The sequence below is a fragment of the Lynx rufus genome, unplaced genomic scaffold (assembly GCF_022079265.1).
Source record: "Lynx rufus isolate CCGP_SWC_20201006 ecotype Redwood Valley unplaced genomic scaffold, mLynRuf1.p SCAF_22, whole genome shotgun sequence".
Lineage (NCBI taxonomy): Eukaryota > Metazoa > Chordata > Mammalia > Carnivora > Felidae > Lynx > Lynx rufus.
In genome coordinates this window covers 17,097,480-17,221,314 of record NW_025814837.1, presented here as the reverse complement: position 1 = coordinate 17,221,314, position 123,835 = coordinate 17,097,480, and the positions used below count along the sequence as shown (strand labels likewise).

General features: G+C 41.4%; 1 protein-coding gene across 1 annotated transcript; it reads left to right on the top strand.

The window, feature by feature from the left end:
- Nucleotides 1-12,477: 12,477 nt before the first annotated feature.
- TTC39C (tetratricopeptide repeat domain 39C) lies at nt 12,478-120,156 on the top strand. Its single transcript, XM_047086913.1, has 14 exons — nt 12,478-12,730; nt 59,316-59,364; nt 61,197-61,325; nt 63,796-63,910; nt 73,644-73,998; nt 75,706-75,874; nt 104,624-104,717; nt 107,583-107,690; nt 111,301-111,410; nt 112,436-112,559; nt 116,110-116,207; nt 117,298-117,402; nt 118,666-118,704; nt 119,378-120,156. The coding sequence occupies exons 1-14, from the start codon at nt 12,561-12,563 to the stop codon at nt 119,465-119,467; spliced, it is 1,755 nt and encodes a 584-aa protein (XP_046942869.1). The 5' UTR covers nt 12,478-12,560; the 3' UTR covers nt 119,468-120,156.
- The last annotated feature ends 3,679 nt before the right edge of the window (nt 120,157-123,835 follow it).

Genomic DNA, 123,835 nt, shown 5'->3' with positions numbered 1-123,835 from the left:
GGCTGGGGTTAGACAGAAACTGCTGACCTCAGGCCACTGAATCTGTGCCCTTAGTCAAGGACCTAGAGAAAAACCTTCAAGAATCAACTGATGCCCATCTTTCGTGGTTCTAGATATCAGCTCTTGGCTTTCCTGAGATAAACCAATCCCTCTAATCTGTGTAGATGGGAGTTTCATCATCTCTCCTGGTCTATCTTCTCTCTGTCCTCTCTCTGTCCTTACTTGACTCGTGGTTTTCCATCAGGCCAATGAACTTTGTCCCTTGATGCTCCTTTGATTTTCCTACCCTTTCTCCCAGCCCTGTTCTACTACAGTTTTCTAATACATACCCTGGATATTTTCAAATCAGTTGTATAATGAATGTCCTAAAGAAACATTTAATAAAGTTGCACTTCATTTACTCTTAGATTCCATGCAAATCGATCATTTTCCAAATCCACCAACATTTTTGGAAGAGGTACAAGGAGGTTTGGATTTTTTTTTTTTAGTTTTCTTTACCACAGAATGAAACATTATTAGGGTGAGGTGCCCTGTAATTATATTTCATTATTGTTTACTAATTCTCTGTGGTAGACATGAGTTTTAAAAAAAATTTTTAATGTGTATTTATTTTTGAGAGAGAGAGACAGAGCAAGCAGGGGAGGGGTAGAGAGAGAGGGAGACACAGAATCTGAAGCAGACTGCAGGCTCTGAGCTGTCAGCACAGAGCCCGATGCAGGACTCGAACCCAAGAACTGCGAGATCCTGACCTGAGCCGAAGTCGGATGCTCAACTGACTGAGCCACCCGGGGGCCCCTATGGTAGACGTAAGTTTTGTGCTGACATTCCTTTCTTTGGAAAGAAATTCTCCATTCTGTGTGGGTCCAGTGGGGCTGTTAGCCAGGGTGCTCTACCCTCCTTGCTTTCTCCCCATATGGCCTACACTGGCCAATCAGAGTATTCTATCTTCTAGTGATTGTGTCAGGAATTGCCATGTGACTCAAGCAGTGCCAGTCAGAATCATCCTTGACAATGGGTATATAGAACGTGAAGAGAGAAGGTCTCTTTTCCTGTAGGAGTGAGCAAGCCTAGAGACCAATGTTCAGAGAAAAAAAACTGCAAGTGGGGAGTAGGATCTAGATTCAGAGACTTATCACTTGAGAAGATCTTTCATGTTGGTTACTAGCTCATAGTCACAGAAATCGAGTTGACCAGCAGTCATTTAGAGTTATAAGGGCTGATAATTTTAGAGAAAACAGAAATCTGGCAGACGAGAGCCTTCATTGCTCATACCCTAGTGATGGCTCAAGATAAAGAATAGTACCAGTCTCAGGAATTTTTCCTTCCTTCCTTTTTTAATATATGAGGATTTGTGGGTCATTACAATGTCTGGGAAATGCTTTAGGCATTGGGAAGCAGGAATTCTAGACTCTCCCATTGTATAGATGGTCCTGTTACCTGCTCTCTCACTGAAAGTCAGAAAAAGGCCAACCTGTCAAGAGAAGAAGAGTCCTGGTGTCAATGAGTGAACGCATCTAATCAAGCCCCACAAATGCCAGAGATCCAACTTCAGGCTGCACCTTTTCCATTTAAACCCAATTGATAGAAAAAGAACTTGCAATTTCACCCACTAGAGAGTAACACATGATCTGGTTCTCTGCAATTGGCTCTCAGAAGTCTCTAGTCTTCTTCACATTAAATTAGCCCTTCATATTAAATCAGGTGAGCCTTCCATCTACCCACAAGTATGTCCATGTCATTCCCATGCCTAAATTCCCTACCAGCTCCTTATTGCCTGTGCACTCCCTGGCAAGGCATAGAAAGTCCTTGTGCCCTGACTCTAGCACAACTCTGGTGTTTGCAGATTTCATCTGTTTCGTATGTCCATGCCATTGCTCATGCTGGTCCCTTTACTAGGGATACATTTCCTGCCTCTTTTCCAGACTCAGCTCATTATCGTAATCCTCACAGGAAGCTCTCCAGGAATCCCCAGGTGGACCACTTCCCCCCCCCCCCCGCCCCCACCTGCCATGGTCCCATAGCACACAGCATACACCTCTATCTTATGGCCATTTAATATTAGAGTTTCTGTTGGTATGTCTCTCTTCAGCAATTAGACCAGAAATTCTCAGATTCGGGGGTTGTACCTTCTACAACTTCATCTTCCATAGCACTCAGCATACAAGGCTGGCACATAGTAGGTCCTTGAAAAACATGCCATTGAACTGAAGTAGACCTTGATATAAATACAATATGACAGTCTTTCTGATTAGCCAGTAATTAACTCCTCCTAGATAACTGGGATAACCTGTAATTTGTATGATGTGTCATTCCTGCAGTGAACCACTATCCATGACTATTTGTTTTGTTACTGGACCCCCAAGACCAGGTTCTTCAGTCTCAGTGTTATAGAAATGAACACTGAACTTGAGATAAAGGAAGCAGGTGGAGTTTGTTAGAGATAGCTTGTGTACAAAGGAGCCATCAAGAAAAACGAATGTCGATCTCTGAAGGGGTAGTGTGCGAGGCTTATAAAGGCACTTTTCAAAGGGTTGGGGCTGCGAGTGGGACAGCATCCTTCAGTCCCGTGGTCCTTATCTTGTGGTTCTTACTTTTCAGTGGACACAATACAATCACAGGATGTCTTTCTCCACGGTCGACATACTTTTAAGGCTTCTGGAAAATAAAAACACTGGTGCAAGCCGGCTTTAAATTGTTACTTCTAATTTTGCCCAGACAACCATTACTCCCTAACGGCTCTTATCTCTCATTTGATCGTTTTCTCAGAAAAAGGGATTTGTCTCTAAGTGTATGGAAACTTTTAACCCCTGCCTCAGACCAGTGGCTTTACAGGAGTTAAGTCTCTCTTGTTTACCCATATTGTCTCAGTATGACATTTGTATGAAAAAGAGTTCTATTCAGGCAAATCGTTCTAAATTTGCTTGCATTACTTAATTGAACAAAGGAAAACAATAGAACCGCTATCTTAAGTCTGGAGGAATGAAAGCATTTTTTTTTTTTTTTTAATTTATACAAAGCAGTTTCAGCTTCCCAGGCAAGTATGGTGGGGTGCAGAGATAGTAACATTGCTTGGAGGCAGAAGTGAGGGTCTGTCTACCAGTGCTCGTTACCTTTTCAGAAAAGTAAGGGAACCAAGGTTGTTCCTGGACCCAGAAAGCTGATGTTCTTTGGTCTGGTTTTGGAAATGAAGGAACCCGTCCCTATGGTATCTGGGCATCCAGTTCCCCATCTGCGGATATAGTCTGTGTTCTCCTTTTCCCTTTTCCGTCTCCCAGATCTCCTTGTTTTCTCTGTTTTTGTCTCTGAGAAGATGGCAGGGTGAAGAGGGTGAAGAGAAGTGAAAAAAATGTGTATTTTTAGCCATGACACAGCTGAATGTTCTGAGTCTTCTTTTACAACCACATTTAAAAATAAATGTCAAGAGTTAGGCTTTCAGTGATTTCTCAGTGTCCACATCCTCTTCCCTCCTTAATGGGGGCCTGTCTTCTTCTGACTGGTTACCCTCTGGATAATGTTGCTTTCAACTCCGGATATATAAATCACTAGCTGATGGGATGCATACAGTTTAAGATGTTCTATAAAATGCCTTTCATTTAAAGGTCCAGGTACACACACCCCTATCCTCAGTTTAATAATACAACTGTTCAGGGGTGTCTGGGTGGCTCAGTTGGTGAAGCATCTGACTACGGCTCAGGTCATGATCTCACGGTTCATGAGTTCGAGCCCCGCATCAGGCTCCATGCTCACAGCTTAGAGCCTGAAGCCTGCTTTGGATTCTGTGTGTGTCTCTCTCTCTCTCTGCTCCTCCCCTGCTTGCACTCTGTCTCTCTCTCAAAAATAAATAAACATTAAAAAAAAAACTTAAAAAAATAATACGCTGTTCATATACAACAATATCAAAATGATTTACCATCAAAATCACATGTTAGATTATGCTTTCAACTCATTTACTGATGAAATATTTCTGCAACATACACAGAGAGTAGGAAATCAGGCCCACATACACAAACATGAGCAATGGGAGATATGCTTTCCAGGAATTTCCACCTGGAAAACTCCTCTTCATAGGGGTGTGTGGGGTTTGCTGACATTAGACCTGCCTGAGGTTCCAGTAAAATGCAGATGCCTGGGCCCCACCTGGGGTTTGGGAAATCAGATCATATAGCTGCCTGTCTTCAAAATACCTTTTAAATGTAAGCGATATTCTTTCTTACTTTTGGGAAGAGATGACGATGATCAAAATTTATTAGGGTGTGTGTGCACCCTCTCAGGCCTCCAGAAAATACTAGGTTTTACTGTAACAACTAGGACTTATCCACTATGTGCAACAAGACATATGGTTAAACCTTACTTCAACCCTCACTGGCTGCATGACATTGGGAAAATTATCCAACCTCTTCATATTTATTTTCACATCTGTAAACTTGGGATAAAGCTCACCTTACCGGGTTACTTTAAGAATTAAGTAGAACAACGTATGTAAAGTCTTAATGTAGCACCAGACATGTAGTGATGGCAGCCAGCAGCCATTTCTGATTTTTAGGGACGCTTCAAGATGAGGATTTGTGTTTTCATAACAAACTATGTTTTATTCTGCCCCAGATATGTGAAATCAAAGAAGCACACCATGAACTCCCTTACCCCACTATCTTGAACCCTGCAGTTTAGAATGTCTTTTTAAATTCTTTTTAATGTTGATTTATTTTTGACGGAGGGGGGGAGAGAGAGAGAGAGAGAGAGAGAGAGAGAGAGAGAGAATGAGTGGGGGAGGGGCAGAGAGAGAGGGAGACACAGAATCCAAAGCAGGCTCCAGGCTCCCAGCTGTCAGCACAGAGCCCAACTTGGGGCTCGAACTCATGGACCGCGAGACAATGACCTGAGCCAAAGTCAGACACTCAAACGACTGAGCCATCCAGGTGCCCCTAGAGTGATTTTAAAAATTTTAAACAGCTTTATTATGATTTACATAGTGAAAAATTCACTACTTACAGCATATGATCCAATGGTTTTTACAAAGCTGTGCAATCATCACCACTATATAATTTTAGAACATTTCAAGATGAGTTTTTCGTGTGTGTGTGTGTGTGTGTGTGTGTGTGTGTTAGGGAAGCAGCTTGTTTAATAGAATCTTTTAAAAGTATACAGTATTATATACTAGAATAGATATATCTTCCTTTACCTACCTTGGGAGACTACAAAAACTTTTTTTCTTAAGATACTATTTTTTTTTAATCTTTCAAATTCCTTTCTTTTGGAATTTTCTTCAAATTTTTATTCCCATTGTTTTAACTATCTCCAGTTGTGATGGATCTTCTTTTGAAGATAGATGTGAAAATGATCAACAATAGTGATTGGCTGGGGCACATGCGTGTCTCAGTCAGTTGGGTGACCCACTTTGGTTCATGTCATGATCTCACGGTTCGTGAGTTCGAGCCCTGCTCTGTTGGGCTCTGTGCTGACAGCTCGGAGCCTGGAGCTTGCTTCGGGTTCTGTGTCTCCCTTTCTCTCTGTTCCTCCCCTGCTCAGGTACTCTGTCTCTGTCTCTGTCTCTCTCTCTCTCTCTCTCTCTCTCTCTGTCTTTCAAAAATAAATAAAGATTAAAATTTTTTTAAATAGTGATTGGCTCCCCTTGATGCCTAATGGGGGAACTGAAACTGGTTAATATTATTTGGGACTCAAAAATCAAGAACTGGCTATTAATTAGTGAGACAACTGTTCTGGTGTGGCCTGCAGACTAATTCTAAAGACGTAAAGAATCGACAAATTAGTAGAAAATCAGCATCTATCAGTGTATAAAATATGTTTTTTTGTACTCATTTAAGAAGGAAATCCAGGAATTAAATGGATCCTGACAAACTCTGTACCAAGGTCTACTATGGTACTTAAAATATTATATTATCGATGTGTATCTGGCTACATGTCTCATCTGCAGGGATGAGGAGGCTTGCAATATTTGTCTAAATATTGCTGGCACTTATCCCTCTTCTGACATGGTGGGAATACTCAATAAGTGCCCAATGAAAAAAACAGAGATTCAGGACACTCAGCTCCAGGATGTCCGTACATTTGCACAGGTAATACTTGTGTGGATTACCTGCATTGATAGAAAATTTTTTCTTCAGCTAGTTTCTTAAGTTACTGTGGGGAAGCCAGTGGCATTATGGGTTGGAACACCTGGATTGCTAATTTAGCCCCAGAGCAAAACACAAGTGACTTATAAGTAAGGCATTATTTTATATTAGCGACTCCTCTTTCCTTGCAAAGCTAAGAGCTGACTGCAAAACGTGTTATACACGTAGGACATAAAAGATGCATTTTTACAATCTTCATGCCAAGTACTTGTTGATTTCCTTGTCTAGCCCTTCAGGTAGTGTCAAAACATACCAATGATAATTAAAGCAGAGATAATTCAGATCCAGACGAAGAACTCTGAAGCCTGGATACTATTCCTTTATGTTTTTTGTACATTCAGAAGAAAATCTGCACTGCTTCCTTGGGCTGCATAAATAATGGCAAAAATATACTGTTTACAGTAGAGACGGTTTAAATTAATCATCTCCATCTGATGCATCTGGTTATTCAACTGTACAGACCTTTTTGTAGCTGGATGTTTCAAGATACTACCGTTGACAAGTAAATATATGGACAGAAGGATCAATTGACTCTAATTTATATTAGAAAACTAATTGCATGGATTAGATAATATCTTGCCATTATAGTTTACAAAACACATGCCCACTCTTTCATTTACTTGCCTTGAAGGCACTGATTGTCTTCATGTTCTAAATGGGAAAACGAAGGCTAAAAGAGGTGAAGTAAAATTGCCCTCGGTCACAAAGTTAATGCCCTGCAGCACCAGAATCATAATCTATGATTTAGACTCCTGGCACAATCCCCTTTCCCCCATATTTCCAACTCACCCCCTTGGTAGCTCAACCTTACCATACAACTTAACGTACAGGGGTTGAGTGCCTATTACATGCTCTAGACAGTCTAGGGAATCTGACTACACTTTAAGATTTGGAAACAAATCCACTCTGAGAAGCAAATGTCAGTGCTGCTGCTTCCACCCAAAATAGATTCACATATGTGGTTAGGTGAACAGAAAGGTATCTCTTCCTTTCTCCTTCAGTCAGGGAAAACTGGGATATGCTATTTGTTATCAGTTAATGTAGGAAAGGGTTCATAACATCTTAGCATAATAAGGCCAGGATGGTCAGTAAGAAGTAAGGTAAAGTTCCATGGGCAGAAGGAAAATCACTTTCTTTTTGAGACAAAGATGGAAATTCCAGATTGAAATTAATCATAGTGGCAAGATAAGTTTGGTTTGAGATGCTCCAGGAGAAAACCCACCAGTGCACCGAATGGAGCCTCCTGTACCTTTTGACACCGTTCCCTGCCCTCATCAATAGATGCTCATTTGCCTCATATCCCAGGGACTCAGCTGACCCAGACCTTGAAATCAGAGACAGCCTCTTTACAGAGCGACAATTAGTGGACAAAGAAGTCATAGACATTCACCATAGGCTGCAAAATGCACAAATCCTGAGAAGGTACCAAGGGAGAGGGAGGCTTGATTATTTCTGTAAGGACCAGGGAGGGTGGCAGATCTGGGGAACAGCCAATATCAGCAAAAAGCAAGGAGGCAGGTTAAATGCAAGGGATGCAGAAGGAAATGCAAAGGAATGGGAAGGAAGAAAGAGAGGGAAAGAGAGAAAACCCCTGTGAGGACCAAGAGAGGAGTGGTACTCCCCACTCAAACACATCCCAATCCAGGACTCAAGTGGGAGGCCTTGCTGTTTGTGCTGCCCAGGGGAGGTAAGCAACTGGAGGAAGGACATGATGCCTCCTTCCCCAGTTGTGTCTCTGAATCTATACATTAGCAGAGCAATGATCTCACCTCCTGCAAACACCTGCTTAAACCCATAGTATGTCCATCAGGTATATAGTTTGGGGAAAAGCAGATGAAGAGGTGCCCAGTCTGAAGGGGATGGCTTCTTGCTGCGTGGTCACCACTGTGGTCTCCAGGGTGGCCTGAGTATCTTGTCAGAGGCATCCACCCACCCTGCGGGAAAAACGGCCAGGTGGATCCCCTTGGGTCTACCACGTGCTCCTCTCCTTAGAAGCCAGCCAGTGACTCCCCCTGTGGACAGAAAAGGAAGGAATCGGCTGTATAGTTTTACATGTCGACCCTTGACCTGGTTTGCTTTCTAATGAAAAGCAGTTAACTAAATCTTGCCCCACCTTCTGTAGAGTAAAAGGGCTGAGTTTGATAGCAAAGCTAGCATAACAAGAAAATGCAGTGACATTAATTTCCCAGCTCTCCTCCATTTTAGAATTCCAGACATTCTGGGAACCTGTATTTATTTCAACTGATAGTGTAGGTTTACAAAAAGATACATTAAGGTATGGTTATTAGCACTACTAAAAAATGTTAATATAATCGAAGCGAACACAACAAAATTTTCTTAAAATATATAGCCTCTAGATGTATTTAAAATGTAATTCCAAAAACTCAAAACATGTTTAGAAAGACAAGAGTAAGGAGTGTTATTAGTTGTCCCTCTGACACCCGTTTCCTACCTTCCTTTTCCTCATAGACCTAGAATTTCCCAACCATGGAGTTTGGGTGGAATGGGTCTACCTCCAAATCCCTGGAGGGGGCTCTCATTGGTTTATGATCTTGTCTTAATGAACCATTTCCTCCTAACTACATTGATTGGTTCAAGAATGAGCATGTGGAAAAGCATCTGGCCAATGAAATTCAATTAGGGGATTTGGAGTTAAGCATTGAAAAAGGAAGCAGGTAGACCTAGAAAGCTTCCAGCTGTTTGGGGACCAGGAGAGAAGGGCCTAAGTAAGAGTAGGCCCACCAAGTACCAACGTGGCAAAGTGGAGGGGTGGAAAGGTGAAGAAACTGGGTCCAAGTGACAGTTTTGCAGCCCTGGTACAACCTCATTTTGGGGAATCCTTTTCATGAACCAATACATTTACTTTTCTGGGCCATTTGGGTCAGATTTTTCTGTTACTTGCAACCAAGGTAACTTACAAAACACCTACCATGTGAAAAGTAAGACATCTAAAACTGCTCACTAATCCTTTGGACTTGGGAGTTTTCATTTTCCCAATGAAATCTCATGAACCACAAACTCATAGGACAATACCCACAGGAGGTGTGTAGAAAGGAAATCAGCTTTCCGTCCATCTGAGAGCTTTTCATTTCCTCTCCCTTTCCCTTAGTCTCCTTTTCTCCTCTCTCCTTCGAAAAGGAACACCGGGTAAATCCTATTAGGCTGAAGCCAAATGCACTGCAGACTGCCTTAGTCTTACAAAAGGGTGCAGTGAATCTTACAATTTCAAGTATAGGGTGCCCTAACATCTTGGTGATCTAGATTTTTCCTTCCTTTTGTAGGTAATACACACCATGACCTCTTAAGTATCCATCATTATCTGCCGTTGCTATATAGTGAAGAAAACACAATCAACCTTAATTCCCTGCCTGCCAGCTAAACCTTGGGCAGGTGTCAGTACCAACTACAGCTACCACAGGTATAATTACTGGTTCACGTATTGCCTCTCTTCAGGGTGGTGAGGCCCATTTTGAATCTTCTTTGTATCCCTCATTGTCAAGCAAATATTTGAAAATGTCCATTTATGATGCAGCTGCTAACCTAATTATGGTATTTGGTTGGATCCAATTTGGCACACATCTGGTGTATATTACAAGGTACAGTTATCCTCTATCCATATCACCTTTTATGGGGTACGGAGCAGTTGCACTGGATCTTGCCCCAATCATTCAACAGCTAAATTTCGCTAAGTCTGTGTAACCATTGGTGCTAGGGTTCTGAGACAGATTGCTTTAAATTTGCTCATCCCTTCCCCCACCACATTCTCAGCTGCAGGGCCCCAGATACAACTTGTTAATGCCCACAGGATCATCAATTCCTTGATTTCCCCCTTCAGAAATAGGGACACAGAGAACCTTGCTTGGTTGAACTTGGCTGCCTTTTCCAGTTGGGGGAGGTGGGTACCGGCTATCTGCTAGGTTTGGTATTGCCCTCTTGGCTGCTCTCCCTTGTTGACTAGATTGTTTCAGGGTTAGAGAGGGTAGATGGTTCCACAGATCCAAAGTACAGGAAGTTTATAAGCACTGGGCATGTTGTCAGCTCTGGTTACCACTGGCAATGTGTGACCAGGGAACACTCTCTGGCAAGAGCCCCAGGGCCATTAGTGTACCTAGGACTTGCGTTAGATGTCCCTGCCCAGTAAAACACACACACACACACACACACACACACACATTAAAGAACACATGGGCAGCTCTGTCAGGATCTGGCACCCAGTGCTGGTTCCATGGAACATAGCTCTTAGCATCCACTCTCATGATTAATATTGTTCAAACCTCAAAGAAATGTTACTTGTCTCTTGCTCAATGTCCTAAAAACAAAGGTTACAGGCTATGAATGCCATGTAGAATTGTGGCACTGCTGATATTTGAGACTAACACTATTTTAAATCCAAGAGTACTTGGATTTTTTTTTTTGGATTAAAAAAACCTGGCAGATTTGTCAAGTCCTCAGATCACATGAATGCAGTGATTACTGTATTACAAGGTATTGTTCCCCAGAGGTGAGAATCAGCCATTTTCTTCCTTCTTTTGATATTCCAATTTGTGACTCCAGATGTACTCAAGAATTAGCATGGTGTTCTTTTTTTTCAACTTTTTTTTTTTTTTTTAATTTTTGGGACAGAGAGAGACAGAGCATGGACGGGGGAGGGGCAGAGAGAGAGGGAGACACAGAATCGGAAACAGGCTCCAGGCTCTGAGCCATCAGCCCAGAGCCTGACGCGGGGCTCGAACTCCCGGACCGCGAAATCGTGACCTGGCTGAAGTCGGACGCTTAACCGACTGCGCCACCCAGGCGCCCCAAAATTAGCATGGTGTTCTAAGAATTACACATGACAGCTAAGGAATGACAGCAATTCACATTACTCTTAAATGTGTATATATAAATGTGGGAAATACTATATTGGTTTAGATACATACTCTTGTAAGGGATGGCATGCATCACAGAATAAGCGATAGCAACTTGTATGATGAAATAAAATTGTTTTGGTAATATCTTCTGTGGTAATTTATCATATCATATGACCTCATTATAATGCTGGATGTGATATGTTCCTGAGTTATCTCTAAACCTGAATATCGCTTTACTTTTTAAAAACAATTTCAGTTTTAAATGTTTCAGCAGAGCAGTTTCTCCAAATTGAAATTAATAAACCACACTCTAAGAACTACAGTGATTTAAGAAAGGTGGTCTGACTTGACATTAAGAACATAAATTTGATTGCCATAACATATATAGTGACTGCTAAAATAAAAGTGAAGAAGAGAAGTCTATGGAAAAACAAAAATTACTTGTGAATTGTTTGTCTTTATAATATTACCCACGCACACATTATTACCAGCCCACCATCAGAACAGTCAGACATATGACTAAGTTCTGTCATCTTTGACATTTTACTGATATTCGGTCATATAAATAACCCTAGCATTATACTTATTTTTCTGTTTCATTGGTTTGAAAGTATAATTGCCAGGGTTATAATAGAAAACACCTGAAGAGCTTAATTGATAAGCTTTAAATATTTAGGTGTACGCCACATTGGCCTCCATTCGTCCTCTTGCCCCATCTCGCAGATATTGGTGGCGGCCAGAGAAGGTGCGAACCAGGATCCGGGATCCTCTCCGCTCCCGCTCAGCGCTGGGCTCCCGGCTGAAGTCCGGCAGGTGCCCTGGGGCCCCGCCCCCGCCGCCCACCTCCTCGGGGATTGGCTACCTTGGGCTAGGGGGCGGGCCCAAGATCCGTTTAAAGTTGGGGGTCGTGGGCGCCAGCAGCGCTGGGTTTCCTGCGCTGGGGGTCAGAGGTGTGAGTGCCGGGTGCGTCCAGGTAGACTCCAGCCGCGCGCTCTCGCTGCGTCCAAGGCGGAGTTCCCAGTTCCCTTTGCAACCCGCCTGCTTCCGCGCGACCCCCGGCTCGGCTCTTTTGCAAGAAAGAGTCAAAGTCCGGGCCTCGGTGCCTCGCGAGTGTCCGAGCAGGCTGGGCGCGCTGGCCCAGGGCGGCTGGGCACGCGTGCGGGCGGGGTGGGGACCCGGGTCGAGAGGGACACCGGCGGCGTGCGGGGGCTGCAGGAAGCAGGGGCGGCGGCCGCTCGGGCCCCGGCTCGGCGGGGTGAGAGACACCCGGAAACGGATTCCTCTTGGGTGCCCGCGCGAGGCGGGCGTCTCGCAGGGAGCGGGAGGAGCAGGCGGGCGGGCGGCTGCTGAGTAATCCCCGCGGCGGGCGGCGGCGGCCTGGGCGCTCACGTCCCCCGCCGCGCTGCAGCCGGCCCGGCTCCTCCCCCCTCCCCCGGCCCGCCCCGCCCCACGCCGCCCCTCCCCCGCCCCGCTCGGCTGCGCGGCGCTCCGGGCAGGTAGAGCCGGGCTCCGGGCGCGCGGGGGCCGCAGCAGCTGCCGCCCCACCTCTCCTCGGCCCTGCGCACAGCCTCGCGCGCCCATGGCCGGCTCGGAGCAGCAGCGGCCGCGGCGGCAGGACGACAGAGACTCGGCCGCGGCGGCGGCGGCGGCGGCGGCGCCCCTGCAGGACGCGGAGCTGGCCCTGGCCGGCATAAACATGCTGCTCAACAACGGCTTCAGGGAGTCGGACCAGCTTTTCAAACAATACAGGTGACCGACGCGCCCGCCTCCCCCGCCCCGGCCACGCGCCCCTCGGGGCCGGCTCGCGCGCTGCAATCCGCCGCGGGCCCGAGAAGCCTCCTCCCCCTCCCGTCGGTCACTAATCCTCCCCGGCCCCGGTGCCCGGGTCGCCTCCCTCGGCCTGCGCTGCAGCCGGCGCTTCTGCGCCTTTGTCACATCGCCCCTTTCCACCCCCGCCCCGTTGTCCTTTCCTTGCGCGGGACCCACTACCCGTCCCCCCTCGCTTCTGCTGTCTCCCCTCACTTTCTCGCTCCCCGCCCCCCCAGAGGGGCACCCAGTGCTTGTCCGCTTCTCTCTCGCGGGTCGCCTTCCCGCCGCCGGGTCCGGAGCCCGTTGGCTTGGGACCTGGGACCGGATGCGATTGGAGGCAGCTGGGAGCCTCAAACTCGCAGTGTTGTGCCCGAGCAGCCTTTGTGACACGGAGCACACCAGCTGCCTCGTGCCGGGTTCTGGTGCCTCGCGTTACTTTGCATCATCGTGCATCTTAGATGCTTCTCTTGTTTGAAAACAGATACGCGTAACTGCCTGGCAGTGCAGGAATTAAAAAGAAAACTCGGCCGAACTCGGCTTGCGCCCCTCTCTCTGCCTGTCTTCTAGAACTCATTCCTCAAAATGAGTTGCTAATGCCTTTCAAGCGAGTGTGTTTATGATGGACTTGTCTAACTTGAAAAATGGAGGGATTGCAAATATACGTAAGCGTGGAAGGAAGAACACGTGTGCTCAGTTAATTGCTTTCTTAAAATCCGCCTTCTAAAAAATGAAAGAACTGAAACCTGGTTGTCTCCTGCGAGTGGGAGGAGCCTTCAGTTTCATTGGGGACCCAAAGCATCTGCTTTCTGGTTCAGGAAACAAGTTTGTGATTTGCCCAGTCTCAAGGATGTTGATTAGCAGCTTCCCTGTAGGTGTTTAGGAGCCATATGCTTCACACTTCTTAAGACCTGAGTGGCTTGGTAGGAATAAGGGGCCGATGTGTGTCCGTGGTTAAGAGCCACAGTCTGTGAGAGGAAGGATACAGTCAGGTGTCTGACGTCAGGCACCTGATGTTTTCACACTTCACGGACTGGTGGTTCTATGGTTGGGCTTTCACTTCTTAATGGCAAAGCAGATATCTCACAACAGTAAACTTTATCCTAAAGATAGTTTACCGTTAGATCACTTTTTTAATAAAAAATCTGAAAGTGGAAACATCTTCTTGGCTTTACTCAGGACCCTTTGTTTTTATTTATTTATTTTTTTTTTTCAACGTTTTATTTTTTATTTTTGGGACAGAGAGAGACAGAGCATGAACGGGGGAGGGGCAGAGAGAGAGGGAGACACAGAATCAGAAACAGGCTCCAGGCTCCGAGCCATCAGCCCAGAGCCCGACGCGGGGCTCGAACTCACGGACCGCGAGATCGTGACCTGGCTGAAGTCGGACGCTCAACCGACTGCGCCACCCAGGCGCCCCAGGACCTTTTGTTTTTAAAGCGTACCAGTCTGATTTCAGTCTGAGAATGTACATTTTTTAAAAAAAATATGATTGACATAGTGCTCTGATTTTTTTTTTTTTTTTTTTTTTTAAAGACTACCAGTTTGTGGTGTAGGAGAGGGCTGGGGAAAGCCTGAGTCAAGTTTACTCCTTAGCTGCTGCTGATCAAGATACAGTGCTTGCATATTTCAATACTTATTGCTTTGAAATGTTCTGTTACTGGTTTTAGTCATCTTTTTTTCCCCCAAACTTCTTTAGTGTACTTAATAGTACTTGTAGGTCCTGGTATATTGAAAGCATTAAATAAGGCAAAAATACTGTTACCCAGACAATTTTATGTGCTCCTAGCAGAGGGCAGATTCTGAGTGATAGGAAATTTATTTTTTCACAGAAACAGATATGCACCTAGAAAACAGTTCCTCTGTGGGTGAGTGTGTTGGGGGTGGAGGAGGGGGAAGGTGTTCAGGGAAGATTTACAGTATATAGACGGGAGCTGTCTACTCGGGTTTTGAAATAGGAATTGAAAATGAAAACAGAAACTATTGTAGTCTCTTTTTCTTGCCAGGCATGGTGCTGGGCTCATTCCTTTATATTCTTACTATTCTAGGGACAACAAAAAGGTGAGCTGTATTTTTATCATGCTAATTTTATTACGAGGGGCTTGAGTCTCTGTGTTTAGCAAGGACCAGGACACAAGCACAGTGGTTCTAAATCAGGGCTCTTTTCCTTATCTCATTCGGCCTGTCTCACTAAAATTATTATACAGTTGACTGTTGAGTAACAGGGGTTTGAACTGCATGGGTCTACTTCTATGTGGATTTTTTTAATACTGTAAGTATATTTTCACTTCTTGTGATTTTCCTTAACACTTTTTCCCCCCTCTAGCTTACTTTGCTACAAGAATACAGTACGTAACACATAGAATATGCAAAATATTGGGTATCGGTAAGGCTTCTGGTCAGTGGTTTTGCTACTAGCAGTTAAGCTTTCGGGGAGTCAGAAGTTACATATGGATTTTTGACTGCACAGGGGTTTGATGCCCCTGACCCCAACATCGTTCAAGGGTCAACTGTATTTTGATTTGCCCTCTGACCTTATTTTCCAGAAATTTAAGCTTTTGAAGGGCTGGACAGTGGTAGCATTCTCCCATCAGCTTTCCCTTGAATCATCCATTTTGTGATGTGGGAAAGCCTTGCACTCTTGCCACTTGCAACATGTGCTGCTGATCCAGATTTTAGAGAACACAGTTGTGTACAGGTGTGGCTGTGGACCAGCGTCCTGCAACCAAGGTTGTAACTGTAGTTTTGCCACTTTTCTAGGTGCTGACTCAAAATTTGCTTCCTATAAAATGGGAGTAGCGCACATCATAATGTGGTCGTTAGGATTAAAAATAATCCATGGTAGCTGGCATGGTGTAAGCTCTCAGTAAACACGAGCTAGCTTTATACTTGATGCCTTCTCCACAACTGTGCCTTCTTTTCTTTTTTCTTTTTTTATGCTTTTTTATTTTTAAGAGAGAGAAAGAGAGTGTGAGCGGGAGAGGGGTAGAGACAGAGGGAGACCCAGAATCTGAAGCAGGCTCCAGGCTCTGAGCTGTCAGCACAGAGCCTGGTGCAGGGCTCGAACCCATAAACCTTGAGATCGTGACCTGAACCAAAGTATGACGCTTAACCGACCAAGCCACCCAGCCACCCTGTGCTTCCTTCTTGATGACATAGTTTGAGTAGAGGGAAAAATGTCCTGTATGCAGGTAACTTTTATATTTAAGGTTAGCCTCACATAGTGCATATGAGAGGTTTAGATCCTACCATGTTAGTGGAAAACTGCTGTTCCAAAGTTGAATGGCCTGCTGGAAAACTCAGCAGTGACTTTATTGTAAATATTCCAGGAGCACCTCCAGCTGCTCTTTCCAGAGCAATTTGGTTTTCTCCTTTGTTAGAATTATGTTGTCACAGAAGACCATCCTTTCCCTACAAGTAAACCTTCCAAGATCCTACTACAGTTTAACAATAAGACTATTGTGTATCTGGTGTAACAATGTTCTTAAGATCATTTTCTCATGCTACATTACTGGGATGATAAAAGTTTCAGCAACAGCTATGGAATGAGAAATGGTTACTTCATAGAAACCCATTATCATGAAGGCCATTCTGAATTAGTCGAAAGTCTGGATTGTGTCATTTAGATATCGCAGATCCAGGAATTAGAAATAAATGCACAGTAGAGCGTTTCTTTTGAGCTGTAAGAGGCTCCTAGTTGGTTTTCAAAGTGTAACTGTTACTTCCATTGTAACGCTAGTAATAATGTAACAGGGTGCCCTGTTGTTGGTGCTGAGACCCCATCTGTGCACGTGGGAGATGTGTTCCCAGAGGTGGAGGCAGATGGATGCTGCCCTGGGCCCTTTCTGCTTTGAGCCTAAAGACATAACTTTGTACCTTCGTGATACCACCTGAAATCAAATTCCTGTTGTTCATCTTTGGGCTTGGTGATCTCGTGCAGCAGTGCTCACTAGCCACCCTCCCCACACACCACTCTTAACTGATGTTCACATGTGTGACACACACTGAGACCTGTAGGTATTGAGACACACGATAGGTTAGGTGATCCTTACATGAACAAGAACAGGCACTAGATATCAGGTGTTGCGGGGTAGGTACAATGGTGTGGAGGCTAGGGGGCGTAGCCATGGCCTGCTTCTCTGACCTGTAGGTGTGAAGGACAGCAACTTGTAACCCAGCTGGAAGGACACTTTTGTAGGGGAACTGCTGTCTGAGCATGATGATGGGGGAGGAGGAGTTCAGGGGGGAGGGAAATGTGACAGGAGGTGGGGTGGAAAGGGAAGCCTAGGAAATAGTGAAAAGCCCACATGGGAATGTGAAATGGGTGAGCCCTGCGAGCTAGCTGATCAATATTATTAGGTCATCCTGTTTGATGGCTTATTCTGTATTTGTTATTTTTTCATATCACTGGTTAGTCCGTGTTTCCTGTGAGTCAGCGCTGCTTTTCAGGGTTACTTTGCTGCTAGTGGTCTGGGCAACTCCCATTTTATAATGACCGTGTTCCTCATTGCGGCCCTCACGTCCATGATAAACTCTTGACATCCTTTTCTGTTTTTGGCTTGCAGTGTTACTTTTTTACTGTCAGGAGAGGTGAAGCATATTGAGATAGGAGGAAGACAGGAGACATCTGGGGCTCCTGGCCAAAATGAAATTTGTAGCTTTCATTTCACAGGTGGGACATTTTCCCCCCTCCTCCCCTTGGTACCATCATCTCCTCCTGCTTTAACTTCTGGTGTTATTTCTGACTTTAAAACACCTGTGTTCTTAGCCTGCCAACACTACCACTAATTCCTGGCTGTAGGTGTTATTAGAAAGTATTATTAAAAAAATCATTGTCCATTAAAACAAGCATATAGTGTTTATAAGGAATGTTCATTGAGTATAAATATGCATACATTTGGATTTGTTATAGAATTTGTAAGTGGTTGTATTACGGAGTACATTTTTGTTTTTTAAATTATAAAAATGGCAAAAATTTACTAAACAAAAGGCAAGAAAAATTCATGGTAAGGTAATATGTTTACATTTAAAATGAAAGTATGGATCCTAAATTATCTAACATCTTTTACGGCACCCATGACAAAGCCATATGACCTGTGTCTTATTTGTGAGCATGTTGATTAAAGTCGGTCTTGCTATAGAGATGTATCCGTATAATACAGGGGTTGCCAAGTATGGCCCGTGGGCCAGATCTGGCCAGCTGTTTTTGTAAATAAAGTTTGATTGGGACACAACCACTCTCACTTGATTATGTATTTTCTGTGGCTGCTTGTGCAGTACAGCAGCAATAATGAATAGCTGTGACCATATGGCCTAGAAAGCCTAAAATATTTATGGTCTGGTCCTTTATAGAAAAAACAAAACAAAAACAAAACCATGACTGACCCCTGGTACAAACCAGAGTTCTGTCTGGAAAAACTCAAAAGCCTCTGTAAGAAACCTGGGCCGGCAGGCACCTGAGCCTGAGCCCAAAACTGGGGTAGGTACATTAGAGGACAGGAAGAGCTTGTAGGCCACCTGTGTTTTCTGCATGATCTGGCTGTTCCCAGACAACAGCATGTTCGTACCTTGCTGCTAGAGTTTATGGAGAATCCTAGTTGCAGAAATTAAGAAAAGGAGAAGCAATGAAAAGCAGAAATGGTGTAAGGGAACTGGCAGGAAAGACAGGAAACTCCTCTGTTGCGTTTTTTCCATCCTCAACTTAGGGCTGTGTTTTGTTTTGTTTTTTAAACACTCATTCACCCCCGCCCCCCCCCCCCATTATTGTACTTTCTAGAAAGGTTCCAATTAAATATTCATTTTAATTGGGATTCTTTTAAAAATGTAACTGACTGTAGACTAATGGGAGAACCTATATGTAGGAAATCACCAGAAAAAGTGAATATTCTGTGAGTATAGTATAGGTATATATATGTGTATACACACACACACACACACACACATTTATATCCACAAAGTTAAAGATATAAACCTTAAAAGAATCTGTGTGTTCAGAGTCCTGCATACTGCATTAATAAGTAGTTTGGGGAGATGGCCTGCTCCTAGTTGGGGGACTTACACTCACTGAAATGAAGTTTTGTGTTTTTCTTTATTTATTTGAGAGAGAAAGCGAGGAGGAGAGGGAGAGAGAGAATACCAAGTAGGCTCCACATTGTCAACGCAGAGCCTGATGCAGGGCTTGAACCCAAGAACTGTGAGCTTGTGGCTTGAGCCCAAATCAAGAGTTGGGCGTTGAACCAACTGAGCCACCCAGGTCCTCTGAGAGAGAAAGAATATTGAAGCATAGAACACTTTCTGTTCTAGTTACATGAAACCACTTGTAGATCCCCAAACATACCATATTTAAGAGGTCCAGATCTTTTTGCTCAGGTTGTTGTAGCTCCATTTTTCACACCCTAGTCTCCTTTGCCAGGATCCCTCTCCTTACCCAGCAACAGCAGTGGAACTTTGAAGAGGCTAATACTGAGAAGAGCTTTAGAGGAGAATATAAAGGATGTACAGAAAGTAGATGGCTGGGCAGCAGAGAATTCCCCTCTTATGTCAAAAGTTTGCCTAGTGCCAGATCTACCCTGGGAGAGGGGCTGGGGTTGGGTGGGGGGGCTCTGCTCTTGGTCTTCTCATACCTTTTCCACCACTTACTCTGTTCCCTGAATTCTTAGTATACTGTTCATCCAGGACATAGGTCCAATTTGGGATTGAATTGCCTTTGTGGGCAAACATGGGAATACAGTCACCACTTAAAGCCTTTTTATGTTGGGAGGGGGGATGCATTCCAGTTTTTGAATAAGGGACTTTGTTGCATTTTTTAAATTCAGGTATAATTGACATGTTAGTTTCAGGTATACAACATAAATGACATTTGTACCTATTATGAAATGATCACTACAGTAAGTATTCTTGACATGCCTCACCATACATAATTACAAAAAATACCTTTGTGTAGAACTAGCCATAAATTTGGTGTGTCAGAGGAGAAAGTCAAAACTGCCCGGCAGCTGATTTGGAGATTGAAATAGGGGCTTTTCTTTGTGTGTAAAGGTGGTTGATGGTTTGCCATTTCAGTGCTTTTCCCTAGCTAAGATTGCTTTCTCCATCTCTTCCTCCTTGCTCAAGAATTTCAGAACACAAGAAATACACATATACAACAGGTAGTTACTCCTGTCTTACAGGAAGATGATCCGTTATTACAGAGTAAACCCCTACTCTGTCTACTGTTTGTACAGCGAAGGTGAGAAGCTGGTCCTTTGAGGAGGTATTGCTTTACTTAATGTCTTTCAGTCTGCCTCAGAAATGGTCCCTTTAATACTTTGTCTTGTCCACAGCTGTGATGTCTGTGAAATCACTGGTTTAGGTGGCTTACTTTCACCTAGTGGTTAATAGTAGATGGTGCGGACTGTATGCCAGGCCACACCTCAGTCCTGGAATGTTCTTCTTTATTTGATCCTCCTGCAGCGCTGTGAGGGGTGCTCTTGTTATCTCCTTCTCACAGGGGCTGCAGGGGGGGAAGCACAGTTACTCTGGATGACCTGCCCAAGCTTCCACAGTTGAGTGGGAGAGCTGGGTGCAAACCCAGGCCAGCAGGTGCCAGAGTCTGTGTATTTGACTGCTACGCTATACCACCACTCTTCTTAACCTTTACAGTATGAAATGCTCACCTGTGTGCTCTAAGGTCATTTTGGGGCGACATCCCAGCAATATGCAAACCACCCTAACATGACAGGCTGCCAGGGGGCAAGGAGTCTCCCGAAGCTATCGACACTTTGTGGCTCCCAGTCTTCTGTAGGATAAAGGTCCCAGCTGGGCATAGATGTCCTCTCATCTGGCCTGTCGGCTTCACTGACTCTTCCCTCATTCCCCTCCCCACTTGTGCTGGGGTATTTTGTATCCTCTAACTTGTTCTCACTTCCCCAAGATGCAGCTCGGCTGTCTGTGAAGAGATGGTATGAGGCCTCAGTGCCCCCACAGGCTCCTTCCATCCCTTTCTTCACTGGTGATGGCTGGACACTGTTTGCACAGCTACCTCTCTGGTATGAGCGAACTAAGTAGAGAGAGGTGGACTCCCTGGTCAGGGATTCCTGGCCTTCCTAAAGTCGCTGGAGTAACGTGAGGTCCAAGAGGTCTTCTGGGCATATCCGCATCCCTTTATTTGCCAGTCAGCAAGTGTAGCCCAGGGGTCATGCTCTTTAGGAGCTCTGGAAGCTCGATTACTCAGCCCCCTCCCCATGCTGATGTATGCCGGGCACGTCTCCTGACTCAGTGCAGGTGCTCTAGAGCAATACCGGTGCCCCCGGAATTGACACACTGCTTCTCAGAACCAGAGAACAGAACTCCTGTCTGGCCTGTCAGCCTCTTTCCTTTGGTGCATTCAGGCTGCCTGGTGCTTCGTGTAGGGCAATAGGGAGCAAAGCTGCCACTGAGCACACGCTGGCCTTGACAGGTGCAGTCAGAAGGAAGGAGGAGTGCTCTGATAAAGTGGCCCTGGGGGGCGGGGGGTGTGGCAGCTCTGGGGATTGCCGTCCTCTGACTGAGCTGTCCTCTGCTCAGTGTTGTGTGTGGCTAAGAGGCAGCCTATGCTAAGCGGCCAGTCCTTTGTTGTCTTTTATCAGTCACCTTCAAGGCTCTGGGATACCCTTGGTGGGGGGGAGGGGTGGCATGACATGTTCCAGTGATACTTGCCTCTTAGGCAGGAGAAGACAGGAATCTAGCTTCCCTAATCCCAAATCCCTGTCCTGAATTTCAGGAAGAACTGGTCTTGGGAAGAACTTGGTGGCTGGGAGCAGGGGCTCTCAACTGTATCAGATCTGATGCCCTCTTTTTATAATATATTGTAATTCCCCTCCTTTGATCCTAAAATAAAATTGGCAGATGACATGACCTGTTCACAGTGTCTAAAGGTCCATCGAATGCCCAAATGCTATTCTAAAGGAGAAAAAAAAAATCGTAATATAAAAATTGCATGTATTTTAAAATATAAATGGTCACTACTCTTTCATCAGATGATGAAGTTAGGTGCTCGCGCCTGTGTGTAAGGACTACCTTTGGATTTAAGAAAAGATCAGAAGCCATTCCATAGAAAAATGAGAGAGAGCTGGTGCACTTTGAAATAAAAGAGGTGGGGAAATACCTTCACTGAAGTAGGGATAATATGTCAACTCCAAAAACACTGTTGAAGTTGAGCAAGCAAGGAAGTGCGACATTTTCGCAATGAGCTAGGCTGCCTGTGTCAGGATAGCATCAAAATCATTGGTTTCCTGCGCTGGGACATGGGATGTGTGCTGACAGCATGTCTCAGAAAATAGGTCTCCCGTCTTTAAATCCGTCGCCAAGCCAAGTGCTTTGGAAACCAAACCTGTAACAGCGGTCTAGGATGAGAGGATGAATTAAAAAGGCTTATAGGGAAGTTGAGGCGAGGATAAGGGGGTGAGGACAGTATGAGAGTAAGAATAAAACCCCAAATAATTTCTCTATTCACTTTTTGTGATGAAACTCAATATGGTACAAATTTCGAATATAGGATGGCAAAAATGAAATCTATTAGTGAAAATAATTGGTATCCAGTATTTCGTGGCTCTTTAAAAATTTGTTTGGCTTTAAACGTATTTAAAGTTGCTTTCAAAATCCCTGCTCCATTTGTCACGAGGTGGCCACACATGCTGGCTGGTGTCGCTGCTGTGTCCTGTGCCACAAGCCGTGTTGCTGTTGGTGACATACTTCTCTAAAATTGTGAGTAAATCTTGATAAACCGTATATTTAAACAGTGCCAGCATGACTTTGTACTTCATTGCCAATGGAAGTAGGGTTCAAAAGTTGTTGAGAAGTTGTGCAGGACATGGGACAAGGTCCAGGATTCTCCCACGTTGCAGGGTGTCTTACATCCATGGCCCATTCCACTGTTGTCACTGTGTTGCCCCCAAATGTCCCCATGGATTTCCGAAACCCCTCTATTGAGAGGCACTGAGCTTGGGGGCATGAGGCTCAAGACAAGGTTTGGTCTCTGCAGCTGGAATCTTGAGGCTGCAGGGAGCAGCACAAGGGTGAGGTCTTTCTGGTGACAGGAGAAGGGCTGCCCAGGCTGCTGTTGCTGCTGCTGAAGGAGTGTGGTGAATAAGGCGGGTCCTCCATTGCATCTGTGACAGAGCCCCGGGTGGGGTGCGTCCAGTGCTGGGCCCCACTCATTACTACTCCTATACACCGGCTTTTCCAGATCTCTCTCTCCCTCTCCCTCCTGCCCCATGCCTGCTTCTAGGGCCCAGAGAGCTCCAGGAAGGGCTCTTAGAACTGGTTCTTCTGTCTCCCGCCATGTGGGTGGAGAACCCCTTCTCTTCTTGTCACTGTGGGGCTAGCTTGCAGGACCCGTGTCTTTGCATCCTTAGGTGACTTTTTTTCAGAGCCCTAGTCTGTCTTCCCTGTCCCCACTCAAGTCTTCTTAATTTTTAATCTCCGGGTATAAACTGGCGCATGGGTCCACATCCTTCTCATGGAGTGAGCAAGCTTTTTGCTAAGTAGGTTACACACACACACAGGCCAAATCCCCAGGAATCAGGACACAGTTACCCCAAAGTTACACAGCCAAGGAGATGACAAAGTGATTCTTCTCAATTGGGAGGAAATAGGGCAGAATGCTTCATGATGATTTTCTGTTCCATTGTGCTTAGAAGCAGCAAGCAGGAAACACCCACATATAGCATTTCATCTCTGATAGGGTGCCTCCATACACAGATGTAGAACTTCTCCCGTCCCACCCTCAACTGTGATGTCAGCTGCATCCCGTAATACATGTTTACATGTTAGTTCAACCTGTTCTTCAGTTCTTGATGGCACCATCCTGTTCCTTGCTGGGTGGGGCTCCAGGAAACTTGAGTCTGGGCATGATGTGTCTGTCTCTGAGTTCCTACAGTTCACGACCATGATTTGCTCTCTTTCCCACGTCAGCCTTCTTGCCATCTAGATAGAGGCCTTTTGCTTTGTAATTGTGCTTTCTTGCCTCCTGTAGCAGCCCTCCAAGTTTTACTTCAAGTAGATCACTCCTCCAAAAGTAACCATCACCAGATAAACAGACTTTTAAATGTTTGTATCATTTTATCTTTATCACAAGTAAAAGTTTTGGTGCTATTCTAACAGGGCAGAGAATGAGGGGAAATGATGTTTTGTATCTGAATCCAAGTTGAATTTGCTAAATGACAGAGATTCAGGTTTTGAGAAACAGTTGGATTAAACTAAAACCCATGCTGCTTGACCTCTTTAGGATTGCTCCTGGTATAATGAGTCACTATCAAGGCTTCAAGTGTTTCTTTCCCCTCCCCATTCTGAACAGTGAATTGCAGAACCTCAGGTTATGTATTGTCAGCTGATCTCTGGAGCAAGAAAGGACTTTATCTTTGCTTCTTGTAAATCATGCTCACCTTCTTTATTTATGTCTCAAAGAAGCAGGTTGAATTCAGCTGCATGCTTGTGACTCTGGAACTATCCAAGGTGAGGATGAGGCTGCTTTTTTGTAGGCCTGCAGTTGTTGGAGTAATTGGGTTTCTCCCTTTCCTTTGCGTTATAGCAAAGTGTGCACCAGTTTTATTGCCCAGGAAAGAGTTTTGTTGATATCTAGAATGTCATTTGCTTCAGCTGTTGACCACAAAGATCCAAATGTTTTTTGGTTATTTATTGACTGATGATTGATGAGACACTCATTACTCTGAATTATCAAAATCACACATTGAGCAAGAAATGATTTCTTTTCACGTAGCGCAGAAAAAGGGAGAAGGGCCATGAGAGAGGGGCCATGGCTGTCTAAAGTCTTAGCCAAGGGACCTGTCATGTTGGAATTCTTAAGAAGTTCTTGTTCTGGTGAAATTGCTAATGTAAAAATGGCAAGAAATGAAAGAATGGTTTGGGTGTTTTCCTGTAGCCCCTGTGTGGCATCTCAGATCTGGGCTTAAGCTGATAAGAGGGTTGTTGTCTCTAACTTGAAATTGTGAGTTTTTCTCTCGATAGAAGAATGTTGGATTTTATTTTAGAGTGAAATAAAACCAGACCTCATCAGAGCTTTCTGTGTAAGCCTACATTTATAGTTAAGGAAGCTTATGAATAATGAAGGAAACACAAATGAAATTTTCTTGGCCTGTGTTCTTCTAAAAACTAAAGGAAAAATATAGGTTCCCTGGTGAGAGACCCACAATTCCATATGAAGTTCAGTGTTGTTTACTAAGACCTATTTTACTAAAAGTTTATTATGAAGAATATGCCTCTAGTTTCACTTTGAAGTCTTTGAGTAATAGAGAAATCTGAAATTTTGAATTGATTATATAAAATAGTATTTGAATTGCTTGTATAAACAGCTGTGTTTAATCTTCAATTAAAGTATTCATGCAGTGTGTGGATTATTGACACACATAATAGGGACCCTATTATAATTCAAAGATGAGAAAATAAAACATGTTGAGCAATTATGTTATTTTAAAGATAACCCCTGTTGGAGGATTGGTTGGAAAGGCTTCTTAGGTAATCGATAAAATTTTTTTGGGTGATCTCTTTGGAAGTTGCTAATGATGCTGGTCAGCCTGATAATTGGTATAGAATGGAGATGATTGAGTTATCTATTTGTGTGATTTATGATGGAGAAGGAGCTAATGCTAATGAGTTAGGAAGATATTTGATACACATTAATGACAAAATTAGGAAAACTAAAAAAAGTTGACTTTATTTAGCCCGAAGAGTTATTTTCAGAATAGATCAGTAACTCTAAATGAGCATCAGGCCTTAGCAATAAATGACTACGAATTAGCAAAGCTAGAGAGGAATCGGAATAAAGTTAAAAGTATTACAGTCTTGTAATCATACAACAGTCTTGGTTTTTGCTTGCGTTACTGTGCAGGCAAATGGTAATCAAGTGGTAATCAAGTGGGTAATCAATGCTTACTGTTAATGCGCACTGTGTCACGTGCATTTCACCCTTAATCCCAATTCTCTGCACAGCCTTGAGGATAAATAGTAGTGTTATCCCTTTGCATGCGACAACGGGAAGGCTAACAGAACACAAGTTAAAAAGATGGTGAGTGGAAAATCTGAGCCCATCCCCAGAGAGTATGCTATTTCCCCTGCTTTCTCCAAAAGAGTCCTCTTGTTATTGTTTAGCATTACCCAGCAGTATTGCAGGCCCCTTGTTTAGTTTGGTGGTCTACTGCACGTTTGGTCTTCTCGTGCTCCACTTGAAACAAGGTTATACATACCAGAAGTCTAGAAGGCTCTCTTGGTACCTCCTCTGTCTTACTCATCCTCTGTGTTTCTCTTGCCATTCACTTCTCTTCTTTTCCACCACCAGCACCTAGTTAGTGCAAGCCTCCTCTGACTTAGATCATTGCAGTAGCCCAGCTGTCTTCCTCATAACCCCTGTTCCTTCTGCACCTCTCACCATAGTGATCTTTTCAGTGTGTGAGTCTAATTATGTTGCCTCTGTGCTAGGCTGAAAAGTGGTTCTCCAAAACAGTATCTGTGTCTTAATCCCTGGAATCTCAGAGCATTACCTTATATAGCCCCCCCCCCCAAGGAAAAGTCTTTGAAAAGATATGATGAAGTTAAAGATTTAAGATGGCAGGATCACCCAGCTGTATCTCTAATCCACCCAGATTAGATCGATGCACTCATATCCTTATAAGAGAGCAGCAGGGGGAGATTTTACACACAGGAGAAGCTGATAGGAAAACAGAGCAGAGAGAAAATTTGAAGATGCTTATGGCTACCATAAGCCCAGGAATGCAGTGGTCACCAGTACCACACCACACTACTGCTGCAGTAGCTGGGGAATGGATTCTCCCCTAACGCTTCCAGAGGGAGTGCAGACCTGCAACCAGCTTACCTCAGCCCGAGGAAACTGATTTCAGGCTTCTGGCCTCCAGAATTGGGAGAGAGAAATTTCTGTTGTTGTAAGCCACCAGGTTGGTGGTAAGTTGTTACAGCAGCCCCAGGAAATGAATACAGCCTACCACTGCTCTCAGGATTAGGACTAGAACCTCCCACAGGAACTCTGTGGCGTGGCTTGGCCCTGCTCGGTTGGTCCCTTGACCATCTACTGCCTAATCTTTTTTTTTTTTCTGTTTTTCATCTGACGCTTTATCTAAAAATGAAAAGTAAAATTGCTTTAAATTGACAGTGATTTCGGTCTTAACAAGCTGTAGAATCTATATTAACCTTTATTTAAAATATCAATACTTTGCCAAGTTGTATCCTTCTATAGCCTCTTCTTGCATTGCTGTGCTGTTGCTCTACTCTTTGACCTCTAACCACCATGGTCTTCAGATTCGTGAAGGTTCTCTACAAATCCTGTTCCTTTCCTCTGGTCGTCTTATCTCAGTTTGTAATTATACAGAGATAGCACTCGCTTTGCTTGGTTCTGATCTGTATGGGTTTCAGTTACCAGAGTTTAGTTAAGTAAGACCAGATAACAGGGCTCAGATTTCAGTTACCCCATGTTTGAACTGTGAGTAACGGTATACACAAGCTGCTGGCTCTTCAGCCTGCAAGTGCTCGCGTGTATAACAGATACACGTCATGGTCAGTGACCATGCCACTTCTGTCAGAGTCTGCCTGTGTTGGTCACTGTGCATCTACCTGTTCATTTCCCACACAGACCACAAAGTGTGTCCTTGTGTGCCTCCTTGCCTCGTAGGGATAAACCCATATGACATTTCACAAAAATGGATAACTGAAAGAGGGAATTGGCCAACAAAAATGAAAGTTCAGCAAGAAGTGATAATATTGGAGTTGAGATATGAATCAAACATAAATGGAATTATGGAAGGAAAAGCTAATGTGAGAATGTCCCTGCCACCTTTTGAGAGATGACACATGTGGCCATGGGTGCCTGGTGAAGGCATTCTTATTGACACAGAGGGGGAAAGCAATATAAGGAAAAAGTTGTAGATGTCCCAGAGTTGGTGGTGCAGGCAAAAAATTTCACGTTATAGACTCTGGATGGGGCATCTGGGTGGCTCAGTTGGTTGAGCTTCTGACTTTGGCTCAGGTCATGATCTCACAGTTTGTGAGTTCAAGCCCCACATGGGGCTCTCCACTGTCAGTGCAGAACCCACTTCAGATCCTCTGTCCCCCTCTCTCTGCCCATCCCCTGCTTGCTCTCTCTCTCTCTCTCTCTCTCAAAAATAAACATTTAGAAAAAATAAAGTCTCCGGTATTTCACAACAAAGACTAAAATTCATACTTAGTAAGAAGTACAACAGTTCACGCAGCCTTAGCAAAAATGCTCACTGTGCATCGTTAAATTACGTGACAAGAAGGCAAGTGGGCTGTTCAGATATTCTTAATAGGTTTCTACAAAGAAGCAAAGTACATTAATGCCAATGCCTAAAAAATTAATTTATAGCTCACTAAATTTTCCTGTATATTTTTCATGTCCCTGTATATTTATAAGTTTTTAATGTTTTAAAATTCTTTAATTATAAAACATTCATAGGAAAAAGTTTACCATTTTAGCCATCTCAGTGTGCAGCTCAGTGGTATGAAGTACAGTTGTACAACTGCATTATCGTCCGTCTCCAGAACTTTTCTCATCTTCAAATGGAAACTCTATCCGTGAAATACTAAATCCCTATTCCTTTCTTCCCTCATCCCTGGCAACCACCATTCTACTTATCTCCCTGAATTTGACTGCTCTAGGTACCTCGTGCAAGTGGAATTATACAGTATTAGTCCTTTTGAGACTGGTTTATTTCATTTAGCATAATGTCCTCAAGGGTCATCCATGTTGTAGTGTGCATCAAAATTTCCTTTTTAAGGCTGAATGATATTCCATTGTATGTATATACTATATTCTGTATATATGTATGTTGTATGTATATACCACATTTTATCTGTTCATCCATTGATGGACACTTGGGTTGCTTCTACCTTTTGATTATTGTGAGTGATGCTGCTAAAATATGGACATTCAAGCATCTGTTTGAAGTCCTGATTTGTTCGTTTGGATATATACCCAGGAGTATATATCCTGGATTTCTGGATCATGTGGTGATTCTGTTTCTAGGAACTGCCATGGTGTTTTTCATAGTGGCTGCACCATTTTACATCCCCGCCAACAGTGCACGAGGATTCTAATTCCTCTTCATCTTTTCTAAAACTTATTCTTTGTTTTTTTGATAGTAGTCATGTTCATGGGTACAAGGTGATATCTCACTGTAGCTTTGATTTGCATTTCCCTAATGATTACTGGTGTTGAGTTGTATTTTGTGTGCTTGTTGGTCACTTGTATATCTTTTTTGGAGAAATACCTATTCAAGTGCTTTGCCCATTTTTTAATCAAGCTGTTTTTTGTTTTGTTGAGTTGTAGGATTTCTTTATATATTCTGGATATTAACCCTTATCAGATATGATATGCAAATATTTTCTATTCAGGGATTGCAGTTGCCTTTTCACTCTGTTGATAGTGGCCTTTGAGGGATGGTTTTAATTTTGACATAGTCCAATTTATTTTTTCTTTAGTCACCTGTGATTTTGCTGTCACACCCAAGAAATGCTTGCCAAACCTAATGGCATGAAGCTTTCCCCCAATGTTTTCTTCTAAGAGTTTTTTAGTTTTAGCTCTTAAGCTTATGTCCATTTTGAGTTAATTTTTGTCTATGGTATAAGGTAAGCATTTGATGTGATTTTTTTCTTTTCTTTTTTTTTTTTTTTGCATATGGTTATCGAGTTTTTCCCAGTACTGATTTTTGAAAACTCTTCTGATTGAATGTTCTTATCACCTGTGTTGAAAATCATTTGACTGTATATGGGAGGATTTATTTCTTGGCTGTTTTATTCTATTGGTCTATACATGTGTCATTGTGCCAGTACCACACTGTTTTGATTACTGTAGTTTTGTAGTACAGAGTCAGTATGAGACCTCCAACTTTGTTTTTTTCAAGATCATTTTAGCTATTCAGGACCCACTGATTTTCCTTATGAGTTTTGGGATGAATTTTTCTATTTCTTCAAAAAACATCATTGGCATTTTAATAGAGATTGCATTGAGTCCGTAGATAGCTTTGGGTAGTATTGACATTTTAGCAATATAATCCATGACACAGGATGCCTTTCCATTAATTAGTGTCTTTGATTTCTTTCAGAAATGTTTTGTAGGTTTTAGTATGCAAGTATTTATCTCCTTGGTTAAGTTTATTCCTAGATATTTTATCTTTTTTGATGCCATTAAAAGTGGAATTATTTTTTTAATTTCCTTTTCAGATTGTTCATTACTAGTGTATAGAAATGCAACTGACTTTTGGGTGTTGATTTGATATCTTGATATTTTGCAGAATTTATTTTAACATTTTTGTGGTATTTTTTAGGATTTTCTACATAAATGATCATGTCACGTGCGAATAGAGATAATTTTACATACTCCTTTCTATTTTTAGATGCCTTCTCATACTACATTGAATAGATTGTTCAGTCTTTAACCATTAAGTATAATATTTATGGTGGATTTAATGTTTTGATAAAAAAATTTTAAAGGTCACACACAGCACAATTGTAGTTTTTCCCCTTTATTATTAAGATAATTTTGCATGGTTTCAGTTTGCATGGTCCTTTTTGGGATCCTGCATGACTCTGTAAAGCAAGCATTTGGAATGCCTGCATTTCCTACCCTAATACTCCCCTCCATTAGACTGTGTTCCTTGAGATGAAACACTCTGTGATTTCCTCACTATTTTATCCCCAGCGCATAGCCTAATGGCAAGTAATATGTGTTTAGTCCCTAAATGATGTGTGAGTGGTCCTTGTTTTCAAACATGGGTTTTACTGGGGTCCCACTATATGTGCCATGCATCCCCCACCCTTCAAATGTGTGGCTTCTTTGTGGTAGGGGATTGGTCTGGGGGATTAGAAGGTAGCATTGCAGGGTCTCAAATGAACTCTCTCAGTAGGAGAATTAGATAACACTCTGAATGGATTTCTCTCACTTTTTGTAAGGCTTGCCTACATCAGACATTCTGTGTAGGGTTCACTTGGTATTCTGCATTTAGCGCTCTGACACTGTATATGATCCTTTTTGAAATACAAAATTTGGTACAAATGGATGATGGTAGTAAAGTGTGGATGGTGGCAAGATTGCTTTGTGTACTCCTAGTGGTCATGAAGGGATAACAGCATTTTGTGCTGCTGTGCAGCTGTGGAAGGCAGGTACCATGGGTCAGGTTAAGAGAGAGACCTTCAACTTCTTTCATTCTTCAGGCTACATACAGAGACTTCCCTGCAGGTGGGGCCTCACTTGGGGTCAGTAAAATACAACAAAGTGACATTTGCCATACAGCACATCCACATACTCTGAATAGTCCAAAGCAAGTCTAGTGAGGACATTTAGCTCTTATAATTCAACATCAGGTTCTGTATAAAGGTAATGTTTGCATAAAACCAAATCCTCATTATGTTCATTAATAGATTATACATTTTGGGGGGCATCTGGGTGACTCAGTCAGTTAAGCGTCTGACTTTGGCTCAGGTCATGATCTCACAGCCTGTGAGTTTGAGCCCCACGTCAGGCTCTGTGCTGAGAGCCTGCTTCAGATTCTCTCTCTGTCTCTGTCTCTCTCTCTCTCTCTCTCTCTCTCTCTCTCTCTCTCTGCCCCTCCCCCACTCATGCTCTGTGTCTCTGTCTCTCAAAAATAATAAAGCATTAAAAGAAAATTTTTAAAAATTTATACATTTATTGAACATCTACGGTTTTCAAATCACCACAGCAGCTGCTAGGAGGAGACAGAGGTGTATAATATCCATTCTCTGTCCTGAAAGAGGTACCAGTGTGGTGAGGAAACTCCTCACAGCAGTTCATTTAAATGAAATCCCATCATGACACTAGAAACCAGAAGCAGCGTGTTAGTCTGTGCGGGCTGCCGTACCATGGAGTGGTGGCATTAATAACAGAAATGTAATTTCTGACTGTTGTGGAGGCTGGATGTCCAGCATCAGGGTGCGTGGTCAGGTAGTGGCTAGAATTCTCTTGTTGGCCTGCAGATAGACCACCTTCTCACTCTGTCCTGGCCTGGTCTGTTCTCAGAGTACGTGTGGAGAGCGAGAGGTCTCATTTTCTCTAATAAAGTCACCAGTTTTACAAGATTAGGGCCCTACCCTCATGACCTCATTTAGCCTTAATTACCTCCTAAAAGCCCTGTCTCTGAATACAGTCACATTTGGGTTAGGACTTTAACAAACAGATTTGGGGGGTGGGTGCGGGTATGTAATGGAGTCCATAGTAACAGGGATGCCAGACCTTATTGAGGACTTAGAGTGAGCCAGGCACTATGCTGTGTGTCCTTATTCAGTCATCCCTGCAGCCCTGTAAGATCGACATTGCCATTTCCCCCTATTTTACAAATAAGGAAATGGAGGCTCAGAAGATTGCTTTTTCAGGCCTGCTCAGCAGAGTCAGAATTTGAACCCAGGACCCTGGAATTAGGGGAGTGTCAGAGGTGGTGGCCTGAGGATAAGTAGGGAAGTAGCCTGGGGGTCTCCGGTGAGGAGCGGCCTCTGACTCTGCACACTTTGCATTAGGGGCATGCTGCTCCCTAGCTGCACGTAGAGAAGTGTATTAAAAGCAGTGATGGCGGTCCATGCCAGTAAAGTAGGTCTTGGGGGTGGGGGGTCCATGTTGTATACAGAACCACGGAATTTTAGCCTTGTCTCTTGGGCAGTAGGGAGTCATTGATGGCATTTGAGCAAAAGAGTGATGGGATTTTGTTTTAGAAAGTTAATTCTGGGGGTAGCATACACAGTAAATCTGGAGCTCAGAAAACACGGTAGCAGTTGTTTTAGACCATGTGGGCCCTGCTAGGGTAGGGAACAATATACTTGAAAGCTTTTAGGAAGTATAATCAATGGGACTGTCTGGCTTTGGTTTAACTTTTGTTTGTTGGAGGAGGAGTGGAGAATGTTGGGGGTCATTAGCTAGATTGTGCTGCTACTGAGAGAAGGAATACAGAACGAGGAACACATTGGAAGGATTAAGTAATATAACAGTTTCTTTACCAATTTGGCATAAATTGAGAAATGTTGCACCAAGTGTTTTAACTCTCTTGGGAAAGAAACATGTGGTATTGAATATTGAAAAAGGACTTAAAGTAGCTAGTTGAGTATATTGGAGGCCTCTTATCCACTGTGATTGGACCACTATTGATTATTTGAGATTGTAAAAATGGAAGAACATTGAGTAAACATTTGTTCTGACTTGCGCTGTATGACCAGGACCATTCCTTTGGGAATTTGCTGTGGATTTTCAAGTTGGCTTTCTTGCCTAAACCACACCTCTGATGCATTCCTGTGATTTTCAAGATCCTGGGCTTTATTTATTTTTAATTTTTATTTTAGTGAAAGAACGTGCGAGTAGGGGAGAGGAGCAGAGGGGGGTGGAGAGAGAGAATCCCAAGCAGGCTCCACACTCAGTGTAGAGCCCAATGCAGGGTTCAATCCCACGACCCTGGGATCATGACCTGAGCTGAAACCAAGTTTCAGCTCAGTTCAACCTACCGAGCCACCCAGTCATCCCTCAATATCGGGGGCTGTAAAGTGGAGCCAAATGTTGAAGCCAAAGCAACCGGGTGGAAGCTCCTTGGTTTTACAAGTATGTTGTCCCCTCACCCTCCCTAATCCAAGAGAGACTTTTAAAGTCCTGTGCCTTCATCAGATTTTTCAAAGCATTTAATTATTTTTCACCTATATAGTACTTTTTTCATACCCTAATTTCATCTGTCTACATAATAAAAAATGAATGATATCATTTCAGTCATAAAATCAGTAGGCACAAACACATTTGGGAATAATCACCAGTGAGTCTCCGTTGGCACAGGAGCAGAGCCCACTGGCTTGAGTGTTCAGTAGGTGAAGGGCATCTATTTTTCTCCCTCTAATGTTGATTCATCTGGAGATTTAGGTGAGCGAAAATTGGTTGAGTTTCTACTATGGTGTGTATTTTGTGTGCGTGTATGCATATAAAATAAGGACAATTGTAGACCCCCATTTGAAATGGTAGTACCATATTTTTCTGAGCTACATTCTAAATTTCTGATTATGTTTAGAGCAGTTACCAACAGGAAATGTAGGTTGTAGGAAGCATTATGTGATGCTAGTTTAAAATGAAACTGGTGTTCATGGAGTTCTCATGAGATACAGTAGTGAAATGAAATGAATCGAGTTCGAGAAAAAATGTGCGGGAAATGAGGGACTGTTGAGTTTACCAGAGAGAGGCGCAGAAGTAGTTGTTTTAGAAAAGGAGATTTTGATTTATATGTCATTTCATAATTTATGACTTCTTAGATTCCTAATGCCATCAGTTAAAATGATCACTGCTGCAAAATCAGCCCACCTACTATCTAGCAAGGCTAAAAGCACAGCTAATTGTAGCTTCTAAAACAGCCTGCACATGTGGTCCATTATAGCAGAAACTCGGTTATTTCCCTTGATGACAGGATTAGCATTGATTAGCTAGCACAGGAAGAGAACCGCTGTTGGCTTTTGAGAACACTAGTCTCTACTTTGCAGAGAGCCCGTGTTTGATGGGGCTCTGGTAAATGGCTGGGCAGTGCAGAAAGCGCCCAGCCAGGGCCTCAGCAGTGTGGTAACGGTGCAGGAGAGAGAGGGCGCAGGAGTGCTTCTGCCCCCTCAGAGGAGGTAGGTGCGACACGTTCTGACTCCGGTCCAGCAGGAGGATTGGCCTTTGTAACTAGGTTAGGAATCGCTAGTTAATTGTGAACTTTCTTAGTGACCTCTTCTCTCTCCTATTTCCCTGGTTTGCTTGCCTGCTTGCTTTGTTTGTTGGTTTGTTTGTTTGTTTATGAGAGATAGGGCACATAGGGAGAGGGGCAGAGAGGGTGAGAGACTCTCACCTACACACTCAGTGCAGAGCCTGATGTAGGGCTAGATGTCACCACCTAGGGTTCACGACCGGAGCCAAAATTAAGAGTAGGCGGCTCAACCAACTGAGCCACCCAGGTGCCCCTGTTTTAGTTATTTTAACAAGGAGAGAAATTGAAGCTTTTAATAATTTTTAAATTTCTTAATGTTTATTTTTGAGAGATAGAAAGAGAGTGTGGTGGGGGATAGGCAGAGAGGGAGGCACAGAATTCAAAGCAGGTTCCAGGCTCCAAACTGACAGCACAGAGCCCGACTTGGGGCTCAAACCATGAATTGTGAGATCATGACCTGAGCCAAAGTTGAGTGCTTAACCAACTGAGCCAACCAGGTGCCCCGAAGCTTCTAATAATTAAAAAAAAATTTTTTTAACGTTTATTCAGTTTTGAGAGAGCATGTGAACAGGAGGAAGGGCAGAGAGAGAGGGAGACACAGAATCCGAAGCAGAATCCAGGCTCTGGGCTGTCAGCACAGAGCCCAACGCGGGGCTTGAACTCACAAACCGTGAGATCATGACCTGAGCAGAAGCTGAACCCTTAACCAACTGAGCCACCCAGGCACCCCAGCTTTTTGTAATTTTAAATAGTAGTGTGATACTGCTTTTTCTCTTTAAATCACTACAGGTTTTAAACATACAAAAAAGTGTAGCATATTATAAAAATATGGATGCCCTTCATAGAGGTAACACATACTAATATTTGCCATATGTAGTTTTTTTTAGAGAAATACATTGCAGATATAGTTAGGATCTGCTCTGTGTTCCAGCACAATTGCAGTTTCCTTCTCTTCCTCCCCAGAGGCAGCCCTGCTATCCTCGTGTTGGTGTGGGTCTTTGCTGTCCACATTTATACCTTTATTGCAGGTCTCGCTCCATAAACAATATATAGGTTTGTGTTTTTAAGTGTCCATAATGAGTATCTTTTGCACTTTGCATTTTTCACCCATTTAAAAATTTTTTGAAGTCTCCCTTGGTTTGTTTATATATATATGTGTGTGTGTGTATACACATATACATACACATGCATACATATACTCATGTGTATATATATGTATACATACGTGTGTATGTATGTATATATGAGTATATGTATATATATAAATAAAGTACATAAATTAAGTATAATCATTTTAACTGTTCAACGTAGCATTTTGTTGTATATACAGATGATGTAGTTGTTACCAGTAACTATTTGGGTGAGTTCCATTTCTAGGGTCCCTAACAGTGTTTTAGCGAACATCTTGGTACATGTCTTATACATGCAAAACATGTATCTGGATATATATCTAGATGTGGAATTGTTTGGTAGAAGGATCAGTGTTGTATATTGCCAGATCTCTCCTGGGAGCTTTACAGGGGCTTATAGATTTGTCTTTAACTGTCTCTCCTTTCTTAAATAGAATATAATTTTGATTTTAAGACCTAAAAAGACTTGAAAAAGGAGCAAAAATACCTTGTTTGTACTGATGCAGCGTAAATGAGTAGTGTGCCTAATGCTATTTAGGGTCTCAGGGATTTTTCATTTAGCCAGTCAGGTATTGAAAATCCCCTGTGCGCTGAAGCATGGTGGGAGCCTCCGTGAGTAATCTGTGAGCAGGTACCGTGCCTCTCAAAGATTCCTGTGTGCGGAGCCTGCAGTGATAAACTAGTCTCTGGCCTCAAGAAACTTAGTCTAGCTGGGGTTACACAACATACACATGTGAAAGATACACATTTATGAAACAAACTAAGAGTAGCAGGAAATACAACTTATAGAGCTAGCTGGAAAATTGAAGCAGTGTGTGTTGAAAAAGTGAAATCAAAAACTACTGGGTGACGTCATTCCTTACTTCCTACCCACTCCTCCCTACCTTAGACCTGAATACTTAGAGAAACAAGTTATTATTAGAGCACTTAGCACACTGAAAAATAAGAGGATGGAGAAGCATCAGAGCCTCTGAGCACGTACTGAGCCTGCGATACTGGGACCAAGTGCCGGGTGGGAGGCCAGGGACTCTGGAGGCTTCCCAGACAGCTGCCAGTCCGCCGCTTGGGACTGTGGCTGCTCAACCATCTCATAGTCCGAGCTTATGGAGCTGCGGTCCAGTGCTGTCACTCACTCTCAGACCCATAGAAGTCCCTGAGTGGGGGTGCACGGAGGGATGCGGGGGGAGGGGGGGAGGCCCCGGGGCGGCTCTCAGATTGGGAGAGACATTGGAAATGTTGAGCTTTAATGTGAGCATAGCAGGCTCAGCGTCAGAGGGACAGTTTTGCATCTGCACGGCGTTTGCCGGAATTCCTGCCAGGCGTGTTACCGCAGCCTCTACCGTTAGCACATCTTAGGTCAGGACAGCATGCATTCTTGCCAAAAGTCTTACCGCCAGCTGGTGGCTTTTTTTTTTTTTTTTTTTTTAACCTATGGGAATGAAACTTCTGTAACAGAGGTTGACAGGATAGTTTAGTGTGTGTGGGAGTCTAATAACCCATCTCGCCAATTGCATGGTATGAACCCAAGAATTTGGTTTCCGTCTTGGGCACAGCATGGGTACACCTCACAGAGAGGCTTCCTGGAAAAAGTTGGATTTTTTTCAGGATTTGAATGGGGTGTGAAGAGGAGTGGGGAGAACGTGCAGAGTCTTGAGAGGGTATCAGCAGTGTCGGGTGGTTAAGGGCTTGAAGATTTGCAGAGCTGGAGCAGAGAAGAAGTGAGAAGTAAAGCTAGGGAGGGTCAGGTTGGCGGGGCTTGGGGGGCGGGGGATGTGAACGTCCAGCAGTGGTGGTAGTTTGTTCTCCTGTGCGGTGGAAAGAGGCAGGCACTGGTCAAGGGCAGATGGATGTGGAGAAGTATCCACAGGGAGCACTGCTTTTCTGGCGGTTTGGTATGGACTGGAGTCTGGGGGAGTTCAGTCATGAGAGGTGAGGCCCGAGGTGGAGACTGGTGTGAGGGAACTATGGAAGAAAAGGAAAAGATGGGACCCTCTGCTCCCAAAAGCCTCTGAGAGGACACGGAGGTAGTGATCGTAACAGGAAGACTGAGAGATACTTTGGGGAATGGGATCTTAAATTGGCGCCACAAAGCAGACCTTAGTCAATAGAAGAATTTTTTATTTCAGGTAGAGAAGTATTAGCAGTGCCTTCAAATTTTCTTTTCCAAAAGGTTTACATGAGAATATAGGGTACATCAGTTAGCAAAACTGTCTGCCAGCATTATCAACTTAGCGCTTTTTAGAAACAAAAATCCTAACCATGCCTCTAAAACTTTGTTCCTCTAAGTGTGGTTATGGGCCCAGCAGCATCGGTATCATTCAGGGGTCTGTTACCAGTAGAAAGCAGCTCAGGCCTCACCCCAGACCACCCGAATGAGATTCTGCATTTTAACAAGGGGAGATTTGAAAGCATAGTGAAAACACTGCTCCAACACACTGTCTTCTTGTGACTTTTAAGAAAAAAAAATTATAACTTAAATTTTTATGATGTATTGTTTTTTTTCTGCAAGTATGTAATAAATGCCAAGAACACCATTTTAAAAGTGCTTGTAGGGTCAGTTCTAGAACTGATGATTTAGTGATAAATATGTATTTGCTCTCTGTCTTCCCACTGTGGAACATCAGCTCCATGCATAGCGGTCTTCTTTCAGTGCCTGAACAGTGCTTGGCACATATAGGTGCTCAAAAGATATTTGTAATGTTTCGAAAATGTAAATGGATGAAGATTTAAAATACCAATACTTAGTAATTACTTTTACATGCATATTTTAAAACCATGACTTACGTTGATTAAATTAAAAAGCTTTTTACATCGCAGAGGAGATTCATGCTTCTTTGCGGATAATGTAGACAAAGACAAGTAGAAAGAAGAAAAGTCACTCTTTAGTCCCATTACTCATAGAGGACATTGTAGGATATTTCCATTTTGAAGGTTTCTCCATAGTTTGTCATACTTCACATGCTACTTGGAATTCTGCTCTTTCACCTATCATGGCAGGGTATCTGGTTTATTGCATGATTGCTATGTGCCAAGTTTCAGACTAGGCTTTTAAAATACTTATTTACTTATTATACCCATTTAAGTCATTATAATTGTATCAGAATTTTAAATGAAGAAACTCCAGCTAAGGGTTTGCAGTATATCCTGCTCCAGTCCATGGTCAAGTGGAGGTATTTTAACTCAGGGCCATTTTCTGAAGCCCGTGCTTTCCCATACACACTGGAACAAACATTCTTTGGTTACTACTTTTGGCGGGGGGTGTAAAGTAATATTTTGCTTAAGTGAATATATGGTTTAACCGTCTCCATTCACCAACATTTTAGTATTTTTCTCTCTGATACTATTACCAGACCAAGGTGGGTCCACTCCTTGGCAAGTTACAAAGACTATACCAGGTGGGGTTCCCTTGGAAAATCATCTTTACTGGTAGAAATAAGGAGATCATGTGGAATAATTCCAAAATGGTAACTCCTGAACCTGAACCCCCGAGGTAAGCAGGCTTATTTTATTGGGGCTTGGAATGAATAGTCAGAGGGTGATTTTTTAACATTATATTGAAGCTAAAGTAACATGTCCAGAGCTTCCTGTCCTCAAATATTTATTTTCCTACCCAGCAATTTGTTAGTTTCTAAAAGATGAAATGGACAGTTTGGTTGAAGCTTCTCAGTTTCCCAAGTTGAGGAGAGCAGTCCTGAATTCAGGGGGTCATTCCTGAGTTCAGGGTTCAGTGGGTCTTGCTGGGGATAATACTATATATAGTACTACAAACATCTTAGTGTAAAAATATTTTTCTGCATTTCATTTTTCATATGGTAGATTCTCAGATACATTTTTAATTTTCTTGAAAGATAGAACTTTCCAAAAGGTTTGTACCAGTTTTTATTCCCATCAGTCACTATAAATGTGTATTTTCAATGCATATGAACAAAGTAATAAGTCCACCATGCTTCTTTAGAAAAAATCCACTTGAATGTATTTTCTTTTAGTTTTAAATAATTTGACTTTTTTTTTAATTTTTTTTTTTTGTCAACGTTTATTTTTGGGACAGAGAGAGACAGAGCATGAACGGGGGAGGGGCAGAGAGAGAGGGAGACACAGAATCAGAAACAGGCTCCAGGCTCTGAGCCATCAGCCTAGAGCCTGACGCGGGACTCGAACTCACGGACCGCGAGATCGTGACCTGGCTGAAGTCGGACGCTTAACCGACTGCGCCACCCAGGCGCCCCGACTTTTTTTTTTTAAAGATTATTTTTGTGAGAGTGAGTGAGCATGAGCGGGGGAGAGGCAGAGAACAAGGGGGACGGATCCCAAGCTGGCTCTGCACTGTCAGCAAAGAGCCTGGTATGGGGCTCCACCCCACAAACCATGAGATCATGACCTGAGCTGAAACCAAGAGTCAGACACTTAAGGGCGCCCCTAAATAATTTGACTTTTGTGTCACAATATTTAATGGATAATTGGTACTGAAATATTTGGCTGTCTCAATATTGGCTTCTATATTATATAGAATTTTAGCATAACACTCATACTGCCCTGCTCAAAACCCTAGCTTAATAAAGTCTGCAGTTTAAAAAGATGTGTTAAGCTCATAATTCCTTTTGTAAATTGTGAATTTTTTAGTTATACAACTTCCTCAACTTTAATATGTATTTAACACCATTTTTTCCTCAAAAATCATGGCATCTATATATCATTCTTAGACTTACGGTATTTTTCCCCCTTATCTCCCTCCCTCTCTTCCTCCCACCTTCCCTCTCTTCCTTCTTTATTTCTTTTTGTAGCAGCAAGACAGATGGTGCACAGAGAGGAAAGCCTGTGTTATCACAACAACAGCAAAACCAAACAAACTTATCTGTAGCTTTATTTGATACTTTTTTTTGGTAATAAGACACATTTTAATGGAGAAGCAAATGACCAATATTTTATACACTGCATTTCTTCAGAAAGTCCCCAGCAAGAGATCACTTCCTATTTCTATAATAGTTCAACACTGGACGTACAGGAGATATTTGATACTTTCTAGTAAAACTGTTGAAGAAAATATCTCCTGGTGTTAATATTTGGAACCATGACAGATCATTGTAAAATATAATAGCTCTATATTGGAGACAGGACCACTAAAGGAAGTTAAGGAGATGATATGAAGGTGGAACACTGGCTTATTCATTTAGCCATGTTTAGTTGAAACAGTGCCTGTTTGTTTTTATCTGCACTATAGAGCTTTCCCAGATATCAACACAGCGACTTTAACCTGGCCAAAAAAGAAAAAAAAAAAAAAAATTCCATTGAACAGAATCTCTTGTAGGGAGGCTTTATCTGTCACTCCTGTGTATAATTTTGTGGTCTGATAATGCCTCTACTAGAATAGAAATAAAAAATATAGCATTGTAGTTTAATAATTTGTTTGAGACTAATAAGCCAGTGAGTTTGATATGTGTACTTTCCCAAATATGTTATATAGTGTTGTGATTTTGAAATACTTGATAAACTGGAAGACACTGATAATTGCCTAAGCATTTAAGGACTTGAGTGTGAATTGATTTGTTAAATTCAGTTGAGGACCCTATTTCTAACTACTTTAAACAAATGTGTTTTTACTTGCTGCCCTTTTTCATTTATGCAAGGCTGCACATAGCCTGAAGGCAGTCATACTTCATACTGCTATGAGTGGGAAATTTAAGGCTTTTACCATTCTGATTTGAATTATTTGTTACTTTAAAAAGAGTGATGGGGGCGCCTGGGTGGCGCAGTCGGTTAAACGTCCGACTTCAGCCAGGTCACGATCTCGCGGTCCGGGAGTTCGAGCCCACGTCAGGCTCTGGGCTGATGGCTCAGAGCCTGGAGCCTGTTTCCGATTCTGTGTCTCCCTCTCTCTCTGCCCCTCCCCCGTTCATGCTCTGTCTCTCTCTGTCCCAAAAATAAATAAAACGTTGAAAAAAAAATAAAAAAATAAAAAGAGTGATGTGATAAATATTTGAATTAAATGTAAAGTTTTCATTAAAACAGGTAACTTTTTTCCTACCTCTCTTCTTCCCAGATAGCAGTTAATTTTCGTGTAACTTTGAGTAGATACTGCTTTCTTTTGGTTTATTATAATCCAGTTTATTAAAAAATCATAACAGTATCTCTTCAGATACCAATTTCTTTTTTTTTTTATATGAAGTTTATTGACAAATTGGTTTCCATACAACACCCAGTGCTCATCCCAAAAGGTGCCCTCCTCAATACCCATCACCCACCCGCCCCTCCCTCCCACCCCCCATCAACCCTCAGTTTGTTCTCAGTTTTTAACAGTCTCTTATGCTTTGGCTCTCTCCCACTCTAACCTCTCTTTTTTTTTTCCCTCCCCTCCCCCATGGGTTCCTGTTAAGTTTCTCAGGATCCACATAAGAGTGAAACCATATCAGATACCAATTTCATGGGAAGTATCGAGGATTGCCATTTGAGTTTGTTTTTATTTTCGTAAGTGGACTTTCAAATCACCTGTCCTAAAGGTGAACAATTCAAGAAATATACTTGTAGAATGATTTTTTTTAAGGAGAATTAATAATAAAAGCAAATCACTTTAAACATTTTGTGTACTTGAAAGACTCTGCAAGTATTAATCCTGTTTTTAGGAGTAGCTTCTTAGGCATGGAAAAGATCTTTTCTGTATTTAGATGAATTCACTATTTGTTAACTTTGTGTGGTAAGTACTTGTATTTTACCTGCTGCATACCAGGCACTATTTAATTTCTTCACTCAGTAAAATAGCTTTACAACATAAAAAAATAATTTCAGGGGCGCCTGGGTGGCGCAGTCGGTTAAGCGTCCGACTTCAGCCAGGTCACGATCTCGCGGTGAGTTCGAGCCCCGCGTCAGGCTCTGGGCTGATGGCTCAGAGCCTGGAGCCTGTTTCTGATTCTGTGTCTCCCTCTCTCTCTGCCCCTCCCCCATTCATGCTCTGTCTCTCTCTGTCCCAAAAATAAATAAACGTTGAAAAAAAAAATTTAAAAAAATAATTTCACCTATCACATGGCCCCCTTTAATAACCTAGATATCACTTTCCCTACTACCTTTTTCTAGTTACTCGTTTGTCCTGCCACTCATTCATTCATTCATTCATTCATTCACTCTTGAATTCTTTCGAGTACCCCTCAAGGGCCTTCCAGATGCCATACCCAGGGGCTAGGCACCGTTCAGGTGGGAAAAGCAATAATAGGTGAGTAGGACTCTGAAGGGCAAAGGCCAAGGAGCAGTGTGAGCCCAGAGGAAGGCTCCAGACTGATGTGAGAGACCAGGAAGGGCAATCCTGAACCAGCACTCTTTGGACTGAGGCCTGGAGGATGAGCATAGGAACTGGTGAGGAAAGAGGTGTGGAAGGAGGTCAGCGGCTCACGCAGTGGAACCCCGGATGCCAAAGCCCACAGCAAGAGAACATGATACTCCCTTCTCATTGTTTTTATTTTGACCTGGAAATTTGACAGGATAAAGTAATAATGGAAAAGGATGTTAAATGGAGACGTTTTATGTTTTCCCTGCCTTGTCTCAAGACAAACTTAATATTTTTATAGAAGTATATTGACATACGATATTCTTTGCAGGTATGCAAACAGTGATTCAGCAATTCTGTACATTATGAAGTACTCATCACGATAAATGTAGTTACCGCCTATCACTAAAGTTATTAAAATCATTGGCTATATTAATAATATTACAATATCACTGACTATATTTCATACACTGTACTTTTTATTCCTGTGGCTTATTTTATAACTGTTAGATTGTTCCTCTTAATCCCCTTTACTTATCCCCCCCACTCGCCTTCCCTCTGGCAACCACCAGTTCTCTGTATTTGAGTCTATTTCTATTTTGTTTATTCATTTGTATTTTAGATTCCATATTTAAGTGAAAACATATGGTATTTTTTCAGTCTGATGTCAGTGTAATGCTCTCTGGGTTCATTGTTGTTCTTATGGCTGACTAATACTCCACCGTGTATATATACCACATCTTCTTTATCTGCTTATCTGTCGATGGATGCTTAGGTTGCTTCCATATCTTGGCTATTGTAAATAATGCTGCACTAAACATACAAGTGCATATACCTTTTTGAATTAGTGTTTTTGTTTCCTTTGAGTAAATACCAAGAAGTAGTAATACTGGGTTGTATGGTATTTCTATTTTTAATTTTTTGAGGAACCTCCATACTGTTTTCCACATTGGCTGCACCAGTTTGCCTTCTCATCAACAGTGCACGAGGGTTCCCACTTCTCCACATTCTCACCAACGCTTGTTTTTTTGTTGTCGTTATTTTGTTTTTTGTTTTTGATACTAGCCATTCTGACTGATGTGCCGTGATATCTCATTATGGTTTTGATTTACATTTCCCTGATGACTAGTGGTGTTGAACATCTTTTCTTGGGTCTCTGTTGGCCATCTGTTTGTGTTCTTGGGAAAAATGTCTGTTCAGGTCCCCTGCCCATTTTTTATTTGTATTATTATTTTTCTGGTATCAAGTTGTAGGAGTTCTTTATATATTTTGGTTATTAACCTCTTATTGGATATAGCCTTTGCAAGTATCTTCTCCCATTCAGTGGGTTGCCTTTTCGTTTTGTTGATGGTTTTCTTTGCTGTGCAAAAGCTTTTTATTTTGGTGTAGTCTCAGTTGTTTGTTTTTGCTTTTGTTTCCTTTGCCTGAGGAGACAAAGCCAGAAAAATATTGCTATAGCCAAGAGATTACTGCCTATATTTTCTTCTAGGAGTTTTATGGCCTCAGGTCTTACATTTAGCTTCTTAGTCTATTTTGAGTTTCTTTTTGTGTATGGTGTAAGAAAGTGGTCCAGTTTCATTCTTTTGCATGTAGCAAGACAAACTTTATTTGTAAATATCAGCTTATTAAATAGTCTGTCACATTAATTCTAATTCAAGAAATCATTTGGAAGTTAAAAGATGGGGACTCAGGCCCAAACTAGTTTCTCTGGCTTTTGACTTTTGTTTCCCTTTCGCAGGCTTTCCTCCTCTCCGTCCTCACAGGCCTTTCTGGCTAGGTGCCGGGCCACCATTTGGGGCTCTGTGAGAGGTGGCACTCAGCAATCCAGTTTTTGGCTTTCTGGCCTCCGACCCAGCCAGACCCTCCATGTCCTCTGCCCTGCTCACCATTTCTCTTTTGTAGTTGTTCCCCAAAGCTCCCTCCATCCCAAGTTCTGAGGTGTACCCCTGAATCTGTGGGATACCAGAGACAAGCCTAAGAAGTGAAATTTGTTTTTGCCATATACTTATAGAAGCTCTTTGCATTTTAAAAGACCACAGTGGCTCTGAGGAGCATCTCGCCATATGCAAAAGGTGCATTCTTAATGTCCATATGTCTACGAATGGGAGAAGATACTTGCAAATGATGCATTGGATAAAGGGTTAGTGTCCAAAATCTATAAAGAACTTACCAAACTCAACACCAAAAAACAAATCATCCAGTGAAGAAATGGGCAGAAGACATGAGTATACACTTCTCCAAAGAAGACATCCAGATAGCTAACAGACACATGAAAAGATGAACAACACTCATCATCAGGGAAATACAAATCAAAACCACAATGAGATACCACCTCACACTGGTCAGAATGGCTAACATTAACAACTCAGGCAACCATATGTGTTGGTAAGGATGCAGAGAAAGGGGAACCCTTTTGCACTACTGGTGGGAATTCAAGCTCGTGCAGCCACCTTGGAAAATAGTATGGAGGTTGTCAAAAAATTAAAAATAGAATACCTTACAGCCCAGCAATTGCATTACTAGGAATTTATCCAAAGGATACAAAAAAGCTAATTTGAAGGGGCATGTGGAACCCGGTGTTAATAGCATCATTGACAACAGCCAAATTATGGAAAGAGCCTAAATGTCCATCAACTGATGATTGAATTAAGAAGATATGGTGTGTGTGTGTGTGTGTGTGTGTGTGTGTGTGTGTGTATAGAACTTCAGTGATGAAGTTTGAAATCTTGCCATTTGCAACAGTGTGGATGGAATTGGATGGTATTATGCTAAGCAAAATAAGTCAAAGAAAGATATCATATGATTTCACTCACGGGATTTGAGAAACTCAACAGATGAACATAGGGGAAAGGAAGAAAAAATAAGATACAGAGAAGGAGGCAAATCATAAGACTTTTTTTTAATGTTTATTTTTGAGAGAGAGAGAGAGACAGAGTGTGAACAGGGGAGGGGCAGAGAGAGGGGGACACACAGAATCTGAAGCAGGCTCCAGGCTCTGAGCTGTCAGCACAGAGCCTGACGCGGGGCTCGAACTCATGAACTGTGAGATCATGACCTGAGTTGAAGTCAGACACTCAACCAACTGAGCCACCCAGGCGCCCCATCCGTAAGAGACTCTTAAATGCAGAGAACAAACTGAGGGTTGCTGGAGGGGCGTGTGTGGGGAGGGGGGTGGGTTAAATGGGCCATGGGCATTAAGGAGGGCGCTTTTGGGGATGAGTGCTGGGTTTCATATGTAAGACATGAATCACTGGGTTCTATTACTGAAGCCAAGACTATACTGTATGTTAACTAACTTGAAAATTTTTTTAAAAAATGTACATATGTCTAGAAATGCACCTATCAGAACAGTTGTCCATAGGACCTAAGGATCTAGGGTCTAGTTACTTTTTTCAGAGTGCCGGGTAGAGTGGCTTGTTAATTATCTGCTAGTAGATAATTACTATGCTAAGGTGTAGGAATAGACCAAGGCCCCTGCTTGTTTTGCCCCTAAGTGGAGTTGGTGACCCAGAGTCTCAGCCTACCATCAGCAAGTCCTCTCGTGCCTGCCACAAACTGATGGCTGCACTGCTTACAGCAGAGTCTTTCATGGCTCCTTAGTGCCAGCTGGTGAGTTACAAAGGTTTCCCAGTAAGAAGAAGGCTGCTTCACAGGCAGTTAATGTAACAAAAGTAAATGGTAAGACAACTGCAGCGGCTGTGAGTGCAGACATTGCAGCACACACAGGAGTGGTCGCTCCCTGGGGACTGGCATCCCCCTGGCCTGCAGATGTCTGTGATCGGAAGTGGAGTGTCCCTGGGGCCAGCTGGTAGTGTGCTTAAGGCTCCTATATCCCCAAGAAGGGTAGGTATATCATAAACACAAGTCTGAACAGAAGGCTGCACCTGTTCCCAACACTCGTCTGTCACAAGCCATGTGACTGTGATCAGCATTGTGACAGACATGCTGTCATGTCCTTTAGATGAGAAGTTTCCCAAGGACCATGCTTTGAACTGTGTCTGAAAAGTAAGAATACAGCCTTCCCGTGAAATTCCCCCACTGCTCCTTTCTGATAAAAGAAGCAAGCACTTTTATTTTTAGTGAAAGCAGTTTTCATGGGCTCAGGTTGAGGACAGTCTTCTATCTGGTAATTTTTTGGAACCTGTGGAGGAAGGTCCATTAGATGAAATGTCGTGAAGAGTGGATTTGGTAGGAGCTGGTTGGTTTGTGAAACAGCTCTATGCTGGGATCCTGTTTATATGCCACATTCTGTGCTGCGTGGTCAGGACAGCAGCACATGGCCGAGATGGTATTCCCACTCTCATGGTTTACGTTTATGCAAACAAATGACGGGGCAGATGTCAAATATCAAATATTTATCTGCAGAGAATTAAAATAGAGTTGTGGAAGAGAGTGGAGGTTTATTAATACGTCCTTTTTCAAAAGAACACTGGAGAAGAAGAAATCAAAGGTGTCAAGTAAGGGTACGTGGGTGGCTTAGTTGCTTAAGCGTCCCACTTTGGCTCAGGACATGATCTTGCGGTTTGTGAGTTCGAGCCCCACACTGCGCTGTTGGCTGTCAGCATCAGCCCTTCCCCTGCTTGTGTGTGCGCGTGCACTCTCTTGCTCGCTCTCTTTCTCTCTCTTTCTCTCAAAAATAAACAAACTTAAAAAGATGGCAAGTAGCTTTTTTTAGACTTCATAAAATATGGTGTTGGAGAGAGCCTCATTCATCCACGAAAAATAGGATGACAGAGAATGACTGTGTAAAGGTAGCAACCAGCTGCCCACTTTCCAGCACATTTATTGTTACTGGAATGTCTCCAGCAGCCAAAGTGGACTTATTAGTTTCCTTGAAGAGCACGCATGTTCTTGTTCATCTTTGTTTCTTCACCATATAGCACAGTGCCTGTTGTATACTTGGTATGCAGTGAATATATTTTCAGTGGGTGAATGAAACAAAAGTAGGTTTATTAGAATTTTTCTTCCAGCACCATGTATAGAAGACCTCACTTTTCATTTATTTTCTTTTAAACTGCAGAACATTATTGGTTAAGAGTTGGGTACGTGATTTTAAAATTAAATACCCTGCTTTTTAAAAACCTACCTTTGTTTTTTTAAGTAAAATTTATAGTTTTCTCATAAATCTATTATGAAGAATGGAAGGAGCAATGTAGAAAAGCCATCTATTTCTTTGACTTTGATGGTGAATTGTATTGTTTGTGATTGGGCCCACTTTCCTAATTACTCTCATAAGTGTGTGGCTTGAATAGGGTTGACAGTTTAACCAGTGAACAGGCTCTAAATCAACTCTATGCTACGGGAAGCTGCTTTGAAAATGGAAATTGGGCAGCTGGGTGGCTCAGCCAGTTGAGCGTCCAAGTCTTGATTTTGGCTTGGTCATGGTCTTGTGGTTTGTGGGATCAAGCCCCAGGTTGGGCTTCATGCTGTCAGTGCTTGGGATTCTCTCTCCCTCTTTCTTTGTCCCCACTTTCTAAATAAGCATTAAAAAAAATAAAATTGGAAATTTATTCCGGAGACTTAGAAGCTGTAGAGCAGCAGGGTGCATGGACCTGGAGGATGAAACTTAGTGAATGGGATAGATCCATTGCTATTCCTGTGGAAGTGACTTAACTTTCAAAAAAATGACAGATAATGAATTTTATATTATAACCTGATTTGTAACAAGCTTCAAAGTTTTTTTTCCCCAATGTTTATTTTTGAGATAGAGTATGAGCAGGGGAGGGGCAGAGAGAGAGGGAGACACAGAATCTGAAGCAGGCTCTAGGCTCTGAGCTGTCATCAGAGAGCCCGACGCGGGGCTCAAACCCACGAACCATGAGATCATGACCGGAGCCAAAGTCGGACACTCAACTGACTGAGCCACCCAGAGGCCCTTGTAACAAGCTTCAGAAGGGAACTTTGTACCAATGATCTCCATTTGTATATGAGACCTCTATGGATGCTTTGTGTTATACATGAAGGAAACCTTTGTAGGACTTTCTTAACTAAGATGCTTTGAGAATAAATTAGATTTTTTCCTTTTTGAAGAATGTTAACGATTACAAATCATGTCAAGAGAAACATTTTAAGTGAACTTTTTCACGTTTCATTTTCCTCGACTGCCATCTGAGAGAGGAGGGTACTTTTCTTAGACTTGTGGGTCTGAGCTTTTTCCTCATCACTATGGAGGCCCCTTTTCTTTTTCTGCACAGGAAGGCGGCTCTCATTCACGCATGTTTATTGAACAAATGCAAGAGTAAGAAGGGGCTGGAAACGTTGCTGTTCTTTGTCGCTGTCACAGTAGGAGTAGAGATGAATCTTTCGGTCTCTTTCGTTGGTGAGTGATAAAAACTGGCATGTTCTCTGGCCCTGGCAGTCTAGATGTTCCTTTCTGTGTTGTTGCTGCAGCATCTTCAGATCAAGATTGAGCTTTTCAGCTAGCTCACCATAAAGGTGTTTCCCATTTCTGAGTGGTGTAGAAAAGTAAGGCCAGTCTATTTGGAAAACTCTTCATTGCAGAAGAGTCAGACTAATCTCATCTATTGATTGTTAACACGGTGTACTCAAAGAGGGCTTGGAATATAGGACAGTGAAATTGACATAATAGCCCAGGAAGTACAAGTGCAAGTTATGAGGTCTACAGTCAGGTGGCCTGTGTCCTGTGAAATTTAGACTGTTCAAGGCTTTGTCTATTTAGTACTGGCTTCGGCATATTTTAGTTTTTACCACAGCTTTCCTCAAAAGGCCTTGGAATAAAGAGTTTAGTTTTTTTCTTGTCAGGGTGGGAATAGTCATCTTGATAGAGGGAAGATTTCATTTAAAAAAAAAAAAATAAGATAATTAGTTCAAAAAGCAAGAAATCCTGTGATTTTATTTGATGGCCTACTGCCTTTAATATAGAAGGAAATCTCCAAATCCTATGCATTCATTTTTGGAAAACAGAGACTGTTTGAGGGAGCAACCTCCTGTATGTATCTCTCCCTTCATTTGCGACTGTTTGTCTGCTAGCCCTGTGCTAACAGTACCCTGGGCCACAGTGAGGCACCTCCAGACCTCAGCTTGCCGCTCAGTGAATACCTCACTCCCACGGAAGCAGGCTTTGTCTATTGCTCTTGAATTGCTCCATTATTCTGTTTGGTTAGCTGGATGGTATATTCTGTTGAGAAATTGTATCAAAGCAACAACTGATCACGGAGTACTTAGAGCAAGTAAATTGACTTAAATGATGCATTTTTCTCTGTAAAAGGTGTCTGAATGTAGGGAGAGTGTCCACAATGACGTTATTGAAACAGATGATTAGTGCAGTTGTTGTCGTGAGTGTTTATCCTCCCACACACATACACTTAATCATTGGATAAAATCACCGTGAATCCTATTGCCCACCCCCCCCCCCCGGCAAGTATTTTCATTGTTTTATTGTCTATACATATTGGAACACTGTACATGGAACCTTTGTACATTACATTCTGTCACAGGCATTTTTCTAGGTTGTAAGATTCTATGTGGTTATTTCATGGGCATTGATTGTATTACAGACATGCTGTACATTTTCAAACAATTTTTTTGATTGTCATAAAATATACATGACATTTACCATCTGAACCACTTTTAAGTGTGCCCTTTAGTTAAACACATTAGCATTATGGTTTGACCCATCTCCAGAAGTCTTTATCTCGCAAAACTGAAACTTTGCACCCATGAAACAACTCAACATTCTTCCCTGCCCCCAGCCCCTGGCAACCACCACTCTGCTTCCTATCTCTCTGAATCTGATGATTGCAGGTACCTTCTGTAAGTGGAATCACACAGTACTCTTTTTGTGACTGCCTTATTTCACGTAGCATAACATGCTCAAGACTCGTCTATGTTCCAGCACGAGTCAGAGTTTCTTTCCTTTTTAAGGCTGAATAATATTCCATTGTATGTATATACAACATTTTTATACATTCGTCTGCCTTTGTGATTTCCACATTTTGGTTAACTGTGAATAATGCTGCTAGAACAGGGCATACAGATATCTGTTTGAGTTCCTGATTTCAGTTCTTTTGGGCATATACGCAGAGTTGGAATTGCTGGGCTATACAATAATTTCATTTCTAATGTTTTAAGGAACTGCCTGTTTTCCATCATGGCTGCATGATTTTACACCCCCACCAACCGTGTACAAGGGTTACTGTTTTTCCACATCCTCATTAACACTTGCATTTTCTTTCTTTCATTATAGCCATCATAATGGGTGTAAGGTGGTATTTCATTATGGTTTTGATTTGCATGTCCTTAATGATCAGTGACGAGCATCTTTTGTGTACTTATTGGCTGTTGATATATATTCTTTGGAGAAATGTCTTTTCAAGTCTTTGCCCACTTTTTTTTTAAGTTTATCTTGAAGGAGAAAGAATCTCAAGCAGGCTCTACACTGTGAGCGCAAACTCACAAACCGTGAGATCATGATCTGAGCCGAAGTCAAGAGTCAGATGCTTAACCAACTGAGCCACCCAGACACCCGTTTTGCCCATTTCTTGATTGGTTTGGTGGTGGTGGTGGTGGTTGTTGAGTTGTAGGAGTTACTTGTATAGTCTGGATGTTAACCCCTTACCAGATAATTTGAAAATATTTTCTCCTGGTCTGTGGGCTGCTGTTGCCTTTTCACTGTTGATTATGTCCTTTGTACAATTTTTATTTAGATATAGTCCAATTTATTTTTCACTTTTGTTACCTGTGCTTTTCAAGAAATCATTTCCAAATCCATGTCATGAAGCTTTTCCCTTATGTAGACAGCTTTTTAAACTTAGGTTTTTCCTATCGTGGATGATGTTGCAATGAATGGCTTCATGCACTTAGCTTTTTCTTTTGTTGGCACTATTTACTTTCAGAAAGAAAGATGAAGTACTGAACCAGTTTTGTCCCACTCTAGTGCCCATGGAAACACCACCACACAGAGCAGAGGATATCACCTGTTACCAAAGGTTTTGTTTTTGTTTCTGAAGGCAAGGAGGCATCTACAAAAGCAGTCAATACCTTGATTGCTCCTATCGTCCTCTGGAACTGTGATTTTTAAAACATGGGTCACATGAGCAACCTGGGTCACAGAAAAGGCACAGCACCCTTAAGAGCAGTGGGGAGTGAATTTATGTGATTCTTTCTTTGACCCTCAAATCTGGGATCTCAGGGCTGCAGTGAAAGGTGAGGATGGTTGCCATGGCTGATTACCTTCCGGTGGCCCTGGGTAGTTTCCAATCTCCCTGCACATTTGAAGGGAGAAAAGTCCTTTTGGAGAATTCTTCTAAGAACTCAACATTGTGTAAATATAGAACATTTTCAAAAATCAAAAGTTTAAAAACTTCAAGCCATTTGCCATTGTGTTAGGAGGTAAAATCTTTGAGAAAAGCATGTTCAGTTAGGGACTGACATATAGTAATTATGCCCATTTATTTAATGGAAAAAATATTCCTTTGAGAATCAGATGCATACATTTTCTTCCTCTGTATTTTAGGAGATAAAATTTTCATCAGTCTAGGTTTTAATATCCTAGAGACATATTTTTTCAAATTTTGGCAGTGTTGATGAATTGAGGAAAAGACGATCAATTGCTCCTTTGTATTTGTAATAGGTTTTCTGCCTTTTTATACAGAGAAAAATCTGGAGCCATTTTATTACTACTGATGATTCATTTTCAAAAGGCAAACGGTGGTAATGACCGTAAGAAGCCTTCTCATCGAAGAGGATTCCAAAAGGCCTCTTTGCAGAGGATTTTTATTTGTGTTTGCTTTTTAATTTTTTATTTTGAAAATAACCTACATCTTCTTAAGTACATAAAATAGTTTAATCAATCTCCATGTTGTGGTCAGCCAACCTCAGTAATTAAGTGATGGCCAATCTTGTTTTATCTATACTTATCACTTTTAATCCTCTTACCTCAATTATACATATATATATATATATATATGTATATGTATATATATGTGTGTATGTATATATATATATTTTTTTAATGTTTATTTTTGACAGAGAAACTATGCAAGTGGGGGAGGGGCAGAAGGAGAGGGAGACACAGAATCCAAAGCAGGCTCCAGGCTCTGAGCTGTCAGCACAGAGCCCAATGTGGGGCTTGAACTCACAACCGTGAGTTCATGACTTAAGCCAAAGTCGGACACTCAACTGACTGAGCCACCCAGGTGCCCCTCAATATATTTTTGAAACAAATCCCAGTCATCATTTATCTGTAAATACTTTTCTTTTTCTTTTTTTAAATGTTTTATTTATTTTTGAGACAGAGAGAGACAGAGCATGAGCAGGGGAGAGGCAGAGAGAGAGAGGGAGACACAGAATCCAAAGCAGGCTCCAGGCTCTGAGTTGTCAGTACAGAGCCCGACGTGGGGCTCAAACTCACAAACTGCAAGATCATGACCTGAGCCGAAGTCGGACACCCAACCGACTGAGCCACCCAGGTGCCCCTGTAAATACTTTTCTAATACGCCTCTAAAAAATAGTTTTTAAAATGTAGCCATACCTAAAAAAAATGAGGATTCACTGATATCATCAAATGCCTGCAGTAATCATTTATCAGATTTTTCTTTTTAATTTTTTCTTTTTCATAAGGAAAAGTTTACATATAGTGAGGAATGTATACATGTGTAAACATCACAGTGTTACTAGTTAAACCCAGATAAAGTTATAGGATATTTCCAGCATTCCAGCATCTTCCCTTGAGCTCCTTCTTCAGTCGATAATCTCCCCAAAGATACCACTGTTCTGACCTCTGTTGTCAGAGGTCAGAAGGTGTTTTGTTTTTTTCCTCCTATAAAGTAGGCTACATGCCTCAGGTGGAGCTCAGTGCAGAGCCCAACGCAGGGCTGAACTCATGACCCTGAGATCAAGACCGGAGCTGAGATCAAGAGTCAGACACTTAACCGACTGAGCCACCTAGGTACCCCAAACAGTGGTTTTCAGCTTCCTATCAGTGGAATCATATACTCTTGTGCCTGGATTTTTTTACTCAAGATTATGTATGAAATTTATTCATGTTATTATACTTAGCAGTAGTTTGTTTTCATAGCTGTGAACTATTCCATTTCATTGAATGCATCAAATAATTTCAGTATATTCATTCTGTTTCTAGTTTGAGGCTATTATGAATAGTACTATTAACATGACATACATGTCTTTTGAGGGCATAATAATTCTGTGTATACATATGCATACTGAGGAATGAAGTTACAGGATCATGGGACAGGCATATGTTTACTTTTAGTAGGTATTACTAAGCAATGTATGAGAATTCCCCTTGCTCCACATTCTCATTAACACTTGGTGATGTTAGTTCTCGTGAGTATGGCCAATCTGATGAGAGTGTGGTGGTATTTCATTGCAATTTTGATTGATATTTTCCATTGTTTTTCAGCACTGCTTAATATGCTTATTGACTTTCAGATATCCACAAAAGTGAAGTGCCTATTCAAGACTTTTGCCCATTTTTTACTGGGTTGTCATTTTTTACTGATTCTGGGAAATTCATATATTCTGAGGATCAGCTTTTTTGAATAAGTGGATTGTAACTATCTGTGATTGTCTTTTCCAATCTCTTATGAGTGAATAGAAATTCTTGATTAAGTTTTGATGTCAGGTGTCCAGCTTTGTTGTTCTTCAGATTTGATTTGGCTATTGTAAGTATTTGTCCTTTCCATGTAGATTTTTTTTAAAGATTTTATTTTTAAGTAATCTCTATATCCAATGTGGGGCTCAAACCTACAACCCAGAGATCAAGAGTTGCAGGCTCCACCAATTGAGCCAGCCAGGTCCCCCTCCATGTAGATTTTAGAATCAACTTTTCAATACCACCTCCCTCCATACACACCCCAGGGATTTTGCTCTGGATTGCATTGAAGCTGTAAATCGGTTTAGAGAAATTAACATTGTAACAATATTGAATTCTAATTCATAAAAATTATATATCTCTATATTAGTGGTTCACAGCCAAGGTCAGTTTGCTCCCAGAGGACATTTGGTGCTATTAGGAGACATTTTTGTTGTCACATCTGTGGTTGGGAGGGTGGCTGTGTGCTACTGGCATCTTGTAGATAGGGGCTAAGGATGCCGCTCAACATGCTACAGCTCATAGGACAGCCCCCAAAACGAAAAGTTATCTGACTCAAATGTTAAGAAACCTGATTTAGGTCTTTAGTGTTTTTTTTAGTAATGTTTTGAGTTTTCAGTGTGGCACTATTGCATGTCTTTGTTAGAGTTATCCTTACAGATAATTAGTAATTTTGTGCTATTGTGATTTTTGTTTCATATTCTCATTGTTATGGGTATGTATGAGTGTGTGTGTGTGTATATATATATATATATACACATATACATACATGTATGTGTATATATATACACACACACATACATACATACACACATATGTCTCTTATATGTGTTTTGTGTGTCTGTTGTATTTTAAACCTTTTATTTTAGAGATTCCCTTTCAGTTTCTTTCCCTCTACTCATATATTTTTTTCTTGTCATTGAGGAAACTAGGATCTTTGTCCTATAGAATTTCCTGCAGCTTGGATATTGCTGATTGTATCAGCATGGTGGTGTTTAATATGTTCCCCTGTCTCTCATACCCATTATTTCATGAGGAGATCCACAATGAGATACTGATTCTATCATTTGCTTTTCATTTATTATCCCAGGAAATTTTTGTGGAGGAACTGCCCTCCTACCCAACTAATTCGTTACTCTGAGTCCATAGAGAAAAGACGGGATAAATGCTTACTCTCTTTTTAATGAGTTTTCAAAATAATGCGTTGGTTCCTTAAGATCCTCCATAGGCAACGAGAGCAGTGTTGGTGGTGGTGGTAGTCTTGTTGTTAATTAAAATATCATTTTGGATTTATGGTTTAACTTTATATGATGTTTCAAACTATTGCTGTTTTTACTCTCATTAGGGATTATTGTTCCATGTTTGCATAGTGGGAACCTCTTCAAAACCCTAATATAGCTTTTAAACTTCCTAGCTTTCTGCTCTAATAAGATAACTCCAGGCTGTTCTTGAACATTTTTTACCCCTGACCCAGAATCAACCATTTCTTCAAAGACCCACAATCTGTTTTACTTAATGTATTTAGAGAGGGTGCTAGACCCGCTCAGGGCTGCTGGTGGTGCTACTTCTAGGCTTTTTCAGTAGACAGAAATATTTATTTTTTAAAAGATAAAACCAAGACTTTATATCCTAAGCTATAGGATTTTTAATTAACTACAGTCTTTTTCCTATGCACAAAGTCCTGAGTCCCAACAAACAGCAACATACCTACCCATCGCTTTGTCACAAACTACATCCCCAGCAGCCTTAGAATGGCAATACCAACTTGACTGGAGAGAATGTGATTACTGAAAAAATATTTTTGCTATCTTTTGGGGTCTATTTTTAAGGATATTTCATAATGAAAATGCACTGTCAGGTTATTGTGTTCTAAAGTCCCTTGGAATAGTTCTGTGTGGTTATTTTACCAACTGGATTCGCCTTTAGGTACATTAATTTTGCTGTTTAGCGATATTTACATGATCCCAAAGTCTAATCTACAAAACAAAGCATCTACAAAGAAGCTTTGTTTCTATCCTTGTTTCTTCTTCCCTATTTCCTTCTCTTACCTTGTATGTATCTATTTTTTTTAATTGTAAGTTATTCCATCTGTTTTTTTTCCAATATTAGCAAATGTATATATATCCTTACATAATCCCTTCTTTAAATAAGGGAGGTTTTCACCATGTGGTCGGCTTCACTTGTCCCCACCTCTGTTGTTTTATCTACTTTCTGGTATTTAAGGTTTGTATTTTGGTTCTAATGCTTACCTTTATACTTGGTCTTTACATGATATCCTTACTCCCCTTGTGTTTGGATCATTGTTTATTGGTTCCTAATATGAGCATATTGAGGTGAGCTATGAGCCTCTTTCTTCTTCCTTAGATTCAGTTTTAAAGTAATGATACTTCTACCCTTTGGGAACATTTCCAAATCCCCCAAATGAGTAAGTTTTATGTAGAAACACATCTGTTGGCCAAAATTGATCAAGATAAGGTAAATTAACATAGGGTTAAAAAGTCAAGTGACCCTTGTTAAATTCATTTTTTTTAAGTTTTCTTTTAATGTTTATTTTTGAGCGAGAGTGGGGCAGGGGCAGAGAGACAGAGAAGGAGAGAAACAGACCATCTGAAGCAAGCTCCCCTCTGACAGCAGAGAGCCTAATGTGGGGCTCGAACTCACGAACCGTGAAATCATGACCTGAGCCAAAGTTGACGCTTAAGCGACTGAGTCACCCAGGCACCCCAAACCTTGTTAAATTCTTAAAACAACAGGTCTTGTGTAGCATATGAGAAGTTGCACGTTTATCGATCGGTTCATTGTACTGGGTACACCGTCTAACATGCCAGATGCTGTGGGGTTGGCAGAGACTGTACTTCAAAGAGAGAAGAGCATTTCCATTGGGCTGGTTTTTCACCTAAGCCAGTATGGGAAGTACTGAGGGCCAGTCTAGAGTACCATGAATAATTAATAGCCTTGGCTCTCAGAAACCTAATTTTGGTCAAGAACAAGAAGCATATCCCTAGCTTCAGCTTCTTTCGTTTTTCACATGGCAAAGTGGTTAACACGTAAGCAAGGAAAGGGGAAAGCCACGCTAATCCGCACTTGATTGAAATGAGTTTGTTCCTGAAAAGCAGGGTTCTACATCTTTCATTCCTTCACTGGTTCATATTTGTTGAATGCCTGTTGTGTGTAAGACAGGATGATAAGGGGTATGGGCAGAAAATAACATTCTAGAGGGGATACTCATATGCAAACCACATTTGGGTAGGAGCCTATACTGGTATGTCCGTGCAGAGCTGTGGATGGGAAAATCTCCATCTGTGCTGCCACATCGCGCAGGAACGGAGGGACAGCAGACTTCATCGTGTGCTGTACACGTGCCGCTAGAGCTTGGTTTATGGGTATGAGTGCTAGTGGGGGTTCTTCACTAGTGCACTGATCTTCCTACTTCTCTTCTTGTTGGCTTAGTATCCTATTAGATGGGGGTAAACAAGTTATTTATTGTAGAATTTGAGTAAGTACTAAGTAGATGGGAAAAAATGTAGCAGAAGGTTGATATTCCAAATAAATCCGGTTCATTATCACCCCACCTCTTTCCCCTCCCTTCAGGACTTCCCCACCCTCCCCCCTTACTTACTTTCTCTCTCTTCCCCTGACCCTAGAGGAAAATGGATGTGCATACTGTTTGACTCAGTAATGCTATCTCTAGCAGTTTATCCCAAGAATATATTGGACTTGCCTGAAAAGATACAGGTACAAAGATGTCCATCGGATATATTCATTGGATATATCTGTGTGTGTGTGTGTGTGTGTGTACCTACATACATATATACATACACACACACACACACACACACACACAAATGTGCATGTCTACCCCTCCCCAGACACACTTTGCACACAAAGTAAACTTCCTATAGGGGATTGACTAAATGTATTGTTCTTTCCTTTTTTTAGAATGACCATATGCTATCTACATAATTTAAAAAATCAATAAAATTATTTTTTTTTAATTTTTTTTTTAACGTTTATTTATTTTTGAGACAGAGACAGAGCATGAACAGGGGAGGGGCAGAGAGAGAGGGAGACACAGAATCCGAAACAGGCTCCAGGCTCTGAGCTGTCAGCACAGAGCCTGACGCGGGGCTCGAACTCACGGACCGCGAGATCATGACCTGAGCCGAAGTTGGCAGCTCAACCGACCAAGCCACCCAGGCGCCCCAATAAAATTATTTTTAAGAAGGCAGTTACTAGTTGTTTTCTCTTTTAGTGCAACTTAAGGAAATTTAGATTTTGTAACAGTTATGAATTTTGAAAGTTTATATTCCTATATTTTTTGAATTGGTATTCGTTTGATTTGGTTTCTGTTTGGTTTATGTACGTAATTGGATAATGACTATATTACATTGGGGGAGTGTCTGACTCTCGGGAGGCATTCTTCAAGTTTTGTGGGTTTTTTTTGTTTTTTTTTTTTTTTAGCTGGAATGAGGGAGTTTTCAAGGTTGGCTCAGTGGTAAAACCCTTTGATCTACTTTAAAAATTATGGTTACTTTATGTGTGTAAAGTTTTGAACATGTTTTGCATTTTTAAGATGAATATTGATCATCTTCCTTTGGCCATGTGTTTGTAGATGTCATGTTTGTTACTAAAGCAGCCTCTTATAATTTGACTTATGTGTCTTGCTTTGAAAAATCAAGGGCAGATTCTATTCTGTCAGGTAGACTGAACTTTCTTGCCTCAAACTTTTTTCTTAGGGTAATTTAATCAGCTTTGAGACCTTACAGTGTCTCCAATTATTAGAAATATATAGTGATCCTAATATATTAAGTGTTTATGAAAGTATACATTAAACGTAATTTTGTTTCCTTAACAGAAATCATAGCCCATTGATGAGTTTTGGAGCCAGCTTCGTCAGTTTTTTGGTAAGTTGGTATGGGGAGAGGTGTTGGTGTGAAGGAAACAAGTATATAAAGTATGTCTTAGAGTGACTAGCTGTGTAGATAGAGATCTTTTAGCATTTAAAAGTGGAATCAAGTTTTGCCTATTAACCAAAACCTGTAAGATATACTCTTCCTTAATTTTAAAAATAAAATGCTTATACCTTCCAGAGTATTCTGTTTTTCTCAATCAAAAAAAAATTTTTTTTATATATAATTGGAAAGACCTTTCCAAAAAAAACAAATTGCAGTAGAGATTTAAAAAAAAAAATCAGGCTTTGGATACTAAAGGTGTGCTTGAAAATCATTGACTAAATGTGGACTGAAAGGCAAGTTAAATTAGCATAGCTGAAATTTGTTAGTTATTATTACATTTTTAAATATTAGTATTTAGGAATTGAAGGGAATAGGTTGCAGTTGGGTTTTTAAAGAAAATTCAGCCATGTAGAAAATTGGATGCTTTTTTCCAGAAATACGTATAACATCCCACAAACCACTTTGCAACACAAAATTAAAAATAGCTATCTTAGAATGGTATAATAGCAAGTGTGTGTGTGTGTGTGTGTGTGTGTGTGTGTGTGTAATCAATATCATGTGTAGAGATCAAGTAAAGTAAAATAGAGAAAGCATTTAGATTTCAAATCTAGAAAGATATCTGCAAATTTATGTGTCCTACACAGGCTGTCAGTGCCCAACTGCAGACGCCAGACCAGCTTCTGGTGACATAGGTTTTCATTCAAGCTATTTATTTCCTCTTACTGCTGGGGAATATGACAAAAGTTTTTAAGGCTTGCTGTTTTTAGGAAAACATAGCCTCCAATTTTAAGGAAAATGGTACTCTGTGGGAAGCACTACATGAATACCCACTAAACTGCAGAGGCAGTGAGGGAGACCCAGCCAAAGGGTGGGGCAGGAAGGTGGGAAGGGAGGCTATGGCAGAGCTGGGTCTGCTTGGAAAGAAAGTGTGGTCGGGGGACTTGACCAAAGATGGCTGTTGTCTGGTTTGGCTACAAGGGGAGAGTATATTAGAGTCCTACCAAGGAGGCCTAGAATGGATAGGGCTCCATTCCAAGGGGAGGGCTTGATGAATGGATAGAGAATGGAGAGCCAACTGTGAGTTCATTAGGTCCTTCCAAGAATCAGGTGTCATGTCTGCCCCTAGAGCCCATCCATATCCTCAGAAACCTTACTCTCACTGGTGAAAGTTGCAGGTTTTCAGCAGAGAAGGGGATTGCCCCTACCCAGTCAAATGTGGTCTGGAAAAATCTACCAGATCAGGTGCCTGGAAACAGGCTGTCAGTGGAATTTTTCACTGTGGACAATGTAAAATGATTTCCAAATAAGGGAACCCCTTGGAATTGCCATCCCTGAAAAGACTGATGTTTTTCAAGGAGCACCTGCTACCTGATGTTTCAGTAGGCTTTTGTGCAGTATGTGATGGAGCCCAGGGGTCCATGTGTGGGTAGAATGGACTTTTCAGTGAGACATTGGTATAAAAACTGAGTGAAGTGGACTAATCAGAAATTATACAGGGCTTTTGTTACTGTGTTCAATAACAACATAAAAGGTTGTAGAACAGTAATTGCAAGAATATTTATTACCATATACTTTTTCATGTAGGTGTAGTAGAGGTATATTCTTATTTCATATTGAGATTATAGTTCTTGGAAATGATTAGGGTATGCTGTAACATTCTGATTACTTGCAACAAATAATTTGGGTTTTTTTTCCTTGTTTGGGATTTTGTTGTAATAAATTGCCTAAATTTTCAGACATTTCCTGGTTCATTCACTTCTTCCTTATTTTTTTCTTGGAAGAATGCCATGATGACATTTGAAGAAGAAAAAATGCAGTTGGCATGTGATGACTTAAAAACTACAGAAAAGCTGTGTGAAAGTGAAGAGGCTGGAGTAATTGAAACCATCAAGAATAAAATTAAGAAGAATGTAAGTACTATGTCTTTAGGTTATGAACTGGGTGCTGCTTACTTAGGACAGTGCTCATTTACTTGGTTTTTGATATTTAGGATTTCACTGAATGCACTACATGTTTCTTACGGCTTTTGATTATGTAAAATGTATTTTTTAAAACAAGAGAATCCCGCATAACCCCATCAGTCATTAGAACCATTAAGTACATTAATTCTTTTGCTATTTTAGGATTCTCTTCTTCCGTAATGGGCTTTGTGGTAAGAGCTTATGTAATGAGGCTTTCATATCTGTAATTCAAATATGTTGCATTTGGGCATAATTGAGGAATTCAACTATTTACCTAATTTTCTCAGGCCTTACCAGCCTTTGGTTACAAATAAAGTGACAATAGCACTGCAGTTCACTTCTCCTGATTTTGTTTTCACCTTTCAGTGCCAAAGTCTAGTCTTTGGAGAGGCATCCTCCTACCCTGATATTTTTGGAGTGCCCAGGGGTCTGCTATGTGTTACATGTTGAGTTGACAAACCAGTCTTTTGGTTATGGTCCCCGAAAGCCACCCGTCTTTTCTTTGGCTCCTTTGTATCCAGGTTGCTTTACCTCTGCCCTTGATGATGGTGTCCACTATGATGAAGCCACTGATGGGCCAAGAATATAGTCTCCTGATGCTGCGGAAGGGCCAGAGGTTTCCTTGATTGCTCTTTCTCCAAATCCTGCATGTAATAAATGACTGAGTCCTGTTGTCTCTTTCTAAAATACCTCCTGAGTTCATCCACTTCTCTCCCCACTCCTGCCATTTCTTTAGGTCAGTCACCATCCCCATTTGCCTACGGTAACTCTCACTGTTCTTGAATTGGTTCTCCAGAATATAGTCTCTGAAATGCAAATAATATGTTGCTGGCTTCATCTTCAGTGTCCCTGCCCCCTGCCTCCCCCCCCCCCCCCCATTGCCATTCATAAGGTCCAAACTCCTTACAGTGGCTGATGGAGCACTTTTCCTCTGCCTAAAACATCCTCCTCCCTTTTGACCTGGTTCCTGTTCTGTCTTGAGTTCTTCCTAGATCGTGTTCTCCAAGGAGTCTTGCCTGAGCCCTGAAGCCCTGTTGAGTAGGTTTCCTACTTGTGCCCATGGTACCCTGTACTTTATCCTTCAGAGCACTTGCTACATTACATGGTAACGAAGACAGTGTTCCCTCATTAGACTATAAGCTTATTTACATGTCTGTCCTCTGTATCTAATGCCATGCCTAACACCTATGTTAGTAATTAACATTTGTAAAGGATTTTTGCAATTTAAAAAGCATTTTCACGTGTAGTGCCTCATTAGCCCTTCTAACAACCCTACACAGTCGAAGTTATTACAAAGAAACAGAAGCGTCAATAGACTGACATTTGCCTAGACAAAGTAATGAGTTCTGGGACTACATTTGCAACTATAGTGACCATAATAGATTATGCTAATCTAGAAAAAAGGGAAATAGTTCACTCTTTTTTGTCTACTAGTTATGCTATTGTCGTATTTGCGAAGATCCCATCATTTCTTTTATCACTGATACAGCCTACGAAAGCTAATTTAGCTTATCTCGTTCAAGTTCACTTTGTATTAAGAATGCATTATTCTATTTCAGGGTGATTTTTCTTCACTTAAAAACATTCTTCACAATAAGGACCAACATTTTATAACAAGTGGGGTTTTTGGTTTTACTTTTTGCTTCTTTTATTGGGGTAGTCACCTTAGAGGTATGGCTTGCATTTTGAGTTCAGTTTGTGGTTCATTCAAAGCCATTTTCTCCTTAACTAAAATGTAATCCATAAGGAATGAATCCTAATGTTCCTCCTACATAATGAAGGTAGATGGCTGCATAGTGGCTTTTGGGGTTAGCTATTTTGGGGAACGTTTTCTACCTTTGGTGGTTTTTATTTTGGATATGTAAGAACTTCAGTTGTTTAAAAAAAAAAAAAAAAGGTCAAACTCAACTTCTGTGTTTTCTTCATGGTTTCCCAGGAGCTTCATTGTTAATCCCTTAGGATGTTTGTCTTTGAGTTATAATGTTCTTTTAAATGGTTTTTTTCTTAATTTTTAGTGTTTATTTATTTTTGAGAGACAGGCAGAGTGCAAGCACGGGAGGGACAGATAGAGACGGAGACACAGAATCCAAAGCAGGCTCCAGGCTCCAAGCTGTCAGCACAGAGCCTGACGCGGGGCTCTCACTCACAGACTATGAGATCATGACCTGAGCTGAAGTGGGATGTTTAACTGACTGAGCCACCCAGGTGCCCCTTTGAGTTATGAGTTATAGTGTTCTTTATCATCATATTGTTAACAGAGCAAGATTTCATGGGAATATAGTATAAATCTGGTCTTGGCTTTCAGCTCCGTGTTTCATTGTTCCTGTGTGAAATTATTTTGCACAGTCAAGTAATAGCTGTTTGGAGTCTTTTTGTGTGTGTGTGATTTATCAGTGTGTCCTTTCTTTCCACCAAACAGGTCGATGTCCGAAAATCCGCCCCCTCCATGGTTGATCGGCTTCAGAGGCAGATAATCATAGCTGACTGTCAGGTTTACCTGGCTGTGCTCTCATTTGTAAAACAAGAATTGTCAGGTACGCTGAAGCATTATTTTTAATGGCTTTCAAAATTCAGTGGACACAATCAGTAATGCCTCGCCCTTTATTTATTATTATTTTTTACAGTGCCTCATATTTCAGGCCTTGAAAATCCGTGGCGTTTCTTTGGGGCTTGATACTGATTTTTACTTAGGAAATTGAAACCACAAGTACTTAGTGTGTGTTTAGAGGTGTAGTTTTAGACTTGAAGTCAATGTTTCATCCTCTTGTCTCAAGATCATTCTGTCATAGAGAAATTACCAGTGCCAGTTTGATTGATAGATCATACTTTGTGAGAATCAAATTGTAATAACCTTTAAAGTGAAATATACCTGGTTTAAATTACATTTTTTAGGAAATTGTTATTGAAGGCCTGAATATGTACCAAATATGTCTAAGGAATATAAACTAATTTCTTAGTTTGTCCAAAACAGTTTTCCAGGATTCTGTAGCTTTGATATCTTGAGTGCTATAGACTCAAAATGAGTCTTTAACAGCTTCTGTAAGACTGTGTCTAATACAGATACCAATTCTTTTGTTTATGTGGTTATTGGTGTAATACTTCCAGGAGAAATTTGCTTCTTTGGTAGATAGGATTTACTTGGAAAAAAATGAAAATTCAAAAAGGAAATTAACTAAAACTCACAATCAGAAAAGTATTTCCTTCCAAACCTTAAATGAAGAAGGGTCTGTTGCTGATAAGTTATAACATACACTGTTCTTTCTAGACTGCCAGAATCAGTCTTTCTCTCCCTTCTCTCCCCCACTCCTTCCCTCCCTGCCTCCCTCCCTCCCTCTCTCTCCCCCCTCCCTCCCTCCCTCCCTCCATCTCATCCTTGAGGATGCTTTGTTTCCATTTGGCTCAAGTCAGAAGTGGAATTTAACTTTTATTTCGATCTCCAAAATTTGGACTTACTAGAATTTATCCTTCTTTTAAAATATGTTCTATGCTTGTACTTTGGCCTTTTGCTTTGGCTCAACTATCCTCTGTTTTTCTCTCTAATCTTCCTCTCAGGACTTGCGTAATACTTGTATGTTTGAGGGCTCAAAGCTCATGTGAAATACCTCTGAGACATCAATATACACTCCCCTCTCTGAAGCTCTACATTAATGTATATGTTAAGAGCAGCAGAATGGTCCAACTTCTTGGGTCAAGATAGGAGCTCTGGCATTTTCTGTGATCTTGTACTCTTTTTTTTTCTGACACTCAAGGACTTCTTAAGGGAGCTTATTTTAGCCATTAGCCATTGAGAAAATATCTTTTGAGAGAGAAGCTGAAATCAAATGTAGTACAGTGTTTGAGGAGTCAGGGTAGGGGGCATCTGGGAATTCTTTATGTTCTTACAACTCTTTGTCTGAAAGTATATATAAATATATATATAATATATATAAGTGATATATATGTAATATATACAAATAATAAATATAAATATATATATAATTTTAAAAGTAAGTGTATCTATCCTCATTTGCTCATTCATTGGTCTAGTCAGTAAGTAATTACTGAACATGTATGATGTGCTGAGCACTGTTACGTGAGTAGCACAAGCTATGCTTCCTGCCCTCTTGAAACTTAGAATCACCAAGTAGTGCTGTTTGCTTCTACAATTATCATTCTGGTTAAAAATTACTAGGGGTGCCTGGGTGGCTCAGTCGGTTAAGTGTCCCAACTCTTGATCTCAGCTCAGGTCTTGATCTCACAGTTTGTGGGTTTGAGCCCCGTGTCAGGCTCTGTGCTGGCAGTTCAGAGCCTGTTTAGGATTCTCCCTCTCCCTCTCTCTGCCCCTCCCCATTCATGCGTGCATGCTGTCTCTTTCTCTCTCCCAAAAATAAATAAACAAAATAATTACTAAACATGTTATAGAAAATTCAGAGAGTACAGAAGGGGAAAGAAGAAAGCAAGTCACTACATACCTTACCACTGGGAGAAATCACACTTTACTGCTAATGTTCCATGTTTTATATCTCTTTTACAAAATGAAATCTATAGTGCTTTATATCCTACTTTTCCTTATTAGATTGTATTTTACGTATTTTCCCTGTAACTCAGTTTCAAAATATTATATTAAATAATAACAGTTTTTCATATGATGTGCCATGATTTATTTAACCCATTCCTTTTGGACATTCAGGTGTTCTCTGCTTTGCCTTTTTTATTAGGTCAAACCTATTCTTATATTTTATTTTTTTATTAAAAAAATTTCTTTTTACATTTATTTTTGAGAGAGTGAGATAGAGTGTGAGTGGGGGAGAGGCAGAGATAGAAGGAGATACAGCTTCTGAAGCAGCCTCCAGGCTCTGAGCAAGCGGTCAGCACAGAGCCTGATGTGGGGCTTGAACCCATGAACCGTGAACTCATGACCTGAGCTGGAGTCAGACACGCAACTGACTGAACCACCCAGGCGCCCCTATATTTTATTAATAAACTATTTCTTTCACAAATTACCTTGTTAGCCTTTACCCATTCTCCTGATAAGTTGGTTTTAATCAATTAATATTTAATCCTATTTATCATAGATTTTTAACAGTGCTCTTGGTTTTTCCATATAATTTATTGAACAGATGCTGATATTGAAATAAAATTGATAGACATAAATGTGTATAGTGGTCTTTTGCTTTATGAATATCTTAGTATTTGTCAAGCAAACAACCAAAAATGCTCTTCCTTAGCCTTTCCTGAAACACACTGGGTTATTAAACTACAAAAAACCTACTTTGTTGGAATACATTTCTTAGAAAACATTTTTAATTTTTTTTTTTAATGTTTATTTATTTTTGAGACAGAGACAGAGCATGAACAGGGGAGGGTCAGAGAGAGGGAGACACAGAATCTGAAGCAGGCTCCAGGCTCTGAGCTGTCAGCACAGAGCCCGATGCGGGGCTCGAACCCACGGACTGTGAAATCATGACCTGAGCTGAAGTTGGACGCTTAACCGACTGAGCCACCCAGGTGCCCCTTAGAAAACATTTTTGATGGATGATTTTCTTGGGGAAAAGCTGTCTTTTTGGAGATGATAAGTGCTCCTCCCCCACCCCGAGTGGGTGGCGCAGAACTGGGTGGGGGGGGGTGCACTCACTCACCTGAGCTCCAGGTAGGGATGAGTCTGTGAATGTTTTGAGTTTGTGAATTTTTTTTTAATTTTTTTTTTTAACGTTTATTTATTTTTGAGACAGAGAGAGACAGAGCATGAATGGGGGAGGGGCAGAGAGAGAGGGAGACACAGAATCGGAAGCAGGCCCCAGGCTCTGGGCCATCAGCCCAGAGCCCGACGCCGGGCTCGAACTCAACAACCGCGAGATCGTGACCTGAGCCGAAGTCAGACGCTTAACCGACTGAGCCACCCAGGTGCCCCTATTCTTTTTCTTTTTTTAATTTTTTTTGAGTTTGTGAATTTTTAAATGCTTCATACTTTTAAAAGAACTCTTGGAGTGCCTGGGTGGCTTAGTTAAGCGTCTGACTCTTGTTTTCCCCTCAGGTCAAGATCTTGTGGGTTCTTTCTTCTCTCTCTGCCCCTCCCCTCCTCGCACCATCTCTGTCTCTCTCAAAATAAATTAAAAAAAAAAACTTTAAAAAAAAGTTTTAAAAAAGAGCTCTTGTGCCTTCTCTCATTTGAACTTCTTTATAATGAACTGCCCCCATCATCTCTCTTCATTTTATGTACTATTTTTTAAATATCTTTTTCATTAACTCTTATCCAGGGCTGCTTGCTTGCTAGCTTCCCCTCACCCCATATGCGTATGTTAACTACTTTCATAACAAAAAGAAGCTATATTTAAAATATGGTATTTGCCATCTTGTTTCGTTTACTTCCTTTTGGACTTGAGGGTAGGTCCTATGTCATACTCATTGTTGTATTCTTGGCATATCATATGCCCAATAAATTTTCCTCAAATGAGGGTTCTGCCTTTACTTCACAGGTGAGGTGGTGGAGGCTGATGATTTGGAGAAGGTTGAACAGTTGACACAGCTTTTTAGTGACAACAGGGCCAGGGCCTGAGCCAGTTGTTGCTTGTTTCATACCTGAATTCCTAGTCTTCTCACCATTTTGCCATCACCTTAGTTTGGTGACTTGTGCCTCGAGAGGCACAGAAATTTGGGTTTCTCATGGCCTTCTCCTCTATGCCCATGCTCCCTCACGCTTACACCCTGAGGTGCTAGCTCCTGGAGTCATGTGACAGTCTGCTGTTAACTGACATGCTTCTCCAGGCCACGTTCTCTGTGCTGCCATTGTAGCCATCCGTCTAAAATTTGTTACACCTGTGCTTTAAACACTCAGCCATTCTGCATCACCTATGAAGTAAAATCCAAATTGCTTCTTAAGGAGGCACTTATAAACCTACGTCCTTCCCAGCCTCCTTGCCTTCCCAGCCTCCTTGCCTTCCCAGCCTCCTTGCCTTCCCAGCCTCCTTGCCTTCCCAGCCTCCTTGCCTTCCCAGCCTCCTTGCCTTCCCAGCCTCCTTGCCTTCCCAGCCTCCTTGCCTTCCCAGCCTCCTTGCCTTCCCAGCCTCCTTGCCTTCCCAGCCTCCTTGCCTTCCCAGCCTCCTTGCCTTCCCAGCCTCCTTGCCTTCCCAGCACCGCGTGCCACTAAGCAGGGCTTCGTGTGCTTCCCTCAATGCCTTTTGCTGCCTCTTGCCTTCCTGTATACCACCCTCAGTTCAGATGCTCGCAGCCCCTTTCTTTTTCTCTTGCCTATCCAGGTACGTTCCAGGTCAGCCTCCTTCATGTTCTCCTTCTTCACGGACTCCATCATCTGCCCTTTGTTGTTCCACATGTATCCCGTGCATAGTCAGAGTGTTCATCATATGGCAGTACAAATTTTTATTTACATGCCTGCCCACGTATTTGACTGTAATCTCCTTGAGGGCAGCAACTATGTCTACCTGCTCTTCCCCCTCCCCCTTACCAACTATGAGTACCTACTATGCATTCCTCACTGTGGGGTGGTAAGTGCTAGGGCTCTAGAGATGAGTAGGAAGTAGCTCTTGCCCTGAGGGAGCTGGATGGTTTAGTAGGGGAGAAAGAGGAGGTTATAATTCATTCAGGATGATACTTTACTTGCTAGACATGTAAGTTAGTCACAGATTGGGTGAACAGGGTGTGAACAGCTCAGAAACTCTTCCTTGGAAGATCAGTGGAAGTTTGTTTTCTTCTCTCTGTCCTTGGCACCTGACATGGCACTGTTGCCTAGCAAATGGTGGGTGTATAATAATGTGAATTAAAGGAAGGGATGGAGGAGGGGTGATGCCATTCAGGAAAGAGGTGCAGGATATGGAGTCCCAGGAAGAGTTGAGATTGGAAAAGTGTGTCCTTTAGAAGTGAAAACAAAACCATTGTTCTTCCAAAGTGTGTTATGTGGGTCACAAAAAAGGGTCAGCCTGAAGTGACCTTTCATTATAGGGTTGACCAGCCTCATCTGGGGCAAGTGAACAAACAGAATGCTATGGTAGGAGATCCCATCGGATACAGTCTCCTGCTTGAAAAATCTGTAAAACTTATCCCAACATCAATTAGTATAACTTCGTATTTTCACTCTCCAGAAGACTCTAGCCCTTTCCTGGGAAGGACTCCCATTTCCTCCCATTTCTCGCACCCCCCCCCCACACCTGGATAGAGTTAAGGCTTTCCATTAACGGGAACAGAGTTTCCTCTCTCCCCTGCATCTCCCAGCTGATTGAGGCTGGCCTTCAAGGGGGAGGGCAAATGGTCTGTGGTTTTCTTGCTCTCTTTGCCTTCCGTCAAAAGCATAGATAGCGATGGCTGAATGATTTATATTTGACCTTTCAAGGAGCCATATGGAAGGCTGTGTAGGGTGTGGGGTTCGTGAATACTGTTTCTCTGCCTGCTGGGAAAACGTGTGCTCATGAGCTGCCTTGCTACACCATCAAGGCAACTGAGGGTGCTTCCTGCAGGAGCTGCATGGAACACAGGGCCGGCTCTCCTGATCCTCACTCAGCCTTTGTTCTGTGGTTGACGGCATCAGGCTGTGCTCAGACGTTTTGGTCGCAGCACTTGGGACAGGGAAGTAGGGTGAGAGTCCTGGGGAACCTGTTTCCCTGCCACATTGAGCTTAGAAAGTAGCAAAAACCGTATCTTTCTGTGTGCGTATGAACTTTGTTTTGCACAAATTATAGCCTTTGACTTAGTAAAAACTTTGGGTTCTGTTTACTTGGCTCAAATTAGAAGCTTTAAAGCTTGTTACTACAGATTTTAACATGTGCTTTTAAACATTGGCACCTAAACGCCTCTCTTAGGTAAGAGATTAAAGACCTGTGGAATTACATTATTATTTTATAAAAATAGGGTTTTTACCTGGTCAGTTTTTAACTGAGTCTGTGCAGTTGGCATTGATGGGTTTTGCCATTTGTTTCCATTGCTACCCCTCCTTTGCTATGATTCTTCACCTGAGATCTGGATTGCTACAATGTGTTTCCTAACACTGGTAGTCCCCTCAACCCCAGTCTTAGAAATTGCCTGCTTCTCCTGGTGCAGGTGACCATTCCTCAGCTGGACGTCAGGGGACCCCGCCCCACCAAGCTGAGCACACCCTCCCTGTGTCCCCCGTTTCACTCTGCCTCTGAACAGCCTGTCCACCTGCTCTGTCATATTCACACTCCTGTAGCTGTTTCCTGGAATGCTGGCGTTCCCTGGATGGAAGCTGTGCTTCCTGAATGAAGCTCCAGCAGCCTGGAAATACAGGATAAAATGGAATGAAACTTGGTCCATAAAATTTCCAGTTAGGCCCAGAGGTAGGAGGCAGTAAAGTTTTCTACTGGAATCCCGCAATACTTATTCCGCACTAACTCGTTTATATATTTGCTGCATAGAAAACTTTAGTGACAAAAAGGAAATAAAAAAGAATAATTCACCCATCAACTCAACATTATTTGTTTTCATTTTTCTATGTATAACCCAGTGGAGTGTATATACAAACATATATGTAGAGAGATAGTCTTAATGTTATACACTTATTTTTTTTTTCATTTTTTTTCAGTTTTATAATGGACAGTTGGAGAGCTGAGATTATGGCTTATGGTTCTTTTGTATCCTTCCATTGCCAAGCACAGTCTTAGGCATGTAATGGGAACTTAATAGCTAGTTATTATTTTTAGGGTTTTGCAAGTTTTCTTTTTTTCATTTTTTAAAATGTTTATATTTTGAGAGAGCACAAGCAGAGAAGGGGCAGAGAGAGGGAACTAGAGGATCCCAAGCAGGCTCTGTGCTGACAGCAGCGAGCCCGATACAGGGCTCAGTCTCACAAACCGTGAGATCATGAACTGAGAGCCAAAGCCGTATGCTCAACTGACTGAGCCCCTCAGGTGCCCCTCTTTTTTCATTCTTTAAATCTGTAGCCAATATTTATTCTATCCCAATTGGCTTTTGTGTTCTTAAGAATATATGTTTCCTTCTTTTTCATTTTTCTGTTCAACCTTTGGCATTTTGGATCATAACTGAGTGTCATATTGTTTGTGGGTGTGTTACCCTAGAAGTTTAAGGGTTTTCTCAGACCTTTTGTTTTCCTACAGTACTTCCATTCACAGAAAAGTCAGTGTGCCTCCTCTTAAAGGTGCCATCTGTATCTTCTTTCTCTTTGGTTGTCCTAGAACTGTGCCTGAAATGTAATATTTGCTCAGTAAATGTTTTTGTTCATTTGAACTAAACGAAAGTTGTTTCAAACATGTATTACTTTTATAAAGTTATAAAAATCATTCTCTTTTTAAAAAAAAAACCTTTTGTTTTGCTTGTTCATCCTATCTTAACGATATTCTTTTCAGTGGACTTAGTCTACAAGACATTAACAAATCCAGAACTTGGAACTTGTCCTATGATTGTGTTTTCAATTGTGATCCCTTAGGAGATATGGTCATCATTTATCAGAAATTGATACATTTAAGTAAAATACTAGTTTGATTAAATATCAGCTTGATTACATGAATTGGGGGTCCTTAAGACCATCAGGTGCAGTGATTTGCCAGGACTCAGTATGTGATCATGCTCATGGCTATGATTTGTTACAGCAAAGGATACAAAGCAAAAGAGCAAAGGGAAAAGATGGATGGGATGGAATCCAGGAAAAATTGGGCCAAAGTGACCAAAATTTTCTCCCAGTGGAGTTGCATGCTTAAATCTCTGGGCAATGAGTTTTGTTATCAGCTGGGAAGCTTGTTAGAGACACAGCACCCAGAGTTTTTGTTGGGGGCTGACCATGTATAGATACAATCTGCCTTGCACATAGCCAAATTCCAGACTCCCAGGGGAAAGCAGGTGTTCAGCATGAAACATACTCTTTGTATAAGCAGGGTAGGCACAGTGAGCCACTCTTACCAGTTCTAGGGATGCTGGGAACTCTCCCAAGTCAATTTCATAGACCCTAGCCAAAGGCCAGTCTTGTAAACAGGCCTCTCAAAGGATAGCAGTAGGCCTGCTCCCGTAACTCTTTTCTGTATGTACCATATGTTCTTCGATCACTTTCAATGCAGGGATTAGACTTTGTAAATCAGCTTTTATGTTCTGTATTTTTTGTAATTTAAAAATAATGTTGACAAACTTCTTTTTCTGCTATTCTAAAGGGCCTGAAAGCCTGGGGCAGTTCATGTTGTCTTCCATTTGTGCATTGGGGTCAGATTATCAGTGCCATATTGGTAACAGTGCTGAGTGATTAAACTCTTTTCTGGAGAAAATTCCTTACAGAAGACCTTTCCCCCCAAATATGGTGGTGATACACTCAGATAAGCACCGATAAGTCGACTGCTCCTTCCTTTCCTCATCAGAAGGTGTAAATGTTCACAGAAGGAGAGGGTGAGGCAGGACCTGTGGGCTTGTCTGAGAGGGGTCAGCTGGGCATGGAACTGGGTAGCGACTGTGAGAACTATGTTAAAAATTGGCCCAACAAGAAATAATGAAAATGCCTTTAAAAATAACATCTTTTCACCTCCTCTATGAAGTAGCTTCTTTTTTGCCACCTTCCTTCACTGGATTGGTCTAGATCTAGGCTGGGCAGTGGGTGGAGTGTCTTAGTCCTAGACCAAATAATGCCCTCCTAGTGAGGAGTGAGTGGTTAAGGCCCACACAGCAGGCATTAGGTAGAGATGAATGGGGGATTCTTTGCATTTCTGCATTGAACACTGATGACTTACACGTTAATGAACTGGCCGTTTGTTCACCCAGTAAGTATAAATTAATCCTTTTTGTTTGCTTGTTTTAGTTTTGGCGAGTTGCCATGCTTGGTGTACTTTTAGCAGTGAATTCAACTTAAAACTTGCTCTTTAGGAAGAAAGAAGCACAGGGTAGACAAACGCAGGCGTTATAAGAGAGGTTTATCAGCAAAGTGCATGGTAGTTCAGAAACACGTGGAGATTCATGTTTCACAGAACATACAGAACAAAAGTCAGATTCAAGTGACGCTTGCATGCTGGCGTTAATGCATTTATTTCATTCAGTGTGCATAATATACCACGTCCCAGCTCGTGTGTGAGAGAGGGGCCTGATAGGACGGTGAACAAAAAAAATACATGGTTCTTGCTAAGTGGTCATTCAGTGTAGTAAGGGAAATCAGACAAATAAGGAATTGAAGCCCTGTGAAGAGAACAAGGTGCAATGAGAGATGATCATTTTTATTTTTTAAATTTTTGCTTGAATTTCAGGTCCTTCTTCAATCTCCTTTATTAATAAAGGAAAATTATTTTGAATGCTTATTTACTTCTTTTAATGCTTTTCTCCCCTTCTCTATAGCCTATATAAAAGGTGGGTGGATCCTTAGGAAAGCCTGGAAGATTTACAATAAATGCTATCTGGACATCAATGCCCTCCAGGAGCTGTATCAGAAGAAGCTAACTGAAGAGCCCTTGACTTCTGATGCTGCAAATGATAATCACATTGTGGCTGAAGGGGTGTCTGAGGAGTCTCTAAACAGACTGAAAGGTGCTGTTAGCTTTGGATATGGCCTTTTTCACCTTTGCATATCCATGGTGCCCCCCAACCTGCTCAAAATCATCAACCTGCTGGGTTTTCCTGGAGACCGCCTGCAAGGGCTTTCTTCACTGATGTATGCAAGCGAAAGTAAGGACATGAAGGCCCCTTTAGCTACGTGAGTAGCTGTATTGCAATGCTTTGGTAGATAATATAGTGTTGAAAGTAAGTAAACGACAATCAAAGCCTTTAAAGGAAACTTCAGGTAAATTGGTTGGTTGACACAATGCCACGCCTTATGCCTTTTAACGCAATGCCGAGAACTGTGTCTTTGGTGGTGTTTATAAGCTGACTTTCTAGAGAGAGGACACTGTTCTTGACTCTCATGAATCCTGTATTTTAAACAGGTAAAGCAACCACATTTTTCAACCGCAGATGATTTTATAAGCAGTTTCTGTGACCTTGACCAGAGTCACTGAGATTCATGACCCTGATTTTTGAATTTTTAAGGAATACGAATTTGATAACTTTCCTGTGATTCTGAAATTTTTATTATTACCTAGAGAATCCTGATATTGGGTCATTTTCTTTGATGATTCTGGTTGGTCCAGTGGTCTCTCTCATGTGGCTTGGATATTTTGTGCTAGTCAACTAAATCGAGTCCTGTTAATCTGAGTCCTGTTAGTCGAAACTGAAATGACAGTTACTGAAACAGGAGAGTGTGGAGAGAAGCTGATAAAACTATCCAGAGCGAGGATTCACCCATTCCTCCATCAGTTAAAAAACAATGTGGTTTTTTTTTTTTTCAGTCTGGTAAATATTCACCATTTGCAATTTGAGTAATTTTACCAGACACTAGATGCCCTTTGACATTTTTCAAAAAATGTTAATATCACAGAGAGCTCTGTTTATATTATCGATATTGAGGAATTTGGATATTCAGTCTTAATTGGTGGCTATTAAAAATATCATTAAATTTTCATTTCAAAAATATGTTTGTTCCTCCCCAAAGTCATTAAATTACATAAACTGTGGTATTTTATTGATTTGATGTAATAGTTTTGTAACTTGTGATAATTTGTCTATATCTTAATATTTTCTGGAAAGAAATGAATTAGTAATGTAAATTCGTCTGATCTCCAGAAGAGAACTGATTTTATAAACATGCTAGAAGCACACATTTACATAAAAATATTTGATGTGTTAGTGAAACATTTTTGTCTGTTCACTAAAGATCCTAACAAATCTGTTTTATTTACCTAGTTTATTTAACGTGTTATTTTTCTTGAAAGGAGGAGTATGAAATAAGGGAATTTTAAATGATTATTCTTCAAATTGAGCCTTCTCAAAGGCCAGAGAAAGAGCCCTTTTTCTGGTTCTCTCACTTACTTTAATACATTTTAGTAAAATTTGTGTCTGTGGTTCCCATATTTAAATTTGGATTCTGAGGCTTACACTCTAACTTTGTGAACACAGGAGAAAACTACATTTTTCTTTTGCAAAAAAGTATTACCTTTATTATGAGGGGACAGTAAATTCATGGTAACCAGTTCGTCTTTCTAATTTGTGTGCTGATGAGTGAAGTGTAGAAATCAGAGCTTTATCTCAGTCCATACCTTCAGAGAGCCATCTGGAAGCCTCAGCAGAGCTAAATGCTTTTATCCTATTATTCTCCTCTCACCCGATGGGCATATGCTGATGTATAAGCTGCGCCAAAGTTAGTTTTCCAAATATTGGTAAGATTAAAATGGGGGAAAATACTCTGATTTACTTATTCAAAGACTTTTGGAAGGAGTGTGTATTAGAAGAGCACATACTGAGTTTTGACAAAGTAGAAGCTCTGTAAGAAAAGCCTTGCTCAATCTTTCTCTCCCTCTTCCTTTAGATTAGCTCTGCTCTGGTATCATACTGTGGTCCGCCCATTTTTTGCCTTGGATGGCAGTGATAACAAAGCAGGCCTGGATGAAGCGAAGGAAATTCTTCTCAAAAAAGAAGCTGCTTATCCAAATTCTTCCCTCTTCATGTTTTTCAAGGGACGTATACAACGATTAGAGGTACTGTGCCTTCCTCATATTTTTAAATAAAGCCTTCTGTGGATCAAATCTGTAATTCTCACTCCGTGCTAGTATCTAAAGGAGGCAAATGCCATTGGGCGAAGGAACGTTTTGTTCTTGTGCTTTTCAGTTGCATCGTTGCTACAAAAGCCTCTTCCAGGAACCCAGGATGTTAGTCAGTAACCTTCTGTTTCAGGAGGTGGGAGAGGCAGGGGTGACGAGATTGGTGTACTCTAAGCCAGAGGCATAGGAACATTAGCAAATGTCTCAGTTGAAGAACACAATATACGATTATTTTTTTTCCTTTTCTGGAGTTACTAATAATCTGTTTCTAAATTTTCATCTTGGTTAACAATTGATTTATACACGTTATTGCCTGAAATGTCAAGGACACCATCAGCTTTGAAACGGTAGTAGCTTTTATTACTTTTTCATGGGCTTCATTTGGCCAAGCCCTGTGCCAGGCGCTTTATACAGGATACCCATTTAATCCTGAGTAACCCTATGACATAGACACAAAGTCACCTCTTTTTTTAAGTTTATTTATTTATTTTTGAGAGAGAGAGAGCGAGCTAGCGCATGAGTGGGGAGTGGGGCAGAGAGAGAATCCCTAGCTGTCAGCACGGAGCCTGCTGTGGGGCTTAAACTCACTAACCATGAGATCATAACCTGAGCCAAAACCAAGAGTCAGATGCTTAACCAACTGAGCCACCCAGGTGCCTCTGGACCTCTCCCCCTTCCCCCCTCCCCAATCTGCTTGCTTGCGGACATGAAGATTTGAAGAAAAAGAAAAGTATAAGAAAAAAATCATATGAAAGAAGGTGGCTGTTATGCCAGGTGCACCAACAGCTAATAGAGAATATTGCGAGATTCTAACAACCTCCATCTTCCAGTTAACCGGGTGCCCGGCAGCAACACAGTTAATTCTAGTCGTCAGCCTCCTGCAAACCCGCTGTGAGTGCTTTTGAAGATTTTTGCTCACGAAGAAGGCTTTTGTGAGCGCAGGGATGATTTGTTTACTGATATTTTTTGTTGGCAACTGAGTGTATATTGTTTCCTTTCCCTCGTGAGGTGCCTCCTTAAATCTGAGGACTCCTCATCTTTACATATGGAAGTTGTATTTTAGAGATAGTACTGATAATTTATAATTGGAACCTAGTACATACAGAAAGCACAGCAGGATCTGAATTATTTAAACCTGTGTCTGAATTGTTTTTTTCTCATTATCTTGCAACTGTTTTTCTTTGCATTCAGGCTCATAAACGTTCAGTTATGTTTCTCCTTTTTCTTGCTGTCTTAGCAACATAGTTGTGATCAGTTTCTTATGCAGTCTGCTCTTTTGGTTAGCGTTCTTTTAAGCTCAGCGTTATGGTCTTACATGTAGGGAAGGATGTTCAGTTTATTAAAGTTTCTGTGCTCCCTTGGGTTTGTGCAAGAGGAAATAACCTATATAAGGAAATTTTAAATCAACGAAGCCTTCTCACCGCAGTGACCATTTCTGAAATGAGAGTTGCGTTACAAGGTCAGTGCTTCCTTAAATGTCCAATTCTTAAAGGGCAGGCATTACTCATTTTGAATAACTGAACATGTTGATACTAGGTTCAGTGTTGAGCAGATTTGCTGCCTGGGACGAGAGCCTGAATTTATGATTATGTGCAACACAGCATAAGGCACCTTAGCATTGGGCATTTATTAGAATTCTCTCTTTACTCCCCACGTTAAATGAATGCTCTAAATTGGGTCTTAAAGGTGTCAAATAGAAACGTAAAACAAGGGTTTGTATCTTAAGCTTGCGATTTTAGTCAATTTTTTATTTCAAACAAAAATGCCTAACTTTTAGCTAAACTGGTAACTCCCCCCCCCCCCAAATACTTAATTTGGCATGGTTTTAGTTTGTGCCACAATTCATTCCTATTAGGGACTGAGTGGATGTTAAAAGCAAGTGGTTATTCACTACTGTTGGGATGATTCTAGCAATGAGGAGGCCATAGCGTCGTCAGAGGACCGTTCTGAATACAGTATGGGGAGGTACACAGTTGGCATTATGGTTCTTAGCAGGCATTCAGGCTCTTTCGGGGGCGGGGGTGGGGTGGAGAATTGTCATCTGGTGTGGGCGGTGGATATTAGGACTACTTCACCGTGAGGCAGCTTGCTTACCGGACTGATCCTTGGTTTTCAGAAAAAAGACTAAAAGATGTTTCTGCCTCTGATTAGTCAGGCTGTAGCGTCAGGGCCAAGGGGATGTGCTGGTTTTTCTGTTTGGCCCTTCCCAAGGGCCCAGAAGGAAGGATTTGGGGGATTTGGGGGATTCTGAGGTAACTTGGACTATTAATGGTATTCTCCCAGTGCCCAGACACAAGCATTTCATTTACCTTCCCAAGTGACCATGAGGAAGCTGGTTGGGGTAGGGTTGGGGGCACGGACTCCTTTGTTTGCAGATGTGGGACTGCCCAGAGGGGCTGTTACAGCTCCTGCAGAGGCTTTTGTAAGGCCTCTAAGGCCTCAAACTGGTTTATGGAAACAGGGGGCCCCGCTGACAAATGTGCTTGCAAAGAACATGTTGGTTTTTTTCTTGTTTTTTGGTTTGTTTTTTTTTAATTTTTAGTAAGCATTTAGGTTAGAGATAGGACCCCTGAGATCTTTTTGTCAACAAACACTCAGAGAACATGGTGTGCGAGCTTTAACCTCGCAGATGCAGCATATGACACTCAGTTTCTTCAGTGAGTCAGTCTACATAATTGGAACAGCTGCTTTTGTGTCAGCTTGCTGTCCTACAGGGTGACTAGCTCAGTATGTGCTGGTTAGTTTATTTTCTGTACGCATTCTTTTCAAATCCTGTGCCCTTGCCCACTTTCTGTTTAATTTCATGAACAACTTTTTACATCCTCTGGGACAATTTGGAATCCGTCTGGGAGGATGTTTTTTGACAGAGCCACCCCATCCTGTCACTTGATAACCCTTGCCATGGTGGTTTTGTTATTTCCTGTTGTTAGGGCCCAACTTGACCTAGCAGGTGGTCAAGTGAGGTGGTTATGTGAGGTGCATTTGCACCCCAGGATGGAGCATACCCTGTGCTAAAGGTACTGCTGCTAAAGCACGAGTCTCTGCAGAGAGAATTTTGTCTCTTTACTGCCTTGGCTTCTCCCCACTGTATGTCTGTATACTCCCACCTCCTACCTTTCCACCCTCTTGTGTTCTCATTACCTGTCCAGTTCCTGTTGACCTCTCCCGTGTGACTTGTCATGTTGCTGGGAGGCATAACTGGGTTCCTGTGGTACTTAGCATGGGATAAACGATATATAACTAGCGTGTGATGGGTTTTATTCTTACTGAGGCTTAAGCCTGGGAAGTAGGGTTATCAAATTTCTTACTTTTTTTTCTTTTTAGGAGAAAAAAAAAATGTTTTGGTGTCAGTAAAAGCCAACCCATGATTGGCAAAGTGGGTGGCATGTAGCTAGAGGGGCCACAGGTCCTATACAGTATCTATATATTTACCTATATTTCCCCGATTCTCCATACTGCAAGCAGCTATTAGGGAAATGGTCCCAGATGTTGTATAGGAATCTCAATTTTAAAATGTGAATTTATATAGTTTTGAATTTTTGTACTCCCATGAGTTTTTACCCAGGTAAACCAGGTATGGTACTGATAAGTCTATTAAGCATACAAGTGATTAATGAGTATTTTTTTTTTTTGGTTGTTTAAAAAGTTATCAGGGACAAGCCTACATTTTAATCACTTATTTTTATTTCTCTCTGGTCCTCTTTTTTTCCCCGTAAATAATAGATTTCCTCCCCTTCAGTTTTAACCATCTACTTAGTATGTAATATATACATGTATTTGGTTTTACATGCATACACTTTCATTACACACTTTATATCATGTGACTGTTTAGTGATCAAACTAAGTTGTAATACCTAAACTAATGAAAGTTGATAAACATTCTAATGAGGTTGTTATTATGCACGCATTTTGAGAACTCTTATTTTGAAACTGTTTTCTAAGCTGATACTCCTACTTTTTGAATAGATGAGTCCATTGATCAATGAGACTGATGTCTTGTCTTTGTTAAGAAAAAGCTGGTTATCAAAGACTGCCTGCTTCTCTTGTGTGGCACGTAAGCCTATTTCTGAAACCAGTTCTGAAAAAGAAGATGCAAAATGTCTTCACGATTAGAGTAAGAGGTTATCCTCCTAAGGAAGGTGCAGAATCAGATATTTAAATTCTGATGTGCTGGTTGGAGAAGTACAGCTCTAAAGAAATGAATTGAATAAATGAGGTAAAATGCAACTGGATTGAAGTGATGTCTCTGTGGGGCACCTGGGTGGCTCAGTTGGTTAAGCGTCCGACTTCAGCTCAGGTCATGATGTCGCGGTTTGTGGGTTTGGGCCCCGCGTCAGGCTCTGTGCTGACAGTTCAGAGCCTGGAGCCTGCTTCATAATCTGTCTCCCTCTCTCTCTGCCCCTCCCGGCTCATTCTCTTCCTCTCTCTCTCAAAAATAAATAAGAACATTAAATTTTTTAAAAAAGAAATGAAGTCCCTGAAAACCATAAAAGACTCTTAAATAAAGAGAACAAACTGAGGGTTGAGGCAAGGGTGTTGGGTGGGTGAGATGGGCTAAACAGGTGATGGGCATTAAGGAAGGCACTTGTTGGGATGAGCACTGGGTGTTCTGTGTAAGTGATGAATCACTAAATTCTATTCCTGAAATCATTATTATGCTGTATGTTAACCAACTTGGATTTAAATTAAAAAAAAAATATTGTAGCCATGGGGAAAAAAAAGAAATTAAGTCTCTGATTATGGCAGGGGGTACCCAGATCAACAGGCATGAGCCGCTGTGCTCCTCAGGCTCAACCTGGTCCCCACTTGACTGTAGGTGCCACTCAGACGATTAGCCATTACAGTACTGCTTCACGAGGACAAAGGGAAGGAAGTTTGTGCGAGGCCTGGAGACCACACTGAAAAAGTTACAATGAACTTTACCTTTCATATGTGTGCGAATGTCCCCTGATCATCTCCTCTTTCTCTGACTTGAAGCTGCCTTGTTTGTTCTGGCAAACACCGCCCCCTCACTACAGTCTGCTCCCCTGTTTTGTACTTCCCTTCCCGCCTCTCCTCTCCCTTCTGAGAATGATAGGATGTGGTTTCTTTACCCTGAACGGTGTCTGTAGGGACTTGCTTTGACGGTTGACCTTCGCTTCACCATGTTCATGTCACCCCCCGTCCCATCTCCTTCTCAGGCAGTCAGGGTTTTCTTATCCTTATTTTCTACTAGCTGTGAAGTTCTGGGTGAAAGGCTTGGACACATCTACACCAGCGTGTGTTCTGTCTGGGGACTTGCTTTCTGCTCATTATTTTAGGTGACTTCAGTTGTCTGAGGTACCTTTTAAAAATTGTAGTGCTTCTGTCTGTATTTTTATTAAGATGAAAGGACATTTTTCACTGGTGCTCCCCGGAATAAGTGGGAGGGCTGTGTTGCTTTTTAGCCCACCAGTTCATGATTGGGACAGGGACAGAAAAGTGGAGGTCAGTCCCTTTTGGTGGTGAATTTATCAGCTAGAGAAAAGAGACGGGAGGCCTGCAGGGGTCACAGAGAGCAGAGGCCAGGTGGAAGTGGCAAACACCACAGAGGGTCTTTGCCTGAGCTCTCTTCTCTCGGGCATGTTGACATTAGTGGAGCTGTTTGGTAGCAGTGTTCTTTGCATCTGTCAAAGAGCAAGCCTGCCTCTCGTATTTGAACAGCATGCCTTGTCGGCATGATGTAATGTTGTTATTTATAGCATCAGGAAAAAAGCAATGCAGGAAGAGAAATAATTCCCTGAAGTTCTGTTCATTGTAGTCTTCTCTTCACCATCCTACAAGGTTCTCTTTATCATTTCAGGCGCCAAAAAATAGGGTTGCCATTTATTCTTAGAAGAACACAAAATGAGAGATTGGTTCAAGCTGGTGTGGGAGAGAGGGGGGATATATTTGTCTCCACTTTCCAGTGAGATAAACATGTATCATGTGGTTTAATAACTCTGTGCACTTTGAAATAAGAGGGTAGTAACCCAAATTGCTAATAGGTTAAATAGATTTGCTCTTCTTTCAGCTCCATCATTACAGGCTGTTGGACTGACAAGCAAGTAGAAGGTTAATGATCTTTATCCCTAAGCTCACTAAGTGTGCATAAGAGGATGAGCTTTCCCTTGCCTGCATTAGCCCTGGTCCTAGGGGTAGGAGTTCAGTGCACAGTCTGTTGTTAGGTGTCCTTGATAACAGAATTGCTAAACCGATTCGGCTACTCAGCAGTATTAATGTTGAATCACAGATAATAAGTGGGTTGTCACTCATGTCCTCTTGTGTGCTAAAGGTGACAAGGAAGACCTCTCCTTTTAAAACATATACATAATAGTTTAAGATGTTAGGGCACTTGGGTGTCTCAGTCGGGTAAGGCTCAAGTCATGATCTCCTGGTCCATGGGTTGGAGCCCTGCATCAGGCTCTGTGCTGACAGCTTGGAGCCTGGAGCCTGCTTTGGATTCTCTGCTCCTACCCCGCTCCTGTTCTGTCTCTAAAAATAAATAAAGGTTAAAAAAAAAAAAAGATGTTAGGCAACTCCGTAAAAATAACCCAGTGATACTTACATTTTAAGCTGTTTTGCTTCCAGTTATTTTGTGATCTTTAGTACACACATGAGACTTGATGCAGTTTTGTTTACAAATCTTCCATATTTTAACATGTTTTTATAATTAATTGGCATGCAGAATATTTAGATTTCCATTTTGTTAATAATTTGACATTTCCTTTCGTTGGGAAACTGCTGGGATATTTGATTATTGTTGTTTCTCTATTTACCAGTATCTCACTCTGATAGTGCTGCAGTAACTAGCATATTTTTCCTTTTTTTTTTTTTTTTGAGTTATTTCTTTGGATTATAGCTCCAGTGGTGTCGTTATTAGAATCAGAGTATGAATGGTTCCGTAGCTCCTGCTAGATGAGAGATTATACTCAAATAGTGGGCCAGAGTATGATCATTCATTATTTTGTGCATGGTATCAGCAGCATGTTCCATTGCATAGTTTTCTTTTTATTTCCATAATGATGCAGTTTAAAGATCGTAAAATATTGCTGATAAGACTTCTCATGTTCATGTATCAGAAGACAATAGTGTTAAGGTGGCAGTACTGCCTTAATTGAGCTACCAGATTTCAGTATAATCCCTCAAAAATCACAGCCTGCTTTTTTGTAGAAATCGACAAAGTGATACTAAACTTAAGGAACCTAGAGGCAGTCTTGAAAAGGAAAACAAAATTGGAAGATAACATACTTCCTAATCTCAAAATCTACAAAGTAATCAAGTGAGTGGTACTGGCATAAGAATAGACCTGTAGAGATCAATGAAAGTCAAGAAATCTGTACATTTATGGATCAATTGACTTTTGACAAGGGTAAATCAGTAGGCAAAGAATAGTCTTTTCAGCAAATGGAGTGACGACAATTGAATATCCACATGCAAGTAAATGAAGTTGGACTCCTACTGTATACTGTATGGAAGAATGAATGCAAATGGATCGTAGACCTAAATGTAAGAGCTAAAACCATAAAACTCTTGGGTTAGACAGGACATCAAAAGCACAACAACAAAAGGAAAACAGCTAAATTGAACTACATCAAAATTAAAGCCTTTTGTGCTGCAAAGAGTATTGTCAAAGTAAACAGGGGTGCCTGGGTGGCTAAATCACTCTTGATTTCAGCTCAGGTCATAATCCCGGGGTCGTGGGACTGAGCCCCATATTGGGCTTTATGCTGAACACGGAGCCTACTTAAGATTTTTTCTCTCTCCCTCTCCCTCTCCCTCTCTCTCCTGCTTGCACTCTCTGTCTCTCAAAACAAAACAAAACAAAAAAAGGTGGGGGGGCACTTAACTGACTAAGCCAACCAGGGTTAGGGTTAGGGTGCATCCAACTTTTGATCTCAAATCTCAGTCTCAGGGTTGTGAGTTCAAGCCCCCTGTGTTGGACTCCATGCTGGACATGGAGCCTGCTTAAGAAAAAAAGCTGCAGAATGGGAGAAAATATTTGCAACTTCTAGATAGGACAAGGGACTTATATCCAGGATATGTAAAGAACTCTAACAACTCAATTAAGAGACAAGCCACATTTTAAAATAGGCATAGGCTCTGAAGAGACCTTTCTCCCAAGAAAATCTGCAAATGACCAATAAGCACATGAAAAAGATGCACAACATCATAAGTAATTATGAAGAAATGCAAATTAAAACCAAGTGAGATGCTATTTCACACCTACCGGGCTACCTGTAATAAAGACAGCCAATCACAAGTGCTGGCCAACATATGGAGAAACCAGAAACCTAATTCATTGTTGATGGGGATGTAAAATAGTGCAGCCACTTTGGAAAAGTTTGGCACTTCCTCAAAATGTTAAACACAGATTTACCATATGACCCAGAAGTCCCTTTCCTGGCAGTATACCCAAGAGAAATGAAAACATATGTCCATATTGTTATTTATAGAGCAAAGAGTGGAAACCACTCAGTTGTCCATCAGTTGATGAACAAAATGTGCATCCATACAATGGAATAATTATATTCAACAACAAAAAGGAATGAAGTACTGATACGTGCTACAGTGTGGGTGAACCTAGAAAGTATGTTAAGTGAAGAGAGTCAATCACCAAAGAGCATATATTGTAGGATTCCATTTCTATGCAATCTCCAGAACAGGCAAATCTATCAGAATTAATTTAGTTATCAGAATTAAACGATATCTATATCTCACACATGCAAATAGGTATGAGAATGCAATAGTTCTTAGAACATCAGTGTACAATCTAGAAGAAAACAGGATTATCTATGTGTCCCAGTTGGGACAGAAGATAAATATGTGAAGAAATGAAGTCTGTCATAACAAAAATGTATACATGTTTGTTCAAATTTTCACAATAAAATGTAATAATAATTTTCAAATGAAAAGTATTAGAAGATATATGTGATAAGGATTCCTTATGATTACATTATACATTATAATATGGGCAGATACATAAGGAGAATATTTTATTTATTTTGAGAGAGACAGATTATTGCTTACTTGGGGGTGGGGATGAACGAGGGAGAGTGGAATAACTCTTAGCGGGTACAGGGTTTCTTGTTGGGGTGATGAAAATATTCTAAACTTAGATTCTGCTAATGTTTGTGCAGCTCAGTGAATGTACTAAAATCATAGAATTGTATACTTCAAGTGGGCAAACCTTTTGATATTTGAGTTATATCTCAAAGATGTTTCAAGAAAGTTATGGAGGATATTTTCCTATGAATATATACAGTCTCTTTTTCTTTGGATGTAAATTATTGATGCAACAGAATGACTCCTGAGTAAAAAGTAATTTCCTGGGGCATCTGGGGCTCAATCAGTTAAGTGATTAGGTCATGATCCCACAATTCCTGAGATTGAGCCCTGTGTCAGGCTCTGTGCTAACAGTGCAGAGCCTGCTTGGAATTCTCCCTTTCCTCTCTACCTCTCTCTGTTTCTGTCTCTAAATAAATAAATAACCCTCTCCTACTCTCTGTGGGTCGGTCTCTCTCTCTCTTACTCTCAAATAAACTTAAAATATTTTTCTTACATATTTTCCCAAATTCTAATGTATAATGTAATCATAAGGAATCTTCATCATGTATACCTTCTAATACTTTCATTTGAAAGCTATTAAGTTTTGTTGTGAAAATTTGAACATTCAAACATGTACACATTTTTGTTATAACAGACTTCATTTCTTCACATATTTATCTTCTGCCCCAGCTGGGACACATAGATAATCCTGTTTTCTTCTAGATTGTACGCTGATGTTCTAAAAAGTATTACATTCTCATACCTATTTGCATGTGTGAGATACAGATATCGTTTCTTTTTTTTTTCAATGAAAACCATTTTATTTTATTTTTTAATTTAATTTTTTTTAATTTACATCCAAATTAGTGTATAGTGCAACAATGATTTCAGGAGTAGATTCCTTATGCCCCTTACCCATTTAGCCCATCCCCCCCCCCAAAACCCCTCCAGTAACCCTCTGTTTGTTCTCCATATTAATGAGTCTCTTATTTTTTGTTTCTCTTCCCTTATGTTCATCTGTTTTGTCTCTTAAAGTCCTCATATGAGTGAAGTCATGATATTTGTCTTTCTCTAAGTAATTTCACTTAGCGTAATACCCTCCAGTTCTGTCCACGTAGTTGCAAATGGCAAGATTTCATTCTTTTTGATTGCCGAGTAATACTCCATTGTATATATATACCACATCTTCTTTATCCATTCATCCATCGATGGACATTTGGGCTCTTTCCATACTTTGGCTATTGTTGATAGTGCTGCTATAAACATTGGGGTGCATGTACCCCTTCGAAACAGCATCCCTTGGATAAATACCTAGTAGTGCAATTGCTGGGTCGTAGGGTAGTTCTATTTTTAGTTTTTTGAGGTAGCTGCATACTGTTTTCCAGAGTGGCTGCACCAGCTTGCATTCCCAAAATATCGTTTAATTCTGATACCCCCTGTATCAGGAATATTGACACTTTTGTTTTTCCTCCTGTTATTGAGTTAAACCCTTTTAAGATAGATGGGATCTGTTTTTTTTCTTGTTAAATTGTTTGTTGTTAAACTTTGCTATCTCCAGGGGCACCTGGGTGGCTCCGTTGGTTAAGCGTGTGACTTCAGCTCAGGTCATGATCTCGTGGTTTGTGAGTTCGAGCCCCGTGTCGGACTCTGTGCTGACAGCTCAGAGCCTGGAGCCTGCTTCTGATTCTGTCTCCTTCTCTCTCTGCCCCTCCCCCACTTGTGCTCTGTCTCTCAAAAATAAATAAATGTAAAAAATTTTTTTTAAATTTTGCTTTCTCCATCAATTTCTTTTCATCATGATAAGTGCACTCTTTAATCCCCATCCCCTATTTCACCCATCCCCCCCCCCATCCCCACTGGTAACCATCACTTTGTTCTCTATAGTTAAGAGTCTGTTTCTTGGTTTGTCTCTTTCTTTGGTGTTCATTTGTTTCTTTAATCCCACATATGAGTGAAATCATATGGGTTTGTCTTTGACTTCAGTTAGCATAATACTTTCTAGCTCTATTATGTCATTGCAAATAGCAAAATTTCATTCTTTTTTACAATGGGATATTCCATTGCATATATATACCACATCTTCTTTATCCATTCCTCAGTTGATGAACATTTGGGCTGCTTCTGTAATTTGGCTATTGTAAATAATGCTGCATGTATCCCTTTAAATTAGTGTTTTGTATTTTGGCGGGGAGAGGGAGGTAAGTACCGAGTAGTGCTTTTCCTGGATGGTAGAGTAGTTCTGTTTTACTTTTTTTGAGGGACCTCCATACTGTTCCACAGTGGTTGCACCCATTTGCATTTCCACCAACAGTGCACATGCATTCTCTCCACATCCTCGCCAACACTTGGCTCATGTCTTGATTTTAGCCATTCTGATAGGTGTGAGGTGATATCTCCTTGTACTTCTGATTTGCATTTCCCTGATGATGAGTGATGTTGAGCATTCTTTCATATGTCTGTTGGCCACCTGGATGTCTTCTTTGGAGAAATGTCTGTTCATGTCTTCTGCCCATTTTAATTGGATTATGTGTGTGTGTGTGTGTGTGTGTGTGTGTGTGTGTGAGTTGTATCACTTCTTTATATATTTTGGATACTAACCCTTTATCTGATAGGTCATTTGCAAATATCTTCTCTCATTCCATAGGTTGTCTTTTAGTTTTGTTAATTATTCCCTTTGCTGTGCAGAAACTACTGATGTTTCAGTAGCTTTATTTCCCTGGTCTCAGGAGACATATCTAGAAAAATGGTGCTATGCTAGTGTCCAAGAAATTACTGACTGTGCTTTCTTCAAGGATTTTTGTGGTTTCAGGTCTCAAATTTAGGTCTCTAATTCATTTTGAGTTTATTTTTGTGTATGGTGAAGGAAAATGGTCTGGTTCTATTCTTTTGGATATGGCTGTCCAGTTTTCCTGACATCATTCATTGAATAACCTTTTTCCATCGTATATTCATTTCTCCTTTGTCAAAGATTGGCCATGTAATTGTGGGTCTATTTCTGGATTTTCTGTTTTATGCCATTGATCTGTATGTCTGTTTCTATGGTACTATACTGTTTTAGTTAGTACTGCTTTATAATGTGACCTGAGATCTGGGACTGTGATATCTCCAGTTTTCTTTTTCAAGATTGCTTTGGCTATTTGAGGACTTTTGTGGTTCCATACAAATTTTAGGATTGTTGGTTCTGGTGCTGTGAAAAATGCTGTTGGTATTTTGATAGGGATTGCATTAAATGTGCAGAGTGCTTTGGATATTTTAACAACATTCTTACAACCTGCAAGCATGGAATGTCTTTCCACTTCTTTGTGTTGTCTTGAATTTCTTTAATCAGTGTTTTAAACTTTCAGAGTACAGGTCTTTCACCTCTTTGGCTGAGTTTATTCCTATTTTATTGTTTTTGGTGCAATTGTAAATGGGATTGTTTTCTTAAATTCACCTTGTGCTGCTCCATTATTATATAGGAATGGAACAGATTTCTGTACATTGATTTTTGTATCCTGTGGCTTTACCAGATTCATTTATTAGTTCTAGTAGTTTTTTGCTAGAGTCTTTAGGGTTTTCTATGTATAGTATCATGACATCTGCAAATAGTGAAAATTTTACTTCTTCCTGACCAATTTGGATGTCTTTTGTTTATTTTTGTTGTCTGATTGCTGTGGCTACGACTTCAGTACTGTGTTGAATGAAAGTGGTAAGAGTGGACATCCTTGTCTTCTTGTTCCTGACCTTAGGAAAAGTGCTCCCAGTTTTCCACCATGGAGTCTGAAGTTGGCTGTGGGTTTTTCATATATGGACTTTATTATGTTGAGATATGTTCCCTCTAGACCTACTTTGCAGCGGGTTTTTATCACGAATGGATATTGTACTTTGTCCAGTGCCTTTCCTGCATTTGTAGAAATGGTCCTATGGTTGTTATCCTTTCTGTTATCGATGTGATGTGTCATGTTGATTGTTTTTGCAAATAGTGAACCACACTTGCATCCTGTGAATAAATCCCACTTGGTCATGGTGTATTTTTTTAATGTATTGTTGGATTCGGTTTGCTAATATTTTGTTGAGGGTTTTGGCATCTATATTCATGAGAGATATTGGCCTGTAGTTCTCTTTTTTTGTAGTGTCTTCATCTGGTTTTGGTATTAGGGTAATATTGGCCCCATAGAATGAATTGAAAAGTTTTCCTTCTTCTTGTATTTTTTGGAATAGTTGGAGAAAAATCGGTTAACTCTTCTTTTGGGGCATCTGGGTGGCTCAGTCTGTTAAGCATCTGACTCTTGATTTTGGCTCAGGTCATGATCTCATGGTTTGTGGGATCAAGCCCCATGTCAGGCTCCATGCTGTCAGCATGGGATTCTCTCTCTGCCTGTCCCCTCACTCACTCTTGTGCACATGCGCCGTCTCTCTGTTTCTTGCTCTCAAAATAAATAAATAACACTCCCTCCCCCCACCCTCCCCCAAAAAACGTCTTCTTTAAATGTTTGGTAGAATTCACTTGTGAAGCCATCTGGTCCTGGACTTTAGGCTTTGGGCTGTTTCTTGATTATTAATTCAGTTCCATTGCTGGTAATTGGTCTGTTCAATTTTCTGTTTCTTCCTGCTTTCATTTTGGTAGGTTATATGTTTCTAGGAACTTACCCATTTTTTTTCCAAGTTGTCCAGTTTGTTGGCATATAATTTTTCATAATAATCTCTTGCTGTTTGTATTTCTGTGGTGTAGGTTGTTATTTCTCTTCTTTCATTAGTGATTTTGTTTATTTGGGTCCTCTCTCTACTTTGTTTGGTAGTCTGACTAGAAGTTTATCCATATTGTTGATCTTAAAAAAAAAAAATCAGCTCCTGGTTTCATTGATCTGTTGTGTTTTTTGAAGTTTCTATCTTTTATTTCTGCTCTAATCTTTATTTCCTTTTGTTGGGTTTGGGTTCTTTTTTCTAGTTCCTTTTGGTGCAAGGTTGGGTTGTTGGAGGTTTTTCTTGCTTCTTGAGTTGGGCCTGTATTACTATAAACTACCCTCTTAAGAACCACTTTTGTGCATCTAAGATTTTGGATCGTTGTGTTTTCATTTGCATTTGTTTCCATGTAATTTTTTATTCTTTGATTTCTTGGTTGTCCTATTCATTGTTTAGTAGCATGTTATTTAACCTCCATGTATTTGTGCACTTTCCAAACTTTTTCTTGTGGTTGATTTCTCATTTCATAGTGCTATGGTCAGAAAAGATGCAGATGGAGTCTATTTTTGAGACGTTTTTATATTTTTAAGTGACTGTTACTTAGCCTTGATAATTGTGATTTTATAATGTTTTGAATATAACATAGATCAACTATTGCCATGAAAAGTACCTATTTAGTGGGGCGCCTGGGTGGCTTAGTCAAGTGTCTGACTTCAGCTCAGGTCATAATCTCACGGTTTGTGGGTTCAAGCCCTGTGTCGGTCTCTGTACTGACAGCTCGGAGTCTGGAGCCTGCATTCTGTTTCTCAATCCTTCTCTCTTTCTCCCTTCTCTCTCTCTCTCTCAAAACTAAATAAACATGAAAAAAGTATTTAGTATTTTATCTACTTGTTTTCTCATATATATGCTTAACTACTAGTTTGTCAGTTTCTGTATATTACAGGGAGATTTTGATTGAGATTTAGAATATTTCATTAATTTCTGAGGATGTCTGTTAATTTAAGGATGCCCCTTTATTTCTTCCATTACACTTTATAATGTTTGTGTGTGTACATTTGTCCTGTTCTGAGTAAACAGGGGTCCAAATAACTAGGTATGTGTAAGTATACCTAGTTATTTTGGGATTAAGGAGGCACTAGAAGTCAAGCCTTCTTTCTCAATCCAGTGTTACTTTGCTTTTATTTGTTAATAAATTATGCACACACACATATTGTGTATATAATATTTTATATGTTGGCAAATGTTTTATATGTGACTTCTAAGTAAATCACATATATTTCAATATGAAAATATTCAAGGACGCTTATTCTTAGTGAGCTTTAAATCTGATATTTTATAAAAATGAGTTGGTTAGTAGACCATCTTTTTTACAGTTTGAAGAAGCAGGTCACTTAAAGTAATGAAACCATTATTAAACATTTGAATGTTTTTCTGTTATTCGGGTACCCATTTGAAATCAATTCCTTAGTAACATTTCTTCAATAATGTTTTAAAACATCTTACTGTTCTATGCATTTTAGTTTTATATTGTAGTTTTTCTATTTCCACTTACTATTTAAAAATATGCCAGTACTATTAATAGATATGTAAAAATGTGCTGTCACTTTCTATTTGTGGTATTTTTGTGCTGTTTGCGGTATTAATTTTATAAATTTGTGTGTGTTTTATGATTGGGCTTTTGGATTACATTGGCTTTAAATGTGATTTTTATCAATTTATTTTTTATTTCCATTTTCTGTCTAGTTTTCCTTAATTTAGCTTGTCTTCTAATCCATTTTTTTAAAACTTTGTATTTCTCTTAATAGATATCTGTGCTCTCATTTAGGGATTGTGCTGTGTGCTTTGAAGTTCTGCTTGCATTTTGTTTTCTTGAGAGGGTTTGGGGGCTGTAATATTGCTACAGTGAGAGATATATTTGGTCTTTGTCCCTAGTTTCTGGCACAGAACTCTAAAACCCGGGAATTTCCTCGTTGAGAGGTTATAGAAGAGTATGTTGCTACTCATACCAAGCCCCTTTCAGCCTTACCCTGAGTTACGGTAATGGGTTGACTGTGACTCCTAGGTAGCTGCAGGAGGAGGGCTGGTTGGTAGGATGGGAGGGTTGGAACTTTGAGTAGCACTTCCTACTGCCAACCTTCTGGAATGAATTGGGGCTGGAGATTGAGTTAGTCATCCAGACCAATGATTTATTCAGTCAAGCCTAACTAATGGATCCTCCATTAAAATCCTAAATGATGGGGTTCAGAGAGCTTCCGGGTAGGTGAATGCATCCATGTGCCGGGAGTGTGGCACACCCCAAACTCTAAGGGACAGAAGTTTCTGTGCTCAGGACCCTGTTGGACCTTGTGCTATGGGCCTCTTCCTCTGGCTGTTCGTTTTTATTCTTTATGATGTCAGAAGTGTTGTGAGTAGAAGAGACTGGTTTCCTTCAAGCTTCCTAAAGGTTTAGTGCTATTAAATGTTCTTGCCAAGTGTCTTGTGTTGTTATGATTGATTACATTTATTATATAAATTGTGTGATGAGTACTGCTCTGTCTGGTAGGTTTGTTTGGGTCTCTGTGTGGCCCTCATCCTCTGCCTGGCAGTAGCCCGGGGCTGAGGGAACCTAGGGCATAGTTTTGCTGTTAAGATTCAGCGAGGTGGTGATCTGGGAGGCCTGTGCCGCTCTTGGAGCTGTGAGTGAGTGCTAGTCCTTGTTGGCTGTAATGATGACCGAGCTGGTGTCAAGGCTGCAGCAGCATGGGGACAGCGAGGGAGCACATGCCCTGGAGAGAGCAGGACTGTATGGCAGGCAGGCAGTAAGCAGCTGGAGGTGTGGCCAGGCTTCAAGCAGCATAAACACAGGCCTACTGGAAGGTAAAGCTTGGTGTGGCTCACCATTGTGCTGCCCTCACAGCTGGGGAAGGCAACACAGAAGTGGGGGGATTGGGGCAGGCTGTTTCGAGTGTGGGAGTTTGAAGGTAGAGGTAAGAGTGTGGGGGATTAGCCTGCATTCAAGCCCAGAGCCAAGAAGCCACCAGATAGTGGGAGATCCAATCTCAGTGGGGCTGGAACATTTGGTGGGAGAGAGGCAGGTGCAATGAGGGTGACTAGGGAAACAACAGATCATTTGATTTTTGTCTCTCAGTCCAAATCTCCTTTCTCATAGAAGAGTTCCTTGTTCATATTTAATTGTGTGTTACATGTGCATTGTTTTCCTTTGCCCTTCAGGGTTGTGTTTGTTTATTCCCGTTTCTTTTAATGCTTACCTGTTTTTGAGTAGATTTTTCTTTAGTATTAGATTGAAAAAAAATGATTTTGATGTTTGACTTGTCTGTCTTCTATTTGAAACATGGGTTCGCATATCCATACAGTGTTCCAGTCCTTTGTTCCTCACTCTTCTGATGCGAATGAGCATACTGTAAACTCCTTGAGAGGTGACAGAGTCAGGTTTCAGGAAATAGCATTTCTCACTTTTACCCTACCCCTTGTCCAGAGCTCTTGGAGGAAATTTTATATTTTCTCACAGCATCGTGTTGAGCTTTCCTGATTTTCTTTATGACTGTGGACTCTTAACATTTGGGCAGCTGAGTTCTTGAAGCTGTGTGTTGCTTTGTTTGGGGTAATAGTATTCATTTCTCCGTGCTGTCTGACAGAGGGCTTGTTAGCTCTGGCAATCTTGTCCCGTTGCTTCAGGTTTTGATATATGTAGCTTTGGAGAAAGAGCTCTGGGCTACGTCTAAGGATCTGGTTTGGCACTGTCTCCTTCCCAGTGGTTGCTCACAGACCAGACAACTTGAAAGAGCTGTAAGACCTCAGTCAAGCCAGTCAACCTTCTCTGGCGCTCTTTCTTCTCCTGGAAAATTAGGGTTTTTCTGAAGCGTCTGCCCTGGAGCCCTGATTTAATTGACTAGTTGGGATATGTTCCATGAAAAGAGGTTCTGTGTCAGGCAAATCAGGATATGCTGGGACTGCTCAGAGACTGTGAGGGAGCTAGAGTATACAGGTACGCCGTCTGTGTTTACCCAACTTATTTGACCAGGAAAATTCTTTTTTATACAGTAGCATGTGAGAACTGAAGGGTTCAGTAGAATACACTTTAAGAAACACTAGGCTACATCATTTTTAAGGGTTTTTTTTGCCCCCAGCTTTAAATTTTATAGTTCTGTGGATATACTGAAGCCACTTAATTGCATATTTTAAAAGGGTAAGTTTTCTGGTGTGTGAAATATATCTCAACAAAGCTGTCATAAAAATTTTTTGTGGTTCTTTAATCTTCAGAATTAACTACATGGGATTGCTTCTGATTTTTTCAACTTGACTTTAATTCTCTTTGAGGAAAAAAAACATAGGAACTTGCCCATTTGACATCCTTTGTAGAGAATGCCATTCAGTTGTAGGAAAACTTCTTAAAGTTGCTTTCCTGATTATGGCTTCTATTTCTCTCGTGTAAATCTCCGTGCATATTGGATCTTCTCCATCTGTTTTCTTCTAGGTGTGTTTGTTTATCTTGAATTGCTGCCTTTTGTGTAGTGTGATTTTCTGTAGATTATTGTATCTGTTTTTCAGAGTTAATTCTTTGCATTATCTTCTTCACTGTTAATTTTAGTTTTTTGGTAGCATCTTAAAAAAAAATTTTTTTTTAACATTTATTCATTTTTGAGAGACAGAGTGTGAGTGGGGAAGGGGCGGAGAGAGAGGGAGAATCTGAAGCAGGCTCCAGGCTCTGAGCTGTCAGCACAGAGCCCAGCGTGGGACTTGAACTCACAGACTACAAGATCGTGACCTGAGCTGAAGTCAGACGCTTAACCGACTGAGCCACCCAGGTGCCTCAATAGTATCTTTAATATATGCACATTTCTTTTAAATTCATTGCTGTTTTTCATATAAATTCCATGTCATTTTAAAAGGCAGCGTGGTACAGCTGAAAAAGCATCTGACTCAGCTCAAAACAGGCTCTTTTACTTCCTGACTGGCTGAGCATTCTGAGTCTGTGTCCTTATGCATAGAAAGAGGACAGTGCCTCTCCCATGCTAGCCCTAAATAATGTAATGTGGATATGGTAAAGCAGCACTCAGCACACGGTACTTGGACAGGGCTTTTCCTATTTAGACAGAATTGCATCTGGATTGTAAATCCAATATAAAGCACTTTCTGTGACACGTTTTGTCAACATCCTGTGTGTGACCGTTGAGAGACCAAGGAAATGTAACTGGTGCGTTGATCACTTTGACCACTCATTAGTGCTGGATTTGGTCACACAGCGCTTTTTCAAGGGGGTTGCTATCCATATGAAGGTGCTGAAAATAAAACTACCATATTCCATTATTTGTACGTAATCAAATTTGTTGCCTGTGATATAAAAGGCCTTTGGGGGGGATGCCAAGAGAAATAGAGAAAAAGTCCCTGCCCCAGAAGTCATTCATAATCTAACTATGAATAGCAATGTTGAATGCATGAAAAGGTAATGGCTCAAGGCAATGAAAGTGCCAAATGAATGGGTGGTCACTGTTGGTGGGGATGACTGGGGAAGAGGGGGTGGAGGAGGTGGAACTTGAGGGATGGGAGAGCCACTTTCGGTCACCTTCTCAGGGAAACCTTCCATGACTGTGGTATTGGATGTGTTGGCCTCACTCCTGCCACTGGTCTCCCTGTCTCCTTTACCAACCCTCCTCATTTCTGCCCAGAGACTCCTGTTCACTGCACACTTCAGGGTGAAGTCTCTTTCTTCTTTGCTCATGGTCTGGCTCTTCCCCTTAGAATGAGAAAGCAATCTCCACGAAGCAGGGACTCTTTCTGTCACTGGGTATCTCAAATGCCTTGACCAGTGCCCAGCTCCAGACACCAGGGCTTCAAGAGTGAGTGAGTGTGAGAGGGCACCCGTGTTTGTGCACCTTGAATGAATACTCCGGCCCCTTGCCTTTTGCCTTTCTTCATTGTGCTGTGATGATAGTTCTATTTTTAATAGCTCCTGGGTTTTTCTCAGAATGGGAGCAGCCATATTTATGGCATTTTGATAAGTCCCCTCAATTACACATAGTTTGTAGATTCCATGTGTGTCATGGTATTAAAGGCTCCATCCTCCCCAATCAAGGACTGTGTAAAACCAAAACATTAGGTGTGCCTGGATGGCTCAGTTGGTTGAGCTTCTGGCTCTTAGTTGAGGCTCAGGTCATGATCTCACAGTTCATGGGATCAAGCCCCACGTCGGTGTCTGAGTTGACAGTGCAAAGCCTGCTTGGGATTCTCTCTCTGCCCCTCCCCCTTTCATTCTCCCTCTTTCTCAAAAATAAATCATTCTTTGGTTAAAAAAAATTTTTTTTTACACTTATTTACTTTTGAGAGACAGAGACAGAGCACAAGTCAGGGAGGAGCAGAGAGAGAGAGAGGGAGACACAGAATCCAAAGCAGGCTCCAGGCTCCGAGCTGTCAGCACAGAGCCCGACATGAGGGTCGATCCCACAAACTGTGAGATCGTGACCTCAGCTGAAGTCGGACGCTCAACCAGTTGAGCCACCCAGGCTCCCCAATAATGCTTTGGTTTTAAAGTTTGTTTAAGAAAAAGAGTGATAGAATTGGTAGTACATGGATCAAAATACTGGTAGAACTGACCTATAAATGAACTCCTATATTATAATGTAAACAAAGTTTTTTTTAAAAAATGAAGAAAAAAGCTATAATTAGTGTCCTTAACATAGAAAGAACTCTTAGAAACATAGAACGTAGTAGAAGGATAAACAGACAAAAAGAAAAATAGACAAAATACCTGAACAGAGAATCCATAAAATAAGATGCACAAATGGTGAGTAACCTTTTACCCCCATGATAGAATCAATGAGCTGCAAATTAAAACAAGGGAAAACATAATTGGAAAATGCTGAAAAACATTCTCTGTTGGGAAAGGTTTAGGGAGATGGTCTCTTATAAACTGTTGGTACCTATGTAAATTCATAAAACCTTTGGGACATGTAGTCCTATATTTATACAAATTAATCCACAATCTGTATAGGGAATAACTTAGATGTACCATATATGCACTCTCACACATGGAGAGACCTACACATACACATACATGCACACAGAGACCAAACCTGCCCCCGTTCATCACCTGTAAGAAAAATTCCAGGAGTGGATTCTGAGGGGAGGGAGGAGCAGGTGGTCTGATCTGCTATCTTAGGTCAGGTACTCACACCCTTCCTAAGACCAGAAAGCTTTTCCAGACAAGCAGGACCCTTCTGATTCCCATCATGTACGGGAATGGCTCCCCAGAGAAAGGAGACCTCTGACAGTTGATGTATTCGTTTCCTCAGGCTGCCATGACAAGGAACCACAGAAAGGGGACAGAAATTAGTTGTCTTGTAGTCCTGAGGTTGGAAGTCTGCAGGGTTGATTTTCTTCGGAGCCTCCTCTCCTTGGCTTGTAGAGAGCAGTCTCCTCCCTGTGTCTTCATGTGTTCTTTCCTGTGTGTGTGCACACGTGCCTGGGTCCTCATCTCCTTCCTTCTTATGAGGCTTCCGGTTATATTGGATTAGGGCCTGCCCTAAAGACCTCATTCTAATGTAGTTACCTCTTTAGAGACCTTATCTCCAAATACAGTCACATTCTGAGATGGTAAGGATTAGGATTTCAACATATGAATTTTGGGGGGATGCAGTTCCACACATCACAGCTATCAGTGCCAATTAGTGTCTCCTCACGGGCGCTTAGAGTTTTCCTTTCTTTTCACAGGCACCTCAGATACCCTGGTAGCCTCTGAGTACGGCGCCCTGCACATTCTCTCGATGTGCCAAAATTCTCTCAGGGGTCAAAATGGAAAGAGTCACACGCCAATTTAAAGTAGACATGAACCACATGGTTTATCAAATCAGTGTCGAACAGCAAGAAGCAAGTGAAAAGGATAGCCTCGGTTAATGCTCTGAGGGTGGAGTGCAGGCGCGGGGGCAAAGGCCGTGCTACCTGAGGCCCAGCATACAGGCATATAACATCTTGCATCGCTCTGTACATCACTGGCCACAGTAAAGCAGTGGACCCTCGGGTTTTATTAGTGTTTCTTGGGTAGAGGACACACGGTGCCAGCATGGGTGTCACCAGTGGATGGTCAGATTAAGGCCACCTGAATATTAATGTCTTAGGAATATTTAGTATTCTGAATACTTGGTGCTTTTTATATATTTATTTATATATATTTCATGTATATTTAGTACCCAGGTGCCTCATGAATTTAGATACTTTGTGATCCTTTTTGTTCTCTTTTTTAAAATATATTTTTTAAAGTTTATTTATTTTGAGGGGGTGGGGAGAGGCAGAGAGAGAATCCCAAACAGGCTCCAGGCTGTCAGTGCAGAGCCCGACATGGGACTTGAACTCACCAACAGTGAAATCATGACCCAAGGTGAAATCAGGAGTCAGACGCTTAATCGCCACCCAGGCACCCTAAACCCTTTTGTCGTCTAACACACACACAGGCTCTTACTTGCGGAGTACCTACTGTGTTCTTGACATTCTGGACACATCTCAGGAATTCTGCCTGTGCCTGACAAACTCTGCTTCCTGGTAACTTAAAACCTCTTGAAAGAATGTGCCTGTATCTTACAAACTTCCATATCTAACAGCTGCAAATGCTCAACTGCGTGCTAGAGTGGTCCACATGGGAACACGCTAGGAGGCTGGGTCCACAGGAACTAGCATGTTCTTGGCTTTGCCACCACAAACAGCGATCTCCTCTCTTGTGTTTAACACCGCAGAATTAAGTGGTACCAACATTATTTGAATGCCAGTAGACTGGCTCTGAGCTGAGATCTTTTTGTCGGCAATTGAATGCTATCATTTCATGTTAAACAGAATTTGGTGGTGGCACAAAAGGAAACTGTTCGCTGGGGAAGTGGAATGTTGCCTTACGGATTCAGGGAAGTCTGAAACTTGATGTCCTTTTGGCACCAGAGTCTGGGTCAGGTCTCCAAAAGGACTTGGCCTTGTTTCCATTAACACCTTTTTTTTCCCCCCACAACTCTACAAAGGAAACCTTTTGCTTGCTATCTGAATTTAATGTATCTTCTCAGCTTGGTATTGCTAGTGGGAATCTTTGAGTAGAATAGAATGTAACATTAGTAACTGCAAGCTTACTGTGCTGACTCTGAAAATTATTCGGACTCTTTTGTGTTTTCATATTTGTACTTTGAGATCTTTTTTTAAAAAGTTTATTTATTTTGAAAGAGAGCAAGAGTGCATAGGAGCGGGCGGGGGGGGGGAGCGGTGTGCAGAGAGAGAGGGAGAGAGAGCATCTCAAGCAGGCTCCGTGCTGTCAGCGTGGAGCCTGATGAGGGGTCCAATCTTAGGAACCGTGAGATAACCTGAACCAAAATCAAGAGTTGGCTGCTTAACTGACTGAGCCACCCAGGTGCCCTGAAATCTTTACTTTCTAAAGGGCTTTAAAAATATATTGATGTGGAAATAGCTTACATTTTTAAACTTGGAAAATGGGATTTGTGGCCACTTACATGTTTCCTTTTTCCTTTGTCCCTTGTCTCTCCAGGTATGTCTGTGTTTGGGTTAGGCAAGAATACAGATTTATATATTTGTGGTAGAATCTTAAATGGCTCTTAATTATGTCTACAGGAAAGAATCTAGAATTTCTCCCAGTAGTCTAAAACAAATTGTGAGAAGCTTAATTACCATTTATTGCAAATCCTCTTTCTAAATGTTGGAAAACAATATAGTGATTTCCCGGCACTACTAACAGGTAACACACACCTATTTTTATTTTTTTAATTTTTATTTTTTGAAGTTTATTATTTTTGAGAGAGAGTGCGTGAGCAGGGGAAGGGCAGAGAGCGAGGGAGACACAGAATCCAAAGCAGGCTCCAGGCTCTGAGCTGTTAGCACAGAGCCCAATGTGGGGCTCAAACTCAGGAACCGTGAGATCATGACCTGAGCTGAAGTCGGCTGCTAAACCGACTGAGCCATCCAGGTGCCCCATGACATACACCTGTTTTTAAAGGCAATGTACCCTTCCCCAAGAGCATTGTGTGTGCGTTAATTCATTTATTTCAAGATCTCCTGAAAATTATAATTTTTTTCTCAAGGCCCAAAACTGTGTTGTTTGTGAAGTTGGCGCTGAAATCTGGTATTATTGACTAAGTTTTAATATTCTCTGTTATGTCGTGTCTCCATTAAAGGAAAAAAATTCAGGTTATGGTATTTTAAACATTTTAAATGAATTATTCAATTGAAAGGCGTGGCTTTGTAGTGAACTAGTTATTTATAGTTCCAGAGCATAGAAAATATGAAAATATTTTCTACAAGTCTGCTAGTTCTGGTATGATCCTGATACCAAAACTCCTAGAGGAGAGCACTGAACAAAAACCTATAGGTCAACTTCATTCTGAACATAGAAGCTCTAAATAAATATTAGTAAGTTAGATCCAACAATGTATTTTTGATACGCTGTATTATGACCTTAGTAGGGCTTATTTCAGAAAGGCCAGCGTCGTTCAGCCTCAGGAAATGTGTTCCTGTTATGACCTGCATTAAGGAGGTAATTGATAAAACCGCACAGTCCCATCAGTAGAGGCCCAAATAGCATTTAATGAAATCCACTTAAAAAAAAAACAAACAAAAACAAAAACCAAGAAACTATTAGCAAATTAGAAAGGGCTTTTCTTTATTTGGTAAAGATGGCATCTACTAAAAACGTGCGTCAAGCTATATTTAATGTTGCAACGTTAGAACATCCTCATTAAAGACGGGAATAAAGCGATGCGTGCTGTGCTTGCTAATAGCATCTTAACTGGTGGTTCTCTCCAATTAAGTCTCTTGTAGAGGAAGAGACAACACTGTCATTATTTGCAAATGATTTGAATATCTCCCCAGATCCAAGAGAAAAAGCTAAAACAATCATGAGGATCCATGAGTATAATAATGTGACATATGCAAAATCATCCTGCAAACATCCAGAGTTTTCCTCCATACCGGCAGCATTCACTCGCAGAATATGATGGAGGAACAAAGCCCTTTGACAGTCGCCGCAAGTATCATAAACTGCCTAGGAGTACAGCCATCCAGAAAGAAGTCCTGAATGGCTGGAAGAACGCGCTGTGTCTCTGTAGTAACAAAGCAGTACTTACACATTGTGCTGAATTTAGTTTGGCAGCAAGTATGCTCCATTTAATTTGGCAAAGACTCATGCTTTTGCAGATAATGCTTGCCAACATTATTTCCTCATTTTACCAGTGAAGAAATGGAGACTTTCAGGCAGTTTTTGTGATACAGTGTCCGTGTGTAATTCACCAGACAAAAGCCTAGGTGGTACTTGACCTCCGATTCTGGGCTTCACGGCTATTTCATGCTAGCCCGTTTTCTGTATTCTCTTGAGCCCAGCGTATGTGTATTTCCTCAAAAAATTAGGCTGTGAATCAAGTATCAAATTGAGGATAATTCTCCTTTCTCTGCTCTGTTGTGAATATTAGAATTTATAATCCTAAAAACCCCTATTGGATTATTTTTATTTTTAATTATTTTGGTGAAAAAGGGGAAATCTGTTTTCACCATTTTAATGTCTGTTCATTGCAATTCCTTAATGAGTACTCAGGCCGGAACTAGAATTAATTTTGTAGTTATGCTTATTCTTGGAATAGTATCGCTAAGCTCCATAGTGGTCTCGTTCTGTCAGAGCGCTTCTAACAAACAGAAGGATCAGTGGTACTTTCTTCACAGTTTAATTTTGAAAGCAAGACCCTGTACTCACTTTCTAAGGCCATGTAACAAGCTTGGTGGCTTAAAACAGCAGACATTATTCTCACACAGCTCTGGAGGTCCAAAGTCCAGACTCTGTTTCACTGGCTGAAATCAAAGTGATCGGGGCTGCCCTCCCTCTGGAGGCCCAGAAGACCATTTCTTGCCTTTTGTGGGCTCTGATGGTTCTTGGGCTTGTGGCTGTGCCTCCAGTCTGTGCCTTTGTGATGATGTGATTACGTCGCCTCCTTCCCTCTGCTTCCCTCACTTGTGATTGCATTTAGGCCCACCCCGATACTCCAGGATAATCTCCCCATCTCAAGGCCTTTAATGTAACGGGGCCTGGATGTGCCCTGCCTGAGGAAGGCTCGCTCTGGAGGCAGGCACAGCAGAGCGAATACTAGTCTGCTGCTAGCTTGTTGACCTTGATCGAAGTACTCCACCTCTTGGAACCTTCGTTTCTCCATCTGAAAATGGAACCGAATACATGGCAATCTCAGATTTTTGAAAGGGTTAAGAGAAACAATGTTCATTCAGATGTTTTTTTTTTCTTTTTGTCTCCCCTACACTTGCATTTAAAGCTTTGCTGTGATTTGTACCTCAAGCCAGTACCATCCTAGGCACTTAGTAGTTGCCCGGTAATTAGTGTTCACAAGTAGTTTTTGGTCTTCTGAAGGGCAGTGTGGCATTGCATTGTCATGCAGCTGGAGACAGCTTGGTGGCAGTGGCTCATCCAGAAGTATTTTGTGTGGGACCATTGAGGGTCAGGAATTTAGCAAACTGAGGAGATGCCTGCAAAGCAGAATTGCTAGCACTGCGGTTTTGTGCAAACGGGCTAAATTGAGTGTGTGTGTGATGCGTGGAAAGAAGTGTTGATTCAGAAAGGGGAAAGGGGCGGTGTGATGAGTGTCCTGTGCACGAACACACATGCACACTGCATATAAGATTTTAAAAATTTTTGGAAATAATTATTATTATTATTTTGCCTCTTTGGGACCTTGGTGGCTATGTGCTTACATCCAGTGTGAATGTCTGACAGGGTTGGGCCTGTCTCACATTCCTAAGAGGTTACCTCCAACTAGATGTTAACCTCCTCGAGAACAGGAGTCACTGGCGCGGGGATGTGTGTCCTCTCTTCGCCTCTGTAGATGGTGCTAAGGGATTGAACACCACAGTCCGAACAGTCCTGGCCCAGTGAAGTGTTACTATGGGATGCGAATAGTTATTGATTCAGCCGAGGCCTTGGTTCATGAGTCATTTGGCTTACGATGTTCCTGAGTCACTGGCTGTCCTGAGGATCTCCCTGACTCATCTGTGTGGCATGCAGGTGTCCAAGAGGCCTCCCGCAGTGACCGTGCATCACTAAAGGAGCCGAGATATGCGAAATGCCGCAGCCTCTCATTTGTGATCCTCCCTGCCCCTGCCTGGCTGTCTGTGGGGAGAAGAGGCAGTAGGGGCCCCGAAAAGTTGGTGGCCAGGGATCAGAACGGGCACAAAGGGGACCCCAGGGAGGGCTGAGTGTGGGGCAGCGGGCATGGAATGACACCTGCAGGGGCAGGGAAGGCCCCTGAGAGCAGGGCTGTGCCAAATTTGTAGGGCATTTAGGATTTGTATTTGTTAACACCTGTCTTTGCTGTATTTAGGATTGACTTGAACTCTTTTATGCTGTTGATGCTTTTTAAATTTTTTTTTTCAACGTTTATTTATTTTTGGGACAGAGAGAGACAGAGCATGAACGGGGGAGGGTCAGAGAGAGAGGGAGACACAGAATCGGAAACAGGCTCCAGGCTCTGAGCCATCAGCCCAGAGCCTGACGCGGGGCTCGAACTCACGGACCGCGAGATTGTGACCTGGCTGAAGTCGGACGCTTAACCGACTGCGCCACCCAGGCGCCCCTGTTGATGCTTTTTAGGTGCTTTTATCAGGTGCTCTGGTATGAGGTTGGCAGACTTTGAAAGGGCTCTTTAGTGGAAAGAAACACTAAATGTATTTAATCAGGAGTGAGAACAGTCCTGGGAGAGTCTGCTGGACTCTGGACAGTACTAGATGAATGCAAAAGTCAGAAGTGAGTGTTGGTAGAGGAGAGATGATGACCGGGAGCAATCAGACAGCATTTTAGGTACAGAATTGACCTAGGACTGTATGGCAGGTGGAGTGGGTCACAGAAGGGAGAGCGAGCTGAGGGCAGGATTAAAGGAGGCTTCACGCAGTCACTCAATACCGATGGGGGTCTTTTTGGCCTGGGGCGGGGCCAGACACACTCCCTTTTGTTGTCCTTTATTGCGCTTTGCAGATCTGGGGTTTTTTACGAATTGAAGGTTTGTGGCAACCCTCCGTGAAGTCTGTTGGCGCCATTTTTCCAGCAACATCTGCTCACTTCATGTCTCTGTCACATTTGGGTAATCCTGGCAATATCTTGAAGTTTTTTGTTATTGTTAATGGTGATCTGTGATTACAACTTGCCGAAAGCTCAGGTGATGGCCAGCGTTTTTTAGCAATAAAGTATTTTTTAATTAAGATATGTGCACTGTTTTTTGGGCATCATGCTATTGCACACTTAAACAACAGTATAGTAGGAGCGTAACTTTTGTATGCACTGGGAAACCGGAAAATTCCTCTGACCCGCATTGTTGCAGTATTTGCAGTACTGGGGGCGTGAAACCAAACCTGTAGTTATCTCTAACATATGCCTGTTGTATACACAGGAGGGTGAAATCTAGACCCTGTCCTTGCAGAACCCCTCTGGTAACCAGGGGTTGGATTAGCAGTTACAGTAGAGCAAGTCCTTTGTATGGTCTGAAAAGTATGCTGTAGGAGAAGGCGTGAGCAAGCCCTCAGTGGGGGCATCTCCCACCAGAGCAAAAGAAGTGTTTTGTGCCTAGCCAGGTTCATCTCACAACTGAGACAAATTGGAATGTTCCAGAAATCTTAAATTTTTTTTTTTAATGTTTGTTTTTGAGGGCGGGGGGAGAAGGAGAGAATGAGTAGGGAGAGGCAGAGAGAGAGGGAGACAGAATCTGAAGCAGGCTCCAGGCTCCAAGCTGTCAGCACAGAGAGGCCGATGCAGGACTCGAGCCCTCCAACTGTGAGATCAGGACCAGAGCCGAAGTTGGATGCTTAACCGACGGAGTCACCCAGGCGCCCCCAGAAATCTCTAAATTGTTGTTTAATCTGTTTAAAATGACTGTTAAGAAGACATATTGGAATGAAAAGGATTGTAATGTTCATGGCAGATCTTAGCCAGTAACTCTGTTTTCATTCTTTCCTCAGTGTCAAATCAACAGTGCCTTGACTTCTTTCCATACTGCTTTGGAACTTGCGATAGATCAGAGAGAGATCCAGCATGTCTGTCTGTATGAAATCGGTAAATATGAAATGTCTGTCCAGCTTCTTGTCACGACCTGGCATTCATGCATTCCGCTTGTGTCCGGCTGGATGTCTAGCTTCCTGTCACAAGTCTTCATTCTTGTGCACGTTTGCATTATTAATGCCGTTCAGTTTGTATCTTCTGTAAAATGCTTGCTGCCATTTATGGTAAGACTTTGTCATCAGAGCACAAGGGGTGATAACTTATCTCTGTGATTGTCATTACTGCGTTAGTTTACTCTTTAGAACATTTGATTTTAGGATAATAGGTCCTGTGAAAAGAATTGACTAAAACTCATTTGTAAATAACCTTACCGGACTGTACATTGGAATCCAAAACTAAGTTTTCCCCCCTCACAGTGATGTTTACCTGAAAAGAAAAATACAGCGTGGGAGAGAGTTGGGCACTTTGACCCCAATCCCAGCCCTTCTGCCGACTAGCTCAAAGACCTGGGACAAATGGTTTAAGCCTCATGGTTGTCATGAGTGTTCAGGTGCCTGCCCTCAGCGGTTGTGAGATTTAGATGCAGTAGGAACGAGTGTCAGGTGGGGCCCCTGGTCCTAGAACACCCTCCACATGTGTTAGCTTCCTTCCTTCTGCTCGCCTCCCTCCTGCAGACACATTTATAAACAGACATGGAAATACTTACAGCTTTCTCCCTCTTCCCCAAAGCTGTTACTCAGTTTTTTGCTGACTGCACTAAATTCTGTCCTGTTTACCCTAGTAATTCCACAGTCCTTTTTTGTAGCAGGTGCTCTGTCATGCGGAGGAGAATCCATACAAGTTTGGGTTTGAAACAATGACACGTTGTAATAAGGGCTTCATATTTGTTAGGGTTTCAGCCCAGTAGGGCAAGGTCACATCATACAGCACCTAGAAAGGGAATGAGGGGGCCAGGGTGAGGAGAAATGATGAGGCAGTGATGGAATCAACAGGAAGACTGGAACTCTAAGGCCCCCTGCAGAGAGGAAAGGACAAATGGGGAGTGCACAGGAGGCATTTGACACCTGTCAGGTTGGGACCTTGGGATGCTTGCCACTTGCTGATACACTGTGGACATAGTTGTCTTCCTGAATAACTTTAAATCTTTAAAAAAAATTTTTTTTAATGTTTATTTATTTTTGAGAGAGACAGAGACAGAACACAAGTGGGGGAGGGGCAGAGAGAGGGGGAGACACAGAATCTGAAGCAGGCTCCAGGCTCTGGGCTATCAGCACAGAGCCTGACGTGGGGCTCGAACCCATGAGCTGTGAGATCATGACATAAGCTGAAGTCAGACGCTCAACTGTCTGAGCCACCCAGGCGCCTCTAAATCTTTTTAAAGAGAAGTACAAACTTAAAAGACTGGGCACTTGCTAGTAAAACAATATTGTGTTTTAAATACCTGTTATGGGTTAGGGAAAAGAGATGAGGTATAATCCAGTGGAAAAAATATTTGTATAGGATATAAACCCTGCTGGAGCTCTGGGTAGTAGCCATAATGTAGGATGGAATGTATTTCAAAGAACTTGAATTAAGGCCTAGATTTGGTGGCCTTTTTTTCGTTCTTAAGATACTGCTGTCTTTTTTTTCTTCCACTTTTACTGAGATATAATCGACATATACTGTATTCAAGTTGTATGGCCTAACGATTTGATATGTGCATGTATTGCACAATGATTATGATGGCCTCTTTTTTTGGTGCGGCATTTTCAGGTCTGTGGCAGTGTGGAGGGTTAGAGCTGAAGGAAGCTTGGAAATCATCACAGCCTAACCCTGAGGCCTATTAGCAAGGTTAACCCAAGAAAAAGAAGCCCAGTTGTAACTCAGCTTCTGATTCAGATTCATTGGCACCTCTACATATTTTGCACTTAATTCCCATCTTACAGGATGGACATTGTCAGCCCCGGTTTTTACTGTCCTGTGTCTACTTCTCCTATCCCATAGAATTGACACTGGATTTTCTGGAAGTGTGGATCTCTCTCATCCCTGTACTAAAAAGGCAGGTCCAAGATGGCACAAGTACTTCACGAGGAAGCAGATACAGCAGGAGGTAGATAGCAGAGAGTAGTGGCCTTGAGTCCTCGGCAGTTCCCTCTAATAAGCTCTGTGGCCTTGAGCAAGTCCCACCCACCTCTCTGTGCCTTAGATTTTCTCCTTGGTAAAATGAGAACACCGTCCACCACCTTAGCAAGCCCCTAGTAGAATCAGAAGTACTCCAGGTGCTCAGGCATACAGGGGGACGTGGCAATGGCAGGTACTGTTGTAAAAATGAGGGTAGAATGCCCTGCATTTTTGTGGCTGCCACTTCTTCCCAGAATGCCTGTCTCCTGGTGCTTTGATCTGGGAAAGAGGGGGTTCTTTCTCAGCTCTGCTGCCAACCTGCAGAGGGAGGGGGGTAAGTACTTAATCTCTAACTGGCTTGTTGTCTCTACTTCTCACAAGGGTTCGAGAATTAATAATCATTAAGGAGCACCCGGGTACTTGAAGACTTTTTGAGATCCTCACTATGTATATAACCTAACAGTATTCCTTCTTTTTCTGTGTCTGTGCCTACTCTTGGAGAAGTACTCCTGTGCTTAGATTAATCTCACCACCCAAATTGGAGTGTAGGATACAAATTAGAGTGTTTTCATGGAAATCTTTATGTCATTCTGTGTACTGCTTCCATACTGCTTAATGGGTTGTGAAATCAGAAGTGCTGTCTTGCCATATGCAAAATGTCACATTGAAAATACTTAAGAGAAAAAAAAGTCTTCAGGTTTTCAGGTAGCGTGCATGTGGCACTGAGACAAAGATGGTCAGCTGTATCAGATTCCTAGCTTAAAGACAGGATATGAATCATGACTTTAGGGTCCCATACTAAAAATATTTCTTTCATAGGTTGGTGCAGCATGATAGAGCTGAATTTCAAGGATGCATTTGATTCCTTTGAGAGGCTGAAAAATGAGTCCAGGTGGTCCCAGTGCTATTATGCCTATTTAACTGCAGGTGAGTAGCTTATTTCTGTGGTGAGTTCACCACACACATTGGCGGATGGGAGGGAGACGTCAAGAAGATGTGGGGTTCTCCTTCCTCTCCTTCCTTTTCCGTAGTATGTTAATGTTCTGTGCTACCTGGTCACCCAGCGGTGACTGACTCAGTCCTGCACACCAGCTCCCCCTCTCGGCTGGTTTGGTCATAGGCTCTGTTTTGAAAACGTTTATTGTGAGGGTTTCTGTGTATTTTGCCCTAAGCAGCCTCAGCCTACCCTTAACTCTTATCCTTTACTTTCTACAATATGGTTTTTAGTTTTTAAGAATTTAAACATTTTTTTTTTTAATTTTTTTTTTTCAACGTTTTTATTTATTTTTGGGACAGACAGAGACAGAGCATGAGCGGGGGAGGGGCAGAGAGAGAGGGAGACACAGAATCGGAAACAGGCTCCAGGCTCTGAGCCATCAGCCCACAGCCTGACGCGGGGCTCGAACTCACGGACCGCGAGATCGTGACCTGGCTGAAGTCGGACGCTTAACCGACTGCGCCACCCAGGCGCCCCAAGAATTTAAACATTTTTTAAGGAATTTAACATGTCTTTTAAATTGTGCTAATATTTTTGTTTGGATCATTAGTGCCCTGGTTACAAAGTTGCATTTGAGTAGTCTGCTCCAACCTTGTTTTACTTATTAAAACCTTCTTAAATTTACAGTGTGATTTTGTAGAACATGAGGTATTTGAACACTGCATATCATTTAGCAGAGACCCCTGGTCATTGCTGATATGAGTAAGAGTGCATGTTTTGGCCTCCTCTCAGAAGATAAAGATATGCTGCCACCTGGTGGAGAAAGGGATGTCTGTGCCCTGAGATGCATAAAGTGCTGTCATGCCATCATGATGTACACTTGCAGAGGTGGAAATTAAAGAAAAGTACCAAGTGGCTGTACATTTTCTGCTTCTGATAAACTCTCCTTACACGGCCATATAAGTGATTCTTTAAAATTCAAACATAATTTTAAATCTCTCCTTATTTCCCTGAATATTTGCGTTTAATGAAGCATTTCCTGTCATTCCAGTCCCCTAACTGATCTATTTAAGAGAATTAACAGTGGCAAGTGTGCATATCCCGGATGTTCTAAAACTGCGGTTCATTTTGAGTCAACATGAAAGCTCTTTGTACCTACACTCTTGACTACAGTCCCCCTAGGGCATCCATTTTTGTATGGCTCTGTAGCTTATGTTTGAATAGGATTATTTTCAGTATAGTGGTGAATATACTTTGTCTCACGCCTTAAGAGTTGTTTTACAGGGGCGCCTCGGTGGCTCAGTCAGTTGAGCATCCGACTTCAGCTCAGGTCATGATCTCGCCGTCTGTGGGTTCAAGCCCCGCGTCAGGCTCTGTGCTGACAGCTCAGAGCCTGGAGCCTGCTTCAGATTCTGTGTCTCCCTCTCTCTCTCTCTCTCTCTCTCTCTCTCTGCCCGTCCCCCGCTCATGCTCTTTCTCTCTGTCAAAACTAAAATAAACATAAAAAAAAAAGTTGTTTTATAGAACCCACAGGCATCTCTGATGAAAGTGCCAGCTATTTCCTGAGTAGCCTCCGTGTGCCCAGTGTGTTGAATGCATGAACTGAAAAGCAGAGGTCTTCACGACAGCACAGCCATCAGTCGTTAACATGTTATTGAGTCACATAGTCACTCGTGGGCAGCTGTTTCTTTTTTAATCTTTGCTGATCATGGAACACAAAGAAATGTGCAACGTGACTATATAGAGGAGTATTTTTTCTCCAAATACTGGAAATCCCAGGACTATACCAGTTTGTGGGAGCTGATAAAGCATGAAAGACTAGTCTCTGCCTTTGCAAGGGGATTTTGTGCAGATGGTAAGAGGTGTCAGGAGCTCCACTACAAAGCATACACAGGAAGGGGATGATCACTTCTGTCAAGCTATCTGCCATCTCGCAGGAGCTGCCATTTGAATTGGCCCTGAAGGACAGGTACATGTCGACAGGCAGAGCTAGAGAGGATGGGTGTTCAGGGACCAGAAACACTGCCACCAGGGACTGAGTTTTCTGCACTGTTCAATTGTCATAAAATCCACATGATGTAAAATCTACCATTTTCACCATTTTTGAGTTCAGTGGCATAGTGTGCATGTACACTGTTATGCAGCCATCACCACCATCTGTCCCTTTTTTAAACTATGTGACTAAGAAAGTTACAGATTGTCGGAGAAGGATGTCAGACTAGGTGCAGCAGACATTACTCTCTTTCATTTGCTTACTGGGTGACCTTAGGCAAGTCTTTTAACTTTCTTGGACCTTTACATTCTCTGATCTATAGCCTGATGGGGTTGGTATACAAAACAATCACTGCATTTCCTTCTGTTTTTGAGATGCCAAAGCTGCAGGAGATGAGGTCATTTTGGATGAATTCAGACGCTGTCCTTTTGACCAGGGCCGCTTTCCTAACGGAATGTGGCTGTCCCTCCCTTGAACATTCAGCTTAATCCCTCATGCTCCCAGCAGAAAATCTTCTGCTTCTCCCATCACCTTGACATCCACAGTCTTCTCTGAGTCTTGGTGCCTTTGCTTCTTCGGCCCTGCTGACAGGTGTCATCCTGTGACATGCCATGGCCCGGTGCTCTGCTTGACCATGCCCCAAAATGTGAATAGAGGACCACCTAGTTTTAGGAGCGCTCAAATAAAGGAGGAATTAGGAAATCAATGGACATTCCAGCTGGGGATTGAAAAATATGTGCCAAAGACAACATCTAAGAAAAAAAATTGATATAAATGAATTCAGTGCCGTTGTAGTTGAGAAGAGTGGTTGGTAAAGTTTCACCTTCAGAGATACAAAGCGAAGCAAGTATGATTAAGTCTTTGCCTGGGGCTTGGGGTAGGATGAAGATTGTGTGCAGGCTACCAAAATCTTACCATCCTCCAAGGCTTTCAGACTGACTCCTAGCTCCTGATCACTCCAGAAAGAAATGTTTCCTTTCTCTTCCTGAGGCTTTCCAAAAGCACTTTGGTTTTCCTACCCTCAAGGCTCTTCTTATCAACATATACATTATAGCTATGGGACTATGTGTGTATCTTCTTTCTCCAGCTGAAATTTACATTTCTTTAGGGTTAAAGCATGTGTTTTCTTCCATGTTCTTGCTGGTGGCTTGTAGGTGTTAGGTGGCCCACGAACATGTGTAAGATTAATTTCATGACTTTCTTTCCAGGCACAGAGAGGTACCCTCCATCCACCATGAAGCTTCGTGATCTTCTTGGCTCCTTATCATCCTTTCCTAGATTCCTTTTTATTCCACTTTCTGAGTATGTGGGCCTCAGCTAGACCACACTGTGCCAATAGCTGGAAATTTGTCACGTCCAAGACTAGCGCCCAACGAGAGGACCAGGACCACGGTTTTCCTGTGTGTCGCCACAAAACTCTGGGAACCCAAGGAAGTAGTTGTTGAGTCAGTGGTGTGACAATCAACAGGATGTTGTAGGCCTCTCTGTAACACTTGATCCCTCCCGTGTTTTTCTTTGGTAATGTTTTCCAAGTACCATCAGCCTAAGTGTCTTTCCGTGGCATTTTCCCCCTGATACTTAGGGAGTACAACAATGGTTTCTTGCAGTTTGTCAGGGAGCCACCGGTGACGTGGATGGGGCGCAGATAGTGTTTAAAGAAGTTCAGAAGCTCTTCAAAAGGAAAAACAATCAGATTGAACAATTCTCAGTGAAAAAGGTACGTTGGAGCCTATTGATCTGGTGTGTGTTTGTGACGGGCATTTGTAACTGACACCATCTTGGACAAGTTTTAGGAAATCCTAATCCAAGCCAGCGACTTACTTGCCAGTGCACTTTGCCACTGTGGAGAAAATTTACCCCCATGGGCATACTTCTCTTTTGAATGGAAAGTGCTGGTTTTGCTGCACGTGATTAAAACAGCTGTTATTTCTTTGAGTGGGTAGACACATTACAGACCCTGTAGAGCTAATGAGCACATCTGGAAAGGGAAAGCACCTGTCTAAGGAGTTGGGTGGTTTCAGAAGCATCGAAATTGGCAGAATCTAGGCAAGAGATACAGACTATTGAGTCTCAATAATTTACTGAACACATCACATTTGGACCTTCTAAAAAATAAAAACATGCATCAAATGTACCAGTAGAAAGGCCCAGTACTGCAGGGACAAAGACCCTAATTTATTCTACACTTTTTAGGAAAAAAAGTTAGTGGAATCACTGTGGGTTACACGACAACTTGTCATATCCTGCATTTTCCATGATTTTAGTTTGTTACTAATGAATGAACATTGAGTGACTTAGCTTGAGTATAAACTGGATTATAATGTGGAATACCACTGAGGCCACTAGGACTAAGTAAAAAATTAAAAAGTCAATAAAGCCGTAACTAAAATGCATCTAGTATTAATTACATCTTCCATGTAAACCCATTCATTATTACTGGTCACCCAGCTTTTATAAATTCCTTGGATTTAAACTGAAATGAATCCACTTTCATCCTGTTTTCTGAATGCACCCTGGATCTTAACAGTAGATGGAGTTGAATAATGAATGAAAGGCATATCTATCATACGTTAAAGGTTAGAAAGCCAAAAATTTTTATATAGAGAGAAGTTCTCATTGTTAGCTTTGTTGGAGGGGGTTGTTGATGTCAGAGATGAACTGTGCATTTTTTAATGTCTCGAGTATATGTTTTTATTTGAATTCGTTTTCCCAAACCCAGCGTGATCATTCTCACACTTGCAGGCAGAGAGGTTTCGGAAAGTAGCTCCCACCAGAGCGTTGTGTGTACTGGCCTCCATCGAAGTGTTATACCTGTGGAAAGCCCTCCCCAACTGCTCCTTCCCCAACCTGCAGAGGATGAGTCAAGGTAATAAAAAAAACTCTGCTCATCGGCCGGTTTCTTCGGTTTCCCGTTAGCGTTATCTGATTCAGAGAGTATAGATCTGCCATTCTTGGATTAGATGGTGGAGTGGTGAAGAACGCTCTGTTGCATATAGGTGACAGGTGTAGGCAGCACGGGAATGTGTGGACATGCTCGCATCGTTAGCGGTGTGTGCTGAGGTGCACTGACTGCAAAGTGTTGCAGACTCTTATAGCCCTGGGGATTGCTGGATGCGTACATTTTTTCCCCCAGCAAAAGCCCTTTGTTTTATATAAGTTTGATTCACGTCTATTAAAATGAACAGGTAGTATCTGCTTAATTGAGTTTTGACAAATATATGCATGCTGGCATCCACCACCACAATGAAGATCTAGAACATTTCTAACCACCCCTGTAATTTCCCTTGGGCACCTTCTCGGTCAGTCCCCACCCCAAGGCAACCGCTGTTCTGATTTCTCTCTCCACAGATTACTTTTGCCTGTCCTTGAACTTCATAGAAGTTCAGACCATGTGTACTTTTCATTGCTTGGCTTGGCTTCCTTTGTTCAGCATAGCACCTGTGGGAGTGATCCATGTTGTAGCCCATATCAGTAGTTTGTTCCTTACACCTGCTGAGCGACACTCCACTGTGGGACTAAATCTGTACCATGGTGTGTTTATCCTTTCTCCTGTTAACGGACGTCGGACATTTGATTTGTTCCTGGTTTTTTTTTTAGCCATCATGAGTAAAGCTGCTACAAACATAAGTATACATCATAAGTGTACTTGTCTTTTGTGTGGACATTATATACTCATTTCTCTTGAGTAAATACCTAGGAGTGTAATTAGAAGCCTAGATTTTTGATTCATGTATTTTTAAAAAAACATGGGGGGGGGGGCGTGTGTGTGGCTCAGTTGGTTGAGCGTCCCACTACGGTTCAGGTCATGATCTCACAGTCCATGAGTTCGAGCCCTGCACCGGGCTCTGTATTCACAGCTCAGAGCCTGGAACCTGCTTCAGATTCTGTGTCTCCCTCTCTCTCTGCCCCTCCCCTGCTTGCTCGCTCTCACTCTCTCTCTCTCAAAAATAAATAAATACTAAAAAAAAAAAAAAAAAACCAAAAAAAACCCAGGACCATAGGTTATGGTAATATAGCCTTCATAAAGTCATTTTTATTATAGCTATGGGAAAAGTTCACAGGAGAATAAACAATCCCTGGTTGTTGATGCAAGTCTAGAATGTCTAGCAATGTCTAACTCTAAGGAACAATACAGAATTTTATTCTTTGTAATGCACAAATGCGAGACTGTGTAGAGAGAATTCAGACACAAATGCACATATAAAATAGGCTGTAATTGACAGGCATAGAAATGATGATCACTTAATGTGACTAAATATTCTCTGAATCCCTTTCCAGGTATCAAAATAAATAGCAATGATGTGGTCATGGAGAAAGGGAGGCTCTTGAGTAAACATGATATAATTCTTTAATATCTTTGTTAAATATTAGTGCAGTTTTGAGATCGATTAATTAGTTTCTATCATTCCCCAGTGTTAAGCAGTAATGATCCAAATCTATTCAGCCATGTAGAGTACAGAGAAGATCTCTGTAGAGTAATAGTTCCAGAAAAAAACTGGTAGTGGATGAAAGCAATCAAATGCATTAATTAAATGCTGACCCAGCTTTGTGTATTCAGCTTCTCAGACCCCCCATCTGTAACTTCCTTCATCAGCAGATGTACTTGGATTCTTACAATGCTCATCTTGTGGTTTCATTTGTAGCCCTTCCCCCACCCTGTGCACTGCATTCTTCCTCAGCATTTTATTTATTTATCCATTTATTTTTAAACATTTAAATGTTTATTTTTGAGGGGGAGCAAGGGGGAGCGAGAGAGAGGGAATGAGCACACAAGCAGGGAAGGAGCAGAGAGACAAAGAGAGCACAGGCAGGAGAGGGAGACAGAGTCCGAGACAGGCTTCTAGGCTGTGAGCTGTAAACACAGAGCCTAGTGCGGGGCTCGAACATGAGCTGTGAGATCATGACCTGAGCCAAAGTTGGGCACTTAACCAACCTAGCCGCCCAGGTGCCCCTCTTCCTCTGCATTTTAAAAATATTTCTCTATATCCTCAACATAGTGCCCAGAGTGATCCTGTTAAATGAAGTCATGTTATTTTGGGCCTCAGAACCCTCTGTGGTTTCATATCATTTAAATAAATGCCCAAGTCCATTCAGTGGCCTACAGGGCTCTGTGATCTGTCCACCACTCTCCCCCCTCGTCCACCCCATTGCCTCTCACTGCTCCTCCTGCTTGCTCACCAGGCTCCAGCCACACTCACTTCACTGTTCTTGAACACACCAGGCACACGCCAGCTTCAGTGCCTTTGCACTTTCTCTTCTTTCTGTCTGCAAATGCGCTTCTGAACATCCATGTGGCTCCTTCACTCATTTCCTTCAGGTCTTTACTAAAATATCACCTTTTTATTGAGGCTTAAACCAGCCACAAAGAAAGGTGTGTGTGTATATGTGTGTACATATGTATGTGTGTCTATTTATAAAATCTTACCAAATCTCAGTATCTCTGTTGGTCCATAGAAACCGTTAACTTCCTTTCCTCCTCTGTTAGCTCCACTGTGTTTCCAATTTTCCACCCTTTTCATTTCCTTGGAAAAACTCCTGTAACATCCTCCAACATGTGTGCCCATCCTGCGTGGTAGATGGCAAGCTTCTTGAAGTGGAGGGGTCACGGCGGATGCCCCCTCAGTGATGAGTGCAGTGCATCAGTACAAACGTGGAAAGGTGCCCGCCATATGGCTTATGAAGTTAATATGATAGAATTTTTTAGAAGTATTTTTATAGAGTAGTTTTAGGTTCTTAGCAAAATTAAACAAAGTACTAGAGTTTCCACATACCACACCCCTCACTTCCCCATACACATAGCCTCCCCATCAACATTGCCACCCCTCCCACCCCCCTACTCACCCCCCCTCCTCACCCAGATGGATACATTTGTTACAGCCAGTGAACCAATGCTGACACATCATTAGGGTTTAGTCATACATTAGAGTTCATTCTTTGTTTCATACATTCTGTGTGATTTGACAAATACGTACTGACATGTAGCCACACTTAGAGGTAGTATCCTGCAGAATATTTCACTGCCCTAAAAATCCCCTGTCTTTCATTCAGCTCTTCCTCCCTTCCTCTCTCTCCCCCAGACTTCTGGGAACTACCACCTCCAGAGTTTTGCCTTTTCCAGAATGTCATATAGTTAGAATCCTGCACGCAGTATGTAGCCTGTGCAGATTGGTTTCTTGTTCCTACTAACAATATGATATAATTCCGAGTCCTCTGGATGCCCAGATGTTTGATGTCTTTGCCTTTCTTTGAATAAGGGTATTCACTAATGGATGAGGAAAAGGAGCCTTCTGAGTTTCAGGGGGCAGGATTGTGAACTGAATATTCAGGTCAATGAACAATGAAATACTTAACTCATGATGATGTTTAAGAAATTAAGTGAATTATTATCCTTGCTGCTGTTTTCACTTCTCCTTAAGCTTGCCATGAAGTGGATGATTCATCTGTTGTTGGATTAAAGTATTTGCTTCTTGGTGCCATACACAAATGTCTGGGAAACTCAGAAGATGCTGTTCAGGTAAACCGTTAATGCTGTGGCCAAGGAACATAGACTGTGAAAGCCTGTATGTGTGCTTAGGAATAAGGACAATGGAAAAAGCATTCAACAAAACCAGACCTTTCGCCGCAGGGTGAGCTTAACCCTCTACCGATCCGTGTCCTCTCCTCTCAGATGCTGGAAGGTGCTGGTGGAGAATACTAGTTAGTAACGTGTAACTTCAGATGCTTACATTGCTTCTTTATACACAGGCTTTTCTTCTGGCAGGAGTTACTTATCAGAGATGACAGTCTCAGTTGGAGGAGGAGGAAATAAGGATGCAGACAGTTTTAAAGGAGCAAAATGAAGCCTCATAGTTAGATAAATCCCCAAGATGATCAGATATGTTAGTGTGCGTTCACTTTTCCTGTCTGTAACTGCAGATTACCAAAGCAACCCTGGAGGTAAAGTCTAGAAAAGTGTTAGCTTAAGATATTCTGTGTACATACTATATGGAAGAGAACCATTCATTATTTTCAAATATAGTTGGGGGAATTTTTCTAAAGTTTTTGTGTCGTTGGATGTTTTGAAGTATAGCCCAGTGTAATTTTGATTACTCTTTAAAAGAGTTCATGTACAGTAGTAGGGGACTTTGACTTTTAAATCCTAGAGTGTTGACATACTTTTATAATTTTAAATTACTTTTTCAGCACAGGGTCATGATAGTTATTACACAGCTCTGAGTAGCCTGCTTTAGATCACATACTTAAGTATCCGCAAGATACAGTCAAGATACGTGTCAGGAGCTGATTCTTGGCTTGTGTGCTTCCTGTTTTAAATATTGGTATGTTACTTTGAGATGCAGATCATGATGTTTTCCGCATTAAGATCAGTAGAGGCTACGTTGTCAACTGGAAATAGAAGAAGCACAAATTGAGCTGACCGATGGGTAGCATAGCCTGGAGGCAAGCATGCAGCGGGCTTGTAGATATGGATGAGGATGGGAAGAAATAAGGGTGCCAAAACAGACATCTAGAATACAGAGATAAGTCCCCCCTTCTGCCTCCTGAAGATGCGATGAACCTTAGGTGGGAAAATGAGTTAATTGTAATAACTTTTGTATTACTTTCAGTTCTTTCAGCGCGCTGTTAAAGATGAGTTGTGTCGTCAGAATAACTTATACGTCCAGCCATATGCTTGCTATGAACTTGGCTGTCTTCTGTTAGACAAACCGGAGGTAAGGCCTCATATAGTTTAAGTAACGTTCATCAGCAAAAATGCACAGGTGAGCAGGCACAAAGCATCCTTCGTTTAAAGTCAGTGAATTGAACATGGTGGGTTTTTGGTTTTGTTTTCCTTGATTTCATGCAGGAAAAATCCAAGAAGTGAGTCATCCTCTTTTACTATGTTTACTGAGGCAGTTTCTTCTCTGGAATGAGCAGTATAAATGTACCTTTTTGGACAAAAACTCACTCGAGGGGAAAATCATTGCCTTTTTTAGAATGGTAGGATATGAAGTAGTACGGCTTATTCAGAAGAACACGGATTTGCATTCGGATTCTAACTCTGCCTTCACCTTAGTGTAGGAGGCTGGTTATGTTCCTGAACCATGTATCTTCCTCCTAATATGTAAAACAGGATAAAAAATACCTGCCTTGCCAAGTGAATGGAGATTATGGTGAGAATAAATGAGGATGATGTGGTGATTGCTTTAAAAATTTCAGAATGCCATATAAATTTGACAGTTACATATTTAAGTATACTGGGGAAGTTTTGTTTTTAAACGAGTGGATTTGCTTGCTACCTTCTTTTAGAAACTCAGTTACATAATACTAGCTTTATGAGATTCTAATTTTTAGTAAGTTCATTATACTTTCAAATAAATAGGCTTTCTAAAATTAGAGCCAAATCAACAGAAATAGGATTCAAGACTGACCCTTAAATATGTAGCCCATCTCGCCAAATATAGGCTTGTAATTGGTAAGTCATTTGAAATTCTAATTTTACCAAAGTAGAAAAGGCAAATTTTGTCATTTTTTGTAGAAAACCCTAACACCATATTCTTTAGGAAAAGTTTTACTCTTAATATGGCCTTAAAATGTGTACTTAAAATATAACAAGCCTGGTCCATTTCTGGAAACGTGAAGCTGATGTTCTCAACCAGTAATGCATTCCAAAGGTCTAACTTACTGATGTCAAGTAAACTTTGTAATCATCAGTTTTAGGTTGCTCCCTAAGATCTTAAGCCATAATAACTCTTCCAAGTTGTTAATCTCTTGTTGTATAATGAGGGTTATGCACAATTATTTAGTAATGCCTTAGTGTGAACTTAACAAGCATCATTAAAGAAAAATTGAGTGACTAAACTAGAATGAACAGTTGACTCACCTCTGTGTCTACTGTGAATTGTTTTAATTAACCTATCCTGTTATAACATTTTCTGCTTGAGTGTGTCCAAATATAGATATTAAAAGATATTATGTTTTTCTTACATTCATAGACTGTAGCAAGAGGCAGAACTCTACTTCTTCAAGCAAAGGTAAAAATACTGTATCTACCTTTTTCCAGGGCCCTTCTTACCCTCTGTTGTGTCCACTCGAGTCTGAATTCAAGAAGTTTTGTGAGATGATTGTTCTGATTGATATTTCTGGAAAGGAAAAGTAATAACTAATTGATTTGGTGAGCCCTTGATGTTTAAGTGAAATTACTAATATAAGAAACTCAATGAAATCGCCCATCCTGCTTTAAAAACACACTTCAGGGGAGGGGCACTGGGAGAGGGAGACATAGAATCTGAAGCAGGCTCCAGGCTCTGAGCTGTCAGCACAGAGCCTGACGCGGGGCTCAAACTCACGAACTGTGAGATCATGACCTGAGCCAAAGTCGACTTAACCGACTGAGCCACCCAGGCGCCCCCATAACTATAGTCTTGAATGAAGAATTTCTAATAGCAGGTTAGATTGAGCACAGTTCAAGACTACTACTATTTCAGGAATAACATGAAGACAATTTTCCAAAGACAGCATTAATGACATCCTCCTGGACATTTTAGAAATGAACCTGAAGTTTGAGGTTTGGGAAATAAAATTGAGTGGATGGGAAGCAGTGTGAGAGATTTTACTTCAGGAAGCACAAAATCGTGTGGCTTATGTTGCAGTGTTTCAGAAGGCTCAGTTCACAGAGTTCATAAATCTCCTTCTTTGGTCTTACAGGAGGATTTCTCTGGCTACGACTTTGAAAACAGATTGCATGTCCGCATCCATGCTGCTCTGGCCTCCCTGAGGGAACTGGTTCCTCAGTGATAGACTCGGACTTCCTGTTCTGTCCCTCCCTACCAGGTTCTGCACTTTAAAATGAAAGCAGAGGACACAGCTCTTCTGGAAGCCCGAAGACCGGCTTTTCTTCTGAAAACCACCTGTGCCAGGGACACATTTTCCCAGTTAGGCTGACATATTAAAGATCTCCTCTTTTAAACGTATAGCTAAAAAGTAATAATAATGAGGATACTAGTAATTATAACTAACCACCTGGGGAGAGGGTTAAGTGACCTTGTTCAAACATTTTAGTTTTGTGATTTATTATTTTTAAAATAAAAGCAAACTAAATATTCCACCTGTGATCTTCTAGGAACGCCTACCTTAAGCACACATCCGACTGCATATAACACTAGGAGGCACCTGTAAAATTATCAACAGTATTATGACATAGCATTTATATTGTGTTTTGAAAAAAAATAAAAGTGCTTTCTAGTGTTTTATTTTATCCTCTAACTTGTGAATAACATAGCACAGATATTCTTATTCCCATTGTCTAGACAAACTCAGGCACAAAAAGGCTAATTGATCCCAATCAATTATTCCTGTTATCAGTGGAGCAGTGAATAGAACACAGATCTCTTGACCACAGACAGAATATTCTTGTAAAACAAAATGTGTTAATAACCCAGAATTTCATGTTTTCCTTATTAAAACACAAATGCGCTTCAGCTGAAGTTGTGTCATCAAAAATACTTATCTCCAGATCGTCTACAGAATGTTTCAAAGTAATGAACACTTTTTTCCTTTGAAAGCCAACCAAGTAGAAGCAAATAGTTTTACAATCAAAAGTAGAACTGTTTTGCTAATTTATTAGAAAGCCTGGTCTATTGGCTAGATAAATAATACCTATATTTTAGGAGTTTCCTTATCTTTGTGATAAATTATCTCGTTACCAACTTTTGGAGGTCTTTTAACAAATTACTTGACAAGGTTATTCTTAAATGAACATAGGTGATTGTATTTTTTTCCTCAGAATATTTGCTGGTGAAGGATTTGCTGGGCTATCTGTTGCCAGGATTTAATCATTGTCTCCTTAGCTCAGGTTATTCTATAAAAGGAGTTCAAAGTTAATTTTTAATCCTTCATTGCTAATTTTTGTTGTCATCTAATTCACCTCTTAGCCCAGTGCTGCACACCTTTGTTTTTGAAGAGTCTAAATACCTCAGTCACTTGAGAATGTCTGCCATAATTGTGTGCCTAACTTGGCTCAGGCTTAAGGTTAGATTTTTTAAAATTTATACTGTGCTAAAGAGAGTATCCTCTTGGGGTGTCATTTATTTACATATCCTTGTAGCTGAAGCATGATCTCATATGATATTAATACTTTAATATTTCTTTTCAAAATAAAACCTAGGAGGAGCAGCTAGGATGTTGACAGCTTTAACCTACTTCATCTGATTCTGAGGGAATGATAATTTCTCTGAAAGAAATAATTATTCCTCACTGACTTTGACTAAATTATATTCATGATTCCTCACTTCCAAAGTGTTTTATTCACATGGACTCTTTCTGGTGTGAATCCTGCCTGGATTTTTGACACTAGCCAGAGAGAAAAGATTGCTATCTTACATTCAGTGAATGAGCAGATGCAGAAGCCAAGTAGATGCTTTCTGAAGAAAACATTTGGTGTTTAAAAATATTGGAAGCCTAATTTCATTGAGGCTTAAGGGAAGAATATTATGAATTTGTGAAATCTGGCCCTAGCCATTTTGTCCTTCGCTATAGCATGTGAGCCAGACTTCCCAGTTAGGGTTGTGGAGCATTCTGAACCCAAAGTTCTTGGTTCAGGTCATACTCACTTGAATTTTCAGTTCAAATATTGTTTGAACTATTATTCAGTATTCAAAGGTTACATGAAGCCCTGTACTTTAGGATTAAACAAAAACTATTCCTGCACTCACTGCTTTAAAAATTTATTTGTATCTCTCCAGAGAGATTTCAGGATTCAAATAAGTTTGTATTCAGTTCACTGACCACTTTAATAGTCAAAGAGTAGGTCTGTTTATAACTCTTCCTATGTTTGGTGCCGGATAGCCCCTGTGGTTTGTGTGTGTTAACAGGGCCGTAGAGTATGGAGAGTACCTACCTACCTACCTAATGGGGTAGGTAATGATTCTAAAGTCTCTAACAAAAACCACAGTGCGGGTATAGTACTATTAGACTGAAATCTGAGAACATTTTTGAGTTGAGTAATTCATAACATTTTCTGGTCTGCGTGCCATGACTTAACCAGCCTGTGAACTGTGATCTGCCTAGAAACTTAGCTTGGTGTGACTTGCTCTTTACCCCCTCGTGGATGAAGAAAATAATCCTATAACCAGAACAACTTGGATCTACGTGTGCTTTTTTATGTTGGCATCACTCCTTCCTCGTTCCTATTTTGGAGGCTCTTAAATGGATCTTCTAATTTATGAGCGTCAAATGTATTTTTGTATTAGATTTGGCCTATGATGAGAGAAATCTCTAATGTATATGTACTCTGAACACATAATTTGTCACAGCTTGGAGGTATGGTCTAATAATGTGACATGTACCTTGGTGGTGTTAAAATATTTAAGATTTTTTTATTAGGTTAGGGTCTGATTTTAGCACATGATAGCTAAGTATTTGAGCAAGTGAAGTATTTCAGATGTCACATAACAAGGAATTGTTGAATATTGTGCAAGTCAATGATTATAGAGTTTGCACTCTTATGCTTCTGCCAACTAAAAGGACAGTGCATATTTGATTTTTAAAATAGACACACATGTGCATGTGTGTGGCTATTCCTTTGCTGTATAACTTTCCTAGTTGATTGCTTCCTTAAGCAAATTGTGGTGGCAAGTATACACCTACGGATCTGAATCGATGCAGATACACATTGACAGTCATGATGTACTGTTTGGTGTTTCTTACATATTTTTGAATTCTGTTGGTGGTATATCTTGTAGAAAAAAAATGGTTAAGCTCATATCCTCCCCAAGAGATACATAGTAGAGGGAGGAGACTTGGAAGCTAGGAAAGAGAAAAGGACAGCAAGGGTTTGGGAGCAGGAGACGGGAAAGTTGATCGATAAAAGATGTGTCTCTTCTTCACTAGAGTATAATTTGCCCAGTGCACATTATAATTGGCTTTCTTGTGAAAACCAGAAAGACTGAGCTCTAGCTCCCAGTTGACCTGGGTGAGCTCTGGGTTACGCTTTGTCCAGCCACAGGCCAGTGGCTTGCAAGTTTTAGTTGTACAAATTAGCCCTCCTTTGAGAATCTGACTCAGTAGCTATGAGGTAGGGTTTAGGAAGGCATTTTTAACAAGCTCCTAAAAATGATTCCAGTGCAGGTGGTCTAAATTAGAGCAACACTACCCTAGGTTATCATCTTTTGGTAAGTATTTAGTAAATCTGAGAGAAGAGCCAAACACAAACCAAACATATAGCAAGGTTATGCTCAGAGAGTGTATTATCATGGGGCCACTGAGGAAATGCTTCTAACCCATTGGCTTCCTAAAGTAGGAGATCCCTGAGTTTTAAAGGATGTAGTCAGGTGAAAATGATGGCTAGAAGAACATCTCAGGCCTTGGTCTTGATGAGCAAAGGCACAGAGGTGACAAACAGTATGTGTGTTCAGGCCAGTTTCGAGTCAGGTGGGAACGAAATAACATTTGAATTTTGCAGAGGTCACGCCAAGAACCTTGAACTTCCATGAAGTAAGGATGGGGAGCAAGGAGAAATGCAAAGTAAAGCAAAGTATCATTTTGCATTTAGATCCCTAGTGACTGAATGGACAAGGAGAATATAAAACCACCTGAAATCATTAAGAGTTCTAGAAATCAAAGCAGTGAATAGTGGTTTGAAAATTTTTGGTTAAATGTTTTCACTGTAACAATTTGCCTCTCAGGGACTTGGACAAAAGAGTCATTGATGAAATGTGGAAAGAGGACATGCATTGCAGATATTCTGCACAGTACCTAAGACCTGTGTGTCCAAGGTGGCCTGCCAGGGTTAGGCTACAGAAGCATAAATAATTCCCAAAGATGCCATAAATGGGGTTTGTACTTGGGGGTTTTGGAAGGTTTCATTCTATCTTTGATAGTTAAATATATTATGAACGAAACCACCAAAAATCATGACAGCTTCATTTCACTTTTATCCACCAAAATGGGGCCCGGGGCAGTGGCCAAGGACAAGTACCATCTGCAGACCTATCATCACAATCTAAAATTAGCATTTCTGCTTTCAAAATGCAATCTTCAGGAGAAGAGGGAGCCTGTGACATAATGAGCACTCAGTAACTATTATTTGGAAGATTTAGTATGTGTAGAAAGTGCTCTGTGCAGCATAGATGGAGACTGGTGCCCTAAGCATTGCCTCTTAAGAGC

Excerpts from the sequence above, each read along its gene's own strand:
- TTC39C (XM_047086913.1), top strand. The coding sequence starts at position 12,561 with ATGGCCGGCTCGGAGCAGCAGCGGCCGCGGCGGCAGGACGACAGAGAC. Across the intron at positions 12,731-59,315 it reads CAGCTTTTCAAACAATACAG|AAATCATAGCCCATTGATGA; the intron begins GTGACCGACGCG and ends TTTCCTTAACAG. Across the intron at positions 107,691-111,300 it reads TTATGCCTATTTAACTGCAG|TTTGTCAGGGAGCCACCGGT; the intron begins GTGAGTAGCTTA and ends GGTTTCTTGCAG.